A 119,401-nucleotide genomic window follows, 5' to 3' on the forward strand; every position below is an offset into this window, starting at 1 on the left:
ATGCTGGCAGTCAATTGGCAGGCCAGGGGAGGTGAAATTGGAGTGAGAGAAAGAGAGAGGGAACAGAGATGAGAGAGAGAGAGAGAGAGAGAGAGAGAAGAAGGAGGGTTGGGTGAGTGCATGTGGGAGAGGAAGGGGGGAAACCAGAGAGAAAAGAGGGCGGGCTTATATTCAGGCAGTGCACACACACCCTCTATTCAGCCTTCAGTCTGGTCTAGGCATGCAAGAGGCAGCATGTGTGAGTATGCGCTCTAATATGTGTGTGTAGAGTGAAACACTGCGCTGTAGTCCAGGAGACGTCTCACTGATGCAAGGATTCCCCCTATTCGCTGTTGGAGAGAGGACACGTGCTGGCTGTGTTTTAACTACCACAGGGAATTATCTGTCACACACACACACAGGAAACACTGGGAGCTTAAGTGAAGGTAAAGAGATCCATTTCTGTTTTTAAAGCTTTTGGAGGATTTAAGTCTGCATGTTGTTTGTGTTTGGCTGGTGTGTGTGAAGTTACAGTAAAGAGTCTGACGTTTTCAGGATTTTGCTATACTTAGAGTGCATGTTTGGGTTTGTGTGTGTGTGCATTCATTTACACCATGTTTAGTATAAGATCGCATGCCTCCTTACACAATGTGTGACTTGTCTCCTTTGCTAGTACAGTGTACTACTGTTTGGGGATGGATTTTCCTCTTAACACCCATAGCTCTCCTTCACTCTCTCTGTATCTTCCTCTCTCTCTATCTCTCACACACACACAGACACACACCATTGCCTATCATAAATTGAATAGAGTAGCACAGCAGTAATGTTTCATTTAAATAGCTCTACACGGGCCATTGTTTGTGTGTGTTTATGAAAGGAGTTTATCAATCATTAATGTTCTCAACTGGGACATTGCCTAGTTTCCTACTCAAGGTAAATTAGTGATAACAAAATGTCTTAACAGCCCTCTGGACTGGCACCACCTGACGTTACCCTCCAGTGGATAAACTGCACAGCTCAAAGTGCATGCACAGTGGTGCATGCTGCAGTAGTGTGTGATTTTGAGTGTCTCCTTTTACAGAAGACAGGGCAGTTGAAGCATGATTACTCTCAGATAAAAAAAATCAAGTGGCACTTAATAATTATAACCTGTCACATGCTTGTTAGAGAGCACTCTGAAGATGAGAAGTAAGTGCTAGACAGTCCTTAAAATGTCTGGTTATATCATCAAAAGTTCACAAGGCAAAATGAAGAAGGAACGATCACTCACTAACGGATTTAAATCTGATAAAGACATTAGCCTACTTTGTGTGTGTGCGCACGTGCTTTGTCTGTTGTATGGTAAAGGAACAAGACAGGAGACTGACAAAGAGAAAGACTTACTGAAAGTCTTCAGGGAACAGCAGTTAAAGGCAGATTTGGACTGAAGACTTGGCAGAAAGTGACAGTAGCCAAACAGAGAATGAACCAGTAGGGAGGAGTACAAACATAAAAGATGGTCTGCAAATGTGCACTTTTCTGTCAGTGTGGACTGTGTGTTAGAGAAGGTGTTTGGTCTCAGATGTGCAGAGGGTCATCTTCAGGCATCCAGACAGCCAAAGGATTATGATGAGTCAAAGGGTATACAGGATCTTCTTTCCTTTCTCCTCCCTCACTGTATTGCTTCTTCATTAGAGAAGAAAACAGTGCTTTAGTGTTTGGTTTAGTCCAGTAAGAAAAAAAGCTTCTTTAAGAACGTCTTTAACTCTACTCTGGAATTCAGTACAGTCCTTTCTCTTTGGAGTTATTACAACGGCTCAATATATACCTATGCTTCTGCAGCCAAAGGCAGGAGTTCCCTTATGAATATTTATACTTAGATCTTCCACAGAACCCTGATAAGACTTAAAAGATAAGGTGTAGCACATTTCTGACTCCCTTACTGTACCTGAGGGAGACCTCAACTCTCCCTCAGCCTTATCGCCAAGCTTCTGTTAACCTTGGCTATTGCTGTTTGATTTGCTTTAGAGAAGAATAATAATGATAAACCACCTCTCCCCCTTCTGACTGTCGCCTTTCTTGTGTTGTTTCCTTTGTGTTTATCTTTATCTCCACAATTGACTGCTTCACTTACAGCCATGAGGTATTTGAATATTGGCAGGGTGTTTTGAAGAAGCTATCAGTGAAAGGATTTAAAGTGGCGCGTAAGCGTGCGCATGTGTGTACACACTTTTTTCCACCCTAAACTGACAAAGACTTTGTTAAAGCCCTGGGGCTAGTGAAGATCGGAGGTGAGCCATTATCTCACACACTGTCTAAACACATACACACTGTGTATGTGTATCTTTTTACTACGTGTGCATGTGTGTGTTGTGGACAAATACGTCTGTGTGTACAGCCATGCAGCTATGTGCTGTGTGTACAGTGAGCTAATGTAGTGTGTGAGCGTGACAGAGGAGGGGGGAAGGTGGGTCTGTTAAAAGAGCCCTGTGGGTTTATGTGTACAAACTGACCCAGATTGATACACTGCTCTTATGCTAAGTCAGCTCACCTATATAGCAGATATAGGGTTGCTATTTTTTACAGAAAGGCACATACACTCAGGAGCCCTTTACCTCTAATGCAGCCACAGTTGATGTCACTGAAGCGCTGAAAAACAGTTAACAGTTCATAGAATGATTACGTTTTTGGATGAGATGGTCAGGAGTCACAAAAGTGAGCAACATGATTGAAGAAGAATTTGTTTTTTGCCTAGTGTAAAAGGGGCTTCAGACGGACATTTAACACTTAACTCTTGAAGTTGAAGAGGTTTCCTTGTGCTACACTAATGGGTCCTCTACAGTTTGACTGCTGTAAAATTAAGGAACTACATTATTATTTTATTATCATTTTATTATTCTCTTTAGTTTTTAATATTGGTATTTGGATTTTTCCTGTTGGTTATCAATCCTCCCTGCATCCCTCACACTAACAGAAGGTCAGTGAACGCCACACTGCGATGCTGGAAAGACAACATGCCTCAGCTGTGTGGGAATACTTTAAATTGAGTAATGACAAGACTGAGGCAACATGCCAAATTTGCAGGTTGGACCTGCATGTTGGCACAACATGCGTGTGAAGTCACCTAGACACCATATAGCTACTGAAACTCTGGATACCAAAATTAAAGCAAGGATAGTGGGGGTGTTATTATGAAAGGGTCTTTGTATTATACTATAAAAGCATTTTCTTGTTTATTTCTCTACTGTTGCACTGCAATGAACCTTCTGACCTTGTGGCAGAGCAGACAAACAAATGCATACAGATACAGTATAATACAGAAGATGCAGTTTGTGGCAGACATGATAAAGAGATGATGCAATTAACATGAAAGGGATGATCACTCTCTCTCTCTCTCCTCATCTCATCTTTGTCCCCGTGCCTCTCTCATTTTCTGAGTTGCTTTTCTAATGCTTCCTCAGTGGTCCACTTATTTGTGCTGTTAAGCAAATATGGGGCTTATGCAGCCCCCAGTGCCCATCTCCCCACATGCAATCAAGCTGTTTAAATGTTTGCAGTTGTCTGTGTGCCTGTGGGTTCTGTGTGACTATGTTATATGTGTGCTTGTGATTGTGTATGTGTGTGTGGTCCATCTCTCTCCCTGTCACTTGCAGCCCAGTAGAAGACAAATACTGTTGAAGTCTGTTTTTGGATAACCAAGGCAAAACTGACAGCTGAGGGTGGAGAGAAGCTAAGATGTTTTTTTTTTCTCTCTCTCTCTCTCTCTCTCTTGTCTGGTTTCACTTAGTGTGTCTAATTAAGAAACTGGTTCTGTCATGGTTGCATGCAATGGCAGAGGGAATCCCTTTGCTGTGTTGATTATGGAAAAAAGTAGTAAAAGTCAAAAAAATCAGGGAAAATACTCTTTGGTTGACCTCATAAACCAGTGTGTGATGATTGCCTTCAGTGTTTCATTTTAAACTCAAATCGTGAAACCACTGGGATGTTGCATGTATGCATGAATGTGTGTGTGTTTGTGTGAGCTTTTAAAATGACTGGACATTGTGCAAGACAAGAGAGGCTGAATGAGTCAGTGTGAACTTCATGTCAGGCTGACGTCTGCTTATGTGCGTCTGTTTTGTAATGCCACCAGTCTGGTTGAGCGGGATTGTGTCGTGTTAGTTAGGGAGTGCAAAACGTCAGGTGAAGAACTTGACTGTTCAACATCAACCCCCTGATGAGGAGCAAGAGAAGATGCAGAAGGGATGCCTCTAATTTGTGAGGGGGATCCAGACGGGGGGATGGGACACTCAGAGCTGACATGAGCTGGCATGTGCCCTCATTCATTTCCTCCCTTTTGTCTCCTTTTTGTCTGCTGATGAATTGGGAGTTTCTCCCTTCCTTCCTTCCTTCTTTCTATCTTGCTGTCTTTTCTGGTTGCCTCCCTCTTTCTGCTCCATCATGTCTCCTTCCTTCTTTCCTTGGTGTGACAGCATTACCATCCCTGTCATGTCTGCCCATTATTTCTGATCAGTGTTGCGTTCTAGCCCACACATCAGTTCTGCCTGCCAGCTGATGATGCTGAAATGTGTTTGTGTGAATGCATGTATATCTTATTTTACACACGGGAGATTAAATCTTCATATTTGTTTTTTTTAGTGTGCCCTCAATGCAAAAGAATAGAAAGATGAGAACTATGAATATTTATCTTTTTTTTGTTTTGTTTTGATTAGCCAAACACAACATTTATGCAGTACAGACACATCATTTTAAGAGACACAGTTTGAAAGGTGATGAAAGCTGAGTTAGTGTGTATGAGGAAGTCTGAAGGATAAAGGGAAACATGCTCTGAGATAAGATGTTACCAGCACAGGAAACGAGTGTGGAAAAACTTCAGAGTGATGGTGTGTGTGTATGTGTGAAGTGCTGAGTAGGGATTTAAAGGAGGAATTACTGCACAAGTGCAAAGAGTGTCTTCAAAGATTGTGTTTATGCTTTGTTTGCACTGGGGAGATTTAGTCTTCCTGGGATCTCTCGCTCTTTTTTATCTCTGCTTTACCCTCTCTACTGTCTAACTTTACATCCACACAACTGTGTAATTACAGCAGGGGAAACAGGCCACTTAGCCATTGTCTCTCGTCTTTACTCCTTCCCTTTTCTTCACTCTCATCTTTCCCTCCGACCCCCACATTAGTTACATAAAGAGCCGCAGACCTGGCTGGCAATTCAGTGCTCATCACACAGTCACACTTCACGTTCCTGCCTGTTGACCTGGAAGTGATGCAGTGCGATATTACAAGGCAGTCTCAAAAGCCTGTGTGTGCATAAGTGTGTGCAAAATATGTATGTGAATATGTGTGTGTGGGAGTGACAAAGGCAAGGATGAAGGCTGACGGGCAAGGCTGCAAGGATCTTGCTTTGGATTGAATTTCTTTGGGGATAAAAAAAATCCTGTTGTGAATGCTGTATAAGGTTTCTGTTAGACTTTTTGTTTTAGTTATTGTCCTGTGGTGCATTAGCTTTTAGGCACGTGAATGTGCATGCATTTGTGTGTTTTTGTATGGTCAGGTTGTCTTTGTCGCCTCGCCTCAGGCTTGCACTCAGATGTCAGTGAGTCGTGTGGAGCTTATACAGGTCACTAATGCACTGAGAGGGGAGCCTCTATTCACTGTAGCAACTCACAGGCTGAACAATAACCCCCAGCTCCAGTCCGCACAAGAGATCAACTCAGAGGAAATGGACCCATTGACCTAGATCCAACCTTATCCACTGAAGAGACGCCACATTACTGACATGTTGTTGACATCCATGTCTCAGTGATGGTGCTGTGCATGTGTGTCATAAGATATTGCATAATTATGGGCTGAAGTCCTGCAGGGTAGTAATGTGAGGGCCCTTATTCTACACAAGCAACAATATTTGACATGACTTTACTCTCATTAACATCACCTCTACAATGCTCTTTATGATCTAATTTCAGTCTAATTTCACAGCGTTTAACTTGTGTCTGACTGGATCTTCCACCAGTCCCCTCCATCCTTCAAATGATGACTTGTGTACCTGCTGTAGGCCATCCACTAAGTTTGCAATGCTAACATAATAAGTCAATTAAAACAATTGGTAGAAAAGCAGTAATGAAAATACATTTTTATTGTTTTCAGTCTAGACCTAAGTTTAACCTCTCTGTCTCTGTGCCTTTATAGGAATTTACAGAACAATGATGCAACATTCTGGGCATAGGTCCTCTTTCATTCTCTGAATTTGTCACACCTTACTGCAGGCAGTGTTTATGGTTTTGTATGTTCGGCAGAGACACAAAAAAGGAGAAGCAGGAAAGTTAATGTTGTGTGATTTGCATGACCTTTGCAGCATGTGATTAAAAACTCAACTTTGAGCACCAGGTATCATCAGGGCCAGAGAAAGAAAGTGTTGTTTTCATTTATATTTAAATAAATGCCATGCTCTCTTTGTTGTGGTGGTTTGTGTTGTGAGCGGCAGAGACAGCACAGCCAGCTGATGTTTGTCTGTCACATTCTTGGTGGACATTTCTTAGCCTCTTCCCTCACTGCAGTACATTGTCTCCGGTCTCTGGTTGAAGGGGGCACTTTGTTTGCAAGCACTGCTGTTGACTCAGGTGCAGAGATGCACTAAGATAACTTCCACTTCCTCATCCTTTCCCTTCCCCCCACCATTCTATAGATGCACTACATGCTGCCCATTTCCCTGCTGCTAACATCTTTCACAGTATTACCTGCATTACCTTTCAGGTTCATTCTGTGATGGTTTATTTTCAGCCTGTGTCTATATACCATCTCTTCAATTCAATTTATTTACCCAACTCTCTAGCTTTTCTGTTCTTCTCTTGACTTGTTTTTAGGCCAAAGGATCTATTTGTGCACCCAGTAAATGACAAGAACATATATTGCTATTAAAACAGTAGATAACAATCACTTCTCCTTGAATTGGCCCCTATCTATCTTACATATGATCTGGTCATACGGACAATAACCTCTCTCCAGATACTCCTCCAGTCATATCGTTACTGACAACAAATCGGGCCTGTTCACATTTGCCCTACTTTGAACTGACACAACATCTATCTCTATCAGCCCCTTAGGACCTATCAGCACCACTCCACCTCTGTCTCCTTCCACCTCAGCACACATCATTCATCTGTCTACCTGTGGCCCAACACTCGATTCCACCAGCTCCCCACCGCATTAACAGCCTCTCAGCCTCCTTTCAGCGCCATCATCTTTTTTTTTCAGGCTCACTTGCCGCTCTCATCCCATCCCCCTGTCTCAACCTCGCACCTCAATCAGTCTACCTTTGCCAAAAACCCTCTTATCCCTCTCTCTCTTGCCCACTCAGCCACCCTGTTATTTCACTGTCCCCACAGCCTGCACTGAGTGGAATAGCAGTATTACCCCCACAATTGGCACCATTCAAACCTGTCTGTTTCTCTGTGGGTGTGTGTACGTGTCAGTGTCTGATTTTATGCCATGGTTTAACTGACACAGATCTGTGATGACAGTATTTGATGCTAAAATTAAGTGTTTCAGTTTTTTCCCCCATTGGCAAAATGAATGGAAACCAGTTTTTAAAGTTTTCAAAGTAAATGATTAAATCAGTTTTAATCTTAAAGCTTACCACATGAAACAACTTGATGCGGTTAATGTGGTAAACTCTCAATTATTTCAAGCTTAACAGCTTTTTCCAGAGCGCCCATCCACACTTCATTGCTTTATTGCCATGTCAACCAAGCTGAGAAGAATTTGTCTCAGAGCACCTCAGATAAAGCTGAAAAACAGGACAACTTGAACACACCACAGCAAAGAATCCAATAACACAAAGAGTTCAGCAGTCATAAATCAGTCTATAAAAGTGGCAAACAAAGTACACAGGGGAGCTTACTGATTGGCCCATTAAAGCTTATAAAAAGTCAACCAATGTGGTGGTCAAGGAGACGTATGTACACAGACCTCTGTTCATAGATTGAATGCTGAATGGATAAATGTCGGCTTGAACCAAAGGAGCACAATATGGACATCTTTGGCAAGGGCCAACAACAGGGCAAAGATTACTATTCCCTATTTTACATATCATGTCAAATACCCCACCATGTCCACCTTCTTATTTCCACACTCCCAGTTACTCCTCCTTCCTCCCTGGGCTGCGTCTTACCCCGCAGGGTTTCCCCAGTTACCAGCTGAATATGGAGCACACTCAACATCTCATCCCACTTCTCCTGGATAATCAAACAGCATTTTTATTGTTCTTATTTTGCACAGCAAATCACCATATAAATATTCAGTTGATTTGTTTTGATGATTGAGATAGTGTTGATTGAGGAACAACGAAAGAGGGAGATGATTTATTAATATTTAAAAAAACACCATTTAATGATAAATACCATTCAACCTGCTGCTTTATGGTTGCAATAAGAGGATTTCAAGTGCTATAGAGGTCCAGGAAGGATTTAATTATGGCTGACATGTTGATCTTGACCTTATGAGAGAAGAGTGCTCTGATCCCCCCCAGTGTAAAAGTGTCACATAGATTTTTAACAATTGTAGTGAGGTTTAAATTATGGGGTTTCCTGTCTTTGAATTCAAACAGAGTGGAGCATCAACTACACACAGTCATTGACTCGTTTGGGCCTCTCGCACAATGGAGGACTTGGTGGTAGAAGATATTTTCTTTAAAATATGGTAATCCCTGAGTGCAGAGACAGTCAGCTGGAATCTGAGTTAAGGAGCGTACGACGTAAGCTCCTCGAAAGACGGAGGAGTGTATTTAATGAGGTTAGAGACACTTGAGGAGCCAAGGGGAGTGAATTGGCTGACAGTGAATTTCACTTCTGTTATCTTTTTTTTTTTTTTTTACTTGATCCTCAGTTGTCACACTGACCCAAAATCTGAATCTAATATGTGGCATTTTGCAGATGATATGCTGGACTACATAACTCCCTTCCCCCTTCATTTTTAAAGCTGTTTATAAGTACGTTTTTACAGTCTTTTGGGAGTTGATTTGCTTGGCTACTACTGTAATACAATTCAAAACTCCTTCTCTGTTAGGAGATGACAAATAAAGGGAGGGTGGGGGGGCATGGTAAATGAATCATCCCGTTTCCTCCCACTCCACTTTGTTCTGTCATTTTTATGCTTTGCTTTGAAAGAGCTCTTCAGGAAGGAATTATAATTTGTCTCTCACCAGTTTAAAGAAATTAATGTTTGATTTTTCAAGCTGCTCAGATTCATCCTTGCAGGCACACTGTTTGTGTATGTGCATGTGTGTATTGGGGGAGGGGGGGTGGGGGGGTGGGCCTTGTCAGATCCCGAAAGGATGAATAAAAAAGCTAATCTCCCTCTTCCAGGGAATTCTGCTGGTGCTGTCTGAGACAGTCCTGTCTCTGAGGGACTGTGGGAGTGCAGTGGAGTGTGTGCTCCCATCTCTACAATGGGATGTTTTTGGAGCATATCTGACTCTTGTCTGTGCTTTAAGATAGATGCAGTTTCCCCTCAAATGTGAACAATGCACACACACCTGAAGACACACACGCACTCAGGAATAAGCCTTCGATCCTAATTTTTAGGCCCATGAGCCCTTCCTGCACCTATAATTCACAGTGTGTATGTTATCTGTAGAAGCAGATTTACTTGGTGTAAACAACAAGGAAGCCCCAGTGCGCATGCATGTTTGCAGGTGTGTTTGTGTGTATTTCCGTACGTGTGCGAAGGTGTGTAATAACTGGGGAGCATGGAGGTTCTCTGATAAAACCTTTCGCCACATTCCCATGGCAGTCTATTTAAACTTGCTTAGGCATGATGTTTTAACCAGCCTGAAGTTCCTTTTGTTTGCCCCCCCCAGAGAGAACGTAAAGCTCAGCGACTTCAATCCCTGCCAAGCAGGAGGGGTAGGGTAACAATTTAAGGAATGTAAAAGGTGCAGGAAAAGGCCCAAGGGAAGGGTGATTCCAGAGGAGTCACGTGTTTTGAAGCTCGATGGGGGGTGGCCGTGGTTGGAGGTCAGAGAGGTCGGTCAAGCTGAGAGCTTCTCTGGTTACAAGTGTCTAGACCAGGGACTACTATTATACCATTGCCATGTTCAGTTTAAATTGGATTTTCATCGAGTCAGTTTTGGTTCTGTAATAATAGGGAGAGAAAAAAATGAAAACCTGATAAGTCTGCAATGGAAAGAAACAGAAGTGACAGGTGGAAATCGTATGCAAATTGTCAACAAAATATGAATTTTTGAATCACAATTTGCTTCAATAGCAATGTCAATATGCTTGAAAGAGTTAATCCTAATTGGATTATGGCATGTATAGCTCCCAGAGCTGTGTTTTGTAGTTAATTTTGAAACAAAACTCTTATTTAATCCATATTATTGTAAAACTCTAAAACTCTGATGAGGATTTTACAAAAATGATTTATATTATAACATGTTTGGCAATGGTGTTTGGGAACAGAAGTGCATTTAATAAAGTTGATTTCAAAAGCCACACCAGATTGCGGTCTAGACTGTGACAGGCTTGAAAAAGAATTGAGACATGTTTTGTTTGGCTTCATTCATACAGTTGTGCACTGTGCCTCCACGTCATGTGAGGTTTGAGTGTGCAGAGCTGAGCTGTGTGTCATGTAGGGTGGAGCTGTGAGACAGGTGCAGAGATGAAAAGATTGGCAGAAGGGAAATAGGGTGTGCCGGGCTTCATGGCTGTTCTGACAGGCCTTTGGTATTTTTCCAAAGAGTGTGAGCGCATGTGTGTGTGAGCGGGAAAAACTACTTCTCTTTCTCCTGGGATTGTGCAGGTGTGTGTGACTAGAAACATTTTTTCCCCCATTGTACTCATGTCCCAGGGAGAGCTACCTGCCTTGCTTGTGTGTGTCAGGTGATAGACGTTAGGGCCTTTAGGTGTTGAGCATCTTTCTAATGCTGCACTCATGATGTGGTAACATGAGTTTGGCAGCTCCAGTACAGAGTTGTCTCTGGCACAGTAGGTAAGTACATCCAGTCTCTGTACAATGCTCAGCTGTGTCTTTGTCTCACTCAGCCAGAAGAGCTTTTCATTCTGTTCTCATAAAAAACAGCATCTCTGCTTTTTTTTACAAAATAAGTAAATAAAAATAAAATATACATTTAAAAAAATAAGCAAGTTAAGTTTAGGATATTATTTTATATTTTCTACAATATTGCTCTTTGTCCTCTCTCTTTCTGTGCATGTGTTTGTGCTCATCTGTGAGTGGGCATGTTTGCATGGTAATGATGCTTTGGCTGCTGTTGTGCAGACCATTGTGTTAATACACTCTCTCAATGTGTTAATATACTGCGAGAATGAGAGCGAGAACGAGAGGCTGGGAGAAAGAGGGAGAATAATTATGTTTCCCCTTTTGTCTCGCCTCCCTCAATTAAGCCTGAAGAGAGGCAGACAGAGCACATGTCTACTTATCCACTTAGAGCTCAGCAACAATAGGACCCCCCAATTTCTGTGTCTTTATCACTCCCTCTCTCTCATTCTCATTCTTTATCTCTTCCTCCCCACTCTTTACCCTCCTCACTTTCTCCTATCAAACTTCTATTCATAGCATGGTACCCCAGTATTCTCAACCTCTGCGCCCTCCCATCTCATGCGTTTTGCCTAAAGCCTCGCCTCACACCTCCCAGCTCTATGTGGGTTTCCCAGACAGCTCTCCCTCCTCTCCTTGTTATCCCTCTCGCTCTCTCTGCTGCTGTTCATTGCTGCAGGGCACAGAGAGACGGATAAACGAGGAGACTAAACATTTTAGACTGTACACAGCCAGAAGAGAGGCAGCAGTTTGATTTCCTCTGTTGTGTCAGACAATATAGTTTTGTTTGTTTAGTCCATGTGTGTGTGTGTGTGTTATATCTCCCCTGCACTCAGTGCGCTGTATGCTGTATGTTTAAATGTGTTGACCACTGTTTTAAAAGTATCAGGGTTGAGTTTTTGTAACTGTTTCTCACAGCTGAGGTGAAATATGCTGCAGTTTTAACACTCTACACAAACATGCATGCTGACATTTCCACGAATGTACTCAGCGAATGCACTCACTTCTGTTGTCATTTCCACTTCTCCTTTTTTGAACTCTCGATTCTGTGTTTTGTACTTGAACCATAAAATGGTTGACTTGCTGTATTTCACCCGGAGAGAAATACAGCAGAGAGATTACAGATAGTAATCCGATAACACTAATAATAAGTAGCAGCTGCAGTTATAGTAACATTTCACTCATACCAGCACTGTACAGTAGATCTGAAGGAAAAAAATTGCTGCTTTTTTGCATTCTACAAAAAAGAAGAAATGTCTTTCCAATGGGACAGATATAAAGACACCTGACAAGACTCTGGGCTGATGGACGCCTGCTTTGCAGCTGATCATTCTCAATGCCACCATTGTTCATTGTCAGTGATAACTTGTGTTTTTAGTTATTGGCTTAACTCCTCTACCCTGGGCCACAAACTTATCAGTCAACCCTTGTAGGTAGTCTGTCAGTCTCATGGTTGTGTTTACACTGTGGAAGTCTTTGTTTTGTCTTTGAACCCAATTTTCATGTGGTTGTGAATTGTAAATATGTGCAGATCCACTCACAGTCAAACATGCTTGCACTTGCATACCTTCACACTATACATAGCACATTATGGAAATCTTGGTCTACTCTAAGCTGCTCAGGGCTGGTATTAGAGAAAATTAGGTCATGTTGGAAAGGATCATTTAATTGAGTCTTAAGCATAAAATCATGCTCCATAGCTTCTTTCATGTTCTGTCATTTCCCCAACACTGAGTGTGTGTGTGTGTTTCTCTGCAGGCATATGAGGGATATTTGCCCGTAATTTTTGTTCACATGCCTGTACATGTCTGTGTGTTTTCAGGTGGGCAATGAATTTCAGGGAGTTCAAAGAAATTTCTGGTTGTTTGTGAGGCACCCCCCTGAGGCTCAGACAATAGCTCTGCTTTGTTTCTGGTGATCTATGTGTGTTTTTGATAGTGCTGTGTTTCTTTTGGTTGCATTTAAATGACCGTGGTGTAACTCTCACACTCCGTAGACCCTCTTTCTAGTGTTTTCTTTCAACTTTCCTCCACCTGCTTTATAGAATCTACCTGACAGGTGCTCCTATAGCAGTCGTTTCAGAAGTACCTTCCTCCTCTTGTCTACACCTCTGTGTGCACACGTCAGGTCACTTTGAAGTTGTTAGAGCTCCACTGAAATGCTTCTTTCTCTTCTTGTTTCTCTTAGGGCAAACCGACCCCACCCTTTGAAGTTGTGTGGAGGGTCATGCGGTTGGTGAAAGATGACACCGCACTGATGTGGGGAAGCTGGTGATGCGGCTGCTTAACTATAGGTAACCGCAGCTTTTTCACCTTGGACTTGCAATGAATGAAAAACAAGCATGCCTATGAAGTACCCATAAGGGTCATTCTAACATTGAATTTTGTAGGCTCAATATTGAGCCTACAAAATATTTACTAAAACAAATTTGATCTCTTTCTGCAGTTTGAGCCCACACTCAGAACCTGATTGTGTGGGTTTGATGACTCACAGAGGACAAACTGATCTGACAGTACTGGACTCAGCAGTTCCATGTTCTTATATAACAGAGAGCTTGACGTGAAGGGCTGCTGAGATAACTTTATGATCCACAGACAGTAGCTCCAAACTGGTTTCTGTAATCATATTTGACTGGTTAGGAATATGGCTAATGCATAATTTTAAGGAAGACAAGTGCTTCTGTTAGAGCTGGCAAAACAATCGAGTGGCATTCATCACAGTATAACACTCTTTTCTTGCTCTGCAGTTAAACCATGGGAAATGTGGAGAGTCAGAATGGGGACAGTGGTTTCTATAAAGATGTAACGGGACATATCTCCCGTAAGAACACATCCCGCTCTCTCCGCCTAACCAGCAAGCAGCCGATCACCCGCCGATCAAGACACTCCTCTTCAGTGAAACAGGAACACAGAAACTCTGAAGCATCAACCCGCTCCTCCAGCACCCCTAGCATCCCACAATCTTTAGCAGAGAATGGACTAGAACTTTTTAATGTAGCAGATGAGTTTGGAGAGTTTGGCCTTAACCCACATTGGACTCAGCGTGTCGCCATGACAATGAGGCCGGAGTCCTATCAACATGATGATGACCCCTTGGCTACACCAACTCCCGAAACTTCAGAGGCAGACACTGTCGCTCAGGATGGAGGAGAGGACTCAATGGGTGAGGGGGAGGGAGATGTTATTGGAGAGGAACGGTACCTTCAGCGAATGATGGAGGGCCCCAGAGAGGGAGGAAGTTTTAAAAAGAAGCGGTCGAAGTCGGCAGACATGTGGAGAGAAGACAGCCTGGAGTTCTCTTTGTCTGATCTGAGCCAGGAGCATCTGACCAGCACTGAGGAGATGATAGATGGAGGGGAAGATGAGGAGGAGGAGCAGTTCACATGCCCTAGAGGCAGTGCAGGTGATGACACAAATACACTCACAATGGTTTGTGGCTTTTATTTTGCATGAATGGGAGTGGAATCTAAAAAGCAGCTCTGTAGTTGCCTGAGACAGTGGGTGACTGATTGGTGAGAAAAAGAAATTCATATACTGTACATGTCTGTGGAGGAGGGTTGATTTGGTTTGTTGTAAAGGCGATAAAGGGGGAGGGAGGTGAGAAAATTGCAGGCACAATAGTGGAAAATTATTTGAAAAAAATCTTCTGATTGAAGGTTAGCTTTCATCCATCAGTTGCAGCAGTTCAGTTGATCACAGGGTTGTTAGCTTAACTAGTGCTGTGCAGAAGTTGCAGGAGTTCAGTATAACAGCAGGTGGTAGCTGCTGACTTAAGTGCAGAAAATCTAAGCGCTGCCAAAATTGTAAGGCTAGCTCCAAATAATGTATGGGTTTCTGCCATACACATATATGGAGTCTATGGAGTCAAAGAAGGACACAGATGCACAAAGTGAAGGTTATACTCATCTTGCTTTACATACACACAGACATGCTGCAATAACCACCTGTGTGTGTTTCAGGCTCAGCTGAAAGGGCATCATCTCTGGACCATCTATGCAGCCAGCAAAGTCCTGGCCTCAGGGGGCAGAGGAACCGCTACGCTAAAAACCACAGAGAAGCCGAGTGCGATGGAGAGGGAGAGGAGGGGTTGATGTCTCCAAACGAGGAGGATGGAGGAGGGTATGGAGCATTCACGCTCCCCTGCAGACGCTCTCATTGCCTTTCTGAGGGCTTGGCTGGGCTTGGCATTCCAGCTGCACCTTGCCCTGCCTTCCAGGGGCGACGTGCACAGACTACTCAGGTTTGATCATTTCTCCACAAATGTATGGATAAATGTACAAAACTCTGCTGCCTATCCTTTCTGAAATATAGAGCCTTGAACTTAGAATGATAGAGGACCTTGTTTGCCAGTAGCGTCCAGGAAGTTCAGGGGATTCACAGGCATGACAGAGGACACCAGTCAATCCAGCTATTAACATTTTGTTGACAACCAGAGACATTTCCTGTGTGTGCTTATGCTGTGAAGTCAAATGGAAAGTTGCTGAGGGGCTTCTTGTCTCTCACACACACTGTCCTTGCACATATAAATATACAAACATGGAAAGCAAATTAAGAATAAGAGAGAAAATGTGATTTAAGGAACAACAATAAACACATCTGTGGAATTTTCTGTGCGTCAACAATAAAAAATGCCAAATAAGGAAGTACTAAAATGTGGAACTGGGCTTTTCTTTCAACTCATTCCCAGAACCCCCCCCCCAGGCACCCTTGGATAGCAGATCACCCCAAGTGCTTATTATAAATTCATCCAGCCAGGCGGAGGGGGTTGTTGGATATAAATAGACCAACAGCACAACAAAACAAAGAGGAATAAGAACAGAGGCAGACTCAGTTTGGTGGAAGGAATGGAGCATCTTCTGCTCAGTGAAATGGATTCTTGTGTATTTCTGTGTTATTTAGGGTACTGTTTCCCATGTATTTGTCATGTTTATATCACAATATGTGTCTCCCTGTTTTGCTCGACAACAGGACATCTCTGGTGTTCTGGGTGAGGGAAGTGAGTATGGCGACAGTGGGATCGATGGCGTCACCACAGAGATAGACGGGGATGGAGAACTGGTGTCCCGCCGATGTAAGGCCATGTCGGCCTCTTTCTCTGTGTACTCAGCCACTGAAAGCAGTGTGTTTAATGGGAGCGACAGTGGGAGCAGCAGCGCAGGAGGAGGCGAAGGAAGAGGAGAAGGAGGGAGGGGAGGAGTCTATGAAAATTTCCGCAAGGAGCTGGACAATCAAGCCTGGGTTGGTCACTTTCTGAATGTGTGTGTGTGTAGTTACATTGAAAGTATCAGTATGACAGATGATCTTTCAATTCTGTTCTCCACAGACAAATCAGGGTCGAGACTGCACGGAGGAGGCTGGCTCTGCTGTGAGTGACGAGCAGAGTAGTGGCACCCTCAGTAGTGCGTATCCGTCTGACACTGTGATTGGCTGTGCACAAGGCACAGTCAGGAAAGCCGGGGCGCTTGCTGTGAAGAACTTTCTGGTTCATAAGAAAAACAAGAAGGTGGAACCTGCAACAAAGCGCAAGTGGAAACACTACTGGGTTTCTCTAAAAGGTCTCTCGTTATTTCTGTGTTTGTGTCTAGGAACCTTTCATTCTGTCATAATGTCAGATTCAGATTAGCATCTGAACCTGCTTAATGTCACACACTGTCTCTCCTGTTAGACGTTTAATCACATCAGTCTTACCACGGTCCATGCCCTTGGTTTTCACCCCTACTGTCTCACACTTTTCTGTGTGGCCTTACATTTCCTCTCCTCAGACTCATCACAATTTAATTTTACGGCGGGGTCTGTGTCTAATCCAATCTCGTCCTCATGAAATGCATAAGATACAGCATCTGCAGCCGCATTCCTGCCTACCTTCACTGATTTGATTCACCACCCTTGAAATAAATGCATTTTTTTACCCATCACAATATGGATTCAAAATGTTTTGTCCTTTATGCTAAAAATAGTCATAGTAAACAACCTTTTTTTTCCGCATTCATCAAGGTTGCACCCTCTTCCTTTATGAGTCAGATGGTCGTTTAGGTATTGACCATAACAGCGTTCCTAAACATGCATTGTGGGTGGAGAACAGCATCGTCCAGGCCGTACCTGAACATCCCAAGAAGGACTTCGTCTTCTGCCTCAGCAACTCAGTGGGAGATGCATTCCTCTTTCAGGTTAGAAAGACACTGGTATTTAAAACATCCATGTGACATAACTTGTGTTCCCTTCTAAATAGGAGAACTAGTATTATGTAAGCATACAGTTAAAGCTAAGCCTAATTCTAAAACACTGTTTTTTTAGGATTACGTGACATTATCAACAAACTAAGAGAGACAGAGATGGATGGAAATTAGAGGAAAGCTTATTTTTCCTGAGGGGTTTTAGCGTGTGTATGTGTGCCACACAAGTCCATGACCTTTAGCCATGTGTGGGAGATAAGACAGTCTGTTGTCCATGTGTTTGTTTTATGTCTGACATGTTTAAAGGCCACACTGTCACACTGTGACAGTGATCCACCTCAGTAACCATTGTGTTATATTAAAATGTGTCTATTTATATTCATGACAGCTCCCCACAGTGGCATTCAGTCCATGAATGGGAAGATAAGTCATAAAACGAGAATGAGATTATAGTGACCAACATCTTCCAAGGACCTTGTCTGTCATTTTCATAATTTCATGGTCATTCTTTAGAGATTTAGCCAGCTATGTTGTCCTTTTTTCTTCTTTTGAGCAGACATCAGGACAAACAGAACTGGAGAACTGGATCACGGCGATCCACTCTGCATGTGCGGCTGCTCTCGCTCGGCAGCACCACAAGGAGGACACCGTGCGACTGCTGCGGACCGAGATACGCAAGCTGGAGCAGAAGATTGACATGGATGAGAAAATGAAGAAGATGGGAGACATGCAGCTGTCCACTGTCACTGATGCCAAGAAGAGAAAGACTATTCTTGAGCAGGTATGAAGATAAATAAGCATCATAGTATCCTGCTTGTGCGTTTAGTTTCCTGTTGGCCTTGAATGAAAACACCTTCAGGGGTTTTACAGATACACATCTTTGTACCTGATGCTCTCACTAAAATAGCCACTAAATCATCTTTACTGCATGTCGTCATGCAGACAAAATGTTCTTAAGGGTTCCTTCCAACCACAGATGTTTTCAGATATTCCAACTGGTGCTCGTTTATAAACACGTGCAAGTGCAGCATGAGCCAGGATATCCATAACACATGCATCGCATACATAAGCAGGCAGGTGAATCTGAAAGCTAATCCTTTTATATGCTTAACAACTGTTTTGAAACGAGTCACAACCAAATATTTAAAGCTTTTCTAGGATTATTTTCTTCACTTTTAATGAAACATTAGCTTTAGTCTTATTCCTCTCTGCTGAATGCAGCACTGCGTGTAAACTTTGCAAGAGAGCTTAAGAATGTGGTCATTAACAATAGGCCTCCCTGTCTATGCAAGTCTCTCTGTCTTTATATCTGTGTGGTATCTGGTTGATTCAAAAAATACATGTAAAAACATAAAAAGCTGAGAAGGCACAATAACAAAACTGTGGCATGCTGCATTAAGTTCGTGTAATTAGAGGTCTATGTTAAACAAACAAAAAAGACGGAGCATCAGTTTTAATCATATGTATGAAGCCCTGAAACAAATAGGTGATGACAGGATCCCAAATGAAGTCTAGTTTGTTTTTCATTGTGAGTCCGTGTGTCCCTGTGTTCCACCTCCCACGGCTAACCCTGTGATACATTGCACATAACACAGCAGGTTGGCGACTGGTGGGGGTTGTGGTGATGAGTAATACCTCTCCACAGGGGCTGCAGCACTCCCACATCTCACTCCTCCTGATGCAGCTATCTGACAAACAATGATCTTTGATGCATGTTTTATCTTTGTGTTGTGGTTTTCATTAGATAAATCTGAAAGCTATCAGAAAGTTTTGCTTATGTTGCGTAATAACAACTACATCACTCTTATCTTTCTCACTTTCAGATCTTCCTGTGGGAGCAGAACTTGGAGCGGTTCCACATGGATCTTTTCCGCTGTCGCTGCTACCTGGCGAGTCTACAGGGTGGAGAACCCCCAAACCCAAAGCGCCTCCTGGGCTTCGCTTCACGTCCCACCAAACTGGCCATGGGACGACTAGGCATCTTCTCTGTATCCTCCTTTCATGCTTTGGTATGTTTAAAAAAAAAAAGAAATTAATTTTGCTCCTAATCAGTGCTCCTTAATGGGAAACTCTGCCTCACGCGGCAGTTATGAACTAAGAGGTTCATAACTGCCGACCCTCAATATCAGCTCATCTTGGAGAGTGGGTGTGAGTGTCTTGTCACATACGCCTACTGAAAGGAATTTCTGCTTGTCTGACAAATGTTCAAAGTAACAGATGCTGCATGCAAAGGTTAAAACACGCTACAACTGAGCAAGCAAGTAGGAAAGGAAATGCTGAATGAATCACACTGAGGTTTTGAAAGCCAAAATGAGAATAAAGTCTCATTTTTTTCTAAATTTAAATATAACAACTAATTCTAACAACCCAAATGAACTCTAGTGTTTTAGAACACACTATCAATTACCTGTCACGAGACACGTACACACTGAAATGTCCTCACCATTCAACATTCACATCATAGAAGAGAGTTGAAAAAGAAAACAAAGCATTCTTCCAATTTGTTCTCTTCTACAGCTGTTGACTGCTTTAGCTTGTGGCTATGATTCGAGTCACTCAGTGCTCAACGCTGTACTTGTTGTCACCTTTTTGCGCTCCAGGAATGTAAAGAATGAAACAGCACCGTAGATGGAATGATCTATATGCTGGTTTGCATCATGCTCCTCTATGCCAAATATCATCCAAGAAACAAAAAGCAGCATACAGAGAGAGAGAGGTGAAAACATACAAACAGGCCATCAGACACAGCAAACACACACACATACACACACATCAGACATTGACAGTGTTTTTTTGTGATTGGTGGATCAATATAAACTCTGTTAGTAAGCTGCCATCCCTGAGGCACTTTCCCACAAACAGGCTTAACACTCTCTGCCCCTTACCACCCCCCGCCCTCCTTCCTTTTACTGCCTACACCCTCACTTCCTTTTCCTTTGTCTGTGTCTCCCACTCTCTCTATCCTTTCTTAATCGGTCTTATTTTCTATCTTCTCTGCCTCACCCATCTCTATTTTTTCCCCATCTTCTTTCCCCTTTGTTTTTTATTCTTAAATTATCTGTCCTTCTTTAAACGCCTTTATAATATTGCACACATAGCACAGCTATGAAAATAATTCAAATTAAAATAAAATACATTAACAGAATAAAGAAGGGAGCTTGACAACTAATTAATAAAACAAAAAAAACATCAAATTTAACTAATTCATATTGCCTGAAGCAAAGTTAGCTGTCCTCTCTCTCAACTCTTGTTGAGCTGTTTTTTTTCTGTCACAAAATAGCATTTTTTTTCTTTCTACATTAATTCCTATTACCAAAAGAGACATTGTATTAAAATAGGCAGTAAAAAGGGGCCTCTTACACTGAGCTTACAAAACATGACAGATTCAGCTCCTATGTTTGAAGTGTGTTACTCTAATGAGTAGCGGCTGACGAAGTGACAGCATACAGTGACACCACTGTGCGATGTTGTGTGTACATAGAAGTGCATACTGTAGCATAAGGTATAGTAATACCGAGCTGCTTGTAGTCGAGTGTGAAGTAACCCAGAAATGCCAAAGCTGGATACTCTGCATTAGTTCTAAAGGTCCCTGAAGGAGATGAGAGGTTGAAAGCTTTCAGTGTGTGCCATTAGTAAAGCTGTGTGTTTCTACATGTTAGTGTGTTTACAGGCCGGCACAGACAGCTTCTACTGTCATGATACACATGCATAGGCTTCCAGTCCACTTATTTCAGGAAAATCCAAAATGAACTCTTTATGTCATTACATTAGAAAAGCTACAGATATTGATAAATTGAATAATTGTAACTGCATTACTCCTGTTTTGAAAAGGAAAGATGTGTCATGTTAAGGATACTTAATCTTCGGGTAATGCTGTGGTCTCTGTGTTCTCACTGCTTCAGGTGTCTGCCCGCACAGAAAGCAGCATCAGGAGGCGGAGCCAGGTGATGCCTCGTACTTTCAGTAAACGTCGGAGCCGGTTCTCTTCTCTCTGGGGGCTGGACACCGTCTCCAAGAGGAAAACCAAAGGACATCCGTCGATTGACCAGGTTTCTCATAGTGACACATTCACACACAAATGTTGACTAGATTAATCATTTTTGATAATGACACAATACCAAACAAATGTGACTAAATCACATGCTTTACATTTGCTTGCAATAGATATAATCATAGACATTATGTAGGTGATGCATTCAGATACATTTGACATAATTTGGTCTCTTTGTGGTTGCAGGTATTTATTGATGGGGCGGAGCCTGTGAGGAAGCCATTGGAGCGCATGTTTGAGGACTCTGTCAGTGAGCAATCTGTAAGAGCTTAGCCACATTTATTTATACACTCACACATAAAAGTAAAAGCAAGCTGCCTTCTCCTTAATATTGAGGGGAATGTTTTGCTGCACAAGCTAAAAGGCAAGCAGAATCAAAAGTAGGCCCCTTTTTCTTTTGTCTGTATCCTATCCTGCAGCCAAAGTGAAATGACAAAGGCCACAGACTGTACAATGGATGTTTACATCTATACTGTTTCAGTTTGGCATTAACAGAGCCCAAGCAGCTGTAGGCCAACTCCTTGCCATTGTTCGTCTCGCTTGTAAGCCAAGAGAAAAATCACTGGGGCATCTGATGAACCTTTGTACTTGTGCAATGGGTTACGGTCTTCCTAAGACCCTGAGGCCAATAACATCTCTGGATTTTCCACCTCCGTTCACTTAACTGAGATCCTTTTGGTGCTGTGGCTCTTCATTTGGTGGGTTATCTGTGTTAGGCTGCAAATCCCTTCTGCACCAATGCACATTTACTGTATTTGAGGTCAGTTTCAAGTTCTTCTTCTTACTTTAATATTTTCAGACACTCATGTCTCTCTTCAATGGGGAGTGATTGAAGAAATTTGCAGTTCCTCCTCCTGCATCTGTCAACAAACTATTCTCATCTTTGTCTTTGCTGAACAAATTTAGATCTGGAACAGCTTTCTCAGAAATAATGCCGTTATTCCTAAAATCCCCTGTCTTTTGGTATTTTATCAAACATTTCTAAATCAGTGTCGACACATTCCCATTTCTATTTTTCCTTAGCTGCAGGCGATTCCTGCTGTATCTGCATCAAATATACTATCAACTGGAGGGGTATTTCTGTCTGGTGATCCCGCTGAGACAGATTTGATCTGATATGTTCAGATCATTAACTTTCTGATGTTTCAACAAATTATGCAGACATTTGCTACCAAAGGGTCTGGCAGTTTTGCACCATCTGTGCTCTCCTACCTCTGCTGTATTGACCACAATACGAATGTAAATAATGAATTATGTTAAAAAAAACAGATGATACAAGGCAACCTATCAAAGTATTAATCATTAAAAAATGAATTAAGAAACCTTTATAAGTCCCACAATGGGGAAATTGCTTAAGGCAGCCCAGCAAAGAGCACCATACACCAGTGAGTACACTGGAGGCTATGCAGGTAAAGTGCCTCGCCCAAGGACACAGAACAGTGACTAGGGAGCAGTTGGGATTGAACCACCAACCTTCCGGTTATTGGACAACCCTGCTATACCACTGTGCCACTGCTGCCCCATCATGGTGTGGTTAGCAGTAAATTTATATAAGCTGTGAGGAAAAAATGTCCAATTACCCATGGGTTGTGCAAGGACATGCATTCAAGTTCCATATTTCATGAGAACTGGTAAAAGGCGGCAGATATGAAGGGGATGAGTAAAGGCAGGCCTCTGTCTGAACCCAGCAGATAGAAGCAAAATCTGCAGCAGTAACTTGGCCCCCAGCGGCAGAATCAATTTCCTTCCACCCACGCTTCGACTTCAGCTGGCAGGGATATGAGATGACCATAAGGAAATGCATAGATGCAACATGCTTCAGTTGGTTGTAAACTAGAGCTGGAATTGCTGCATCAGTAACATAAATTTAGATGTTTGTCAATTAGCATTTCCAGATAGATTAGCTTAAAATGTTCACATCTGATGGAGCTTTAATTCTCTATTTGTTCTTGGGAATCCCATTGTTGGCGAGTGAGGAAATGAGAATTTAGTTCGCCTCCTAGAACCCTCCCTCCTGCCCCCCAGCAGAGGCATCCCAGATAGGCCAGGAGGGGAGCCAGATGGTGCAGAGCAGGGCTGGGAGTTCAGGGAGTTGGGGGGAGGTACTAGTTACAGAACCCCCAGTCTGTTGTCTGTCTGAGAAAATGTGTGGGTCGTTCTGTTTAAATGTATTTTGTTTGTACAGAGATCTGCTGTTGCCTGCTCTCTCCTGCTCTAAGTTCATTTTAGCAGGGACCACCAGCCCTGATTGTTAACTGTCAGCAGATTGTATGGTGTGAATGAAAGATAGGGAGAGGAGGTAGCTGATGGAGTGATGTACAGATAGGGGAAAGGGCACCAGAAGGAGAGGCCGTGATTAATGGGAGGAGGGGTGTGATCAAGGAATGAAAGAATAAATGTGGACGCTGTTACTTGATAGGAAGAGATACGTTACAGACAGTATGAGGTCAAATAGAAGAGACGAGTGAGAGCGCTGCCAGATTGCCGAAGGTCAGACTGATGGGCTTAAAGGTTACAGACTACGTTTTGAACAGAACGCACACACATATGTAACACATACTCATGCAGGGACACAACTGTATCAAGAGACTCTCATCAACACAAATGAATTAGATTTTGTAATCTAATCTCCTGATGCTTTCAGGCAGGCCACCACCGGGATCCATCATATTAGTCTAATCAATATAAGATCATCTAGTTCTATTTGTGCAGATGATATAATTACCTGTGTGATTTCAGCTTTTTGAATTTTACTGAGCAAAACATTGTATTTGTGTGTCTGTGTGTTGTATTTTCAGAAGGAGAAAGAAGGCTCTTTGAAAAGTCTCCCACAGCAAAATGCAGACAGTGACATTTGGGTCCCTGATTACCTTAAACCCTCCTGGGTGTGTCTGCCCAACAATCAGCCTGTCCTGGCCATCGTACAGCCTGGCGAGACAGCGCTGGAGGTCCTGAGTGCTGTCTGCAAGGTGGGCCATCACTGATAGTGTATTGAACAGTACATCGTGTATCAGGAAAATGATCACAGCCTGCACTGAGAACACACAAATGTTAGAACTAAAACTCGAAGCAAATACTTTATTTTTTTGAACACATGGAATCATGTCTCTTAAAACTGCACACAGCTCTGTTGTGGAGGGTATTAAATACAATATATGGTTACATAAAGAAAATAATATATCACCATTTTACAGTAGGTTGACAACTAGAGACAGAAAAAAATGCAAACAAGTCCACACACAGTTCCCGGTAATGGAAAAAAAACAATACATAATTAGATGCAGATCTTCTTAAATGCAAATCTGAGAATACCTGGGATCTGCTCTCAGACTGCTGGTGTTACATCTATTCATGTTTTTCCTTACCTTACAATGTCACAGCTAGTCTATTTACTTTTCCTCTCCACTTCATCTCCTCTTCTCCCTAATGGTCTCAGTCAGACACTATAGAATAATGATGCTTACTGATACGTTCCACTTAAAGGTCTGTTGATACACATGTATAAAGATGATTAACGTCTGCGTATGTGTGTGCATGCATGCAGTAAACATGTCACAGGGAACTGGAGCATCTAATTTATGGTGCCTGTGTTGATACACGCATGTGAACGTGGATTTCTGACATGGTTGCATAGTATGTCCACGTCCTTTAGTTAGGGGAAGCCACAAGCGATAGTGTGTGGTAATGGTAATGATAAGTGGAGTATTATGTATGAGGCATCATGTCTGATGTCTGAATACATTGTTTATGATTGTCTAATTTAGCCTGTCTTGTTGCCTCCAGACACATAAGATCGACCCCTCTGGCCATTATCTGCGTTTAAAAGTTTGGGTTGACAACCAGATGCTTTTCTACGTTCCAACATTCGAAGAAGACATCTCTGATCTGGTGAGGACACACATACGGAAGCTATACCTTGAAATGTATTGGTTCATCATCCATCTAATCATCAAACACACATCTATCATTCATAGGATTCAGTTTTGTGTTCCAATTTTGGGTCTGCACCTTATTATTAATTAATTTTCATTTCGTTATTGGCAGACATGGATGCCAGCTTGTCCATGTTTTATGACTTGGTTGCTGATTTGCAATGCATATAATATTCCCAGAATGTAAAAAAAAAACGAAGCATATGCTATAAATTATGTAAACTGGTTTTCAAATTGTATTGTGTGTACTGTGAGCCACCCATGTGTGTTTTTGTGTGTGCCTGTGGACTTTTCTTACTATTCATATAAACAATCATTGAAAAAGACTTCACCTCCACATTATTCAGCCTCGGTAAATGAATTCTCTTTGCGACGGCGCTTTGTAGGTGACACACTGAAATCTTTCTCAAAGCACAATCATTGTATAACTCGCTCTTTTTCCTCAAGAGCTCTTTTTATCTTCCTGCTTTGATCAGTGACTCATTTCACCCTCTTTCATCCTCCGTCTATGATATTGCATTATTATTTCTCCTCGGTGAGGGTTATTACACACTGCAGACGCCTGTTCCCGTCTGTTGCTCCATACACACAGCTGTGTCTATGCCCCTGCCCCGCTGTGAGGTCACGGCCACGTCTGAGCACCCACTCACTTCACAGGCTTGACCTGGATTTTGACCCTGCAACTCTCACAAGCAATTGCTCTGCTAAGGAGCCAGAATGATACCTGAATATATTTGAATACATTCTTAACAGATGAACAGGCTGACCTTGACCTTATCAATTCAGCAATGTTGCTATCCTTCCATTGTGTTTCTATTAAATGTAATTTTTTTTGCAGCTTTATAAAGAGATCGAGATTTGCCCCAAAGCTACCAAGGTGATCCGCTTTCACAAAACCGAGTCCTGCACCATTGGATATGGTATGCTTGTCTCTGACAATAACCCTCAATTCCTGACACACTCTGAAATTCTGTATCAAATTGATTTGGACTTTATTGAGTCATGCTTTGTTAATGACTTAAATGGGGATGACCCAATGTGGATGTAATCGCTCTGTAGTCATGCAGCAGCACTTCTCACTGTCAAATAAAGATATGTTCAAGAGAATGTGAGGACAAAAAACAATTAATCTTTCTCTGTCTAATGATCTGTGCCTATAGGGTTTTCCGTGGCGGTTATAGATGAGGACAGTGTGCAGCAGCTTCACATTACTGAAGTGAAAGCAGGTGGACTGGCTTCAGCTAAAGGTAAGCCAATGTATTCATTTAAAATAATAAACACACTGAAACATATAACATCCTGAAGGACAAAGCAAGATAATGATGACATCGCAGTGCAGTAAAAGCGGATATGTCTCCCTCATGCTATCATTAGAAACACAGAGAAACACCTGATTATTCAAATAATGCAAAAACACAATGTACAACAACAACAGATCCACACAGAAACCACAAGCCAAAAATTGTGAAGCAAGATACAGATAGGAATGATCAAAATGTTAATAAAATGTAAGTCACATTAAGGTGGTCAAATGTGAAGCATTCAGGGCGCATCAAAATGTTAAGGTGTGATATAAACATGAGCATTTGTTTGACAAAGACGTTATGTAGTACAAAAACACTTAGCAGCATGTCTACAAAAACATGACTCATCTACAAATTATTTTAGAAGGTACAACACATAAAAACAACAACAACAATAACAACAACAAAGAGCTGTGGATTTATGCTTCCCTTTCCTTCCTGAATTCCTTTGTCTGCTTTGAACAGCTGGGGCAGGAGAGCAACCCCCATTCACTCGTCCCTATCTTTTAACCAAGCCGCAGAGACCTAATGGGTTTGAGCAACATGCCCCCGCTCTGTAGATACAACACTAATGTATAGAAAATAACTTGTCCCACTACTTTGCCCCAGGGTCACACCAAGGTTACTCAAGTGTGAGATTGTGCCCTCCAGTGTATTAGCTATCTAAAAGCTGCAAGCTTAACAGGCTTCCAGCAGCCAGAAGACACAGCTGTACTGACTAACCTCTATAGGCGAGCAGAAAAAAAAAGCTTGTAGCCTCCACTTTATTTTTAAACACAATGCACCTTTTTGCAATGATGCACTTCATTTTGCTGAATCACAGGATTAAGTGTGGTCCATGTGCAAGCTGTGAGTCTTTGTGTGTCTGCACATGTGGTTTATTAAGAGTGAAGAGAATGAATGAAGAATGAATGAGATCAAGCTTCAGTTTCTGCAGGGTATATGCAGAAACCAGGCCAGCAATGGACAAGGAGCCCCTACAGGATCTTTTTCTCTCTCTCTCAATGTAATTTCTGTTTCCTCCCTCCCCCCCACAGAAGCACACACACACACACACGCACACACACACACACACACACACACACAAAGCAGTATATGACCAGAGGGGTTATCTCTCTCTGTCCAATAAAGGCTCTGCTTCAGCTGACATTTCACATCCCAGACAACTAGGTCATAACTTACGGCTAAATATGTGCCTTGTGTCTTTATACATATGTAACTGTGTCCCTGTTTATTGCAGTATGCGGCACATTGTGTAAATCGCAAAATGATGACATAAAATCACCCTAGAAAAAAACAAAAATCATGAGACGAGCACATCTGACTAGATTAACAGGACCAAAAACCTCCAGAGGACAGGTGAGACTACTGCCAGGTCTCTTAAACAGCTGTCACAACCAATCAGGGTCATCTGTGAGTCTAGCCTCTAATTGGTCAACTGATTGAGTGTTAATTCTTAATTAACAAGAGCCAGGCACAGGTGGCTGAGGGGAGGGGCGTAAGAAAAAGCTGCACTGTGGTGAAGTCAGTGCTTTCTTTATACAGTATAGCAGCGCATGCACACTGACGAGACAGGAATAGACAGGTATTGCACACTCCCTCTTAAATCCATCCAGTCTTGTTAGCTCATTATTTGCCTTGAGCAAGAAAACAAGCATGGGAGGATGCATTTTTAATGTACTGGAACACATTAGAGGTTCATCATGTCCGATTAGCTGCGGAGCTGCTGTTGGAAAAATATAGAGCTGAAGTTTTGTTTGTGAAGATCATTTGTACACATTATCACTAGTCCATAGGAAAGATGCTGTAACAGGAGATGTCATGACCCTTTCAACTTCTGTGCAGTGTTTTTATTCTTCAGTTTTTTTATATGTAATATATATATATTTTACATGTGTTTTCACTCTTTGCCAGGTTTGAAATTAGGGGATGAGATTCTGTTACTGAATGGCAAGCCTGCATCAGCACTCCAAATGGATGATATGAGGGCTGCATTTGTAAACCAAACGCTGACCTTGAGTGTCAGCACCCTACCCCTGCTGGACCCTCGGGTGCTGTGCTCCCTTCCACCCCGACGCTCTGATGGAGAGCAGGACCTGGCCACAGACATCTTCTCCCAGAGCCAAGGTAAGGCTTCATAGTGCTGATGGTGTTTTTACATTGTTTTCAGTAATAAAATTAGATAACTGGCGATCAGGGAGAAGGAAATTGTGCATAAATTAGCATCTTTGTCCAGCTTCGAACCTGACTATGTTTGTAGTTTAGTCAAAGCTGTTTCATGCTGTCATATATCTGAACTTTCTGCTGATACATAATAGCTTATTGTTAAAATCTTTGAAACAAAACTATTGTTCCTCTTTTTTCTGTATTCATAGTTTTTGTCGTACAACCATACACCCACTATACCCTCATCTTTGTGCGGTGAAAAACAATGTGATGGAGGGTGAATAGGGCAATCTGCTAATTATGCACGGATGCTGTCTGATGCCTAACCTGCATACAGCCCCCAGTCTTCCTCTGACCTGCTCTTTTTAGTTGTGCAAGGGCACCATTTGTATTCCATCTAAACTGGGGCTTGCAAAGCACACGGCTGACAAGCTGGCATTGTTTATACAGGGAATCGGAGAAGTATGAATATTAATATTAATCCTTCAGCAGTGTGGAACTGTCATTGTGGAGGGTGCGCCATATGCAAAGGGTCAGACAGAGTAAAACACCTCCAGCAGCCAGATGGAGTTTAAAGATGATGTCATGCATAAGCGGACACTTTTAATTGGAAATTTATCTCAAAGTATGGACAGAATAATAACTAAAAAATGAAAGGCTTATTATAGGGCTGTTTTTTTATTATTTTTCTGAACAATGTCATTTATCTCAAGCACAGATTAAATGTGATTAATTGTTTTGTTATGGTGGAGACACTCCATCAAAAAAGAACGTATTGACAGATAGAGTCAAATAAATTAACAGACTCGGCATGCATGTATTCAGCTCTGCCTTGTGTCTCCGTTTGTAGAGGACATCTTGGATGAAGTGTCAGGTTTGACACTGGAGAGCCCAGATGAGAGTCTGGATGAGGGACCTGGACTGATGGCACAGTGTCCCGGTGATCATCCGGAGGATAAAACCTGCATGGGGAGCAGACAGAAGGTAGGACATGGCATGCAAAGGTGCAACTTATGATGTAAATACAGACACTGGTGTACACCTGTGCAAAAGAACACATATACCTGCAACAGTTAAGTTCTCCAAACAGTGCAGTGCTCAATCTGTTAGATGACACACTGCCATCAAAGCAGCTTTAATATTAATTTAGAATCACTGCATTAAATGACTTGGAGAGCAGCATGGATAATTTGGGGTAACCCAATTAAACCATTAAAACAAGTTGATTGTGTCCTGTGGCTAATAACCATTTTAATTGTGGTACGTCACAAACTTGCCTCTAGAAAATAAGTTCAGTAAACAGTGGCAGGCAGCATGGAAGCTAGCGAGTAATTTTAACCTGGAGTGGATGGCAGTTGTGTGATGTATATAGATATTTTATTGGTAAATTGTTTACAGTGCATTTATGCATTTTATTAAGTCCTAAAGTACACTCTGGTTGCATGGTTGTGGTGCAGTCAATGGCCACATGCAGTGTGTGTGTATGTGTGTGTGTGAACCTGGCGGCCCTAGCATATGAACAGATGTGTGTGTAGTAGATGTGTGTGTATGCTCTGGAGCACAGAAATGGAGACCGACAGGTGAGTGAAAGAGTGAGTGAACAGCATCACTTTCTAATTAAGATTATGTCTGGTCTGATCAGGGTCGGCGCAGTGATTGCTGGGACAGGCCGTGTGCCAGCCAGTCTCCCTTGGATACGGTTGTCACTTTCATTACCATGGCAATGTCTGATAGCCAGTAACCACCAGAAACATTTTTTCCATATCTCTGTTGATAGCCTGGGCATGAACAAAAGATGAGGAAAGGGACGGGACAGCACTGTGTTCTCTCTTCGATGTGTGTCAGTGAGCTTGAGTCTGGAAGGGAGAACTAACGGGTGAGGTCAGAGCCGGCTCCGGTCTAGACTCAGTCCTGTTGGACAGTGGCGGTTCTGTGACTCAAATGTGCCATTATTAGTTGGCAGCATAGTCTGAGAAGATGAGAGAAATACCGACAGATAGAGGCGAGGAGGCCTTCTGAAGTCTCATTCGGTTTCCTTGATGGGATGGAAGAATTCAGTGAGTTGTTAAAGCTTACAAAACAGTTTAAACCTCAGCCCAGTTTATAATTAACATTTAACAGAGTCTGCTATTTTAGGCTGTTAGTGTTTGTACGCACTGAAGGAAATCATCTCAAATCTGTTCAAACTAGCGAAACAGAAGAAAACTCAAACTGCAGCATGCAGTCTTTATATAACACATTTAAATGGTGTGCGGTTTAATCATTTAAATGTTTATGAAGTGTTGCCAGTACCAGAAACATAATCTATCTTATATCTAGGAGATGCAAATGTGACACAAACAAGATCTTATCTTCAATTTTGCTTTGCTATGGGAAACCAAAATACTATGTTTATACTTCTGATGTTTTACCCCAATACACTGCACATGTGAAACACTAAAGGTGTTGTGCATACTGTGTTGTTCTGTTCTTCATGTTTCCCCACAGGCTGCTCCACATATAATATGACATATATTATATGTAGAGCAGTCACATATAAAAAAATCTCAGAGAAGATTCAAAGATGCAAACTCCTGGTACACATTAGAAACATAAAGGAGGAGTAAAGTAAAGTTTTGGAACACAGTTCTAAGGACCACTGAGTCAAACATCAACCTCTGTTAGAATGATGGGGAGGGTGCTGTCTGCACACAGTTCTAAACCTAGGGCGAAGGCAACCTGACACCTTTTTAGGGTGGAACGGTGGACTATGCTGTATTTTCAGGACGTTATGTCTGATTGGCCATTGTGGACTGAATATAAAAACATTTTCCTTAATAAAGGAGGTCTATAATCTTCATCTCACCTTTCTTGTGTCTCATTTGCATCCTCTAATTTCCATCGGCTGTCTGTCTTTAACCTCCTTTTTTCCCCCCATCTTCCCTCTGTTCTCCTTGGCTCTTTGATTTACTGTCATATTTTGTTCCCATAATTGAGTGCAACAATGTGACCATGTCCTGTCTCAGACACAACAGCTCTACTGATCACTCAGTCTTCTTATCTGCTGTCCTTTTGTTTTGAATGTCCTTCCTTTCCTCCTGTCCTTCCAGTTTTCCTTTTGATGTTGGACCCTTTTTTCCCTCCCTCCTCCTCCTCCTCACTAACCCCCTGCTGTTCATTACCATAAACAACATGAGGCTGCTGTTGGCTCTCACACAGCTCGTTTCCTTAGCTCTCCAGCCGGCTGACCTTATCTTGAACACTTGGATGCATTCCTTTGTCAACACAGACAATCCCAACCTGCCACAAAATCCATGGGAACAATAAAAAGAAAGCAAACAAACAAACACAGAATTCTGAATTTTCTTTAAAAAAATGGTGTTGTTTTCCCCCTAGTTAATCAGTCTTTTGTCTCCCCACTCCCCTTTTGGAAAATCTCAGAAGTGCTAAGAATTGTGTCTTACCTCATTTTACCCAGGGCCTGCAGTCACATAGTGACAGAAACTGAGGGAGGAGGGGGGGGGGGGGACAAAGTGGGACAATTTTAATTATCCCCACATTCTAATTACTTCATTCTCCACAGTGTTTCACATCATTTAGTGGAAATAAATGAGTGTCTGGCTAGCCGGAGGAAAATTTGAATGTTCATTATTTTAGACAAAGCACTGAACCACCTCTGCAATATGATAAACCAACTGACGAATAAAACAGTGATTGCCTGGGATAACAACGATAATGGTGATGATGGTGATTGCTAGTGTTCTCCTAGGTGTAGTCAGCCTCGCTGACAAGTGCTGGTTGTAATTTACATGTGTCTATCAGTTCAGCTTAGGGTTATTTGAAATGGAAAATACATTAATCAGTGTGGTTGGAAGATGGGGGGAGACAGTTTTCATTAGGGTTTGTTTTGATTAAGTACTGATGGTATAATTGCATGTAGTTCCATGCATGCAATGTATTTATTTAATGTAGTTAAAGTAGTCACTGATTACAATATATCCATAAATACCCTGTATCTTTTGTCTTTCTGTAGTATTTTTACCGATTTAAGACATTTCAGTTCTTTATCCTTCACTGTTTACTGCACACTTATTTAACTGACTTCTTATTAGGTCAGTCATAGTCGTTGATGTGCTTCCACAGTTTACCACAAGAGGGAGCACTGTGCTGATTCTTTACGCCTGCTATAAAAACTATGCAAACGGATCAGAAAGTGGTGGTTTGACTGGTGACAGTAATATTTCAGCAGATTTAACTTATTGCGTGCTAGACATGATCATTTCACCTAACATTTTTTTCACTTCTTGCTGTTAATTGTGTGTAGTCAGGAAAATGTTTCACACTCACATTTTGATGGAGGGAAGAAGCTTTCAGCTGCTACAATCTAAACGCGTAGATTTGTGAAGACTCGTGTCATAACATGATCATCCTTTCACGCCAGATTAGATGATTAAAGTCTCTCTGTATATCCCATCATTCCTCACAGGGATTTATGGATTTGCATTTTTTCCTGATTTCAAATGAAAGTGAACTTTTAGACGTCATCTTCTACTCCCTTCTTCCTCCTTCGCCTCTCTCACTGCTCGCTGATATTCTCAATGTCACAATGTCAGTTGTTTTTTTGTGAACATCAAGGCGGGAAAACAATGTTCTATATTTGTATTCGCATATTTCTGCATGTTAAATGTATCCCATGTGTGGGGTTCTTCTTTATGCCAAATATGTGGATATGTGTAATCTCTGTTTACCCTATGTGCGTGTGGTTTCAGCTGATGGGTGTGTGAGCAGGTCTGTGCTTGCCTCCAAGCTCCTCCCTCATACTGTACTTGACTCCCTCTCTGTTTTGAAGGGTGAGTCGGGGATGTAGGACATGTGTTGGACTTATTGGAGATAAGGTATTGCTGCTGTGACCTTTTACACACTCTTTGCCTGGTTCTAATTGGTTATATTTTTGTTGTTGTTGTTATTACATGTCTGATTTACAAACCATTTGACATTTGAAATGCTCATTCTTGAAGCTTTTGCTGTCCGGCACATTTTTGGACACAGATTTTGTGACACTCATCCAGTTGGCATAGAATCCGTGACCCACCCTTTAACATTCTTTTCTTATCAACGCTCTCACATCTGCATATCAGTTGGATTTAAGGCATGTATTGTGTAACACTTGTTACTGGACTAGCAAACATGGTGTTGTGAATGGTACCTGAAACTCTAGTTAGGTCAGAATGTCATATCAGACTGGTTCGACTGACAGGAGGTCTGGGTTTGTGGCCAGATGTGTTCTTATGATCATGCCATCATTCTGATGTTTTCTTATGCTGGTTTAAGTCGTATGCAAGCTCAAATACTTAATACTGATATAATAATAATTGCATTTTTGTTCAATAAGTCTTAAGACAAGTGGCATGAGTGTCTCTAAGCTGTGATGAAGAGAGAGAAAGAGAGAGAGACAGAGGGAGGGAGGGATAGGCAGATGTCTCTTGTCTTTTCCTGCTGGAGTGCTTGGCTCTCGCCACCCACTGCTTCCTCACCTCCCATTTTCTCCTCCCTCCTTCTTCCATTTCTCCTGAGGATGTGATGTTTGATCTTGTTTAATGTTATATCCTACACCTCCGCTGCTGCTGCTGCTGCTGTGGCTGCTGATCTTGAACACCTGGACAGAAGACTCAGAGGCAACAAAAACAGAGACCGAAGAGAAGAGAGAGCGGGAACAGGCAGATGACAGGGGAGCAAGCAGAGGCAGCCCGGGGATTGAGAAAGAGCGAGTGATTGGATAGGCACTGTAGGATAAGGTGACATGAGAGCACGCTTGTTCATGGCAATCTGTTCTATTCAATCTGTGTAATGACCTATTTGTTCAGCTGCAGCGGTAATGATTTCACCCAGCGGTAGTAGTTTGTAGAACAGAGCGAGTGTTGAATAGGTGGCACTTAGTTTCTCACTTTTTGATCACTTTGGCTGGATAAGTGCACCATCCATATGTTCAGCACAGTCATACATTTTTGAGGGGAAAAGCAGCAGCTTTCTGGCATTGAGAGAATGCAGAGAAATGGAAGATTCCTGGACAGGAAATGAACACCTGACTCTTTATTGGAATCTGTAGGACCTGCCAGGATGTCTGCTTTCAGGAGGAACAGGAATTCCAAAGCCTCGGCCGAATCCATCTATGATATGTTACAGCTGGTGAGCCGTGCACTCTGTGTGTGTCTGTGGTGGCTTGTGTAGTGATGTGATCCCACAAAGGTCAGTGATTATGTCATAGTACTGTCCCCGCAGTGCTAAGCCACTGTATGCTTATGCTCAATCCGCAGTGGAACAAACCATTCTAATGATTTATGTAATATTGGTGTTTCATCATCACACGTGGTGTTTGCATGAACTGCTCATGATCCTGATCTGATTTCAGCGCCTGTACTCCATGCTTTGCTGTGCTGCATACTGGCACACTACACAGGTTGGTTCAGGTTGGGCTCAGCTGTTCAGAAACGTAGACAATCGAAGAAGAATTTAGCCATTTAAGTCAAAGAATCTATTTTGCAATCTACAAAATATTTATGTTGGTATGTTTATCAATTAAGCTGTCACATTCCAATTCCATCTTCTCTCCCTATCTCCTGCTGTCATCTGCCTCTGTCACAGCTCCATCTGTCACTTGGCTGTGGTTGTCAAGGGCACGACCGTGCCTGTGAGGGGCAAGATTGACAGTGTCATTGCTCAATTTTGTGTGTATAGAAAAACAGAAGCATTATTACAGCGTGGATCATTGTATCTGTTTGCACATTGATGTTTTTTCAGCCCGTTTGTGGACAAAGTTTTAAAGTAGCATATGTAGTACATGATGTTCTTTTCTGTTCTGCAGATAAAGTTGGATGTCCAAACATGATCAGTTCATAGTGATGCGTTCAATGTGGAGAGAACAACTTGGTTGTGAGAAAAGATCGTCCTCACATACTTTAGTTTGTTTGTCACCGAAGGAAGTCATTACACTTCAGTATCGGCATCTTTGTCGTGTGTGTGTGGATGTGGCAGTCTTGTGAAACTGGTTTGAATACCACAGAGGAAAATTATGCTTGTCATTGCTGGAGCCTGACAGGAGACAAACCGTGGAATCAGCAAAGACAGGCTGACCAGCTGTGTGCAGAAACACACAAGCAGGTGCATCGTGCTGTCACAGATTACAATTAATATACACTCCATGCAGGTGAAGAATATTTTTGTGACGTACGATTCTAAAACTCTTTCTATGAATCACACAGATGACTGCAGGTCTGAATTAGAAGCAGTAATCCTATCAAATTAAGTGGTGGCTGAAAATTGGATTGCTCCCCTGCTTTGTGTTCTCTGCAGTTACAGATTTTGCATCATCTGATCAATGAGCAAAGAAATTCCACTGCGATGATGTACTGGGTTTAGTTGTAGTTGTACGGTCTAAAGTAAATATTGGTTCTGTGGTGAGTCTTTGTGTGTAAATTCCTTACAGTCAAGATATGTTGTGCAGGCTGAGCCACACTTTTAAAGGTTGTCCTTTTATTCTTATCTTTCAGTCCTGGTTAAAAAGAGTTAATAAAAGATCTGAGGCTCACAGTCCTCACAATCCTGGATGGTCAAACAGTCCCATCTTATTGATCAACATTTGGCATGAACCCAGATATGGTTTCATTTTCAATCATCGGGAGTTATTATGTTCACATTATACTAGCTGACCGTATGCCTCATTGAAATGAAATGCTGCTGCTTTACCCACATTGCATTTTAGATGTGTCTTAACACATCCAGCCTCTCACTTTCAGTGACGCCTCTATGCCTCTACTTCTCTGTTTTTCAATCTCTGGTGTACTCTTCACTTTTGCAGCCTTGGGACCGCGAAGGGAAACAACTAGATGTGGACAGAAACTCTTGATCCTGTACTATTTATGATCTTGTGTGGGTTCCAGTGTGGAATGTGTGCGCGTCGGTATGTAGGATGGTGCCTCTGAGCTTTTTTCCGGAGGTTGTTGACCCCCGTTACTCATCAATGCTGAACAAGGACTGTGACTTTGTAGTTTTACAAGTAGTTGCTGTACCAATTTATATTTGTAGGTTTGCTACAGCCAGCGAGGTAAAAAGGGAAGATATCCTCACTTTTTTTAATCTATTAGGCCTATTTAGTCTGACAGGTCTGCTCATGTTTGGTATTTTTGATGCTAGGGAGGTAGGTCGGTGTTGTCATGGCACGTTTTTGCAGGAATGTGTTATATGTAGTGCATTTCTCCCATTCGCTTTTATGTATATTTGAGCATGGATAATATTGATGTTTCCTTTTTATATTTCACCTAGCTGCACAAACCGGCATCAAAATGACCCTGAAAGCCCTTCAGAATATGTGATGTTTTGTTTATTTGTCTTCTTCTGAACAGAGCACGGAGCAGGTCACTGCTTTCTGCCGCAGTCTCCATGACATGAATCCCCTGGAGTGTCCTATGTCATCCTCCTCATCGTCGTCTTCGTCATCCCTCTCTCCGAGCCCAGTGTCAGCTTTTCCGCCCTCAGCAGGCGCCGCCACCCAGAGACAGCTCTCCCATGCAGACAAACTGCGCAAGGTCATCAGTGAATTGGTGGAGACTGAAAAGACTTACGTCAAAGTGAGTTCACAGACTCTCTGTTGTGTTTAAGCATTCTAAGAAAAAAAATCTGCCAGTTTTGTCAACATAATCACTGACATGCTTTTTGTGTCATGGTGTGTTATCTTAAGACTTCTTTCTTCTTTCTATTATTTAAACATCTGTGCTTCATTAAACAGCGCTCACATCAACAGACACCCACGCATGCCCTGCCTTATTACTCCCTGAGCATCACACTGATCTTGTTCACATTTCTTCCCTTTGTCAGGATCTCAGCTGCCTAATAGAGCGCTATTTGACACCTTTGCAGAAAGAAAGCTTCCTTACACAGGATGAGGTACGTTAATTCTGATCTGTATCACCATAAAATAAAGTACACTAGATGTAAATGTAACATAAGATAGTACTGATTGGTCTGTTTGTGTTGTAGCTGGACATTTTGTTCGGTAACCTCGGTGAGATGGTGGAGTTCCAGGTGGAGTTTCTCCGCACACTGGAAGATGGAATCAGACTGGTGCCAGACCTGGACAGATTGGAAAGGGTGGAGCAGTTTAAGGTGCATCATTTATTTTATTAAGTCTCTTTCTGGCTTACTTCCTCTTACTGCCTCATAGAAAACAGTTGAAGTGATGTTAGATGGTGTTTGACATGCTCGTCTGTTTACACAGAAGGTGCTGTTCTCCCTGGGTGGTTCATTCCTTTATTATGCCGACCGCTTTAAGATCTACAGCGCCTTCTGCGCCAGCCACACCAAGGTCCCAAAGGTCTTGACTAAAGGTAAATATTGGTTTAGCTCCCACTACTATCTGCATGTGCTTATGAATGACTGCATGTTCTGCAGTGTGTTTTCTTGCCCATGATTGAATACTCTTCCTGCTCCTCCAGCAAAGACCGACCCAGATTTCAAGGCTTTCTTGGCTGAGAGAAACCCCAGACAGCAACACTCGTCCACTCTGGAGTCTTACTTGATCAAACCCATTCAAAGAGTCCTGAAGTACCCACTGCTGCTAAAGGAGCTCTACTCACTCACTGACCCTGACAGTGAGGAACACTACCACCTGGATGGTAAAGCTTTTGTTACCACTGTGAGATGTTGTTGTTGAAGCTCTTCATAATGAATTAATGTCCCATTCAGTTGCGATGAAGGCCATGAACAAAGTTGCGAGTCACATCAATGAGATGCAGAAGCTGCATGAGGAGTATGGAGCTGTTTTTGACCAACTCATCAATGAACAGACTGCAGATAAAAAAGAGGTAACGCCCACACTACTCATGGTCAATCTGGAGTCCCAGAAGTTATTCTACACGTTTTAAATTACACATTTTTCTTCAACCTGTCTCAGGTGGCTGACCTCTCAATGGGGGATCTACTGCTACATTCCACTGTGGTGTGGATCAACCCTCCGTCCTCTTTGGTCAAGAGCAAAAAGGACCCTGAATTAGCTGCTTTTGGTAAGGATACAAATAAATTACATATTTGAAAGGATTTTGTGGTGCTATTGAAATATTCACAATGCTTTGTAATTGTTTTTTTAAGAGTAAATATCAAAGGATGATTTTTACATGGCCTAAGCCTTTCTATTTATTGATGACATTGTAACAGTTGCAGGCCAGGCATATAAGTCTAATAAATTTGGCTTGGGGGGCACGTGGCAAAGAAGCAAATCCAGTTGGGCGTGCGGGTCACAAAGGATCTTTGCATTATTTTTTAACCTCTTCCCATTTGCAGAATATTAATGAGATGACATGCAATTCTCACACAGTCAGATGTTCCCAAATGTATTTTAAAATTTCACTTCACTGCACTTACAAATAAATATTATATCTTCATGGGGGGCTGTGACAACTTCTGTGACAAGGTGACAGTAAGGAGAAGTGGTTGCTTGCGCTCGCGATGCCGTGACTTCAGCCCATTTTCATCTTTTGTTGTGCTGATACAGTCTGTCAGTAGTTGGAGGGGCTGTGTTTTTCTCAAAGGCTGTAACTGTTGTATCCACTGACACCTTGCATTGAGCTGTGACTGTTGTAAATGGGAAAATGAATGAATAGAATGCAATAATTGAATGCAGATTCTCTTAGTGATGTCCTTTATTCTTCTCTGCCTTTCCATTTTTTGTCCTCATTTAGTGTTTAAAACAGCCGTCGTGTTTGTGTACAAAGATTGCTCCAAGCACCGGAAAAAAATCGTGAGTACTTCCTTTTTTTCTGTTGATTAATCCCAGTTTGAGACACACTGTTTAAGGACTTTCTCTTTGCTGGGGCTTTGTTTTTTCTTTTTTCTCCACTTCTATCTCAGCACTCTGGTGCCCTCTGCTGTCGTGTTAGAGTATTGCAGTGGTTGTGTATTATTTTGCCTTTCAGGGTGGATCTCATCGGGCATCTGTGAGTGAAGAAAAAGATCCTTTCCGTTTCCGTCACATGATCGCAACAGACTCCCTGCAAGTCCGTGCCCTTGCAAGTATGTTTATCTTAATGTGGTTACATGCAACAAGTTCAGCATGCGTTCAGCACTTGTTTGATTTGGTGCCTCTGAAACTCTGTTGCTGTAAAGGCTGATGTGGCCTTCACATAAGGGCCACGCACCACACAATGAAGCAGCATCACTTGTTTTGTCTAAACTTTGTATACATGGCCTTGAGTGCCAATTACATTGTTTAAATGTTTGTTTCTTCTGCATTTTATATGGAGGTCATAGAGTGGATCATGTCATTGTCTATGAGGGAGTCTCAAATGGGGGTTCAGGGTTGTTCCAGAATCAATATTTTTTCACAGTAGCTTCAAACACTCTTCAATCCTACTGCTTCTTCTTCTCACACAGAAAATGAATAACCTGTGTTCACACACCAGATAAACACTTGTTTAGAGCATTAAAGTTTCCTCACATTCAGTCTGTCTTGAATGACAATTCTTGCACATTATCTGCCTAATAGCCTTTAATAAATTAATAACAGAAATTAACTTAATACTGTTTACAAATATTGATCATGTCTCTCCCCTCTCCTTCTTTTAGACTCTGAGGGCACAGCTGTTTGTGAAATAGTCCACACTAGGTCTGAATCTGAAGGTAGACCAGAAAGGACCTTCCAGCTGTGCTGCAGGTATTTAAAATATGTGGACTAGAAGACACCAAACAACAACATCAATGGGATAATATTTTAAATTGTGTTTTTTTTCCTGTGTTTGCAGTTCACCAGACAGTAAGAAGGACTTTCTGAAAGCAGTCCACTCCACCCTGAGGGAGAAGCAGCGCCGGCAACTTCTTAAGACAGAGTCTCTGCCACTCAACCAGCAGTATGTCCCATTTGGTGGCAAGCGGCTCTGCGCCCTCAAAGGGGCCCGGCCCACCATGAACAGAGCAGGTGATAAAGCCTGAGAATAACTTCTTGCATACAGGAATTTTAATGCAGATTTAAAGCAACAAATGTTTTTATATATGGCACCCCTTATCTTTATCTTTGCTATTTAGCCTCAGCTCCATCACAAACGCTGACCCGCAGGAAGCTGGTTAGAAACCGCATCACCATCGACACCGACCTAGTTTTCCATGGCAACAACAACAACAGCAATGATTGCAACACTTCTCATCCTTCCTCCTATACTTCCTCCAACTCAGCTCTCTCGCCGCATGCTCCCCTTCAATCCCACAAACCTCAGGGAGAAGACACAGACCGGTGGGTGGAAGAGCAGTTCAACCTAGGTTGTTACGAAGACCAGTGTGATGGCATCGATATGGGGGAGGTGAAAGAGACAGACATTCTAAGTGATGATGATGAGTACTGCAAGTCTGTGCGCGCCACATCAGCAGAACCAGACGCCGTAGAGGGTCAAATGGCAAGACTGCACATACAGGGTGAAGAGATCAACCTAAATGGACGAGTGGAGACTGCAGGTAAGGTCATGAAGAGTGTGACACAGAGGGAGGAGGATGATCAAATAAAATGTGGGGATGATTCAGGCTCAGTAGACTCCTTAAAGTCCTGTGGCGTCTCCCTCTCCCATTGCGCAGCCACAACTCTAAAGGTCGCCCCCTTGAAGCAGTGTGCAGTGGAAGGGGCTGCAAACAAGGACCATGTCATATGGGTGCGGCGGGATGACTATGCGAATGGGTGCAACAGTGACGTGTTCTGATGGGGAACACAAATAATGGTATCTTCCACTTTTTACCTTAAGGATTGCAGGAAAAGGTGGGCGAAATGGAATACAAGCTTTAAATATGTAGAATTCAGAGAGCGTGTATAGAAAGTATTAAACCTCAGCCAGTCCTCCTATGTCACAATCCTCTAATTCCACCTCACCTGCATCCCCCCTCACCTGTTCTGACAATCCAAAAGTACTGAGACACCCAGTGAGAAAAGCAAAGAGGTCATTCTTCTGACTGAGAAATTGTCGTCCAAAAAAAGAATATATTGTGTTGGACATGCATCGGGACATTGCACACACCAGTGAAACTGTTTCTTTGTGAACATGTGAAAAGACGGCACTGCATGTACACACAAGCAAACAAGCCAGTGTGTGTTACACGTTACACAGAAGCACAGTCACAGAGTCAAGGCAGCTACTGTTACCATGCACACACACCGAAGAGACGTCCCTCACTGAACTCCGACCCTCTGGCCAAAATATCTATTTTTCAACACAGGAATGTGGGTGTTATATATTTTTCTGACTCAGAAAGTGTTTGTATTTTAACACTCAAGGGCTGTGTATGAACTTCTCTTCAGGGGCTTTTGGCTTAATGACTGCTGTGGGAAAAGATGATATTCAACTAGCTTTATTGTGCTTTGTATTGTTTTAACTTAATATCAGCTGCACATCGGTGTATAGTCAGGAGTACAATAGTGCCGTTAAGCTCTTGTATTTAAAAAAAAAAGTTTTGAAGCTTCCTTTGTGTCCTATCATATCTTTTTAAAAACATAGTGTACCTATTCTTTTTTTTTAATTTAATCATTGCCTTTTTCACAGAACAAAACATTCACTGTAATTTTTAATGTTTACACCACCTCCAGCTGTCCAGTGCTATGAACTACCTTTTTGTCTGTCTGGTCCCTGCAACAGGCTTTTACAGAGCCATCACTTACACCCTTCTCATGAATGTTCACTCTCAAAATGATGTATTATTTTGGTACCTGATCATCAAGGTCAATATTATTCTCTCTCTTCCCACAGAGGCCCACACTCTCTTCAACACACCATGCCTGTGATAAGTAACTCCTATGATCCTGTTTACTTGAATTTTCTTTATTGTTTTTGAAAGGAGGTGTTTAACATGTTAGTGACTGTACTGTAACTTCAATCAAGCAGTTCAACCTTCTATTCCAACACCCATTCTCTGATTTTCCTTTTCTCATCTTCTTTTTCCACGTTGCCACCCTGCATTTCTCCTTCTATCCACCAGGCTGTGCTGCTTCACTATGCCACCACAACAGCTTAATGCTGATTGCTGTGCTCAACATAGTCATGCACATCTTAATGGATGTACTGAACATGCACTTAATACCGAACTCTGAGGAGAGAAAGAGGGGAAATCTGCAAGTGACTCAAGTGGTTCACAGTGTGATGAGAGAGTGGATGGGGAAAAAAATAAACACTTTGGATGTTGTTCATTATTATTGTCTTTATATTATGATAATGCTAGTTTTAGATTTTAGCTCACTGGGTCACGGTGCTCAGTAAGGACTTCGGACTGTGAGGTACAATCACCTGTCCTTGGAGGCAGATCCTGTGAGAACCCCCTTTGACTCCTCCCTTTGTACTTTTAAAACTGTGTTCGTACATAAAACTGTGGAACATTATCATTTTTATGTTGAAATAAATTTTCTAAATGTAGTTTTGGTTGTGTTTCATTTTTTGGTGCTTTTATATAAAAAAAAATCTCTCAATAATCCTGCCAGATTCACATGTGTGGTATTTAATGACGGCTCTGCTGCTCAGTATTCAGGCGACTGTGGGGTCTAGGATTGTTGCCCAAAGACTCCTGCTGGAGAGGCTGGGTGGTCATTTTCAGAGTTAATTAAGTTTGTCTATAGGCTGTTTGTCAGAGGTCCCTGTTGTCTGTTGGCAGGTTTTCTCCGATCACTTGGCTGCTTTGAGAGATTTGAGAGACAAACGCTGTGATAAAACAAAATGCCAATTCTGATGTGATGTGAAATTTGTTTGAAAAGAGCAAGGCTGTGACAGTGCTGGCTCAGGGAGTCCTTGGTTTTATTATTTTTTTTAAAGGTCACAATAACAAGCAGGAGTCCAAACAAACTCAACAAACACTGAACACAATGCTGATTCTGTTAGGGGTTTTGGAATAGCTGTTGGTGTACATCTAATTACTTATTATTTTTTTTAAATCTCCTATTTGTACATAAATTTGTTATTTAAATTTCATTTTTTCTATTCCAGGGACTGAATGGGGGGGCATCCAGTAATCCACCCAGTCTGATATAAAACCTTGCTTGTGTGCAGTGAGAGATAATCTGGCATCTGCCCTGTAACCTGAAGATTACTCTCCTCTCATCAGGACCGGTGGAGAGAATCGCTGCCAATCCATCTGCTCCTTAATCCAAAATCGACTGAAGCCAAACCAGCCAGGGATAACAGGAATTAGACCGTGAGTGCCTTCAGAGTAAAAGCTGGTCTAAAGTTTGATCATGCAGGTTTTTATGATCAAATTTCGCCAACTGTGGGACAAATAAAGACTTCCTCAATCATATTTCTGACGCAAAAAACAATAGTTAATATTTTTCCATTCCAGTCAAACTAGTATTTCCCTACCTGAACTCAGACTCACAGACATCGGGGCATTAAAACACAAATATATTTTGAGAATGCACACCGGAAGTCAGTTGAATTTCACTGTGCTTGACACCGTGTCCTGCGCTCTCACCCTCCATCCCCGCTTTGGAGGCGCACAGACTAGTGGAGCTGTGACCGTATATGCACTCTGGCTGACTTTACCCCCCTCGCTGTCATTTTCTTTTTAGGATGTGACTTCGGTTCATTTCGTACATGGAAGTTGGATCCATGTGACTTGTGATCATCCATTTTCGTTTCTTGTGCGCGATGGAGTGATGCAGGGTGGATGGATCGGATTTGGAATAAAACTTGTGTTGCGCGCTGCTGTCATGGCACGTCAGGTGTGTCTGCACTCGGATAGGAGCTGCGTCTTCATGTCATGGTGTCAATGTTCGGAGTGAGTTCGCCTGGGGCACTATGGAGGAAAGAACGAGACTTTTCTGTTATATTCTCTTCGCGGCGCACCTCTGTGTGGTCTCAACACAAGTCCTCAGAATCGGTAAGCGCAACAGCTGTTTACGCGCGGTGTTATTGGCGTCAGCGAGTTGGTTGTATAGTGTGTTTGTGTCGTCCGATGTCCTGTCAGGAATATGACAGCATATATGTGTAAGGTATAATGTGTAAAGGGGGGATTTTACATATTTTTGTCCTGTCTATTACATCACTACTGAAAAGGGATGTGTTGCAATAAATGACCATACTCTAACCTCTTTACTCATTCGTCATCGGTCAGCCTCTTTTTGAGTCCACAGTCACTGTTGAAGGTTTTCATTGCCATGCAGAAATGCAAGCTGAATGTTCCCTCTGAGCTGATAATTAAAACTCTGACCACTATTTTCTCCAACAGCCATTATCTTCCTGACAAATATTTGAGAGGTGATAAAGAAAAGGTTTTTTGTGTGAACTTTCAGCATATAATGCCATTTGTGTCTTGATGTGCTTTTAGCTACACACAGCTAAAAGTAAAAGAATATTGATTGATACTCTCCTGACTACCACACGCTCCTGTTGTGAGCACTTTCATTCAAAATATGTCACCCAGTCCTCATTGTCACCTTCAGTGCTGCATGTCTGCAGCTTGTTGGAAGTAAGAGGAGTCAGAGACCTACATATAGATTTGATTAGACAGGAGGATGCTGCTGAGCACTGAGGGCTGTGTTCATTATCCCAGCGTCTCACTTTCAGGCTTTGAATCAGACCAGAGTCAAGCTGTAATATGTGGATCTAATTGACTGAGTAAATTGAAAATTGGTGTCAGTGCCACTTGGTCTTAACTTAGAAAAGTATAGGCATTGAAGTGCAGGTCAATGTATATTTCTGCTCCTGGATTGGATACAAGCAGCATGGAAACACTGCTAGGCACAAGAATCCTCCTCAAAGTCATTTATATGCATTCTCAATCTTCATATCCCACTTGTGTGAGTTGCATATTTGATCATGGCTTCCAAAGTATTTCTGATGTTACAAAATCCAATAAACTCAACAATTTAAAGTCAGCACAGAGGATGGATGTCTTAAAAAAACTCATACAAAGTCAATGCCCCCCCTCCCACTATGGATCTGCTTATTACTGATTCAAATAGTGTTTCTAGCTTAATGTTGCTAATGTATTAAAGCCACTATCTTCACATTGGTCTCCTCCTCCACCATTACCTCCAGTGGGAGTTTTTTTAATGCCAACAGGTGAACTCCATGCTCTGTTTTTGTTGTAGTCTGTTTATCTTTAACAAAGAGTTACGTAGCATAACTGCTGTTCACGCTAACAATAGCTTTTCATGCATGTGAACGACTCAAAACAACTTGCACACATATGCTATTTTCGGTAAATTAAATACTCCATTGTGAGTGAGGAGTGTTTTTTTTTTTAAATCTATAATGAAATTATTACCAATGAAACATGGTAATATTCAGAGCTCTGGTTCCTTCCACCCAAAACACCCCTTGAACAAATCTAAAAAAATTCACAAATCTGTCAATTCTCTCTATACATTGACCCTATCAGTGTGTCAGTGTAGATGCAGAGAGAGAGAGAGAGAAATCTGCAATGTTTGGCTCCAGGTGGGTTTTTTTTCTTGTTTAATTGATTTGCTCAACCTAAGCTGAAGCCATAACCTACATTTATAAAATAAATAAATAAGGGGGTGCCTGTTTAATTTTATTCATTAGTTTCTTTTTCTCTAATAAAATAGAAGCGCTATCAGGAAAATGAATGGTTCTCACCTCAGCCAAATTGCCAGAGTTTTGGAAAGTTAGCCTAACTCTTGTTGTTTATATTAGGCTATATATACAGAGAGAGACAGATATGTATGCACGTGGAATCGGCTGGCTCAGCATGGCGTCATCATTCATCATGCTTGGCAGAAACCGTAGTGGTTTTTTGAGAAAGGGAAGAAGCAGCCGAGGTCTGTCACGAAATTACACGTCCAACATTATTTATTTGTAGGTATTGATCCTGTGTTGGTGTTGTTGAGACTTTTCTTGTGATGTGCAGATTGAGTTCAGGTGAAGGCGAGTGAAGCAGGAGCTACTTCTATCCAGTCCTTACTTTGTTGATATAGTGTGTCTGTGTGGTTGTTGAGCACGAAACAAATGAAAGCTGAGAGAGAGACTCCATCTGAAAGAAGCTGTGGTCAGTGTGAGTGCAACAGTAATACATACTGCTTTCATGTTAGAACACAAGTGCCAGATACTACAATACTCATGCTTTCTTTCACTCCAGTGGCAAACATTAAATAACATCTAATAATATTTACTGAAATAACATTGATTATCAGGTCAAATTCATGTATTAAGTATGTTTTGAATGTTTTGACTCATTTTGCACATCACCTCTTGAGTGCACACTCACAGGCTCTTGATGTAACATGATGACTTTCAGGTACTTCTCGTCCTTTTGATGCCCTTCTCCCCCTCCCCTCACATCCCCAGTTATTTCTGTCCGTCCCATTTTCTCTGTCTGTCCCAGTCGCTACACTGCTGATTGCATTTTTTTTGTCTTGTTTGCCCATTTGTACAGCTCCCTTGATTTGCTGTTGAAAACAAAATGTTTCCTACGTGTATTCTGAGCCAGAACAACAGAGTGCAGTGAAATGTTTGACACCTGAGAACCCCCCCCCCTCCACCCACACACCCTCCTTTCTTTTCTTTTTTTGCTCTCCCAGATGAATTCCCACCTGTCCAAAGTGAAATGCAGTGCATGTTTGCAGATGCCAGTGTATAGTGGTGTGCCAGTCACTTCTCAGCTCCTTCAGTTGTCCAGCTCAGTGATCTTCCAGTGCAGTTAGGAAAATTCTACATATTTTTTTTTCTGTCTCGGGTACTGAGTGGCGGTTTGATGTGTAGATGCCCTCTACTGAAATACAGTGCTAAATAAAATATGATTCCACTACAGTATGCCTTTTGGGTGATCACCATCCGAAGGTCGAACAAAGTTGAATGTGTGAAAAAAAAATGGTACAATAATTAGGAATTACTAAAACTGCTGTGCATGCTAATGTATGTCAGCATATCATCAATTAATCATCAACACTTTGAATCTGTAATGTTTAAATTTGGCTATTTCTTCTGCATCTGTGTGGCAGGAAAAAAAATTAATGTAAGGTAAACTGTAACACACTAAAATCTCCATTTGTATCAATATTAAAATATTTACATACTAAAACCTTTACTATATATCGTCCTCTGATTGTAATCTTGTTATGCTTCTTGTTGTTGACTTTAGAAATTAAACCTTTAAAAAATGTGAAATCTTAAACGCTTACATTTATCCTCAGTTTGGCTGTACTGAGCTGTCCTTGTGTTTGAAGCAGCCTCAGTGAATCTGTGAAAGTGCTTGTATTTTATGCAGATAAAGTTCTACCTGCACACCCAGATACATGTTAAAAGGCATTTATGGACTCCCTTGGGTCCAATAAAACCTTTACTATCTATCCATTTGTAGCGTCTTGCACAGCAGATGGCTGTACGTTCCTGTTGCAAATTATTCCTCATTATTTGGAGGGTTAAATGAATGCTTTTAGCGCTCCTAGCTACATTCATTTATTTGCAAAGGAGAAAAAAAAAGCCTTGTTTAAAAAAATACCACTTTCATGACTGCTGCGTTCACAGGTTAGTCCAAGCTGCACTGCAAGAAGGGATGACTAATGTAAAACATAATAAATATATTTATAATTAAACGGTGCAGCAAAGGAGGGCGGTTGTAACATTTTCATCAACATCTTCATCCTCCACAGTAAAAACATTGATGCATACAGTTTGTTACACCTACCTGGCAATCACTAAATTGTAGGTAGTGACACTTTGTGAGCACTTGTGAGTTTTTGTGTGTTTAAATGTCATGTGACTGTATGAAAATCTCTCATGTTTGTAAACAATGTGTTTAATATTCCTTAAGCTTTGACAGAATGCAGAAGTAAATCCCAAAGCAACCTCACATTCTTCTTTCTCTTTTGAATGCTTAGGTAACCCTAAAAAAAATGGCTGCTCCAATTAATATTTCCTTTTGTCCCTGTTGTGCCTCGATTCCTCTTACAAAAAGTGTGTTTTGAACCTCTGCAAGAAGCTCTTAAAGCCTTTTTATTTCTTGTCCTTTCACACTGTGGGAGCAATTATGCTAGTTCCATTTCATCTGGCCTTTGAATCCACACTTCACATCTTCTGCCCTCGGATGACAGGATGTTGACGAGGAGTTTGAAGGCAATTTCAGAAGTCTGAACAGCATTGTTTCTTCGGTGATTGCTGACAGCTGGTCCGTGCGACACCGTATCTGGCCTTGGGTCCCGGCCCACTGTAAAAGTGAAAGCAGGAGAGAGGAGGAAGCATTTTCTTTTAATCTGATACTTTCTCTATATTTGACAGAGCTACGGTGTGATTATTCATCCTCAGGCGTTTAATATTTATCTTCATTTCCATGCTTCCATGGGAATTTCAAATTAAGTCTCTGCTCATAGAATATTGTATCTGAATGCATTGAAAGTCAAAATATTGTATTTTATTATGAGTATTTATGACTTTGTTTATGAGGGAGATTTGGTTTGCATGAAGAGAACTGTTTGAAATGACCCTCATTAAACCAGGCTACAAAATGCACGGTTCAATTTTCGTCAGACTGTTTTGCACAACAAATATATGCATGCTGTTCACCTGCTCTGCACCTGTTAATAAAACAGTCTTGCCTGTTTTCTTACATAGTGTTCATAAAGGTTGTGCTGATTCAAAATAGATTTTATTCAAGATTGTGTTCATTACTTCTAAGTGAATATTTAATGGCTGTGTAGACTATTAATGATAACATTTTTAATTTAAATATGTTTGAAACATCCATATAAACTGCTAATGAAGCTCTTTGTGAGGGCAAACACTTTACAAATTATGCTGATTATGAAGCAATGTTGAGAACACCTGAACGCAGGTCACTTAAACGGCTCTCTGAGGACATGGTGTTTGTTTTTCTGTCTGTAATTGTCTGTTAGATAAATAAAAAAAAAAACATGTTCTGGATGATTATAAGTACATGCGTGCCTAATCAGCCACTGTGGCTCTCCTCTAATTTCTACTCATGCTTCTGCTCCATCTTAGGTGGAATTTTCGAGACCCGAGAGAGTGAGTTAGTGAGCATGGACGAGCTGGCTTTCAAGTTTGCTGTAAATAACATAAACCGGAACAAAACCCTGATGCCCAACTCCACACTCACATATGATATTCAGAGGATCAACCTCTTTGATGGCTTTGAGGCTTCCAGGAGAGGTAGGAAACATAAAGTGTGTGTTTGTGCCCAATAGTTGCCCAAAAATACAGTTTATAGTTTATTATTATTCAGACAATGAATCTGGTTTACAGCAGCCTGACCTCTATCAACCTGCTGACTTTGTGCTGCTCTTTCCCACCAGTGTGTGACCAGCTGGCTCTTGGGGTGGTTGCAGTATTCGGCCCTTCTCACAGCTCCTCAGTCAGTGCTGTTCAGTCCATCTGCAATGCTCTAGAAGTCCCACACATACAGACTCGCTGGAAACACCCTTCAGTGGACAACAAAGACACCTTCTTCATCAACCTGTACCCCGAGTACACTGCCATCGCTAAGGCCATCCTAGATGTCGTCACATTCTTTAAATGGAGGAAGCTAACGGTGGTCTATGAGGACAGCACAGGTGCTGGAAAACACACTCATTATTAGAAAATAATAACTGATTGTGTTCTGATTTGATCTCAGGCTGCTAGGCTCAGTATCTGCCTACATAACATTACATTTGAGATGAAGAGGGAGAAGAGGTCAGAAGTGCTTCCTTGTGGTTTCTGGACCTTCAAAATGTATTCATATGTCATAATTACAAAATTCAATCCTGTATACCAGAGTCACCTTCTTGGTGAACCCAATCTGTGACAGGGCGCCAACACCTCATATCAAAGAGCTGCTGATATTCCTGCTGTCTGCAGGGATCCAAACCACAACACTGATGGCCTTATAATCCTTTGGTTTCTCTGTATACAGGCCCGACACATGACCCAGAGAATATGAAACTCTGCTGTTCAAAATGTCAAACCTTATAGATTTTTTTAAAAGTTGTTATTTTAAATCTGAAATGTCACACACCTGCACAATTACACACAGGATGCAGGATGCATTCATTCCTCTTCTCCAAAAACATCCAAAGCATTTTAATTTAAAGATTTTGCAGATTAAAGCAGGAAGCCCCCTCCCCTTATAAGCCAGGTCCCGCTGAAGGTCTCTTCCAGGTAGAAGGGAAGTTCTTCTTGCCACAGCTGCTCAGGGGTCAGACTGGGATTCTGTAAAGCACTTAGAGACCATTTCTATGATAAAAGACGCTTTTCGTTCATCCATCTATTTGTCTGTGCAGGGTCATTGGAGGGGGGTGGAGTCTATGCCAATTGCCAATGAGTGAGAGGCTGTGTACACCCTGGATAGCTTGACTATCCATTCTATTGTAGAGCTTGTGAGTGACAAATTGAATTCACTTGAATTTTTCAGGTCTGATGCGGATGCAGGAGTTGATCAAGGCTCCAGCAAAGCTTAACTTGAAGATCAAGATCCGCCAGCTCACCCCGGGTAACCAGGACGCCCGACCGCTGCTGAAAGAACTGAAGAAGGACAAGGAGTTTTTCATTCTCTTCGACTGTTCTTATCACATGGCTGCAGAGCTGCTGAAGCAGGTGTGTACAGGAATTCATCTGAGTTTCTTTTCAATAGTTTGTTGCACAGACAATACGTTTATGTGTCCTTTGGGGGCAGCACATTTGATGAGACTTTTCAAAACAACGTCAAATGAAATCTATTTTGTTTACTAGAGCATCTATTGTGTTTTGAATGAGAGCCATTAAAGTTATAAGAGGCGCTGCTGAGCTGCTCATCAGAATGACAGAGCACATCCCTAATTATCAAATGGTCTGAAACTCATTGTCCATCACATCTATTTGTTAACGTTCGGGCGAAAGCTGCTCATTCTTCATCTTGCTTCCATTTAGTTTTAATGAACTACATTCATGTTAAAAGCATTGTGTTATAATAGTGTTTCTTTTTTTCAGTGTCAGAGTAAAATAAAATATCTAGCATGCATAGAAAACTGACTTTGTTGCTAGAGATGTGACATGAGGTGTAGCTCTGGAGAACTCATCATATTTAGGATAAGCAGGCAGGCATGGACAAACATTTCCTTTAATTCTTTTATCCGCTTTTGATTTTACAGCTTTCATCCATGGGAATGATGACAGAGTACTACCATTTCTTCTTCACCACTTTGGTGAGTCAGAAGGATGTGCCACAAAAGTTGTTTTAAATGAGATAGTAAACAACAAAAAAGCTCTTTGTGCTGATCTGGCCTTGAATTGGTGGTTCTGATGATATGCAGAGAATGTTAAAAGTGTTGATTTCTGGCTGTAGAAGCTACACCTCGAGCAGAAGCTTTACAAAAATGAACACAAAAAAAATGTCTTTTCTTTCCAACGTGCTCTTCCTCTCCATCTCTCCCCTCTCCTTTGGCAGGATTTGTTTGCCCTGGATTTGGAGCCGTACCGCTACAGCGGGGTTAACATGACAGGTTTCAGACTGTTGAACATTGATGATCCATGGGTGTCCTCTACCATGGACAAGTGGGCCATGGAAAGACTGCAAGGTCCAAAACAAGAGAGTGGCCTGATGGATGGAGTCATGACTGTAAGCACATGACAGACAAACATAATTATCAAATGCTGTTTTCTACAATTATATTGTCACAGTGTCCTGTTTTTCAGGACATGTTGTTTTGGTTTAATTCAACTTTTTACAGCTGGTTATTATTATTATTATTATTATTATCTTTTATGTGTTCTGTACCGTCTGCAGACAGACGCAGCTCTGATGTATGACGCGGTGTTCATGGTTGCTGTGGCGTCCCAGCGGGCCACTCAGATGACCGTCAGCTCCCTGCAGTGTCACCGGCACAAACCGTGGCGCTTTGGACCACGCTTCATGAACCTTTTCAAAGAGGTCAGTATCAGATAAGACCCTGTATGAATGACGAAACCACATGGTGGTCACTTTAACCCAACCATTTATGATGATGAGTTTAATGTATGGAAGCTAGATGTCTGATAATTTCATGTGGTATGATATGTTGTAGGTCCCTTCTGACAAGCCATGCTTTGCCTCTGAAAGCACCCAACATGAAAATACACTGTATTTATGTACTTAAGTTAAAAGCATGTGGCCCAGCCTGACTGTCAGACGGGATGCCTACAGTCAGAAATGAGGCCTTTGATGCATGAGTGTTTTGATCTCTTAAGTCTTAAATCCAGCGGAGGACCGTTGCCTGCCATGGAGAGGGAACATTATCACTCATATTTTCCTCTTCATGCCCATCCCTTCTCCTCCGCTGCCTTCCTTCCTTTTTGCTTTTTTTTCTTTGCATCTTAGTGTTTCACTTCTCTTCAGCTTTTCATTTTGTTTCCAACTATCCTTTGAAGCGTCTGTCCTCCTGTGCTATTCATCATTTGATAGCAGGGTTTTTGATTGCAAGAACCTGTAATATGTCTCACATAACACTGGATTAATAACCATTTCTTTGATTTCAGTTGCTGAAATTAAATCCGGACACTGTAATCTGCATGTTCTCTCCTTCCTGTGGCTTTTGAAGCACACAATATTTCTTTTTTTTCTGCAGACATATCACCTGAAATCCATTTTAAGTTTGTGCAGATACACTTCTGTTGGTGTGTGTAAATCATTTCCATAGAAAAGAGGGTGATGTAGTGGATTTTAAATGTTGATTTAGCAAAAGAAAAAATACATTTTTAATTGATAATCAATTGGATGAACCATCTGTATTCATTCATACAAACAGGACAACACAGTGAATAGTTACAATCCTTAAAATGACTCCAAAGGGTCAAATGAACATGACCCCAGATTGTCTCCCACATAATTATGAGATTTTTTAAAAGATATTTAGTTCAATATTCTGTGGCTAAAATGGCATTTTCAGACTGATAAATCTTTGTAGGAAGTGTTTGTTTCATCACATGCAAACTTTTTCTACCACATACAACATCTGGATAAACCAGTCTTGTTTCAGAAATACACATAGAGGTGGAGAAATATTGTCCTTTGAGGGATGTGTGCTGTGAAACAGGAAATAAAAGGGAATCACTTAACCTCAGGTAGTCAGCTGAGAAGACTAAACCAGAGGCTACCATGGAAAACAACAATCTAATGCATTACCACAAACAAGAAGATTCAACACTTAATGGCGCATGATACAACACATAGCATGACAAGAGAGTTTGAATATCTCTATGTAGCTGCTGAGCTACTGTAACATGGACACAAACTTTCATTTTGATTGATCCTGAACTTCTCCTCGCTGCCTGGATTACTTCTTCTTCTCCTGGGAGCCAGTTCCAGAGCATCAATAAGACTTTCCACATACAACGACTCAGATGGTCTCCTACTCGTCTCACTCCCTCTCTGCATCTCCTCTTTTTTTACAGGCACAGTGGGATGGCCTGACAGGGCACATTGTTCTTAATAAGACAGATGGCCTGAGGAGAGACTTTGATTTGGACATCATCAGCCTCAAAGAGGATGGCACTGCCAGGGTGAGCACAGAGGCCTGCAACAGCCAATTACACGACTCTCATGCTGTTTCCATACTGGCTGATTCACTCCATTAATGTATTTGTGTGTGTATGAAACACAGAGAGAGAGAGATACTATAGAGATTTAGCTTCTTACAATCCATCCACACATTTATTATTTAAATTAGATTTGCCTTGTCATGAATATTTACAGTGCTGCATCTATTTCTGTCCACCCTGTCTGTTGCTTCATGTTGTCCTCTTTACAATTTCAAAAGGGTATTATGGAGGCTGGAAGTCGCCTCACGAAGAGGTGGATCAAGGTTTGTGCCGAAGCCCTGTTTGGTCGGAGCCTTTGTTGTCTTCCCCCCTTCTCCTCCTGCTGTCCTCACTCTATATGCCACGCACCTCCCAGCTCCTTGCCTCGTCAACCTTGTTTCTCTTCACTGATTTTGTGTACAGCGGTGCCACGTATTTGACATTTCAGTTTTTCACCCTGTTTGAGTACAGGCATTGCTCTGACACTTGTCAAAACTTTTTTTTCCAGCAGCTGTAGAAAATTTTCATTGTTTAAACAGACAAAATTGTCCATTAGAAAAAAGTCCTGGAGGTTTAAAAAATGTCATTTCAGTTTCCACAGCATGTGGTTGTGAGTAAAAGAAAGAAATAAGAAAATAGACACTACAATTTTGCAGTCCTGTCAGCATGCTACTTAACACTAATGTGCTATTAGATTGCTTCACATTTTCATGGAAATGGTGCAGGGTAGCAGGATTTAATTGCAGCCGAGTTAGCAGAAGAGACAGCAGCAGACTCTGTTTTCTGGCTTCTGATTGGCACATGGGGCAGTGGTGCTCAATCAACATTATAATGCCAACTAGGTTTATAACACTGTCCAGTGTTTTTGTGACTGTCCAAGCAGCAGATGGTGGCTGAAGTCAAAGAAAGGAATACATTGTTCTGTGCACGTGTTGATAGAGAAAGCGGAGTTGTCTTACTTGCACTGAACTAGAATTGCAGCAGTGTTTATTAATGTACTGAGAGATCATTGTTTCACTGTCCAACCACAACACACACAACAACTAGCAAACCCTGTACAGATGCGGCCTTGGCCTCTCAGTGTTGTAAACTACTGCATCAGATTTTCAAATGCATGAGATGCACTAAAAGTGTGATTCTTAAGTTAAATTTTCAAAGACAAATTATTGTCAAAAGCTTGACAGTTCACGCCTTTATAATTTAGTCTGACAACATATGCTGTGAAAGACCAATTAAGCATTCCTTACCTTACCTTCCTCACCTTGAAACCAATGATTTGATAAGTGAGAGAACAAATGGTAAATCCACTCAAACTGTTTATTTTCAGAAGTTGGCAAACTTCTCTTCCTCTCCATCTGACAGGCATGCAGGAAGGCAGCAGCTGTCAAGGTGCAGAAGCAGTGATTTATGCTGTAATTTTAATTCCATTCGGTACTTTTAGCCCTCAAAAGCCTCCCCTGAGAGAAAATACCACTATATGGTAAGTGCAGCACATAAAACGACTGACTATATGGTCATGAAAAATGAATTATCAGTCTGCTGCAGTCCTGTTAGTTCTTGGGCACTGGAGTGTTAAATACACACTGAAGAGGATGATGAGACTAAACAAAGTGAAAGTCTCCTGAGAAAGAAAGTATTTTCTCTTGGAGCTGTTGATGTCTCTGGAAATAATGTTCTTTCCCAGCCACAGCTTTCTTGGCCTAACTTATAACGTCTCTGCTATGTCATAACGGTTTTCCGGTTTGATTTGGTTCTGGATGAGGATGAGCTTTAGGATTTATAGATAACATTTTACTCGCAGCATATGAGAGAGAATTCCTGTCAGTTTTTATAGCACACTTTGTTGTTGGGGGCTGCTCTGGTACACTCGATAAATTTGCAAGGCTATACACAGCTGAGGGCTATGGCTGAGGGGTTTAAAAGCTGATGACTGTATGTATGGTGATACTCAACCGGCTATATTTTACTATTAATTTCAGCCCTGATTGCTTTTTCACCTAAACTTTGAGTTGACTTATCGAAGATGATTTTTTTCCCCAAAACAATAACCTTTTTAAAGAACATATATCCTGAGCTAGATTGTGTGAAAGCACAGTCTGAAACTAAAATATAAAGCTCTCCACACCTCCAAAAATATTGTTCTCACTCAGTCCATTTATCTTTGAGATTGAGGACAATACAATTAATTACATCCAACTCCTCTCACCGTGTTCCTTCTCTGCAGTGTCCAGAGATAAGACAGATTTATGGATTCCCGGCACAGAGTGGACCTTTGAAAAAGCACCTCCGCAGAGATACTGTGGAGTGCTTTTAGAGAAGTTATAACCATGCACATTTTTCCATCTGTCTGACTGGGTTAACAACGTAAGATGGAACATAATGAAGAGTGAAAAGCATGTTATCGTTCGGAATAGGTAATCCACCACAGCCCCTTTTCTGAACAAATAATTTGTGAATTGTATAGAGCTCAGTTTAATGAGAAGTACTGGTGCATTCAATACTATTCATCCTCTTATGCAGGCAGCGAATGAGCAGACCATTGTCTCTGAATAAAAATACCGAAAATGTATTCGTTTTTGTTCTCGCAGCTAGAGAAAGAAAGCTTGTCTCTGTCACTGCCGTTGGTTCTCTCAACAATAAAGCGTAATAATTTAATGCCCTTAACGTTATTGCATCACTGTCATGAGCTCTCTTGACCTTTGCTCAGCTCTTAAACAGTGAGGGGATTTGAAAGGGTCAAAATCCAGCTGCCAGACATCTGTTCTAATCTGATAACTGTCTGGATTATAGCGCCTGTCCCGACGGACCAGACATTCTCATTCACAGCTACTGTGAGAGCATGAAGACAAACTTCTGTCCACTGTCCTCTGTCTCTTCCCTGATCCTTACGGTCTGCCCTTCTTCTTTCATTCATGTTATCCCTGCTGGTGTGATTTATGTGTTCCTTTAACCATTTAAGTGCAAAATGTTTTTTTGTGGAATATTGCATACAACATAGGAGCAAAAATGATGATTAGCTTCTAATAATAGCCACACAAGTGATCTGTTGGTACATATTTCTACATCTTCTGCTGATCAAAAAAACAGTGATACATAAAGGGTTAAAGGGTTGAATGGGTCTATGTCAGGCAGCAGGTTAAAGTGATGTGTTGAAAGCAGAAAATGGTTGTGAGTGACGAATTGTTATGGCTGGATAACTACCTAAAGTTGTTTCAAGGGAGGATAACTGATGAACCAGCAGCAGCACAAATGATTGAAAACCTTAATGCAAAAAGCTTCTATGCAGGCTGCGTAGCTGCTCTTCCTGAGTCTGAATGTCCTGTTCACACATAAAAATGTCTACCTGAGAGAGAGGTAGCAGCATGGCACACTCTGGGCAATGTTCTGCTGATTCATGTTTTGTTATTTCAACACGTTAAGAGTGTCGCAGATAACCTCCAGCAGGTTATTGTGTCCTTCCACATAGCAAAATTGTTCAGTATTGGTTTGAGGGAAAGTGTTGTCAGTTCAATTAAGTATCTGTTGTATGTGCTGGAAAAGCAAGTCTGATCCATGGAGGCCCTACCTTAGTCATGGTGGGTGGTGTTATTGCTGTAGCTGATGGTTTAAATGCATTTTAAAACTGAGCTTATGTCTTAGTTAGTGGAAAAACAGCAGGCTGCGTGCCATGTTCAGTAAGTGTGTACCAAACAAATGGTTGCTCCACAACAGGAATCTTTAAAATAACTGTAAAGTTGTGTTTGACAGGAACAAATCAGTCTGGAACAAGCTGCTTCTTCGTTTTCATATTTGCTGAGTTTTAAGCACTTTGCCCAGAATCATCAGAGCGAAGCTGCAGCAGAGGGAAACGTTGTAGAATAGTGAAGGGAGCAGGAGGTTGAAAAGGAGCCAGGAGCGTCAGGTCTTTAGACCTTTATACTGCTTTTTCATTTTTCTGTTCACTGAATCAGAAAATATGATTAATATGCAGAGTGTGAGAGCAGGTTGTAGTTTGTGTTAGGACTGAATCAGCTTCTGTGTTTTATCTCTTTAAGCTTAGCTGGCAGTGATCACTAATGACACATATACAGCCTTATTAAAAGCTTCACCAGAAGTCAACATCTCTCCACTTTGTTTTCTTCAGTGACGCCAAAAGCAGGCGTCAAACTGCATTTTTTTTTTAAAAATAAACGCAGCTGATGTGGTTCAATGCGTCTGAAGAATTGTTTGACTTTCCAGATTGCGGTGTGGAACCCGTACCGGGGGATGACCCTGACGGAGAAGTCCAGCCGAGACAAGAATAACAATGTGACAGACTCACTGGCTAACAGGACACTTATCGTCACAACAATACTGGTGAGCTGCAACAGGAGGGTTAAACTGAGGACAGCACAGGGGTCTAATACTGAAATATGTCTTATTTTCTATACAGGAAAATCCATATGTGATGCTCAGAAAGTCTGACAAGGAGCTGGTTGGGAATGATCGTTTCGAGGGCTACTGTCTGGACCTTTTAAAAGAGCTGTCGAACATTTTGGGTTTTACCTATGAAGTCAGGCTGGTGGCTGATGGGAAATATGGGGCCCAAAATGATAAAGGAGAGTGGAACGGGATGGTTCGAGAGCTGATCGACCACGTGAGTGAAGAATTAAAAATCTTATATTGAAAATAAGTCCACATTTAGACAGGCGATGGACAAACAAACTAATAAAAACCTCAGTTCTACCAAATGTCTGTGGAGGAAAAAATCCTCTCTTGTAGTTTTTTTCTCTTCTCCAGTAAATGTAGTTTATTATTGTTAATCTGTATCCATTTTGACTACATTGTCCTCGTCCAGGTGGCAGACCTTGCTGTGGCTCCCTTGACAATCACCTACGTTAGAGAGAAAGTCATCGACTTTTCCAAGCCTTTCATGACCTTAGGTATCAGCATCCTCTACCGGAAACCTAACGGCACCAACCCGGGTGTGTTCTCCTTTCTTAATCCCCTGTCTCCAGACATCTGGATGTATGTGCTGCTGGCGTGCACAGGGGTCAGCTGTGTGCTCTTTGTGATTGCCAGGTAAGAGAATTGATTAAAGAAAATCAGTAAGATGAAGAGTTAGCTTTGCCATAAGCAAAAGTGTGGTGCCATCACTGGGCAATACACAGAGAAATATCTGACATAATTCACATGACAAATTTCTGCTTTTCTTAAATGTATATGACTTTAGCTGTCAGCTGCCAGGTTGGATTATACTATTATGTACCTGGGAGTTTTTCTCAGGTACTGTGTAAAATCCCAGCCCATCAGTCAAAATGCACAAATCAGAATGCAAATTATGCTAGATGTGTGTGCATCAACGCACTTTAAAATGATCTCCGGTTACATTTAAATTTTCTTTTTTTTGTCTTGCAGGTTTACTCCATATGAGTGGTACAACCCACATCCGTGCAACCCGTCCTCGACTCTAATACAAAACAATTTCACATTACTCAACAGTTTCTGGTTCGGCATTGGAGCTCTAATGCGGCAAGGTATTTACCATTTATGACATTTTAGGTGTGGTTGAGTGGAGAATGGATCGGGGCTGACACAGATTAAATATAAGACTTATATTTGTTAGCACGACTCCAAAAAAAATCAGTTATGTAGTTACTAATAAAGGCTGTTCCTATAGAAGCATCTAGCAGTAAAGTCTGTACAGAGGCTCTTCTCTAAGCTGTTTAATTCAAAACATCAATATTTGCCTCTTTTTTTCCTCTCAATGCCCTTTCTGAGGAGCCTGGATCAAGTTCCCATGAATTGCAGCCAAACCCTGTTATAAGAATTATGTTGCACTTCATGGAGACTTGACCTCTCGGGAGGCAGGAGATTTGGGTTGGATAAGTCTGACAGGGCTGATTGGATGACCAGCAAACCTACTGACTCCATCAGTCCACAGCAAAATGTCAACAGCGAGCTGCATTTGTATGGTATTCATAAAAGAAGGGACAAACAAGCAGAGATGAATACATTTATATTTTTGTTTTATTTTGATTTCTAAGTTGTGTAAAACATCCACATCCACGCATGTGGTGCCAGACAAGTAGTCTTACAGGGACCATAAGCTGTGGCCTTGAGTCATTTTTTATATATTTTTTTGTCTGCTCAGTGAAGAGAGGATAAAAGAGCTTGTTGTGCTTATTCAGTTTCATAAGTCATCATTGTGACATGATGCATTGCTCTGTTTTCTTTACATTCAGCTTTCTTTTATCTGTCAGATTTCTAATTTGTCCTGGTGTTTGCAACTTTATGCCAAAAACAGCAGTGCTGATTAAAATTAACAGACTGCATGAATTGTGCAGCTTGATTCTAGCTATTAAGATAACCCTGTGTTGACCAGAATAGTTTGCTATAGAAGGATAGTTTACACATTGTACACACAAGCTACATTTAGCACCATTATATTTGTACCTGGTGTTAGCACATTGTAAACATTTTTCTCTCGCTTCAACCTTTTCAAGCTTGTTTTTAACCTTTTGTCTACTTTTTGCTGTTTTCCAGGCTCGGAGCTGATGCCTAAGGCTCTGTCCACTCGTATAGTTGGGGGTATCTGGTGGTTCTTTACTCTAATAATCATCTCCTCCTACACGGCCAACTTAGCAGCCTTCCTCACCGTGGAGAGAATGGACGCACCCATCGACTCGGCAGATGACCTGGCGAAACAAACCAGGATTGAATACGGTGCAGTGAGGGATGGATCTACTATGACCTTCTTTAAGGTAAACAGTTTCTTTTGGTAGAACTACAGATAAAATGTAACTTTATCAGGACATAGTTGCACTTAAAGTTATATTGCAAACGTTTTTTTTAATAAGTTCGTATCAACCAGTCGATACTGCAGTTTTGTTTCACACAGTGATAAACAGAATCTGCTGCAGGTTAAAGGAGGTCTTTGTAAATATACTGTGTATTTTTTAATATTTATTTTGATCAGCTCTCATTCTTCGGTTAGTGAAACCAAAGCAGTTATAAAACCCCTTTTATTATATTATAAGAAAGAAATAACAGACAGCTTCTGAGGGACTGACTGTGATGACAGGCAGCATACAGTGTGTGCATCCAAATGTAAGTGTATGAAGTGAAGATAAAGACTGTTTTTAGGGTGTCTGGATTGAAATTAAAGACACATTTAACATGCTAGTTTGTATTATATAATGTATCAGTGCATCAGTGTCCTCGGGGGAGGCTGTCACTTCCTTGCCTCCCAGCTACACACTCTCCTTGCATCCTGTGGCTCAGCAGGGGTGATCCACGCAGGGCTTTATCCTCCCAGATTGCAGCCAGTGATTACAGCTGCCTGGATAGGAAGAAGCAGCCTGTGTTGATGGCTTGAACAAATTGAATCAACTGGAGGAGATTTAGAACACAGCTGTCCCATTTTCTCTGACTGAGCAGAGAGAAGCATATACACACACACACACTAAAGGACCCAGTCGTACACATGCTGCCATTAAACATGTTGTATATATTTACGGTGGTGTCTGTGATTTCCTATAACCAACTTTTGCCTCTTTGGCTCCTCCAGAAATCAAAGATCTCCACCTATGAGAAGATGTGGGCCTTTATGAGCAGCAGAAAGAACACTGCTTTAGTAAAGAATAACAAGGAAGGCATCACCCGAGTCTTGACGACAGACTACGCCATGCTGATGGAGTCCACCAGCATTGAGTACATCAGCCAGAGAAACTGCAACCTCACACAGATCGGAGGCCTCATAGACTCTAAGGGCTACGGAGTGGGAACGCCTATTGGTAAGAATAGTGTCCCCACCTTTGTCATTATCAGACAGTGGAGAGTCAAAAGCCTCCAATGGATCATCCATATGTCTTTATAATGGGTAGTTTAAAAATTAAGATTTTAAATAAGACCAATACTTGTTCTTGAAAACTTTCATTACCTGTCCTCTGTGTCCTATGCACATATACAAGAATATTAAAATGCACTGAAGGTCTTGAGTTACTAGAATTGAATTTTAATAGAACATCTCTAAATGGAGGCTTTGTACTCCAGATGCAATTTTTATTTTACTTGGAATTTGCATGCTCATTCTTCAGGAGTGCAGAGCTGCTATCCTCGACATGCAAATGCACTTCCATCAGAAAGCTCTGCCAGCAGCTCAGTGCAAATATGCAGGTTTTAGACCATTTTGTTGGAATGAGAACTTTTAAACTGCACTGAAGTCTGAAGACTTTAGCTCATACTTACGATCCAATATCTCATTTACATTTTCTCTTCTCCTCTTGAGATGTTTGATGATTTCCTTTTTATTCTTTTTTTTAATATATTCTCCACTTTAGCTGAATTGTTTACTGATGAGCACCAAATAATTAACAAAGTAATTCTGAATTTGAGTTGAGATGACCTCCTGCTGACAGGCGGATGCCCTCAGGGCAGATTGAGCTGGCTAATGAGGCTATTCAACTTTTTGGTTTTTGTCATTTATGACTGTTTTATGTGTGCTGGGTGAACACAGAGCATGAGTGAGAAGTGGGACATTTTCATGTTTTTATGGTTTTAGAATGGCTAACTTTGTGTGGAATATAATTTCTCTATAATCTTTCTCACCAGGTTCTCCATACAGGGATAAAATCACCATTGCCATCCTTCAGCTGCAGGAGGAAGGGAAGCTGCACATGATGAAGGAGAAGTGGTGGAGAGGCAATGGTTGTCCAGAGGAGGACAACAAGGAGGCCAATGCTTTGGGTGTGGAAAACATCGGCGGCATCTTTATCGTCCTGGCTGCTGGCCTGGTCCTCTCTGTGTTCGTGGCTATCGGGGAGTTCATCTACAAGGCCCGCAGGAACGCCGACATAGAGGAGGTGAATTTGTATTATTATTTATAAGAACAAAACATGTTGTCTTTGTTAGCTACCAATTCATATTTCTGAACTATAGATGTGATTGTTAGATGCTGTTTGTTTAATCTAACTGAATTTTCTTTCTGACTTGTCTGTATGTGACTATTGTCAGCTCCAAATAATGACACACAAAACCCATCATTGGATGTTATTTGTGTAACTTATGTCATCAATAGAGGATTATCGCTTTACATGCTTCCGTTTCTTCTCTTTAAAAGACAATCAGGCTTTTTCTTTTTGTGTTCATCTCTTTTGTGTTTCTCCTCCATCCCTCTCTCTTTGTTTTTTTTTTTCTTTCTTTCTTTGCGTCAGGCCTTTTGTTTCTTTTACGGGGTGCAGTCCCGTCAGTTTCAGCGGCGTGGCTCCACTTCCTCCTCTGGCACCTCCTTATCTACTGATCTGGAGAGCGGCAGGCTGCTGGGGGATGACACAGAGTAGCCATGGCAGCACATATGCAACACATTCTCACTTTCTAATGTGATAGGTTTGTAACCAGGTGTCCTCCTCTCTGACCTTGTGGAACCTGTGTGTACACCTGCGCCTTCACCTGCAGTCAGTCCCTTGTGCCACAACATTTTCACCGTCAATATTTAACCCCTTGTGCCCTCAGCTTTTACCTACAAAATGTCTGTCGTGTGTTGACCTGTGAAGACAAAGTATCTCACGTTTAAGCAGTATTATAACTTCACTGCACTGAAAACACAAGACGTTCATAAAGTTTAGTCTAGAATATGCTGCATAAAAAGTGTTACTCTGGCTCTGAGGTGCAGTGCAGTCTCAGTAGACTTTTGTGTGCACTTTTGTCTTTTGGGAAATCAAAAGATAACAAAAGTTATTTGAATATTTTCCTTCTCATTATGCTCCTTGGCAGGCTGGTTTGTTGGCTGAAATTTGAAAAGCAATGTGTGTGGACAGCGTGTGGTGTAGAGAAGTCCCATGGCACAAATCCAGTAAAGTTGAAGTATGATAAATAACTTCTCACTGCAGCTGCAGCCTGTGGGTGAACGGATGGGATCACAGAGAAATTAATACTTTCAAGGTGTTTACTGCTCAGCTGGACTGACCTTGTCAGAGGTGCAAGATTCATCTGTCTTTGAAAACCCATGGAAAGTATTCTGTTGGTTTTATAGAATTATTACCAATGAAAGGCAAAAAAATCTGTGCATTTAATAGGTGCTGTCATATTAATGAATCAGAATGAAACATAATATTTGTTGAAAGGTATTTAAGGTATTTTTACAGTGTCCAAAAGTGCATTAAGTATGTGGTGTATTTGCCTTTAAGGTCAGGGGAAGTCAGGTTTTCTCTTCTGATAGTATGTGTTAAATGTATCTGTGGGAAACCCTGCAGGAAGCCATATTTGTTTGAGGAGTCTTAGATAAAGCCTGAGCATGAAAGCTGAAGATTCTCTGTGGTCTCTGAATGTAAAGACCCACAGATAAAACTCAGATGAGTCTGTGCTGCAGAATGATGATTTCCAAAATAAATTTTGTGGACACACCATCCAGAGGGGGAGTGGAAATAAAAGGCAAATAAACATGATTGAAGATTAATGTGTTCAGTGCTATGTAATATTCTCCCACATTCAAAAAAAGCCTGAGGCTTTTCATTTCAGATGGACTTCTCTTTGATAATTTCAAATAATTACCTTATTATGAATTCATGGCTCCCTGCAATAGGATGGTGCGGAGCAGTTCTTCATCTCCTGTCTGTATAATTGGATTTTGTGATGAGACAAAAAGTTTACAAGTCCTTTACAACTATTTTAGATAAATTTACAATCTATGTCATCGCTGACTTGCACTCATCAGCTGCCAGATCACATTCAACTGCAGCCACACTACTATAGGAGCTGTATATAGTGTATGTATATAGCGCAGGGCTGCATTTTTTATATATATTAATATTAACAATCTTTAATTTTATTATTTTTTTTATCTCTTTGGCAGTGTGTGTCTTTTAGCACCATGATGGAGGAGCTGGGAATCTCCCTGCAGTGTTACAAAGGCATCCGGAGGAGATCACGACCCCACAGTGGAGCCAGGTCAGCTTGCATCTTCTGTCAGCCCAAACGTGCTTCAAAGAGGGAGGAAGCGAGACGAGACTCCAGCACCTGAACTGGATGGACATGTTGGGCACTGACGGATATAAAGTTTTTTCCTTATCATCCCTGTCCTTTAGACTGCCTATGTAATGATAATTCATTAAATTATAGATATACCTTACAGCATCATAGCCTTGTATCGACATTAATAAATCAAAAACAGGTGACGGCTGCTCTCTTAGTATAAACCATCAATGTCCCCTTGTGTAGTTCTGAGCAGTTTGCAGAGTGAATCTGTACACTTGATCTCCCATCGTGACAACTTCACAGATTTTCAGAATAAAGGGATTTTTGCATTTTTTTACCCGGTCGTATGATTGTTTGCTGTTGTTGTTCAGGGCTGATGGCTGTATGTCTGTTCGTGTCTGCGTGCTTTTGGCAGCTTCAGAGCAGATTACTGAGCCAACGGTGGCCAGCGAAAAAGAGATAACGACCTCTGAGGAAAAACAGGAAATACACCTGCTGTTTTGAACCCAAGCATTGACATCACAAACATCAAACACACATGCACACACAGACATGCATATTGTAGCCACACAAACACCTGTAATCCTAACAATATTGTTGTCTTCGCATCAGGAAAAAAACAGCAAAAAATGAGTGTTTAATGTGAGCCTGGCAGAAACATCTTGTTTTGGAAAGGAATACAGTGTCTTTTAAATGTAATATTATAATAATCAGAACTCACATTCTATGATCTCCCACCTGACACCTGTGAGGAATGAAAATATTCTCAGCAGCATCAGCACCAATTACCTCTGCAGAAGAAACACAGATAATATCTACTGTATACGGCAATGATCACTGACTGGCTCACACGCCCCTACTGGCTCTCCGCTCTTAAAAAAAATGATTTACATAACAATTTTGACATTTTAACACACACAAAAATGTTAAATTAGTATCCCTGCACATCTTCTACATTGCCGTGTTTACAGCTTCCTCTATTAATCAGCAGCACCTAGTTTCTCTTCATCCTTTTCAGTCGTCACTTCAATTAGAATCAACTAAAGGGTACAATGATTCAAATGTGCAACTGTTGGTGAAAAAAAAAATAGCAGAGAACAAACCGAATGTTAATGGAACACCTTAGCAAAATTCATTATCAATAATGTCAGGAAAACTGACCCAGAACACTCAGAGTTTTACCAGCTACCGCAATGACATTTCCAGCAGGACAGAGCAATAAATAGTTCATAAATGACTTGAGTCAGAGGTTTTGTTGTGACATTTCTCTCTGTGGGCTGTGTGTGTGCGCTGGTTTTTGTGCATCCTGAGAGAATTGGACCAAGCCTTTCTTAATCTCTTCATGTAATGAGTTTTCTCTTTTTTGGTATTCAGATTAATTCTGGGATTGGGTTCAGTCCAATGTAATAGCGTTTGGTTGCCTCTAATCTCCTAACCCCATAATTCTTAATCAAAACCAAAGGCAGTATTTTTTTTATCATTATCTAATCCATCATGAAAGAGGCCATGGATTACAACCCTGACCTTGGCATTCTGCTCAGCTGAGCCTCACCTGATGACGCTCTGTTGTTTTCCTTCCTCACCTGTGCTCTCATCCCTGTCAGTGTCATCAAATCTGTGATCTTGAGACACTGAGCTCACAAACTTTGCTGCTGTTAAGAAGTGGAGGTAAGATGGGAACATTTAATAGCACTGTGGCATCTGTCTGTTTGAGCTGCAAGTAAAAAGGTCAGAGATTACATATTCGTGTGTCCACCTCTTGCACAGATAAAGAGTAAGCGATCCAGAATCAAAAGAGACATGAACCTGCTGTTGACATCTTAAACTAAGATGGCCAGTGTGCTTTGTGTTCATCTAGAGAAAAGAAGCAGAGAGAAGGTTTAGATAGAATATTACAATCGTAAAAAACACAGTTACATTATTAAAATCCACCATAGAGCAAATGCCTGTTTCTATAAATCATTCAAATGTCAAGTCTGCTTCATCATTCACCACATGAGATACATACAAGTACAGAAGAATCAAATCTAAACTATGACTTCACCATAAAAGCATGGCAGACGTTTGAATGTGCCCCATCCATCACAATGAAATGAACGGTCTCTGGGGCTGATAATGCAGGTCTGTGTCAACAGCTTGTCAATGAAGACAAACGAGGAGGAGGAGGACTCTTAGAGGTGCAGAGCATCATTTATCCTTCTCTGGTTTTCTCTCTCTCTCTCTGTCTCTTTTCTCTCCTACTATCTGAAGTCCTGGCTGTAAATAATTCGGGGGTGAATGCTGTCATCTGCTGGTGTGCAGGTGAAGTAAACTTATAGAAAAAAAAACATAACTGCAAACCAAAACTTATCTATCTATCTATCTATCTATCTATCTATCTATCTATCTATCTATCTATCTATCTATCTATCTATCTATCTACGTACAGTGTGAGGATATACACCCATGTATCATTTGAAAAAGAGCATTTAAGAAATTTTGTGTTGCACTAACATAAAGTTGTTGACTCAAAGATCCCTTTCATCACTCTCCAAAAACGTATCCTACAGATCCCATAATGCAACAGTAATCTTTTTATCCTACTGAGAAACTGTATCACCTGCGTGTATATGCATGTCTGACCTGCACTGCATCTCTCATATCTATCACCCACAGAATAAACACACAGGGATGCCCATGTTTCCCCCACAGGAGCTATTCTAACAGGGGGATGTTCATTCTGAACAGCTGCCTCATTGCACAGCTATTGCACAGCCAAAGCAGTATGACCGTGTCACTCAAAGCAGTGGCTGGAGCTATGGGCATTTTTGCGGGCTAAAGTCATGTCATCTGAGACATTTAATTGGGCCCGGGCTGCCCACAGGGGGACAGCGGACGGCATTCCTCCACTGCCTGCTGCGCCCTGTGTTGCTCTTCGCCGCGTGGCTGCAGTCCGTGGATAACATGTGCGAACCCCACACAAAACCCGAGCTGCAGGACTCCTTCAGACTGACATCAGTGTATGTAGTGGGACGCCTTGATTATATGGTGGGAAACTTTACAGACTTTGGATCTTGTTAGAGTCTCCAGGCAGCAGAAGCGGAGGTCAGCGCTCGGAGAGATAGCTGTGCCATCTTTGTGGGGATTTGCGCAAAAAGCGCAGCGGCTGAGACGCGACCGGACTTTGGTTTGACGAGAAACCGACAAAAATCAGCACTGCAGACACAGACTACTGCCTGATATAAAACTTCACGGATTTTTTTCTGGGTCGGGTTCGCTCTGCTTCAGGTACAGATGAGTGCCATTCAGCCGTCCATCCTAATGCTTTGTGCCAAGACTTTTCTTACTGCTGTCATAATTTGATGCATCACATTGATTATACAAAATCTAAATCTGACCTTTTTTCCAGCAGTGTTGTGGAATGTTGTGTGAGGCGCAGAGTTTAACGGGGTTAAAGCAGGCAATATATCCCTGATATAAAAAGCCTGCACCTTCACTGGGGGTGGGGGCTGAGGTGCAATGTGCAATGTGCAGACCTCAGAGTCAGTCTGTCAAAGCTCCCTAATTATTTAATCCCACAGCAACTCTTAAAAGTATGATGAAACAGTGTGTATTTATAAGGCTTTATAGGGCTGGTATCATCACACACTCTATGAATGGCTCTGCAGGCTTTCATTGCTCAACACTACACCTGCTGAGTTCAATGTTCAGTCTGCCCTGCTGCTTACAGTAGATTGGAACCTAATACATTTAAGAGAGTGTTAATTTATCTCTGCTGACACTTTTTCTTTTTCTGTCTTTAAGGGATAAATGATCACCTCAACCAGAAGAGTGTCTCCTGATAAATCTGAAGTTAGAATTGCCTTCAGTCTCAATGACACATCAGGTACACAAATACGCATCTGTGCATACTTAACTGGCCACAAACACCTGTGTCCCTGTAGCTCAAAATGGCACTAGTAAGTTATTTTGGGTTTAGCTACACCTATTACTCGACTGATCATTTAACAGCAGATGAAGGCCAGCCTCTTGCTGCATTTCCAGTATGTGTGGAACATGTGCACTGCATTCTTCCCATCAAAACAGAGCGGGGCACAAACAATCTGCCCCGAGCGGCACCCCTGCACGTTCACACCCTGTCACTATAACTGTGCTCATTCTTCTACACCGTGCCCAAGACAGGTGCTCCCTCTATTTCTGTAGGAGTGTAGCATATTAAAAAACCCACCACACTATAGTGTGTGCAGCTGTGCATACAAAACACTTCTTATTGTTCTGTCATTTAATCTGAAAACATGATACGCACAATTACTCTTGTTGCTTTCTATTACACACACACTCATACACATACACTGTGATACCTATAGTTGTAGGTGTTGTCTGTCAGGATGTTTTACTGCAGTGGGGCCAGGCACTGGGACAGCAGCTGCAGCTATGTAATGGTAGAGTCAGGTTTCCCCTCTAATACTAACAGTGTCCTGCTGCCTGATTCACTGTTCAACTTTTAGAACACTGGCCTATATTTATAAGCAGTTAACACTTCCAGTCCTGCTCCACCCACCTCTGCCCCCATCTTTCTCTTAAGAAGTCAGATGAAGTCAGAGCAGCACACTCTGATAGATAGAGATTCACTGCACTCCACTATGCTTCCATGCCCCCCTCCCCCTTCATAATATCCTTGACCTCAAGGATGTTCATGCCCCCCCCTTAATTTTAGTCATAGCTTTAAATGCTGTTCTGGCACAATCATGCCCCCCCCCCCCCCCCAATTGTGGATATTCCACAGGACGGTCATGTTGTTGTGTTGTTGTCTCTTTGAACTCATGTTTCTTAGTGGGGGAGCTGAGCACTGTACTCTGACTGGAGATCATCCTTTAGGCCCCTCATGACTTCATGCCTGGCATAGTTATAACCCCACACTGTGTCAATCCAAAGCATGAAAACTGTATTTATTCCACATCATAATTGCCCCCATGTCTGTAGGCTGGCCCACTAATACTCCTGCTTTTAGAAGGTTGCATCATCCCAGGATTCTCCACATGTGTTCCACCAGTCCAGGGGGACATTACTATCGAGACAGAGGCTGGTGCAGACAACCTGTCTGTTTCTGTCTGTCTGGCTGCCTGTCTGTCTAGAACCCTCTCTGTCTATACATCTGGTCCGTCTATGTTTTCTGTGTTTGTGTCTGCCACATTGCTGTAGTTGTCCCTTATCCATGTTCTACTGTTTGGCAGGAGAACACAGCTCATGTATAGGAGCACCACTGTCTTCTGTTGTTGTGGCATAAGAGGCTCCTATAGTGTCACTTTGGGTCATTTAATGAAGAAAGCACTGAAACAACAGCTTGTAGGACATGGCTGCACAACAAGTTATAAAATGTAATTCCACAAGTATAAAGACATGATTTCTTCTTTAACAAATTTACCTGAGTAGAATTCCAAGAGTTAAAACTCATACATGATAAATCACATTAAAAAAATGTATGTGTTTTAATTGGGAATGACTAATATTATATTTAATTTCTGCTAATATTCGATCCTTTTTTGCAGATTGCCGATGCTGATATTCACATATTTCTTCAACATAATTGCAGGGAACATCAAGCCTTTTCTAAAGTAAAATTAAGTTATTACATTTAGTGGTTACGCTTGTGACAGTGGGTATTAGTCAGTGCCAACTTATCTGCAGATATCTCTATGTTATTAGCGAATGGCTGACATTTCATTTTAATATCTGTTGATAGTGATGACTCACTGATAATATCACACACCCCAAGTTTTTAATAATGAGACTACTTTTTAAACTACTTTTTATTAACCTTCATCTGCTGCAGTGGAATTTGTTTTTTGTCTCCTGCTTTAACTTCTTAAAAGGCATTTTTCCAAGATGCACTCAGTGCCTCACACCCTAATTCAATAGTAGTTGAACTTTTACTCTATATACTTTCTTTTTAATTCTTGTGTTCTTTTTCATTAGATGTAAAAGATGTGGAGGACCTCTCACAGACTTTCCCTGATCTTGAACAGCGATTACAGGTACACTGTGTATGCTGCATCCTGCTTCATTAAACACTGGCAATGGGAGCTATGACTTTTAAGTCATGTGTTGATGATTTTTTTTTTAAATCCATGTATTTTATGTGATTAACTTACAGGGATGCACCAATCCAAATTTTGCACCTCCAAAGTTGAGCTGCTTGATGTAGAACTTGTTACAAACAAAAAAATGTTGTTTTGTGAATATTAGGACCAGTATAACTAATATCAAATCAGTGTGTCTGTGTGCCAATTTTTCTCAGTGAACTAATTAAAACCATGTTAAAAATAAACATCATCTCACAATAGTCTCTGGTTAATTAATACAATAAGTAAAACTGTGTATGTAAGGAACTGATTTGCTTTAAAGCTCCATTGTTTTCAGGGTGGTATAGTTAAGCCACTGGAGAAGCCTGGCTTTAGTTAATCAAGCCCGTAAACCGATGTTTTCACTCTGTGAGCTCGCTCTGCTGGTACTGTTGTCATTGAATTATCCTTCAACGACAGCCACTGCCAGGGTCACATAAACCACATGCTGGTTTAGGGTATCAGATGAGGACAGTTGTAGCGAGCCAGTGGATGATAGCTTCCAAATACTGCTGTACATTACATACAAAGGAGGATAACAAGTTTCCATTTATTCAAGTTTTAAACTCATTTACACAGTTTGGAGCACAAATCACCAGAGTACACACTGATTGCAGATTGCTAGTGACCCTGACATGCCACCTGATCAGGTGTCAGCTCTCTTGCTGCCAAGCTTTCAGCTATGTGAAATAAAACATTTATAGTCTTAAGTTAATGTCTTACTTGCTGTTCTCAAGAGTTGAGTTGCAAATGTCTGATTCCATCTCAGTTTTGAAGAATATGAATTTAAAGAATTAGTCAGAGTTAGCTAGGCTTTGAAAAAAACAAGGCTGTAACCTGTGTCATGCAATATGTCTACTTGTTGTTTGGCTCATTAGCTTTAAAACCATCACATTACATGCCTATCATTTATTCCTTGACTCTTTGCAGCCAGTGCCTCCTTGTGTGTCTCTGAGAGAGAGTGTTCAGGTGTACAAGGAGCACTGCAGGATGGCGAGAGAGTTCCACCAGGTCAAACATGACATCGCCGTTCTCGAGGACCACAAGTAAGACTGTTAAAGAATTTTTTATATATTGTTTATGCATGAAAGAAAGAACCTGCATGAGCATTTGACTCTAGTCCAGAGCATGTACATACTTTTACTTTAATAAAATGTATTATTTTTAAAAACCAGAAGCACCTAGATTTTCTCTTGTTGTTGTTATTTTACTCCATGTGGTCTCTAAAAATTGAGGTGCACACTTAAGGCAAGCACTTCTCAGCTCAAGTTGAATCTACGTGTCCCTGTATAATCTGTCTAATAAGATATAACATGCTGCATGTTATCTGTTGTCAAAATGTGTATTTAAAAAAATGATTGTTGAAAAATATCCACTAGATGGCGCATTCTAATAGCATTTATAAAGCACTTAGAACATAATCTACTGAGAACATTGCCTTTTTGGTTATTGCAGGTAATCAAGTAATCATGAATTCAATCTTAACACCACAAATTAACCCAACTAACTGTTTTTATTGATGACAACCATCACACACATATGACGGTCTCTCTGCATGTACATAAGCCTGGCTGTATGCCACACATGCACACACAGTGCACACTGTCCCTTGTGTCCTCAGCAGCTGTGGGTAGTCTTAACAGTGGGATTTTCAAGGACCTTTTTTTACTGTTACCCCACCACTATACCTACAGTACACACACACACAGGCACAAAACACAGAAGCTACACTACTCTGCAGCTCTTAAATAAAGAACAGAAGGCAGACTCTGTTGGGATGAGTTAGCCTTGAATCTAGATAAGAACATGATGAGTCAGGCTGATAGAAAATCCCGACAGTTGTGCCAAGATCAAAGTTATTTACAGTAAACTTAAACTACTCAAGTGAAGGCAGCACTACAAAATGTGCTTTTATGAAAAACCAAATCCACTAATTTGGATACTTTATATTAATACTGAATATGTTTACATGGAATAGTGATTTGTTTTATATTTGCTGTTTAACTGAGATGAATTGTGAAAGGTCTGTTACTTCCCACATGTGGTAGATTGCACACATAAAAACATTGAGACAGTGAAGTGTTGCAAGGATAACTACAGAATAAATCTGGAGAGTTTTCCTGGAAGTTACTGCTGCCTTTACACACTGTAGAATTCATTGTTCAATTCTTACACGATCGGTTATAAATATAATGTCCCATGTTAACCTTTTAGTGCTACCATCATGGCACATTACACAAGATGTAGCCACAGTTGTGAAAGAGTTGTTAAAACATGACAAACAGGTTATGTGTTTATTTTGGCATACTGAGTACTGCTCAGTATCTTTGAGCAACATGTATTTGGTTGTATGAACTTTACTGCACAGGAACAAGAAATGTTTATTTCATCATTTATGTCACTTTAAGTCATATACAGTCATCCATTCCCTTATCTGTGTATGTGCCCATACATACATATACATGTTTCAGCTTGCCTGTATATGTGGCATAAACATTTAGCTGAAAAGTAATGCATATGTATGTGTCAGCATAAATAATGTTACATTTTGGTGGTGAACTGCTGGTCAAAGCTTTACTAAAAATTGGAACTGAAAACACTTGTGTCTCGCAATGTCTCACAGTTAATCCAATCCAATTCTTCTTGGTTGCCAAAAGCAATAAATAAACTCAGAGGGAATTACCAGTTGTACAAGGAAACATGTAAAAGCTGAAAATAGATTGTGGCTGTACACACACACAAATACACACACACAGACATCAGACATCACATTTTCCACTTGTGTTTTTCTCACTTGAGATTCAGGAAATGAATCATCTGAATCTGGTTTCCAGTGTAATCCATGAACAATGATCAAATAAGGAAGTATCTGCAAGAAAATGTAAATTAATACACTTTTATATGGGCTCAAAGTTCATACAGAATATATATATATATTTATTTATATATTTGTGATGTTAGGTACAGGTAAAAGTCATGTCATACATTCTTATATGTAATCAAAGAAAAGAAGTAATTTTGTTTTTGGTCGTTGCTGCTGTTCTGTGAGTTGGAGCATGCCAGCTGTAATACAACACTGACATTCACATAGTCTCTGGCCATTACACATTGTACACATGTACAGCACGTATGCTTGCAATCCTTTTCAAAGTCCAAAGGCTGGTTGCTGTTTGCCCCATGCAGTCAGGGCAGGTTCAGGTAGATTTAAAACCCTGAAAGGGGGAATGGTTTGGGTTATGTCATGTTGCGTGTGGTGTCATGCACCCCTTGCACAGACCATAAGTATTTCTGCAACTGTGTAACAAAAACTGACATTTCGGATGTTTTCTCAAGAAAAAAAAGGAAGGACTTTGTGACAAGAAATGCAACTCTATGATGACTGTGAAAAACTGTTTGTTTGGACACAAAAATATACAGACCAGACTTCCTCTCACGATCATCTAAATTAAAAGGTCAGTTTGTCTTATAACAATTTAAAGCTGCAGCTGTGCAGTAGAAGCCATTTTATACCCACGTCAGTACCATAACAACAAAGGACTAGAAATGAATTAGAAATTAGATGTCACACTGCACGCTGTGAAGTTTGGTCAAATTCTCAGTTGTAAACACGCAGACTGTAATTTAGTATATAACATTTTGCAATACTAAACTGTATATGTGAAAATGTCTTTTCAATCTCAGTCCTTCCTATGACTTTGTATTGTTTTCATTGTTATTTTGGTTTTGTATACACATCTGAATGTGTTGTGGGTGAGCCTGTGCTGTGACACTCTCAGGAACTGGAAAGGAAAAATTAAAAGAAGCAAGAAAAAGCAAATAAGTGGATGCTTTTATCTCACCCTTTTATTTAGGCGTCAGTTGCTGGCAGAGCTTGTGGAGGATGAGAAGGTTGCCATGGAGATTGCCCGTCTTGAGGATGAGTTTCGACGTCTAACGGAGGAGAACCGCACCTTGGTGACGGTCCACAATGAGCGCGCTCAGCAGCTGGAGAGGCTCTGCCTGAACAATCGAACGAGGCAAGACTCTTCGTGACCTCAGACCTCCACAGAACCTGAGACCATCTGACTTCTGCCTGACACCAAGCCAGGAACCGGAGATAAAAGCCTCAGCTGGTGCTAACTCTACACAACTCTGTGTGAATCAGCTAATTACACAGAGACATGCTGTGTTTATCCATGTCTGAGTACTTCAGCCACAGACATACAGTTAAAACTACCAAGCTATGATACAGTGCACCTTTTCTGTGCACTGTTTTGCTATTATGTGATCTTGCAGAGCTCTCCTGGTTGCTATTATAAAACCTGTATTCACATTATGTCAGCTGTGTTAATGTGAGCAGATCTGTCTCAGGTCCTGTGGGGACTCCACTCTTTTACCTGATGTCTGTTGAGGGAGCCAAAGGTGGTACGACGTGGTCCAAATGTTGCATTTTAAGGAGTGTTTAACTTCCTCTCCCTCAGCATGCAGATGACTGTTGTCAGGGAATTTTCACAGTATCTGCTGTGACACAACACTGTTGACAACTTGTTGTAAAAATTTTTTTGAGGTAGTGTAGTGCGTACCTACAGAACAGGGAAGTATACAACAAGATAAACTCCTGCTTACTTTTGTCCTTGTCTAATAAATTTTATTTTAACACCAGCGTTAGTTCCAGAGTTTCATTTCTTCCAATCAGTGCTCTTTGTTGTTGTATCCAGCGCTGCCAGACTTACATGGAAAAAGGAACTAGATTGTTTTGCTTTTTAATGACAGGATTAGTTCATTCTGGAATTATGAAACAATCCCCTGATTGGTCAGTTTGACTCCGATGTGTTTCCCACTTCCTCCAAATCATGTGACATTCATAACGGTGTCTTGTGGGGGTGATCATTGTACTCTTATTTTACAATACAGTAAAGTACAGTAAAGGTGTCCTTTCACAGATGTGATTACTAGGATTTATGTTAGTATTAATTTGGCCCAGGATTGTTCCTTAAAAGTATTTAGCAGGTTCCAATAACAACTCCTGATGGTAGACATAACATAATGTTTTTAGTTCTATCTTACACACACACACACACAATTCACTGCCTGCAATTAGTTGAGTAAATCCGGAGGATTTTGAATCTGAAGACACAGACAATATCCCATTTAAACACAAGGTTTACATTCCCAGGCCTTCGCCTTAATCCCTGAATTGTGTTCAGGGTAAATCTATCAAGGGATTTTCTGGGAAAAGCCTGTTTAAGTTTAACCAGACACATCCAAGGGTGGGATTGGTATGGACGGGAAAACTGCTTGCTCACCCTTTATCAGCAGGAGTGCATGAGTCAGCACTGCTCTGTTACACCCTCAGTTGTTGCAACACACACACACACACACACACTCTCTTTCTCTCTCTCTCTCTCTTCTGTGTCTCTCTCCCTCCCACATACACACACACAGGCCATATGACTGAGTCAAGCTCAGTTTTTAGTTTGTAGTCAAGTTGAGATAAGTCTTTCTGGGAAGTGCAGCCTGCTTAGACAGCATTCCATTTAGAAACAACCATGTGTGCTCAGCTTTCCTTAACATCCTAAGAACGTTCAAAAGTCAGCTTTGAAAGGTAGGAATGATTTTGTTGTTGCTTTTATTTTATAAATTTATCATGGCAGAATAGTATTGTGTATAGTTATGTGTGTGTGTTTTGTGTACACACAGAGATGTCCCTGATGGTCATGTCTATCCCCCGGTCATCTGTGTTTACATTTGAGTCTAAAGTGCATTCCTCCCATGTGCTGCTCCGCCTGGACGAGCAGCGTCGCCGGGACACGCTGTGCGACGTTACAGTGGTGGTGGAGGGTCAGAGTTTCAGAGCCCACCGCTCAGTTCTCGCTTCCTGTAGCGAGTACTTCACACAGAGGATCTCTTCCCTCACTGACAATGGGACAGTCGTCACCCTGCCAGAAGAGGTGAGCAGTCACCCTGAGGATGCCACAAAGGCAGAAGCTGTGCTGCCCAGCAGCAGCGGTCTGAAAGTGAAGTGAGAGAAGTGACTAAAAGGCTTTATTTCCTCAATAAGTGTTGATGTTGCATAGGCTGGGGATTTTTGAAGTTATCTTCAAAACACACACTATAGCTTAACAACATGCCTGTCAGTACTGATGTCAGAATAGAACAGATTAAAAAGTAGATTACATTTGTATGCTTTCAATCTGTGAAATGCTCTAATGCTTATATTTTCATGATTTTTCACATGTGAACTTGAAAACAGCAGAAGCATTGAAGCAATTTACTGAGCCAGTGTAATCCTAATCTATTCATTAGTTCCTAAAACATTTACAGCAGGTCTGTTTTCACATCTGACCAAACATAACATATGATGAACTAATATGGGAAGTGCTCATTGGTGTTGTGTATCCTCTGTTACAGGTGACAGTTGCAGGGTTTGAACCCCTGCTGAAGTTTGCTTACACATCCAAACTCCTCTTTGGAAAACACGATGTCTTAGACATACAAAACTCAGCCTCCATTCTAGGTTTCAGAGACCTAGATGAATCATGCTTTGAATTTCTCCTTCCTAAATTCTTATCAAGCAGCAAAGGTTCTGCCCCTTTTCTTAGAAAGACCTGTTGTAAGACAAAATGCAAGAGGCGGTTATCAAAGGAAAACCGTGGCACAGACTCCGAAGATGTTTTGTTGGATGACAAAGAAGCAAAACCAGTTGCTGACTCACCATCTCACCAGGAAGTGGTTTGGGACTGTAACAAATCAGTGAACAACAATAAAATAGGAAGTCTGAGCGGCGCAGACACTCTTGTACCTTTAGCTAAAGGGACAAAGGACTATTTCATGCAGTGTCCAAAGTATCGCAAGTTCCAGCTGGCTTGTGGGAAGGAAAGTTGTGTCACAGAGAAAAGTCTGACCAATCCAGTAATGGGTGGTGATTGTGTCCTCAAGTGCTTGCCTTGCTCCAGTAGTGCAAAAAGTGTGAATGAAACTGAGGTTGAATTTCCTGCAAATTCAAACTCAAGTGCCTGCACTCAGAAAAAAGGATGGCCTGATGAACCATTGAAACCTGAACTACATGACATGAAAACAAAGAATTGCATGGAAAGAGTGAAGAAAGACAAGGAAAGGGAAGGAAGACTGGATAATGAGAGTGATAAGATGGAGGACGAGATGGAGCATATCACTGGAATCAGACCCTCTGACATATCCAATGTCTCTTCAGGGCCAAGCACAGTACTGGGTGAGAGGTCACCAGGGTTAATATTGCACCATTGCCCTCTGAGGGCCTTAAACAAGGTTCCTGCCATCTGTAGGTCATTGCGGCATGAGAGGTTTGTTATTGACATGGAACAAGGTGAAAAAGCAAGGGACTCTGGTGGACTGAAGTCAGCTGACATTCAACTAGAGGCAGAGGATCAAGTAGGAGCTGAGGGAAGAGTGGAAGATACCGTCTGGCCAAAAAAAGAGAAAGGAGGCCAAAGGGGCAAATTGGACATGACAGCCCTGCCCGTACATGACAATGAAAGAAGCTCAGTGGAGAAGGAAGTGGCTGAGCACCTGGCCCATCGTTTGGGGTCAGATATGACCTCCTCACAACTGAACTTCCAGGACCCAGAGGAGGGAAGTTCTGCTGACGCAGCAAACGCTTGGACGCCACACACCTCTGAGTGGCTGAACCTTCAAAACCAATTCGGCTCTACAAGAAACAGCTGTCCTTTCTTCCAAGATCTGGACCAAAGCAAATGTTTATGGAAAGGAACAGGGCTTTCTGAGTGTGAGGGCGCCTCTCAGTCAGGTGTATCATCCCTAAACTCAGGGGAGGATGGGGACTCGGAGACAGAGACAGAAGGAGACAGCGAGTCGTATACAAGAGAAAAAGCCAAGCAGGTGAGCATGAGTCTCTGAAATCTCACCCAACCTGGACGTTACTTTCCTCTGTTTGCTTTACGTAAGAGTTTTAGGTACACTGTATCAAACACAAGTGAGCGTTTGCTTTCAGATACCAGAAAATAGAGAACAGAATCCCAAGTTAAACATTCACCCTGTAGTGATGAAGTGTGTGTTTGCACATGTGTGCGTTGTGACCATGTGTCCTGCTAATTGGTTCAGAGTCCAGTTTGGCTGAAATTCACAACTCGGCCTGTTGAGTAAGTAATGACTACAGGGAGAGATTTCTCATGTGTCTGTCCAAGCTTGGGTTAGACAGAAAGTACAAACAGTGTGTGTGTGTGCAGGCACAACTACAGCCCTACCCAGGGAAAGCATTTGTTTTATTAAACACTACAAGATTTATACTGCTCCAATAAACAGGCGAGTGTACATTTCCTGTCACACATCAGAAGCAGCTGGTCTTTAGAGTTAACAATTAACAGCTCAGTAAAATATAACTGTCTGAACTCCATACTCACTTTGACTCTGCTCACTTTATTCTTCATGTACACTCAAACATTTTTTGATGTCTACAGTTTTTTCAGTATTACTAAACAAACATAGGATCCACCTTTATTGTTACTTCTGTGCTGTTTGTGTGAACATCATTTCCTCTTGGGGATTCCTCAGATGCAGTTGCCATTCACTGTAGACTGGATAGTGGATCTGAGTCGAAATGACTTCCAGCAGCTGCTCAAACAACAGGTCTTTACACGTGAACAGCTGGACTTTGTGCATGATATGAGACGGCGCAGCAAAAACCGCCTTGCAGCTCAGCGTTGCCGCAAAAGGAAACTAGACTGCATATATAATCTGCAGTGTGAAATCGACAAGCTGGTAAGATTTGTTTTTTTTTTCTTTTTTTCTGGTTAAAGTTGTGTCAGATTGTGTGTAATAATGTGTGTGCACTTCACAGAAAACAGAGCGTGAGAAACTGATGCTGGAGAAGAGCCAGCTCAGTCAGCTGAAGCTGAAAACGTGTCACACTGTCTCCTCCTTATGTCAGAGGGTCTGCAACGAAGCAAACCTGAAGCCAGAGCAGCTGCAGGTGTTAGCCAAATACACTTCTCCAGACTGCCCCCTGTCCTCCATATTTCCTCATATAGAGTCACTTCCTTCACAGTCGCTACTCCAGTCCCAGGCTTTGCATTTGGGCCTTAATAATTATTTGACATCTAAGGAGGCTCCGTCCAGCTCCAGCAGGGACACAGTCACAGGGAAGCATTCTGTGTAGATATACACACTTTACTGCCACAAAACCCACAGATTTGTGCCTAGAGGTATGATCTTTACCTTAGTGCATTGGCTGCAATATAATGCAACGATGAGGGTGCAACAATCAATGGATCTTTAATTAACACAGTTTACTTTGTGATCAGAATGATTCATTTTACACTTGGACGGAAAAATCACATTAAGACTTTAAAGACTCTGTTTAAAAAAAGAAATTGTTCTTAAAGACATAAAGTTTGTTTTTATACGGTTTGATATTCTCAGGTGTTAAAAGAAAAATGTAGCACACGTTACCTCTTGCAGCCAGTGTTGTTTCTGCCCTCTCACATCGCAACAAAACCACAAAACTCAACAGAAGACTTGACACAGTGTACCATGTTTACCTTTGGTTGATATGTCTGCCTTTTGTTGTTTTTTTTCTGGCTGTCATTGTGGTTGCCTCTCTTCAGCTGACCACAGTGACACAGCTCCTTTAAGTTGCACACACATGCACTGCTCAGGACTTATGTCTCAAAATGTTTGATCAAAGCACAGGTTCAGGAGGAAAACTGCCTCAGTGTGTTAAAAAACCATCGAACACAGCATAATATATCACTCAGGTGCTGGACTTCATACTTTAATTATATGGAAATATGTGTTTGTTACTAACTACCTGATTATCACTTATCTAAATTACTGCCAGGAGTCAAGTTGACACAGTACAAGCAGTTCATATTTTGCCTCATTTTCTATCAACACATTTCTGTCTGTTTGCTTGATGCAGTTTTTAAGTTGCTTTTTTGTACACCTGTAAATACTTGACACTCTGCTCTGAAACTACTCCTGTGATCTTTTTTGTATATATACATTCATTTATTTATAGATTATTCCACTCATAATAATACGTAATTCAGGTTAAAATACTCTTTAAATGATTTGTGTAAAATATAAAAGGAATGAACAGAAAAAACAAAAAATACATTGATTGTCTGAGGAAATGTTGTGTAACTGTGCTGTATTTTGTATGATGTCAAGTGGCCCTTGAGGGTGTTAAGATGTCTGGTGATGTTTAATGACAAAAGAATGTTTTGTTCTTCCAGTGAGCTGACTGCAGACTGCACCTCCAGCCAAAGTAATCCATCATACTGGTGCTTAATGCCCTCTAGTGGCAGTACGAGGGCAGGTTGTACACATAATACATAATATTGTCCTTAAATTGCTCTCCCCCCCTCCAACCTCTAATTTTTTTTAAATGTGCAAAAGTAATCAACAAATTTGCAAACAAAAATACAGCATAAAATGTTCAAAATAATGAAATGTGTTTTTCATCTTCTGCTTAAATTACTAGCACAAGGCAGTGTTACAGTGAAACCATCAGTAATGTTAATGAGATGTAAAATCTGTCACTGGGTGATGAATAGAGGAGCGAGCAAGGTCTTCACAGGACCCATCTTTCAACCTGAACAGATATATAAATGATTTAATACTGCACTTCATCTTTCATGTGTCTCCCTCCTGAATCTGAATCTCACATATAATCTCACCTCTACACTTTTTTTACTGTGCTCTCTAAGTTTGTTTTCACTCTCCCACTTTTCTTCCCCCAGAGCTGCGATTAGCAAAGTTTAATATTTCATTTTGTCTTCTATATTTGTTTGTCTGGAAGATTAAAAAAACACTGAGGCCATTAATCACAGTAATGTTTGACATTCTCACAGGTCATGACTGCACATATTAATATGAGGGAATTAAAAGAACGATCCGGAGGGCACAGAGGTCAAGTAGGTCAACTCGACCTAATAGATTGTGTGGGAACTAAGACCTGATGACTGCTGAGAGCTCAAAGATGAGAAAATCACCCTAATGCAGGAGGTCTTTGGCCTGGGAAAGAATGTGCCATCACTTTTTTGTGCATCACTTTAATAACACCTTATCTAACAATCAAATTTTGGAAATCAGTGCAAAATTAACTCCTCTCATCATCTACCTTTAAGTCAACATATTGCCTGCAGTGTGTCCAATTTGACAACAGATGGCACCACAGGAACAGCTCTGAGAACAGAGGACAAGGACACTTGATCAAATCAAATCCAGTCTCTTTTATCATTGAAGTACTTGTGGCAGAATTATATAACTTGATTCTGCTGTTCTCCATGTGATTCAGCTGGCTGAGTGTATTCTGATCTAATGGTGAGTTATCTGAGGTGAAACTTTTAAGTGTCTGTGTTTACCTGCACTCACTCTTAATGTGTTGTTGGTAACCTTTTGTAGCTGTAAGAAATACGTATAGCATCTCTTCCATCTCATTTTCTCCTCTCTGTGTCCTCCTCCTCTCTCTCTCTCTCTCTCTCTCTCTCTCTCTCTCTCTCTGTCTCAGAGAGCATTTTCTGTAGGTGGTTCTCTGGCAGATCATGATATGTTGGGCTCATAATCCCAGTAATGAATAGTCTGATCTGTGCCAGCTTTCTTCACAGAATTAATTGAGCAAAACTTTCTTCCAAAAAACCATCAAGCCAAGATTAATTATATTAGATCCTTTGCAATGTAATTAACAGCTTTTAAAAGTTTATCACTTATATCCATATATTATATCACTTTTTGTGGTTGAACAGTTTAAGATGACAACATTCTCCTAAAAGCATTCGATTGGTTGATGTAAGTGTTATCATGAGCCAAAAGCAGATGACCAAATATAATCCCTCAGGCAGCGAATAATCCACACGGTCATGTGGCCACCTAATGAGAACCTGAAAGTCCTGGATCAGCCACACACACACATTTCTCAGTCTAAACTAATAAAACCTGGAAAAGGATCCACTGTGGCCGTTTGATTTGTGAAGCTCGTTGGTCATGAGACAGATGTTTCAGGTTAAAGATTATAAGCTTTACACGTCCTGTCAGGTTAGGCTACAAAAACAGCAACGTTGGATGTTTGTGAACATTTATTTGACACTCTAACAATAAATAAATACACAACTTGTACAATCTGCTTTAGATATGGAGTAGTTTCTCCTGGATAACACATAGTATTGTCCTGCGCCTGAATGTGTGTGCATTTTGTCCCAGTCAGCTATAGTGTGATATACTAGCCCTGTTCTCATGTGATGCAATGATGTCACACATAATCATAATAAGCTAACACTGTGAAAGTGTCTTGCGGAGAACACATGTTTACTGAACTGACCCATGACACCGTTTTTATCAGCCTTATAAACACTGTGAAGTACTGAGCATTAAGACCTTGAATGGCAGCAATCAACACAATAGTTTTATCCGACTTTGGATCCAAGTGACAGATAAGGAATATATATATATAAAAAAGGCAATAGTATTTTTTTTCATTAAAACAAATAACCCAAAATAAAAACAAAACACATTCACATGCACGCAACAGATGCTTATAAGATAATCAATTAAAGAGTTGCATCTCAGAGAGCAGGTTTATATAACATGCTGTCATACTGTATGTGAGTCAGAGAGAAAGTAGAAGGAAAAAGAAGCATGAAAGAAATAGACTGAGAGACAAAAACAGAGGACAGAGTGGGTGAGGAGGCGAGAGGGAACAAGGACAAAATCTGTGTGTCTGTGTGTGTGTGTGTGTGGTGCAGCAAGAAATAGCCTCACATAAATGTTACAGGATCCCCATAAAAAAGACTCAGTTACCATGGATACTGAGGGTTAGGTTTTGGCAAATAAACTTCTGATAGTGCCCAGTGTGCACACACACACACAATCAATACAGCTTCTCTTCCAATGAATAAATGTTACACATACACATTTATTACTCAAGTCTGTAAAGCACTTACATTTTGGACCTCCTTCTCATTAACAAACAAATATGTCTGACGGCACAGGATGTGTTTCTGTAAAAGTTGTTAATAAAGATTCATTCTAAATAAATAAGGCCTAGGCAACAGTCAGTTGGAGGAGGAATTATATATGATTATTAACGTGGACACCACCCACCTATATCATCATAAAAGTATATAAGAAATAATCTTAATCTTACAAAAAATGTATGTGCAAAATTCACATAATAAGAAAATCTTGGCTCGTCCACCACAATAACAAAACCGGATCCTCTCCAACTGTGCTTTCAGTAGGTAAACAGAGGGAGAACAGCAACACAATCACTTGTTTGAAATGTTAAAAAAAATATAAAATCAACAATAGACATTCATACTTACTCAAGTTTATATTAGCCTGCCAGAAATAAAAAAAAAGTAGCTGACCATACAACAGGGATTTGTTTGCTCGGCTGGCTTCCCTCCTACACATTTTCAGCTGCTAAACTGAGTCGATCATGTTGTATGTGGAGCTGATGACAACAGATAACAAACCATTCTGCCTGCCAACATCCCAGAATATTTACATGTATTCTCTCATCTGTGTATGTCTGAGGCTAGGCAAGGACAGGAAATTCTGCGTGAATCCCACAGTGTGATCATACAATCTCTCTCTATCTCTAAGTCTTTAGTAGCACAAAAATATGATCCACTCAGTGATGTGTTTATTGTCTGAAGTAGATGAAGTAAACCAAAATGAACTCAACACAGAGGCGTCGAACCTCCAACATGAACTAGTGTTTTAGCAACACATGCCTGCACAACTAGAAAGTAGTATATTAACAGGAACTACACACCACCTTTCTGTGGAATACTATATTTTTGGTAGGAAGTGAGAGTAGGATCTTAATGAGCTTAAAAGAACTCTTACTGTGCACTTTGTCATAAGACTATAACATTCTTACCTTTCTAGGTTATACTTGATGATTACCAACATTCAGTTGCGCAGCTTCTAAGTCCATGTAACTTTCATTTGCCAGCTTTAGCGTGCTCCAAAAAGGGCAAATGTTCGACTTAGAAGAGCCACACTGTATCATAGTGGATACTACTTAGGATTCCCAGCTTTAGAAGGCTTGTTTGGTGCGTGTGTCTCTCTTTGTCTTGCTGAGCCTTCATTCTTTTCAGTCACATCATCCTTTCTCTTTTTTATTCATTCATTCATTATTTGAAGCAGCCGGAACAGCTCATCTCCTTGTTGGAGTTGAGTTGAGGTGAGATGGTGTCCGGGACCACAGTTTTCAGGATGTCATTCTCCGTTGCCATGATGTGTTTGACCAGGAAGTTTGCAGCTTCGTTGATGTTTAGATTGTCCTTAAGGAGAGAGATACGGTGAACACTTTAGTTACATTTCTACAACTGTGCAGCGTGAATCTAGAGTGTATTTAAAATGCTCTCCTCTTCATGTAAACAGCACCATGTGTGCACCTCATTGTGTTCTTTCTTATATAAATGCTGCTACTGAAGAAGTGTGAGCACATCTGTTTACATTGCATAGCTCTTATACTTCCCTCTCAACCTGCACGTTGCGAACTTTGACCTCCCAGAATGTTGAGTCACGATGCCAAAAGCACGGCAGCACGCTTATGCTGCTGCAACACATTAGTGTTAACAGAGGATGTGTAAATGAAGACAGCAATAGCAGAATTTAAATCTATGTGTAAATACTGGAGTGTTTGTGTACAGTTTATAATATGCATTTCAAATGCATAAAGGTCAACAAACAGTATTGCTCAGTATTGCCCTTTAATGATTCATCAGACAGAGCCAATGAAAACAGTCACCAGATTGTTGTGTTATATAACTATAAATCCATTTAACTTAATATTGTATAACAGTATGGTTCAAATATACAGGGAGTCTTTGACTTCCTGTATATTTAGAATTTCTCAACTCCAGACAACAGCAATTGTTCTGACCCTGCTTTGTAAAAGTCGCTCATGGAGTCATTTTCCATGTGGACATGAAATTCCTGTTATCTCTGTATGCCCACTGAAGGTGACCTGAATGGGAGGGGAACTCCAGTGAATGTGCCAAGCCTCTCACTCCAAAGGCCTTCAATTGTCATTCATTGCCACACTGATGACTAAAGCAACATTTTGGGAAGTAAAATGCACCAGTTAGGAGAGGACCTGCCCCCCTTATAGACAAGAAAATGTTGGAAAAGCTTGTAAGAGATGGAGAAGTTAATTTTGTTGACAAGTGTTGAAGGGGTCATTTTTTTAAATTTAATGTCCAGTCCCCCAGAAAAAAGGTCTGGACCTTAATGTGGGTTATGTGTTGGCTGATTTTCTCTGGGTTACAGGTGCATAGACATGAGAAAGTATTTTACGAAGGCCCCAGACTCTGGTCTCACCTTAGCAGAAGTCTCAAACCAGCCAACAAAGCCATGGTCCTTGCAGAACTGATCCATTTTGATGCCATTGTTGGTCAACTCCCGGCCCTGGTCACACTTGTTAGCCAGCAGCACAGTGGCAATGCTCTGTCCATTAGCCAGCATTAGTTTTGAATCCAGGTCCTCCTTCCACTTAATTACAGCCTCAAAGGTGGTGGGTCGCGTCACATCGAACACGATGAAGGCTCCCATGGCTTCTCGGTAGTACACTCGCGTCATGTTCCCGAAACGTTCCTGACCTGTGATGAAGCAAACACACATCAGCCTGATGAGAGACTTTCATTGTGTTCCTGCATTTATTTGCTAATGCAGCTGACAGCAGGCCTGCATTCCCAGGAAACAGCACATTCCTCTGGTCTTACTGTCACGTTGCACTTCAGCAGACGCTCAATGCAACTGCTTGTTCCTGCTAATAGTTGGCCTGCTCAATTAAACCTGCATTTCCCAGGTGGATCATGACTGTTTTCATCAACATCTGTGAGTGTGTACCCATGTCAAACTCTGTGTGTGTTGTGTCATATGCAGGGTGGTAAATGAGGTGGTTAAGGAGCAGGTTAGCTGTCAACAGTACGTTCCCTCAGGCTGTGTGTTCTGCTGTCAAACAAAAGTACTCTAAGTGAGTGTAGGTGTGTGCTTCTTGACTGCCATGCATGTCCTTCCTGCAGAAACGTTCACATGGCTGATGAATATTAATAATTGAAAGGCCGCTTTGACTTCACTAGAGGTACCATGACAAAATGCTGCACTAGGACAAAGAGGAAATGGAAAGTCTGACTGGCAGTGGACTGCCAGCTTCCTCCTTTTGTAAAAAAAATAATGTTTGAGTCATTTTCATCACTCATGAGGAACCCTCGGCAGCAGTGGTGAGACACACATGTCAATCACAAGTCACTTGACACGCACTCATTCAACAAGCTGATGGTGCTACTCTCAAAATACAAATTTGCTGTATAAATTGTAACAAACCAGATGTTCTCTCTCCCTGTTTAGCTTTCCTATACTCTGGATGAACTTCAAGCAGGTAGACAAGACTAAATCAGATTTATAATGTAATTAAATCACTGAAAGCATCTGTCAGTGTGTATGTGGGAGCTACTGAGTAGGGATGTTTTGTTTTTTATTTAGTCTACAATGACACTCCTGTGACCGGCCTTTAAATCTCCCTCACATGGGCCTAAACACATGATGCAACATCATACCTTAAATGAATGACTAAATAACATTGTGCTGGTCTTCTCTGAGCAATTAGTATGTTTGAGTGAGTGTGTGTGTGTGTGAGAGAGAGAGAGAGAGAGAGAGAGAGAAAGACCACAGCTCCACAGTGACAGTGCACCTTTAAGTTGTGAATGTTTCATAATTTTACAACAGTCATGCTTCACTGTCAGTTTGAAGATAAGAATTATCTACACAAATTATCAACTTTTCAGGAACTTAGGCAGCATTACTTTACATTCTGACAGTCTGAGCACATTTTTGTATGACAAATACTCTCTAAAGTATAAAGAGAGCAGAGTTCATCCATCACTGAGCTTTTGGCAACTGTTACTTGTCAAGTTACTCCTGCTGCCGCCTGTGGTCACCTGTAGTGGCAGCAGGACTACATCTGTACACCCCACAAAATAATACCACACATTACACATAATCAGCTTCATCACTGTCCCACCTGCAATGTCCCACAGCTGAAGCCGGACCGTCTCTGAATCCCAGTTCAACACTTTGAGAGCGAAGTCCACTCCTATAGTGGCCCGGTAGTTAGTGGAGTAGGTCTGATGGACGTACCGCCTGATGATGGAAGTCTTCCCCACCCCGAGGTCTCCGATAACCAGCACTTTGTACAGGTGCTCCTTGCGGAGACTCTGCATACCGTTGGACTGCGCTGGGTGATTGGTCATTCCACCTGTCTGATCTGAGACGCAGCAGCCTTCTGCGACTTTGACTCGTAACAAGTGCTGTGTGAGTCTTACTTCCCTTGATCCCGGGCCCCGTGTCTTCCTCTCCGTATGTGTTTAGGAACCGCCCTCCCCGTGGGGGGAGTGCGTGATAGCTCGGGGGCTGTGCTTGGGAACTTGTGACCTCGTCTCGCCACCTCGGGTTTGTTGGGTCACCTGTTATGAAGTAACTGTGTACTAACACACTTTGGCTGATGATACGTTAAGTGTAAAATCACCATCACCCGATCTGTAGATCATCCTGAGGAATTTATTATACTTGCATTAATCAGGAGCCAATCATTATGCATCACTTGAGTATATTGTTAACGCCCTTATTATGATAAGATCTTAAGTTATTAGTTCTCTGTTAAATAACTATGGCGCTAACTACTGCAGAATTGGTTATTTTTGGTTACATTTGATTTCATTTATACAGAGCTGTGACCTCAAGGAAGAATGTGGTACTACTACTTGTGGTACTATTGACGTATACTTCCACTGAGGCCTTGCCCACTCCCTGTGCTCATACTGCTTATTCTGTCTGAGTCCTGTGAATATTAATTTCGCTGAACAATTTTGGACTACAATTCATGGCATAGGAAATTATATCATGTGTTATTTAATAAAGGATGCCCTAGAAACCCTATTTCCTGGTTAGGTTTATTAATTATCACACAGTGATTTGACACAATTATAATCTTATTTTGAAAAGGACTATAAGTAACAGGGACCAAAAAAAAGTAAAAATAACACTAGGAAGCGTGACTCCTTAACATGTGATAATAAAAATTTGGATTATAGTGCATAATTAAAACATCAATTACCAGCCCAGTCTTTATGGCATTTTACAATAATTCTGATCCCTTTAAGGGTAATTTATAATTTGATTTTGTCGATATTGAAGTAATTCCCACAATACTAATAAAATGACTGTAAGAAAATGTATTACATTTTGTGTAGAAACTTTAATGCATGTCTAAGTTGTAAATTCAGGATCATTCTTTAGATTATATCAGTGAATTACTGGCATAACACATAATATGCACCTATAAAATCTCAGTTGGCACGAACATGCATGCAAATATGGCAACGATGGTATAAAACGTGGCACATATCAAAAACACATTCCTGTCTGTGTAAAGTAACAAAAGGAAGTCGAACCAAAAATATGAGTAAACTTAATTACCTACTACTACAATATCATCATTTACATCTTAGTTGAACCAAACAAGCTGTAAACCTATGGAACAGCATCCTCAGAGGGGCCAATGAAGATCCAAAAAAAAGAATGAAAAACACCGTCTATTCAACTAAAATCTAAAATCTACATAGGCTCACAGTAAGATTCTAAATGTGACCAACTTTATAGAAACACAATGTAATTTACAGCAGAGAAACATTATGGCACATATGTATAGAAAAAGCAAGGCAGGCAAAAAGCTGTTTTTGCACAATATGTCCGGAAAACTGGCACACTTTCAGTTCTTCTTAACTAACCTTAAAAAGACGTCAGCGTCACTAATAGTATTTGATAATTTGCTACTCAACATGTTAATTATAGTGGTCGGACATTACGATATTAAAAAGTTTACAAACATATGTCAAAATGAAAAGAAATCTTGACATCATGCAAATTTGAAAACACTCATTCAGTAGCTGAGTCTATTTTGGTTCACATCCTGAGGTGAAGGGTCATTTTGGTCCACTACAACTTATCATACATTCAGCTAAGTCTAGGTAAAATCAGCAGTCCAAAGCTCTTTGTGTTGGTAGACACTTGATGTTTGTATCCATTGACAGATATTCCCTTCAGACGTAACGAGCTCTTGTCCTCTCAAGAGAGGAGGGATTTCCTTTTCATTGTTCTTTTCTGAGAAGATGCACACATAAAAGGAAAAAAATCTCTGATTTGCTGCATCTGTACACTTCCCCGGTATCATCAGGATACAAAATACTCTCTTTATGTCTTCTGAGACTGGAAGGCAACATAAATGAATCATGTCTGACCTTTTCGTTTCTTCATGCTGATACTGAAACTGCACCCAGCTGGGTTTTAAAATATAACAAAGTAGAAAACAGGTGAGGGCAGTAACATAAAACATCACATCATGTACAGTAGGTCAGCAAGCAATAAAAAAACAAATTACACTTTATATGATAATAGTTAATGAAAAATACACAACTAAAATACAACCATATCTAGTGTTTTCTAATTCCTGCACTTCCTAGATTATCCTAAATATTTTAAGATGCATTAGTTATTATTATAATCAACCAGATAAATAAGAAAAAAAGAAAAATAATGAAAAATATAAAGAAATAAACAAATAATAAATAAAGTAATCTTTTGTATTCCACAAACACTGAAAAAAATAAATAAAATAAAAAATGTTCAGTGATTTTGTTTTCATCTCAGCTTACCAGTGTTTTCTTTGGAGTTTGAAACGTGTCAGAAATGCTTTAAAAAGTCTTTAAAATGCCCATGTTTGTTTGTTTTACTCTTTTTTGGCCTTTTTTTAAGTGTGTAGTATTTGCCATGCGTCTTTCAGTCCTCGCAGTGAGCACATGTGCCGATGCTTTTTATCCGATATCTGAAATCAAACACATATTTTTTATACAAAAACTGCTTTAAAATCCACACGGCGAAAGGCATCAAAGAGTTTGGTCCAGTCTAAAGATCCTTCTTTATGGAGTTTTGAGAGAGCAAGTTTAAAGGGAGGAAGAGCTCTGGCTGTAGTGTCTCAGCAGCAGCTGGTTGTATTCAGCCTCAGAGGCTGGGGACAGGGAGGGGGGTGAGCTGCCATTGGAGCTCAGAGATGAGTCTCTAAATGGAGAGGGAGGCGTCAGGGCCATCAGCTCCTCCGCATCCTTGGCCCGTCTGCCGCTCACACAATTCCCAGCCAGGTGCTCATATATCTTACCAGCAGGTAGATTCTCACAGAAATTGGCTGTTACCTCGGCGTAAGTGGTGACAGTGGAGGGGGCCTGTCTATTCCTGGATGTGGGGTACTGAGGTGGACAAGCAGTAGTATCTGCAGCAGCAGCAGGCAGAGCGGTGGTAGATGGGGGGCCGACAGTGACCCCCCCTGGCAGCATCATGGTGTTAAGCTCACTGATGTTGGCGGTGAAACTGTTAACCACACAGCTGATTTGGTCCATGATAGTAGTGCCCTGAGTTTGCCCACCAATACCGATGTCACCCACACCGATAATGCTAATGTCCCCGCCATCCACCATACCAACACTGCTGTTATCCCCAACTCTTCTCCGGACCCCAGCAGGGTGTTCAGGTACATATGTGGGTAACACATCTGTGTCGTCTTGGTCCTGTCCTCTCTGGAGACCTTTAGCCTTCGCTGCATGCTGGCTGATAATGGGCAGGGGTGACTGAGAGGGCGAGCAAGAGAGAGACTGAGACAGCCGCGGTTCTCCATACTGCTCTTTGACACCGCCGTCTGTAGGTGTATCGCCACTTTTAGAAAAGGGCTTGATAATGGCAGTCTGATTCACCTCAACTGGGTCCTTTTTCTTGACATGGAATGACATTCTCTTCCACAGGTTTGGTCTGTAGCTGCGCTCGTTCTGTGCCCATGTCACTGATTTTCCATTGGAGCTGCAAAACATACAAAAGATAGAAATCCTTTATGTTATTGCCTTTGTCTAATTCTATATTTTCTGTTCTGTGTAATATTATAAGTCTCCCTCCATGTTCTTCTATCTTCCCTAGAAAGAGAAATTCTTGAGTATGGCTGGCACCCTCTGGGAGAACTTAACCCAAATGAGGTGGCCTTTTCTCAGCTAGGGGAGCAGTTTTTTCTTGGCTTTATATTCAGCCTGTTGCAATGGAACAGTCTGAGACCATCCTCATGCTTCGCATTGAAGGGATAAGAGAAAAAAATACAAATTTTGTTCACCATGTACCTGATGTTGTCCTGTGCAGAGCCACGACGGCGGAACAAGTTTGCCATGCTGCTGGAGGATTTGCCAGTCTTGGTGGCTTTCTTGGCATCTCCTACATGCATCCTCACGACTGTGGATGTAGTGAAAGCACTGCGGACGTTCTTCTCAGGCTTGGCGAGCATGATGTACACCTGACAACAAAACATTTATTAGCATGATGACTTAAGTTTGCCATTTTAACAGTTTGTTTCTTACCTTGGGGACAAACATGCAGCAGAGAGCCACTGTGGCACTGAGGCTGACACTAAAGCACATGGTTATGATCTTGTAGTTGGACCCAAAATAAATAGGAACAAAGGCCAGCCAGATGATGCAGGTGGTGTACATGGTAAAGGCAATATACTTAGCCTCATTAAAGTTAGCTGGCACATTACGTGTCTGTAAAAAGAAGAACATGATTTGTAGGCTGTGTAAGTTGAAGTTGAAAGAACAGAGTGCATCAAGAACAACGTTATAAAGTATTGCTGAATTACCTTAAAGGCGTAGAAGGTACAGCTGAGGATAAGGAGGCCATTGTAGCCCAGCGGCGCCACCACCCCGAGTGTGGTCAGATTGCAGATCAAGTGTACCTCACGGATACTAGGGTAATCATAGATCACCTAACAACAGAGAAAGAAAGATGATGCTTTGTATAAATCTAAATGAACATCCCCCACATTCTAAAACAAGCACACACACACACACCTGTGGTGGCTCTATGATAAGCAGTGCCACAATAATTCCCAGCTGCAGCAGTATGAGTAGGAAGGCGATGACCAATTGTGCGCAGGCGGACATAAAGCGCGGCTTCTTGGTGCAGATCTTCTTCTTGCTGCCAGCCAGGATCCGTGCAATACGGTTGGTCTGCATTGAAAATAGATCAAATGCTTATGCGGGCTTCAATCAACTGTGGATAATATATCTCTGATTTACGACAATAATACCCGCCCCAGATCTTAAAACATCACCCTCAGCCCACACACAGATCTTCAGCTTCTATAATGCCTCACTTACAACCGCCTATCATCCTGTCTGTTTTCAGCATTCATCCTTAGCTGTCCTTCTACATATGCTAAAAAGCACTTGGGACCACAACAGCAGACAAATTGTCTGTTTAAAATGTTGACAATAAAAATTCCCTTGCTATGTCAAAGTCTTTTAAATGAATCATGCGGTTTTCTGGAATAATCCCACACTGAAAAAATATCTGATTTGAATTAGTCCCCTGTGAGTCCCCACCAACAAGACTGACTTAAATGAGTAAAAGCAATGTCTGTATTCAGGAGCTCTCACTGCCAAAGGCTACAGTGTTAGGCAAGTTACTGAAACTTAGTAATGTGTTAATGTTACTTCTACAATTACATGTCAATGTTCTTATTGATGCACTACATTCCTGTGTATCGGTATCTACTGGATCTCATTTCCAACATTGCCATAGGTATGACATAAGGTGTTGTGCAAGTTTTAAGGTCAACTAGTTAAAAAAGTACCTTGGTGACTAAAGCAGAGTAACTCATAGCAGGGGACAGGCCAATTCCCAGCCGCTGGAGGTAGCAGTAGATGATGTGCGGCTTGGCGATAAGGCTGAAAGTGCAAAGATACCCGAGGCATATACCGGCCAGAATGATGTAGCAGAGCTCACGGCTGGATGATTTGACCACAGGAGTGTCCCAGAATCTACAGATAAAACAGACTAGATGAACAAAACTTCTACATGATACTGGCTTCACAGTGGATCACTATTGCCACGCAAAACACACATTATAGCTCAACTTACACCCTAAATTATGATAACATCTCGCAGAAATGTATAATAGTATAAAATGGGTATGTGAGGGTAGTTTAATTCTAGACAAAGAATTAGACTGGACTCTGTGGATTCGAGTTGGATTTTCAGGAGGCATTACCAACAGATGCAGAATAATCTATCCAACTGTCAAGAAAAGGCATCTGGTTATTTTTAATCTTTCATTTAAGCAGATAATCATCCATTTTACTTCTTCCCCTACTGAAGGCAGCCATCTTGCTGTCTGTTTTGTCACTCGGGCTGAATAAGGCAGGAACTGTAGGCTATAATTACTTGATGAAGACAGAAGTAACAAAGAGTGTAGCCATGAGGCCCAGACAGGCGAAGACTACAGCAGCAATGGGTTCTGGATCCCCCCAGCGCACATACTGCACAGGGATCGGTTCACAACCTGAGAGGAGAAAAGAAACACTACAGTGAGTACAGTTTGTATGTAAGAAATGTGAAGCTTGATCTGGATATATGCATCAAAGGACATTCACCCATGTAGCACTAGTTCCTGTAAACATCAGTGCTCAAAGCATCTGTGAAATCGCCAACCTTTCAACGGTGATGTCATGAGGAACATGGCTAATTTGTTGTGTAATATTAAAGGGACGTGTGGGAGAGAAGGATCAGAATAACAAATGAAAACGTGTTTGTGATTTATGTGAACCCTCCATTGAGAATATCTGGAAACTGAAACTCAAAGTGTTTCTATAGACTTTGTAGTTACGAAATCTGGCTTCAGATAATCCAATATTCTGGCTGGGTTTTTAACATCTTTTGGTCTGTGCAGTAGTACATCTTAGTACAGAGCGTCTGCCAGTTTCTGTGAGTGTAAGATGTAAGGCGATTTGTGGGTGCGCCATCAGTGTGTGACCCAGATTTGACAGCTCTTCTGGTCTACGTAGCTAGAGATATAAACAAATTGTGTGTACCAGTGAGGTCATCTGTGGGCCAGGAGCCCAGGGCACAGGCTCGGCAAGTGTACTCGTCAAACACAAACTCATTGTCCTTGCAGGGAGTGCAGGTCCAGCAGCAGCTCACCTCTCCTTTACGGATCACCTGAAGACAGACACACCAGCAGGGAAAGGACAGAAAGGTCTCAAAGCTCCAATGGCACTTTGCTGTAGCTAATCTTACACTCTGACTGTACAGAAGGGCAGAAAAATTTAAGATTTTTTGTTCATCAGGGGATGAAAAGAAGAAAAAATGCAAGGTTATTGAGATTATTATCCTGTGATGTAGGAGTATAGGATGTGGAAAGTGAACTAAGGAAAGTGGAAGCTGGGTGGTTAGTCCCATTAAGAAGCAGGTTGAGACTTCAAATCTCAAAAATTGTTGTGTGTAGTGTTTCCCTCAGGCTAGCCTGTATGATTTGCATGGCTTTTATTTGTAATGGAATATTTTACTAGCTTTGATATGGGCTTCATGGTTGAATGCAAAGGGAACAGAAATGTTGGAAGAACAGGGGGTAGGTAAGGGGGTTTTTAAAGGAAATCATTGCAACTTGATTAGAAGTGTAGATTGTGCAAGAAGGATTTAATGTTCGAGACATTTGGGCTGATGGAGAAAAAAGGAGACCGCAGTCTGGAGGGGCTGGAAGGAGCTAGAGAAACCCAGATGGGAGATGATTAAAGCATGAACAAAGAATAGTGCTGAATCCCTGGTGGGTCTCTCAAGGATCAGATTGGAAGGGTTTCGAAGATTGTAAACCTGTGGGATCAATTTAAAGGCTGCTGTGTGGGCCGTGTTTGACAGATTCTTTTAATGAAAATAATACATTTTCTATCTATAGTTAATTATGAATGCTGCCAATACTGGTAAAAGAGAATTTTCTGCAAAACAACTTTGTTGTTTGTGTTACACTCATACAAATCAATACATGTAGTTTATTACAAACGCATCAATACCTTAACAATGTAAACCTTTTCGTGGTTCATACCTTGATCTGTGCCTTCTGGCAGGGCTCAGAGCAAACAGACTGAATGATTTCACTGTTGTTACTCCAAATTTCTTCATCATTCATCTTCAGGCCACCCTGATCCCAGCTTCCCACGTGGATGTAAGCGTATCCATCCTCGCCTATGTGCTTGAAGTTCATGATTTCATACCTGACGCACACATAGAATGCATCCACTCACTTTACATTTTTTTAACTTCTTACTAACTTCTCCATCACCATCCTCACCTTCCGGGGGAGTCTCCATTCTGGTCAAAGAGAATGGCTTCTCCAGACACACCGGTAAAGTTGGTTTTCATCAGGAATTCAAGCAGCTTGCGGCCATCAATGGGCCGCATGTTCTCACACAAACCCTGGCGAAGAGCAAACACTGTCAATACTGATGTTATGAAAGCATCCAAATGTGTTTATCATCATACCTTATATCCTGGACAGAGGGACTGCTGCATAGCATGTAGTCCATAGGCCATGGAATAAATGGCATTAATGACAAAGCCCATCTTGGTGTCCTGGGCATACTGTTGGCGCAGAGACTCTCTCCCTGTCAAGACCATACAATGGCACCTATTATAACCACTATAATCTACAGATGGGAAAAGTCAGACTGAACAGATGCTTAGAGCATGATGTTTGTGTTGTACTAACAGGTGCACGTGCGGTTGTATACAGTGCTCTCTTGTGGATGTCCCCTCAGCCTGCATTGGAAGCGGTGCTGCCAGAACTCAGGGAACCAGGGGTTCCTCAGGTTGGCATCTGGCTTCAGGTTTAGATAATAATCATCAAACCAGGTCACGTATGCAGACTTCAGCTTTATTGTGATTCCGCCTGCTGCTTCCTTCTGGTATCCATCAGTCACATCATACCTGTCAGCCCAGCCGTCACTTGACAGGATGAAGAGAGAGAAAGACACAAGAACAGCAGGTTGTTAGACTTCTATCTGTATGCTTGCTGTGAAGCCATTAATTGAAACAAGTTGATGTAGACACAAACATGCATAAAACACACAATTCCATCACTATAATGAAACCTTATCGTGTACCAGCGTATTGGTATCTGCTGCTCAATTTTGAAACCCACACCAGGATTTGATTGTTCAGACAGTACTGTGACCTCAGCAAATGGGTGTGGAAAACATTATTTGTATGTGTGCAGAACAGCAGGAAAGACACTAAAAGGCAGACAAACAAGGCTGAGGAGAGGATTCGTCTCTGTAACATAATGTCAAAAAGAACGTTAAAGCATTCAAAACACATCAGCAGGTAAGCATTCTAACACATTTTCAGAATGCAGGCTGCAGGAAGTGAAATTTGAAAATCTAGCATGAGGTTTATAATGATCCTGGGTTCTACTCTTACACATCTAAAGTGGCTGGTGTCATCCTTTTAAAAACACATTTGCCAAAAAAGTGAAAGTGGTTTCAAGAGAACAGGGTGAAGGACATCTTGAAAAAAATGATTGCAAAAAGGAAGCTCTCAGAGGCAGTTATCATACAGACTACTACTAATAATAATAAAGCAGGGTTGGGTTTTGGATTCCTCATATGATTTAATTTAAAAAAGGATACAGCACTTTTATATTAGATTTTGGGTGGCTCATTTATACATTTATTATCTATACCTGCTTTGTTTTATAGAGGGTTATGGGGGACTCAGAGGCACAACACACAGGGACAAACAACACAAACAAGTAGAGTTAACAGCCACAGAAAGAACATGCTGATGAAGATGTTCTGTATGTACAGTTGACATAATATATCTATGTAACATGTATGTAACACTCAGATGTGCCAACACAAGACCTACTGAGGAATAATTGTTGTTTTGGACAGTGTGGCATGGTGTGTGATTTCCCTTTTTATACTATATGCCTTGTTTTGTATTGTATCTAACTTTCAGGAGTGTTATTTTACAAACTTTGTGTCTGATTAATTAGATCTCTGTAGGCTTATTATCTGTTAACTCCCCTGAGAGTGCACGTTAGGTTTGCTTGATCGGTATCTCAGCACAGACACGAGCTCTGCATTGCAGAAACAAGCTGTACCTGTGATCTTAACCTATTTCAGCACATTTATTTATTTGAAACAGGCAAATGTTTTTATGTATTATTGTTTGGTAGAACACCCGCTTATTATAGGTTTAAAATGATGATGCCTAATTCTGAATAAACATCACCAGGCAAACATCCACACATAGCAATGTCAGCAAAACCATCTGATTTGTTTATTTTGAGACATTTAAGGTTTGAACTTGAATGAACTATCTCATCAGTGAACTGTTTAAAGAGGGTTACTCCATCTATTATTATCATCACCCCCTCTGGATACCTGTCTATGATAAATAAAGGTAGAATGCTCATTACACCTCCACGTGTGTGTACATGTAAAAACACACGTCACTGACAAAATATTCCGCTCTCTTCTGACTGACAGAGAGATTTTTGAAAACTTCACTTACTGAGTTTGAGTTACACAACAGCAGTGTGGGTGTTTCTTTTTTTTATGTTGCCTGGTTCTCTGGGTGAGGTAGGAGATCATTTCATAACACATCCTTAGAGAAGCGAGTACAGAAATGGTACACTGGCATAAAACAGGCAGGGATGGATATGAAAAGCATGGAGGGCTTTGACTCTGGATAGTTTGAATCACTCTTGAACAGGAGCTCTGAAACCCACACATCGACCTGGGAGGGCAATATGCTGGATGCAGCATGCGGCCGCACCACCTACAAGCCTGCAAGACACACGAGTGCACACATACACACACGCACAGAGTGTACTTATTTCACCTTAGCCAGCACAACACTGGTCTATTTTGCATCCAGATTGTTTCTGAGTTAACATTCTGTAGTGAAACAAACTTGAGGCCAGAAAAGTGTCCTCTGCTGAAGTGAAAACAAAACAGAGGAGAAATAAGACATGCCCCCCACACACACAAACTAATGAGCACCAATAGCAGTGTTGAGTGAAGGGACCGTATCAGTGTAGATGTCAATCAGACAACAGGTGAGGATATATTTTACCTTCACCACAGATGTCTACCTTATGTGAACAAAAGATCTGGAATCATACTAGATGCAATTCACCTTTTACAACATTAACATTGTAATTTGTAGAGTTGCACCACTAATGTGGCTAAAAATAGAAAAAGACTGCATCCATATTTCATCCAACTTTTGTGCTATAGTGAAAAATCCCATTTACTCTTGTAATGCCTTTGTGATATGTACAAGAACTTTTTATATTACAAAAAAATGCAGTTTATGCAGTGTTGGCATGATCTGGCACATCATCTGCTCCAGTTTCTCCCAGTACAAAAATGGAATCAAAACATGCAAGGCACAAGCCCAATGACAAAACCTCCAAGCTAAAATGAAAATAATGATCTGAGTAGATAACAAGAATTAAAAAGGAATTTAAGAACACGTTTTAATGGGATACACACACAATAACGCACATGGATGCATGAGTGCATCAAAAGATGAGGTTGTCACCACCAGAACAGCATTAAAAAAGAGAAAATAAGCAGAATCCTAAATTTAAAAAAATAATAATAATAACTATAATCATCCAAAGTCTGACAAACAGACGACAACACCGTAAGTACCTGGAAGGTCTATGTAATGATGTGGATTATAGAGCATGGTGTTTTGCGATATGTAGTTCAAGGTTATTTTATGTTTCCTGCTGTCAGATTTGAGCGACAGCCTACATATGTGGCTCCTAATGAGGGAAGGCATTTATAGAACACCAGGGACGAGTGATCCAGAGAGCTAAACCTTAAAATAAAACATGTTATTCTCGGAGAGAGTGAAAGCTCCTGCTAAATCAACCCCCTCTTTTCTGCTTGTTTTTTTCCCCCTGATTTTAATTGCATACCTTATGCAGAGTTTTTTAACAGTTTCTCTATTTAAATAGCACACCAGGGAGAAATTTCTTTCCTAAATATTATAAATCAATGCAAAAAAAAAGAATTAAAAAAAATACCTTGAACTCCTTAGGCCACCATAAGGAAGATGGATGCAATGAAGATGACAGTAAGGATGAGGATGATAAGAGAACATAGATGGTCCCGATGACAACAAACACATCTTGCCTGATGGTGCTTGAGGAAAAATCTGGATTGGAGAGTAGGAGACCTGAAGCACAACATCTCATTCACTTTTAGTCTCCATTTTGGGTTAGAAATTATGCCAAAAAAATCAACCACTCACCTTCCAACCAGCAGAAATTCTCCCACCAGGCGTTGTCGTCTCATGGCCATTAGAATGCCTCGGACTGTCATGCCCTCGCAGAAGCAGGCCACCACTCTGGCTTTGGGAAGATGGCCTCGTAGTTTCTGAAGCAGCTTGTCAAAGCTCTGTTCTCCTGCGTTGCTGTATATCTTATCAGAGTGAGCGATACAGATCCCCTCTTTTGCTGCCATGTCCTTGAATGCCTCCATGCCGCTCTCACCATAATTACCTATGGTCATGAATGGGATAGTTTTTAAAACTGCATGCACGAAAACTGGGAGTTTGTGACCTAATTAAAGCTGAACAAATTAGACTGCCACAAAATTCCTTAACTTAACAGGTCCCTTCATTTAGATTGTTGGCTGTAGCATTTAAATTTGAAATTAAATTTTGATTGTATTCACTTCTCAACACAAAGGTTCTTGTGTGCTCATACACACACACACACGTGTTTGCAGGGTGTAAACACACAAATCTAGCACAGGAGAATTTGGTAATGGACCCTATTATGACAACTGGCAGGGGTTGACTTCCCTGTTTTTGCTGGAAAATTAGGTCACCTAGTTTCTGTTGCTTTGCAACTGTACTCTCCCTCTGAATATGACACTGTTTGAGACTTTTTCATTACTATGCACAAGTGTTACTCCCATATGTGGCATGCCTCCTTGGATAGTAACATAAGATTCTGATCATTTCAGGCATCTTTAACCTCTCTTCAGTTTCCTGTCCATGTTGCTGAAATTTGTTTATAATATCAACGAAAGGATTAGACAGATCAACTTCATCATAGACGCTCTCATGGTCACCACGGAGCAGACAAGATTACAGCTTGCCGCCCTCCTACCCAGCGAAGTCATGGATGAAGTCATCAAACTGACTGAAAAAGTCCAGTCGGCACAGCACACCAGGGGTAAGGAACGACAAAAATGCAAATTCCAAATGCACAGTAGTCCTCAACACAGTAGTAGTCCTCAACACACAGGACTACCACTCCAAAGTCCTCAGTGACACAGCCACATATGAGACATTGAAGAGGGACCCCACCAGCAACTACAAGAAAAAACTAGTCAGCTACCTACAAAAACTGGAGAAGGATCAAATCATCAACCGCAAGCTCTACTTCCGACTGTATCCTGGGGAAGCCACTCCATGCCTGTATGGACTCCCCAAGATACACAAGGAAGGAGTCCCCCTCAGACCCATCGTCAGCAGCACAAACTCAGTTACATACAACATGGCTAAGCACTTGGCTGAACTCCTGACACCACTGGTATGTGACACACCACATCACTTCCACAACTCTCAGGACTTTGTGAACAAGGTGGAGAAGATCCGAATGGACCCAGACGACACCATGGTCTCATTTGATGTCACCTCCTTGTTCACTTGCATCCCTACATCAGAAACCACAGAGATGGTAAGGACGTGCCTCACACAAGACAGCACGCTCAAGGAGAGAACCAACCTCACGCCAGACCACATCTGTGACCTGCTGGACCTCTGCCTGACCACCACTTATTTCCAGTACAATGGGAACTTTTACAGACAGAAGCACGGCTGTGCAATGGGATCACTTGTGTCTCCTATTGTGGCCAACCTCTACATGGAAGAAGTGGAGAGAAGAGCCCTGAGTTCCTTTCCTGGAACCACCCCCACACACTGGTTTAGATATGTGGATGACACCTGGGTCAAAATCAAGACCAATGAAGTGGAACGGTTCACAGAACACATCAACGCAGTGGACAACAACATCAAGTTCACTCGGGAGGACACCAGGGATAACAATCTGGCCTTTTTGGACTGCACAGTACATATTGAGGAGGACAGAAGCCTCAATGTGGAATTGTACAGGAAACGCACACACACGGACCAGTACCTGCTGTTTGATTCACACCACCCACTGGAACACAAACTGGGAGTCATCAGGACCCTACAGCACAGAGCACAAACTGTACCAACCAGCTCAGAGGGGAAGAAGAAGGAGTAACACCACATCAGGAAGGCCCTGCAGACCTGTGGCTACCCCAAGTGGGAACTCATCAAAGCCACAAAAACAAGACCCCCCAACAACAAGAAGAAGGACAACAATGGAGAAAGAATATCTCCATTCCATATGTGTCAGGAGTATCAGAGAAACTCTGCAGGATCTTCAACAACCTTGACATCCCAGTCCATTTCAAACCAATGACAACACTGAGACAGAGACTGGTTCACCCGAAGGACAAGATTCCCAGGGAGAAACACAGCAATGTGATATATGCAGTCCAGTGCAGTGAGGAATGCTCTGATCTGTACATTGGACAAACTAAACAACCACTCCACAGAAGAATGGCTCAGCACAGGAGAGCCACCTCCTCAGGACAAGACTCAGCTGTTCACCTCCACCTCAAAGACAAAGGACACTCCTTTGAGGACAACAATGTTCACATTTTAGACAGAGAGGAAAGGTGGTATGAAAGAGGAGTCAAGGAAGCCATCTATGTTAAGCTGGAAAAACCTTCCCTTAACAGAGGTGGTGGCCTCAGACATCATCTTTCCACCACATACAATGCAGTGATTCCATCCATTCCCAGGAAGTTTGCACATACTCACAGCAAGAACAAAGGGCTGTCAACCAGACCCCCTCCGGCAGTTTCATAGTCGTTAGCCAGTCGTTAGACACACCTGGCCCAGTCAGCCAGATCATCACAGGTAAGTATGGAAACATTTAGTGCTATTGTTTTTAAGTTTTACCCAGACCCACCCACTGAGGTCTGTAACCACATATAAACCATGTTTCCCCACCAAACAGTTAGAACTGATGAAGCTGCTTGGATGAGCAGCGAAACGTCTTCAAGAAAACTCTACAAGTCCAGATGCCTTGCTTCAATCTTCTCTACGTTTATATTATTTCTTTTCTATCCTTCCTCTGGTCTTTTGCTCTCATGCAGGACAAATGTATTTTTAATTAAACTGCACAAACACAAAAAGTATATGTGGGACTGCATTTGTGGTGTCTTTTGTGAGCTATTTTGAAAGAGAGCAGCTGTTAATGTGGGAAAGTTGGCATCACTGAATGGGAATTAACATTCGTTTATGCAAATACCATGCAGAGTAGAAAGCAATCTCATCTGGACTTGACAGAGTAATTGTGATAATATTGTGACATGACAAAGGATGTTCCTCACTGACCCCTCTTGGAATTCTTTAACTGTTGAATACATATTGTTTCTCACTCTTGCAAAGCTGTTTGGGTAATGTTAAGACCACTTGACCAACTAATAAAACATGCATGCAAATATTAAAACATATTGATTTAAGCATATGTATTTGGTACATTTATGGAATAAGCTGAACAAGAGGATTTATTCATGATCATAAGGCCTTAACCCAGAGCATATTAATATAGAGCATGAAGAACTGGCAATGTATTTTTATATAAAATTAGTCATAGAGGTTGCATTGAGGTGAACAAAATAAAAACATATACATATAAAATGAAGTAATTATGTATTTCTGAACTGCAGCCATGCATCACACTGCCCGCCAAGGATAACAATAAGGATCAGCTTCCTTTTGTAACATATGTTGAGGAGGAGGAGGTAAAAATAAAGCAACAAATTAATGAGCAACTGCTGTGAGAGCTGTAACCATAGCTAAATCATTATTGAAATCAGTGGACAGAGTAGTAGCCTGATCCCCAAAGAGTGCAAGTCTTGTGGCAGATGTTGCATGGGAAGCTTTGTTGATGACGAGAACAGGGTTACGATAATCACCTCTAAATTCATATCAATTTTGTGTCTGTGCCGTAGCTTTATAGTGGCCTCAGCTGTACAATAATGACTACCACACATGCATACACTCACAAAATTAGGCATGTGAGTCAGTTGATCTCGCTCCATGTTGTTGGCAGATCAAAATAAGTGTGTAAAGTGTGCTTCTTCTCTTTTACTCCTTTAAATGGAAACTGTGAACTGAAACAAAGAACTGCTTCTAGCACTGCACACAATAATGAGGATGCAACATACAGAAGTTTCATGCACAGTCTTACCCTCTGTGTGTATTGCAGACACATAGCTCCAGTTGTACCTCTTGACAATGTCCACCATGGCTCTGGCCTGTTGCATGTCTGATGGCACCACCCTCATGAAATATTTGTACAGGCTCTGTTGGAAGTAACAAACCTTTAACTACTTGTTCCTTCTGCCGTGCTTGTAATTGGACAAGACATTTTTGTCACTGTAGTCATCACTGGTTTTGTTCACCTTGTCACTGAGATCCATACTGGTGGCTGAGTATGCTATCTGTGGGATGTTAAAGAGCTGGAGGAGATTCTGCACCTGGATGGCCACAGAGCTGGAACCTGGTCCGATCAGTCCCACGATGGGCTTTTTCCCCTGAAGTAGCATACTCCCTGCCTCTGCTGTACATTTGCCCTGGCTCTCCTCCTCTTCGTTGGACACTAGTGTGTCCCGAATAAACTCAATGCTCTGCTCCAATGCCACCGCAGAGTGCCAGCATGAGTCCCTGGTGTTGAAAGAGTGAGGTCACAGTCACAATGTTTTGGCAAGAGTTGTGGGAAGGGATAGCACAGGCTGTGCTTCATGCTCTTTGATGAAGCACTTTACCAGTCATTCCCAGAATCTTTTTATCACCAATCAGCTTGGTGGGTTGTGTTTTGTTGCTAAGCTGTGGTGGAGAGACTGGTTGTTGCTAACTTTAGCATGTCATATAAAACAAAGACTGTTTATCGTGTCCCTCATTTCTAACAGTGTGGGTGTTGCTTAGAGGAGAATGCTACATGTCAAAAATTAGGAATCTAAAGTAGTTTATATATATATATATTGTATACTAAAAAACAATTAAACTATGCCACGAGTTTTAGGCAGCCACTTCACTCACTGTTCAGTGCTGTTTTTGGTTAACAGTAACCATCCTGCTAATTCACAGGTACCATACATTTTCTGAGCCATTATCAATACACTGTGACAAGTCAAAATGGAACCCAGACTGACTGTGGATGTTCTTTAAAATCCTGCAGCATACATTTTTTTCTCATTTTGTAAGCACAGTTTAAAAAGAACATAAGAAGTTTGGTTGCTGACCTGATCTCACAGCCCAGGGAGATATTGGGAAGGATGGCGGGGTCTGCATTAATGCGATCCAGTGTGTGCATCATGGCCTCCACTCTCTGAATCCCATACTGCTCACGCACCGCACCACACTTTCGCTCATGGACCTTAACAAAGTGAAATTGATTGACGTTTATCATATATACATGGATTGGCACACATAAAGACACACACAACATGTACCTTGTCTGCAGGTGGTTGGTGGTGGACAGAGAACAGAGCTCCTATGATGATGTCTCCTGGGATATGTGCCAATACTCTCCTCTCACTGTTCTGGGCGTTGACCCCAAGCTGGGTTTTCAAGGCCAAATCAGCTCCCAGTAACATGCTCATTGCCAACATCTTTACAAATAGCCCCAGTCTTTTCTCCATCCCCGTGTTCATCCTTACTCCTCCTGCCATCCTCCGTTCTCTTAGAGATGAGGTTGGGATGGAAGTGTTGACATGGTGCTTGTGGTGCCGAGGGCAAGGCTTAGATTCCTGAGGAAATGAATAGGGATTGGAAGTAAGCTCAGTTTGAATGACATATAAATTCCCAGATTAGGACTTTTAATGCTAAGAAAAGTGTGAGTCATTTGTTTAAAACTATATGAGTGTATTTGGTTATTCACAAAAGACATTTTTATTAAAGTTTGTAAAGTACAAATTAAAGTTGCTGTCCGTGGTACTGAAATTATGTTGCGCAATAAACAGGTTAAAATGACACCAATCTATTTAAACCTTAGAGTTCGCTTATGTATTTAATATTTAATTCAATAGTTGTGCGCCCTGAAATGATACTTTCTGCCTACCTTTTTCCTCCCAGCTGCCATGCAGATGTCATTCGTTCCCGGATCGTTTCCATCACAGACGAGCAGTAAGAAAATCGCTGCCGGTTTTTATATATTATTTCTGCTCACGCTCAGTCTGGCGCCCGACTACAGCAAACTGCAAATAGCAGCAGATAACACAGCGCGTTATTGGAACATGTTTGACTTACTGACGCACACGACAGCAGCACCCCCCTCCTTCTCCTCTTCTTCCTCCTCCTCCTCCTCTAAAGCATGGGGCATCAACAGTGGCTAAAAGTGTACAAACGCTCCGAGAGGCAATTCAGTCAGACAAATATAAAAAAGTCGTCACTTCTCTGTGGTTCTGCTCCTTCACGCGTCTAATTCGACTATAACTTACTCTAAATTATTAATTAACCATCTAGTTTATAGCATATTGCAAAATCTCCTTCGCGTGTCTATTGAATAAAGAGCCGTGCCTATGTAACGTTCAGGTCTCAATACAGGCACATGTTTTTAGTTTGAATGGATGATCTTGGAGCTGTGGGGGAGCCTATACCCTCATGCACAGTGTAACCTCTCATTTCATTTCATTAAATTTGTCATCATTATCTCAATGTTCAAAGAGACAAAAATAAATCCCCCATGTGCTTCATATCCCACCCCCTTCCCTCTCCTGCCTCAGGTCAGCATGACTCCAAACACAACTTCTGATCTGATTTTGCATCCTAATTCAATGCTTTTCATTTAAGACTATTTCTAAAAACATGTTGCCATGCAAACCAGTGCAAGAAGCTCAGATAAAAATCTGAATCAGGCTACATCTTTTATCACCATAGCATCCCTGAAGGAGTCAGAACAAACATAGTAAAGCTGTCAAGAGGTCAAAGCTCACCTGGAAGTCTCATTTACATTTTAAATGATTATCTGTTGTTCACATTCCGTATAAATTCAATAGTTACTGGTGCAGCTACGAAGCTTCCAGTCTCATAGCAGAATAGTAGTGATAGTGATGAGAGTGTGGTGACGTGTCACCATCTTTTCACAGTATTTTTGGAAATGTGGAAATTCATTGGTAGGTGCTGAATTTCTGAGTGCAAAATTGCGGTTTATTAGTTGCCTGGGGAGACAGAGATGAAGAGACTGTAGGCCCAACAGTCATCTGCCAAATGATACCTGAAAACAGCTACATGGCGCCCTCTGGTGGAGGCTCACTAAATGTTTTTGCCCCGTGAATATCACGTGAATTCAGCATAAAGACAGAGCACTCATGAGTAAAGAGAAGCATGTGAAACAGCAGTAATAAGAATTACACCAGCATGTCTTTACGTCTTTTCAGAAAGCACTGCCTGCGGTCAGGTCATGCTCATCAGCTGGTTCTCAGGGAATCCATTTTTTTAAGTTCTTGCTGTGGTTTGCGAAGCACGTGATGGCAAAGGTTACAGAATTTGACGTCACTAAAACAATGAAAAAAAGGTGATGTGAGCATTTCTGAAGGACACTGTAATGAAAAATAGAATTTTGATAACACATACAATTTAATATAGAGTCTAAACTTGAATTAGTCTAAATTTTGTATTTTTTATAATTATGTATTTTTAACTACAGTTAATGTGGAAATAAAATAGTTAAATAATAGTTTGCCCTGAACTGTCTCATGCTAAGGAGAGATAAGACAGGACAAGGTCTTTTATTGTTCATTCTTCCAAACTACATGAGGCCCTTTGTGTCTCCTTCTCCTCCTCTCTGTGGACACAGAGTTGAAATGGTGAATTTTACCCTTTAATGGCAGGAAAAACTGTTTGTCTGATTCGTGTTTGTGTGTGTTTGAGTGTGGAGGGAAAATGCTCATGAATTATATTCTTGTTGCAGCAGCAGGGTCAGAGACTGAATCTGAAGAATCTGCAGAAAATCACTGTAAAATCCTCACAGAAATGTTCTTATAGTGGCAAATCTTTACATTAGTTTTTGTGTGATTATGTTTTTCAGTAATGGCTTCACTGAGCACCATAAATACTCCAGAAGCTATTTTATAACGAGTTTTCTTTAGAATAACTTTTGTTTTCCTGGAATGTGTTCAACCCTAGGATGTGTTCTTACGGGCTAATTGCCCCCCATCATCAAGTAAGCTTAGTTGGTGCATGTGACTGCCGCTACATGGGGGTGGGGGGTAGGTGGAGCGAAGGATTTAAGCCTGGAATTCATCACATATTTTCCCACTTGGTACATTTTTTTGTTCACGTCACAGTGTTTTCTGGAGTAAGCACTGAAGTGATGTTGTTACTGGGAACCATTAGTTTGTTGTTGTATTTTGTCCCCAGTTATCAACAGTTCCCTCGCCTCTGTGCCACCCAGGAAGCCCTGCGCACCAAGGAATGCTGCCCGCTTTGGGAAGGAGACGGCTCGGCCTGCGGGGCCAGCTCGGGTCGAGGCTTCTGTGAGGATGTGGCAGTGTCGGATCAACCAGACGGGCCGCAGTATCCTTTCTCTTCGGTGGACGACAGGGAGAAGTGGCCTTCAGTTTTCTTTAATCGGACTTGCCAGTGTGTGGGGAACTTCATGGGTTTTAACTGTGCGGACTGCAGGTTCGGCTACTTTGGAGTGAACTGCAATGAGAGAAGAGAGTCTATCAGGAGGAACATATTCCACTTGTCCAGGGCCGAGAGGATCAGACTCGTGTCGTACCTGAACCTGGCCAAGCAGACAGTCAGCAGGGACTATGTTGTGGTCACAGGCACCTACAGAGAGATGGAGAACGGCTCCAGCCCCATGTTCGCTGATCTGTCTGTATATGACGTGTTTGTGTGGATGCATTACTATGTGTCCCGCGACACGCTGTTAGGAGGCCCCGGTAATGTATGGACGGATGTAGACTTTGCGCACTGGGCGCCAGCGTTTCTCCCGTGGCACCGTGTGTACCTCCTACACTGGGAGCACGAGATCAGGAAGCTGACTGGAGACACGAGCTTCACCATCCCGTACTGGGACTGGAGGGATGCCCAGGGCTGCGACGTGTGCACGGATGACCTCATGGGGGCCCGGAGCCCCCAGGACCCCACTCTTATCAGCCCTGGCTCAGTCTTCTCTTCTTGGAGGGTAAACTTCTTTTCTTTTCTTCATTGGTTATTATTATTAAAGCAGTGATTATTTATAAGCAAAAGTAGTTTTAAATATGGCAAAAATGTGACCTATGACCTTAACATATCTTACTTTTCACCCACAAACTTTCTTTCTTTACCATGTTTTTTTTTATCTCTCTCTACAGGTGGTGTGCTCCCTGGCTGGCGAATACAACGACAGAGGTGTGTTATGTGACGCCCGAGAAGAAGGTCCATTACGTCGTAACCCTGGAAACCAAAATCGTAATGTGGTTGAACGATTACCAACTTCAGCAGAGGTGGAGTTCACTCTCAGTCTGACCAACTATGACACCGGACCAATGGACCGCAGCGCCAACATGAGCTTCAGGAACACTCTGGAGGGTCAGCTAAGCCTGACCACATTAGAACACTACACACAGACACAGACACACACATCTCTCTGCACTGCTGCCTCCTTATTTCCACTGTGTTATTCTGGTACTCTCCCTGTCTGTCTAGACCCTGTAATGTGCTGGTTGGCTGCACTGCATGTTTTTAATGATTCTTTCCACTTACCGTATATTTGTGGCTTTTATTTGGCCTTTCAAGAGAGATTCATAAAGCTACAATGTATCAGAATTACCCACTTTTAGATGGGTACAATCATTGTGAAACATCTACTGAGCCTCAGGTCTTTTATTGTACAGATATATATTAATAATAATAATAATAATAATATATGGTTAATTTCAGGCTTTACATTAATGTGTCTTCTGTAAATCTGGTAAAAATACAGTCTTCATAGGACTTTCCATTGACAGCAGGTTGAGTATCAGCACAGAACTAACCAAACAAAAAGCTATTTCTGACAGAGTTAGAAGATTGTGGTTGTTTCCAAGGTTACCTGTCAGATCTGAACATATTCAAACTTTCCAGAAAAGAAAACATAGTTGACTGTTGGAGAGCTTTGTGGATTACTGTCATAAATATCTTGTTTAAAGATCCATTGCAGCTATTTTGGAAGGCAAATTTAAGAGTTTGTTTTCACATATATATTGAATAATTTTGGTACATGCTGGCAGCTTTGTCAGTTCTAATGTGACACTTTTCATTGTGCAGGATTTGGAGACCCTCAGAGCGGTTTGGGAAACAGTTCTCGTAGGGGCATGCATGCTGCTTTACATGCATACATGAATGGATCCATGTCCTCAGTGCAGGGCTCTGCAAATGATCCCATATTTCTTCTTCATCATGCTTATGTGGACAGGTGAGACAGTCGGACAAATATACTCATTTTATAAATGAGCACATATTGCACATAGTAAAACAGTAATAATATGCACATTTGGTTTGTTTCTTTATGACAGCATTTATGAGGAGTGGCTCAGGAGACACAGACCATCACCATCACAGTACCCAGAGTCCAATGCTCCAATAGGGCACAACAGTGAATACTACATGGTGCCATTTCTGCCCCTCCACAGGAACATAGACTTCTTCATTTCCAGCAAGGAACTAGGATATGAATACTCCAACCTGCTAGATGCCAGTAAGTTCCTTACTGACCGTGTATATATATATATATATATATATATATATATATATATATATATATATATATATATATATATATATATATATATATATATATATATATATATATATATATATATATATATATATATATATATATATATATATATATATATATAGTTCACACTCTCCAGTATCTCTAATAGTGAATCAAAGGTAAACTTACCTACTGGTACTTTATTGTGACTACTTCTCTACAGACCAGAGGCTTGCAGAATCCATGCGTCCCCATCTGGAGGTGCTGCAGGACGTGTGGCCCTGGCTGCTACTTGTTGGGCTTTGTGGAGGAATTTTGACTATATCCATTGCTGCTGCCGGCATTCTAACTGCAAAAAGGCGACATGGATTGTCATCTTGGCTGCATACCTTGAGGTGGAGACACTTGTTTTCTCACCCAGAAAGTCAGCTACTTATCTGGAGTGAAGAAACAGGAGAAACAAACCAGCATAACTATCAAACAACTATGTGATGGCACAGCCGACATAGTGATACACCCGTCTGTGAATTATAGATTAATGCCAATATATTTAAACTGGAAGAAAGTGTTAAAATGGATTATGAGACATATTAAACTTTGAGCATGTTCCTCCTACTGCTTTTAACTTTTTTATCCAAATATCCTTTCAGACATGGTTTGTGCAGTATTTATGGTTGCTGTGATGAAAACCTTCTCACATTTATTCTCTATGGTTTTAGTTGATTACCTTAAAAAATCAAGTTCAGCAGTGCTTTACATCAGAAGTATGCACACATCATCCATTACAAAGAAATGATCCAACAGCAATTCAGAGGAAATCATTCATGCTTATAAAAGCCTTGAGGGAATTTCTTTTCTCTTATCTTTATGTGGGCGTAAACCGAAGCACATTTTGATAAATATTTGAATTGATCCATGTTTGTGATGCGAGACCATGTGCTGTTGGAGAAATGTGATGTGTCTGCTTACAAGATTCAGGATTCAAGACCTTGTTTAATATTCTAACCTTACAGAGTTATGCAATGGTTTTTTTTTATAAAATACGCCTACTTTGACATTTGTAAAAGTTATTGCAATCCCCAAGGTTTATGTAGTTCAAAATATTCACTTTAAAGGTCACACCTACTTCTAAGTCATGACTAGTGATTCTATTTACAATGGTTGGAGGAGTACAGTGTTTAAACAAATGTTCTGCATATGGCTTATTTCCTATTTAATTTATCTGTATGGGTTTCATCACTCACATCACTGCAGCTTTAAAATTTCAACAAAAAACTTTATTTTTTGGTGACTTTATATTTTTTTTCTCTTCTCTCATTCCATCAGATAGATTTTAAACATTCCAAGCAGTGACACATGCGCCTTAGCATTTCTATGATACAGTAGGTGTCAGCCAGCATTCTCAGATATTACAGTACATTCTCACCAACACCACCATAATGTTTGAAAAGGATAAATACAGTATTTGAAAGCAAAACATTAATCATAATGACGTAAAAAAATAACAAGCTTCAGCAAACCTACCGTTCCAAATCACACCGTTTATTCAGAATAGATTCCATATTATACAAGTATGGACAATTTAGTGACGCTAATTTCCAACTACAAAAAGGAGCTTCGTTATCACACATAATATACATGGGACTGTACTGATGTAATACTGGTGGGACATAGGATGGAATGAAAAAATATACCTAAGTAGAAGTGTGTCACTTCAAATGTGCAAGTATGAAACAAATGTAAATGTACAGGTGGAATCATATTTTACCAAACACTACTGGAATGATGAAAGAGGGTCCATTGTGACATTTTGTGAGTGGTCCAGATGGGTCTGATTTCGAAGTGACTCATGTCACATTAAATGTGGGGATTTTGGTGCAATTTCACAGGTAGGCTGTCATCTGACTTGGTTGAAAGTCTACTAAAGTCAGTGTTCCTCCTTTCATTATAGTGAAAAATCTTGGAAAAAAGCTTCACCACTGTGGATCATCTCAACATATCTAGTAAAAAGCATGAAAGGCGATTCTCTAAAGAGGTAAAGAATGGTTTGTGATGCTAGTGGCCTTTTGATGCTGCAGAAAAATACACAGCATGTCAAATCATTCATCGTCATCCTCGCTATCAGTCTCCTCTTTCTTCTCCTCATTCTCCTTTGATGGAGGCACAGGGGGAGGAAGGTCCAGGCGAGCCCAAGACATTGGCTCAGACTTCTTCATGGCTACCTCGATTTTGGCAGCCATCATGTTCACTAAACTTTTACTCACATCTATCACCTAAAAGGAGAGGAAGGAGTGACTTAACAAACAAGTGGTTAAAAATTGATGTGCTGTCCTTGTACAATTTTAAATTAAACATACGGTGAAAGTATTAGTGAGGCATATTTTTGTTTACAGACAAGCTGATGTCAAAAGTTCACAATGTGGTCTTAGATACCATCCTTGAGATTCTAAGATTCGAAGCAAAGTAAATGGAATAAAATAGTGAAATTTAGTACTTACACCCCACAAGCTGATTTTTTGTTCAAATTCCTTCTCTCCCTCAAATATGACATGGATGTCGAGCTGAAAGAGGGGGAAAAATCAACAGTAGACTGATATAGACATAGCTAGGACTTAAGACAAATAGGATCTGACGGACTACAGTATCCCTTACCGTGGTGCTGTTGGCATCCACATAGCTCAGCTCAGGGATGGCATTCTTGGCGTAGATAGAAATGATGACCTGCGTCCCAGTCTGGTGCCAGTCAAAGCGACATGGGACCACCTTCTTACCCTGGAAAGAGATGTCAGTTTACTCAAAAAAAAAATCAGCCACTGTTTAAGTGTTCACCAGACACCACTAGATGGAGACACAGTTGAAGCCCCTTCATGCACACATGAATGATCGCTTGCTGTCAAAATGGCACACCTACCGCATCTTTTTTCCTCCATAGATGTGTTCCCTTGGTGCAACCCTCTTGAGAGAGGAAGGTGTTAAAGTCTGAGGTTTTCCTCTTACAGCAGCTCCAGTATTTCATCCTTTAGATGCAGGAAAGACATAACACCCTCTGGATTCTTAGCAATCAATAACATGTCACTCAAAAGAAGCAGTAAACAAGAGTAACAGGAAGAATAACAGGAAAATAACAATGCTGTCCTTCACACCAGTTCAATTACCAACTGTGGATAGATAACATAAGATGACACATATGAGTGTGTCATCAAAATGTTAACAGTTTTGCATAATATAAGGTAGTGACATTTTTGGTCTTACTAACCCTTCATGGAAGATGGGACATCCAGAGTGGTATGAGCACACCTCAGAATCACTTGCAGGTCCCTCAAAACTCTGAGGATGACAACAAAAGGGACACTTAAAAGACCGTTTGTATTACTAAGAGCACAAATAAGGCTAAGGCTCTCAAATACATGATAATAAGCATGCCCTCAGGTATTAAAACTTCTTTATTAGTCACAGAATTCAGTTATTTATTTGAGCCCAGAACTGCACTTCACTGACGGCAGCCCTTCAGAATATGTCCTATGGTTTTCAACCAAATCAGTTAAGGTACAATTATGTAAATCATTAAATTCCAACTCTAAGCTTTTACCAAACACGTCATTTACATTTTCTTCATGATTTATGTTCTAATTTTGGAGTTTCTGCTTTGACGGGCCAGATTAGTATAAGCAAAAAAGATCTATTTCTCTTTCCACTGTTCTATATGGCTGTGCATGGATCATTGTGCTTTGCTCTCAATGAATGGCATGTGTTCATGTGACTCAAATTTGACTTTGAAATCAGGAAACGTTAAAATATTTAAGCTGCTGTTGCCAAAGCTCTACAGTCTGGAGATTTTCATCAATTTCTACACCAGTTAATTTATTCCAAGACATTTCCTCATAATAAGAGATGTTCATTTACTTTGGTGCATCCACCGTTTTTACAGGATGTTCCAATTTTTATCTCGTCGCTCTCCTCCTCTAGAGAGACAGAAAAAGAGAGATGAAGAATTGATACCCATAAAAAGAATTTAAAAATGCATTCACAGTTATGATGTGTTGCCCTCTTCCTGTCAGCTATAAAAATCCATCGCCAGGATGTGAGTGACACAACTGATGGCAAATTCCCAGTGGCTATCCATTAGAGTTCTACTGTCAACATGACCTTCCTGTCTACTATAAGTTACAAGCAGTAGATGGATGGCCTTCTAAAATGATGACAAAAATAAATAAATAAAAACCGGAAACACGCAAAGATAAAGCTCTTTCCTCACCTTTTGTCTCTGCAGCATTTTCAGATAATTTCAGTTTCTCCAGAGCCTGCTTCAGAGAAGCAGAGACTTTTTGCTGCATTCGCACCACTGGTTCATCAGCACTGTAAGCATAACACACAAAACACATTTGGTATCATGATTTGGAATGAAGAAGAAGAAAGAAATAATTTAATCCTTTAAATCACTTCATAATTAGGTGTCTTGTACAATGCCTGCCTAAAATGAAATCTCTACTTGAAAGACATGTTTCTGGTAGTAATAGCCAGTCTGTGTTCTTTTAAATTCTGGTGGGAAGGTGAACTCCTCTGAGTGCTCAGTATATTTTTTTAATAGTTTCAGGCTGATTTAATACCTCTGACACTACATTTAACCTTTCATCCATTTTACATGAACCAGAGAAGTCAGAAAACAATGTAGTCCATTTAGATAAAAGAGTGCGCAGCATTAAACAGGAAACCCTGTTTATGGAATTATTTATTCCTCCCATAAATATGACACAAGAAGTAAGTACTGTAAATTATAATAAAAACAATCTTTAAAACCAACCTTGGTCTACATATTGCCTCCTGAGGTTTTGGTGCAGAGATGATGTACTCGTTAAACTTTGGTTTTTGGTCATCTACGTCTTTCTTCTCTCCCGAGGATGTCACATCAGGTTTAACTGGCTCAGGTGGTTTCTCTTTGTTGTGGGGACCTTTTGTGCAGCCCTATTAAGAGAAAAGCCACCATTACAGACCCACAAGCAGAATGTGTTTGGGCCAATATGGCCAGAGTTAATGTTGGCAGTCAATACATTCAGTGTGAAACAATAGACAATGGAGCCATGTCCATGGAGAATAGAGAAATAGTGTGATTGAAAGAGAAAACTTACAGCGATGCTGAGGAAGTCTGAGAAGTCAGTAGTTCTTCTCTTGCAGCAGGACCATCCCTGAGGAAAGTTACACAAGCATTTAACTTTGACCAGGAAAGAACACACAAGCTAGCTGTGCATTTTCAGTCATTTTACCTTCAAGGCATCGTGGAAAACTGGGACTCCTGGATGATAGGTGCAGCCATCTGTGAAAACAGAACCCATCCCTGATTATCTTGGAGGAAAAATGTGTAAGGGCATGTGGGAATGGATGCTGCAAGTTTATCCACATTGGCACTGTGGAAAACTGTTTCTTTATTTTCTCAGCTAAATAGCAGTTTGTAAAGGTTGTGGGGTACACTGAAAAACTGCTGGGAAATCTACATTTTATATGTATCACTCAGAATCAACCCTTTCATAATAAACACATAAAGCCACTGATGTCCAGTCTGCACATGCACTCCTATCATTTATTAAAGGAAGTGCCCTGCTCACTTCACAGGAAATAGCATGCAAACTGTGGTGTTAATGATGGGAAGGGGTTCTAAAGCACAGCCTGTCAGACAGTTGTTTTGCTATAATGTTAGAAATTCAACACCAAATCATACACAGATCTCTAATCTCTAATCTGCACTTTGTTGGTATAAATTCCAAGCTTAATTTTATGACTTTGACATTAAGAGAATTTGTCATAATGTGCTCAGATAAGTGACACGTTTTAAGACTTTAAAACATTGAAATTATGACTCAACATGATGAAAAGTATGCATTATTTTTTAAGATGAAAATCATTACGTAAATATTAATCAAAGAGGTAAACTTGAAGCAGAAATGGACTGAGAGCACATAATAATAATATAATAATAAAAGCATTCAAGCCTAGTTTTAACATTTACTCAGTATTAAACTTCCTTTTTAGACATTGAATTTTCCTTCAATCAAAAGAGTATTGTACATTTTTCTAAAAAATACTCTTTATAACCACCCTAAAAAACTCATGGCGGCTAACCAGGAAAAAAAAGCGGTTGTTGGACATGATAAATCAACCATTTTCTATACAGTACAGCTTGAGCCTGAGCTTTCCATGCTGCTGCCTTGGATACACCACTTAGATACCCTTAAAGGGAATGATAATATCCCTATTGTTATGAAAAATAGGCATCCTATTAAAATGGAAATTAGACTTGACTCTTGCATTGAGTATCTGGTAGTACACAATGTTGGAGTACTTGAAGACAGAGGAAAAGAGGAAAGAAATAAGGGTCTTACCAGGACTCTGTTGAACAACAATATCACCTTGAAAGTTCAATTATACATAAGTCACTGCCTTCATATAAACAATGGTCTCCAACAAATCAATTATTATATGAGATAAATCAACTCAAGATCTTTGAAGTAGATTATCATGAAGATAAGCTTCCACCTACACAACCACCTTAAAGAGTTTTGCAGGGTTAAATCCATCACAACTGAATAATTCTGTCTATGTTACCCTCTAAATGTGCAAGGAATTACTGAGAGAAAATAGGGCATTGCGATATATACACCATTAACTGAGAGATGAATGAGAATGTAATATTTTTGAAGTCTGACAGCATCTTGTCACATCAAATTAGGGTGTTGCCCAGTTTTGGAGGGGAATATGCTGTAAACATATCGCATCCACATTTGCCATAAGTCCCGATTTCTAAATAAAGTCTGGTTGTTTGGAGGGTTGCTTTTTTGCTGTCACAGATCAATGTTCAGCTGCAGCAGACAGTGTGGGTTCAAAACATACTGTCCTCAGCCACATGCCCTTCTAGTTGTAAGGTAAAAGATTATGATATATTGATGAAAGCAACACATTTGTTATTGTCTCTCTTTGTCCTACGTTTATATTTTCACATGTATTAATTTCTGATTTTGTCGCCTTACACATTTAGTATTTCTGAAAGTTTAGGAGCAGTTTACCATATATATGCTGTTTACAATTACAAGTAGGTATGTAAACAGCTGTCTATTGTGGCCTTAAGAGTGCATCAAAACCATACAATCAGAATATTTACACCTAAAACAAACATGGACATAATGTTCTTCCTCTTGACATAATGTTCTTCTGTGTGTGCACATTGTATAGTATGACCTCTTGTGATTAGTATATTGGCTCCTAGTTAACTGCCCACTGGTCCCACAGTCTTCAGCTATTGTTGAACTTGTTGTTAATCATAACAACCACAGCAGGAAATTAATAATAATAATAATAATAATAATAATAACTGCTGCGGATCAAGGTAATTATGGCCTAGCTAAAACCGATTACATTATTATACTGAAATTATAGTTTGTCAGTTTGGTCAACAGCCAGCTGGGGCTGGGCAATTGTATTATACACACCAGCTTTTCTAATCCTAATAAATCGACTCCTGGCATTATGGCTTATATTACAATGAAACAGACTAACACTGGAACTTAGATAAAAGGAGCTGAGTTTTCACTTGGTTTAACTGGACTTGTGAGTTCACCGTTTCCACACAGAACGCTGTGAAAACAGTGAAAATATAACATGTGATAACGGGAGTTGCACTGTAGATAATCTATGTGTAATTCTATCGTAGAATGAGTCGTTTCTGAAACTTTAAACCGCTTACGGCATGCTCTGTCAAGACAAAGCAAAGTCTAACGTTGCATTTGAACTCGCTAATCACAGAAGCTTAACATGCTAGCAACGCCGTGCTAGTGTTGACCCACAAATGGCCCACGTGTTATTAGCTAACTGAGTTATGAGTTATGAATGAAGTTGTGCACTATGTTAGAGCCAGATAGCTAACATCTGGTTAGCTACACCGACCCTCCGGGCCTACACGCTGTAGAAATTTCCAGAGGTTAGCTTGCTAATAGTCAGACAGTAACGTACCGGGCAACAGTTAAACAAGACACTACTCACCGTCTGGGTTATTTTCTGGATCAAATCGCTGTCCGCATCCCTTATTATAACACAGAACAGACATGGTGGGTAGGGAGGGTTTAAATGGTGACACGTTTTCTAGATACACACTAAAACACTCCTGTGTGAGAGGCACAGAGCCGCAGTCGTAGCTTGTAAGTGCTGTACATTACACTTCCGGAAGTTTTCGGCTACGCTCGGCAAAGATCGGAGGCTGCCCGCCACCTCCGTCCTGCGTGTGAGCGCACAGTGGTCCCGCACAAGCGACAACTGATGCTGACCGCTTGTAAACTTGCTCGGTCTTTGTGGCACATTCATCTCGGACCTTGTAACCAGGCAGCAAACGAACACCGAGCTGCTCTAACATCAGTTTAATGAAGTGTGTTGCAGAAAAAGGCGGAATATCCCACTGCACTGTGCACTCTGGGTTACAGTAGTCAGGTGCATGAAACTGGGGCAATAGCCATTTAGTTTTACGAGGATGGCTGCAGACGTGTAGACAACTGTGGGTCT

The 119,401-nt window shown here is 41.1% G+C and overlaps 8 protein-coding genes across 20 annotated transcripts; 5 read left to right on the plus strand and 3 right to left on the minus strand.

Moving 5' to 3' along the window:
• The first annotated feature begins 222 nt into the window (after positions 1 to 222).
• tiam1a (TIAM Rac1 associated GEF 1a) lies at positions 223 to 43,036 on the plus strand. Of its 10 annotated transcripts, none has more exons than XM_028421933.1 (30): positions 223 to 425; positions 13,191 to 13,296; positions 13,750 to 14,405; positions 14,962 to 15,242; positions 15,971 to 16,240; positions 16,326 to 16,557; positions 16,997 to 17,169; positions 17,732 to 17,956; positions 18,999 to 19,184; positions 21,078 to 21,224; positions 21,413 to 21,487; positions 24,025 to 24,195; positions 25,010 to 25,114; positions 25,997 to 26,078; positions 26,319 to 26,405; positions 28,377 to 28,589; positions 29,479 to 29,612; positions 37,007 to 37,231; positions 37,479 to 37,547; positions 37,641 to 37,766; positions 37,879 to 37,987; positions 38,096 to 38,275; positions 38,346 to 38,464; positions 38,554 to 38,662; positions 39,338 to 39,396; positions 39,572 to 39,668; positions 40,221 to 40,308; positions 40,397 to 40,569; positions 40,677 to 41,099; positions 42,377 to 43,036. In XM_028421933.1, exons 3-30 carry the CDS (start codon positions 13,757 to 13,759, stop codon positions 42,409 to 42,411), a joined length of 4,842 nt encoding a protein of 1,613 aa, XP_028277734.1. In that variant the 5' UTR covers positions 223 to 425; positions 13,191 to 13,296; positions 13,750 to 13,756; the 3' UTR covers positions 42,412 to 43,036. The 10 variants fall into 10 exon arrangements, with proteins under 10 accessions (XP_028277734.1, XP_028277732.1, XP_028277730.1 ...); XM_028421931.1 differs by lacking the exon at positions 42,377 to 43,036 and adding an exon at positions 41,217 to 41,381; XM_028421929.1 differs by lacking the exon at positions 42,377 to 43,036 and having other exon boundaries at positions 40,677 to 41,381.
• A 1,194-nt stretch (positions 43,037 to 44,230) lies between these two features.
• On the plus strand, positions 44,231 to 65,366 carry LOC114446369 (glutamate receptor ionotropic, kainate 1-like). The gene is made up of 16 exons (XM_028421954.1): positions 44,231 to 44,492; positions 49,571 to 49,738; positions 49,882 to 50,139; positions 50,979 to 51,160; positions 51,694 to 51,747; positions 51,990 to 52,160; positions 52,329 to 52,472; positions 53,972 to 54,079; positions 58,316 to 58,432; positions 58,509 to 58,712; positions 58,914 to 59,137; positions 59,474 to 59,592; positions 60,602 to 60,819; positions 61,626 to 61,851; positions 62,669 to 62,919; positions 64,908 to 65,366. Exons 1-16 carry the CDS (start codon positions 44,411 to 44,413, stop codon positions 65,073 to 65,075), a joined length of 2,694 nt encoding a protein of 897 aa, XP_028277755.1. The 5' UTR covers positions 44,231 to 44,410; the 3' UTR covers positions 65,076 to 65,366.
• A 2,515-nt stretch (positions 65,367 to 67,881) lies between these two features.
• On the plus strand, positions 67,882 to 75,771 carry map3k7cl (map3k7 C-terminal like). The gene is made up of 5 exons (XM_028421992.1): positions 67,882 to 68,296; positions 68,813 to 68,894; positions 70,985 to 71,043; positions 72,061 to 72,176; positions 74,982 to 75,771. The coding sequence occupies exons 2-5, from the start codon at positions 68,819 to 68,821 to the stop codon at positions 75,160 to 75,162; spliced, it is 432 nt and encodes a 143-aa protein (XP_028277793.1). The 5' UTR covers positions 67,882 to 68,296; positions 68,813 to 68,818; the 3' UTR covers positions 75,163 to 75,771.
• A 755-nt stretch (positions 75,772 to 76,526) lies between these two features.
• On the plus strand, positions 76,527 to 81,932 carry bach1b (BTB and CNC homology 1, basic leucine zipper transcription factor 1 b). Of its 2 annotated transcripts, XM_028421962.1 has the most exons (6): positions 76,527 to 76,714; positions 76,810 to 77,060; positions 77,521 to 78,987; positions 79,660 to 79,866; positions 79,946 to 80,077; positions 81,342 to 81,932. In XM_028421962.1, exons 2-6 carry the CDS (start codon positions 76,812 to 76,814, stop codon positions 81,342 to 81,344), a joined length of 2,058 nt encoding a protein of 685 aa, XP_028277763.1. In that variant the 5' UTR covers positions 76,527 to 76,714; positions 76,810 to 76,811; the 3' UTR covers positions 81,345 to 81,932. The 2 variants fall into 2 exon arrangements, with proteins under 2 accessions (XP_028277763.1, XP_028277761.1); XM_028421960.1 differs by having other exon boundaries at positions 76,529 to 76,714; positions 79,946 to 81,932.
• A 1,205-nt stretch (positions 81,933 to 83,137) lies between these two features.
• Positions 83,138 to 88,439, minus strand: rab38b (RAB38b, member of RAS oncogene family). 3 transcript variants are annotated; one of them, XM_028421985.1, is made up of 3 exons: positions 88,142 to 88,439; positions 86,440 to 86,717; positions 83,138 to 85,397 (listed from the first exon to the last, which is right to left on the minus strand). In XM_028421985.1, the coding sequence occupies exons 1-3, from the start codon at positions 88,368 to 88,370 to the stop codon at positions 85,248 to 85,250; spliced, it is 657 nt and encodes a 218-aa protein (XP_028277786.1). In that variant the 5' UTR covers positions 88,371 to 88,439; the 3' UTR covers positions 83,138 to 85,247. The 3 variants fall into 3 exon arrangements, with proteins under 3 accessions (XP_028277786.1, XP_028277788.1, XP_028277787.1); XM_028421987.1 differs by lacking the exon at positions 83,138 to 85,397 and adding an exon at positions 85,436 to 85,672; XM_028421986.1 differs by lacking the exon at positions 83,138 to 85,397 and adding an exon at positions 85,624 to 85,675.
• A 2,679-nt stretch (positions 88,440 to 91,118) lies between these two features.
• On the minus strand, positions 91,119 to 105,842 carry grm5a (glutamate receptor, metabotropic 5a). Its single transcript, XM_028421942.1, has 17 exons — positions 105,624 to 105,842; positions 105,414 to 105,547; positions 104,574 to 104,835; positions 104,360 to 104,474; positions 100,309 to 100,558; positions 96,746 to 96,981; positions 96,520 to 96,641; positions 96,329 to 96,453; positions 96,083 to 96,251; positions 95,076 to 95,202; positions 94,429 to 94,546; positions 93,839 to 94,025; positions 93,054 to 93,212; positions 92,843 to 92,968; positions 92,565 to 92,747; positions 92,331 to 92,500; positions 91,119 to 92,022 (listed from the first exon to the last, which is right to left on the minus strand). The coding sequence occupies exons 1-17, from the start codon at positions 105,840 to 105,842 to the stop codon at positions 91,119 to 91,121; spliced, it is 3,606 nt and encodes a 1,201-aa protein (XP_028277743.1).
• Positions 105,843 to 108,443: 2,601 nt separating this feature from the next.
• LOC114446374 (tyrosinase-like) lies at positions 108,444 to 111,396 on the plus strand. The gene is made up of 5 exons (XM_028421964.1): positions 108,444 to 109,306; positions 109,476 to 109,692; positions 110,410 to 110,557; positions 110,658 to 110,839; positions 111,084 to 111,396. Exons 1-5 carry the CDS (start codon positions 108,485 to 108,487, stop codon positions 111,350 to 111,352), a joined length of 1,638 nt encoding a protein of 545 aa, XP_028277765.1. The 5' UTR covers positions 108,444 to 108,484; the 3' UTR covers positions 111,353 to 111,396.
• A 719-nt stretch (positions 111,397 to 112,115) lies between these two features.
• chordc1b (cysteine and histidine-rich domain (CHORD) containing 1b) lies at positions 112,116 to 119,057 on the minus strand. Its single transcript, XM_028421978.1, has 11 exons — positions 118,889 to 119,057; positions 116,122 to 116,171; positions 115,987 to 116,043; positions 115,662 to 115,822; positions 115,116 to 115,216; positions 114,764 to 114,822; positions 114,117 to 114,187; positions 113,772 to 113,877; positions 113,513 to 113,632; positions 113,359 to 113,421; positions 112,116 to 113,133 (listed from the first exon to the last, which is right to left on the minus strand). Exons 1-11 carry the CDS (start codon positions 118,950 to 118,952, stop codon positions 112,960 to 112,962), a joined length of 1,026 nt encoding a protein of 341 aa, XP_028277779.1. The 5' UTR covers positions 118,953 to 119,057; the 3' UTR covers positions 112,116 to 112,959.
• Between the last annotated feature and the right edge of the window lie 344 nt (positions 119,058 to 119,401).

Source organism: Parambassis ranga, chromosome 14, assembly GCF_900634625.1.
Source record: "Parambassis ranga chromosome 14, fParRan2.1, whole genome shotgun sequence".
Classification (NCBI taxonomy): domain Eukaryota; kingdom Metazoa; phylum Chordata; class Actinopteri; family Ambassidae; genus Parambassis; species Parambassis ranga.

Excerpts from the sequence above, each read along its gene's own strand:
- tiam1a (XM_028421929.1), top strand. The coding sequence starts at position 13,757 with ATGGGAAATGTGGAGAGTCAGAATGGGGACAGTGGTTTCTATAAAGAT. Across the intron at positions 37,548-37,640 it reads GCTTCCTTACACAGGATGAG|CTGGACATTTTGTTCGGTAA; the intron begins GTACGTTAATTC and ends TTTGTGTTGTAG. Across the intron at positions 40,570-40,676 it reads GCCCACCATGAACAGAGCAG|CCTCAGCTCCATCACAAACG; the intron begins GTGATAAAGCCT and ends TTTGCTATTTAG.
- rab38b (XM_028421985.1), bottom strand. The coding sequence starts at position 88,370 with ATGACCAATCACCCAGCGCAGTCCAACGGTATGCAGAGTCTCCGCAAG. Across the intron at positions 86,718-88,141 it reads TCAGCTGTGGGACATTGCAG|GTCAGGAACGTTTCGGGAAC; the intron begins GTGGGACAGTGA and ends GCTTCATCACAG. Across the intron at positions 85,398-86,439 it reads GGTTTGAGACTTCTGCTAAG|GACAATCTAAACATCAACGA; the intron begins GTGAGACCAGAG and ends TCTCTCCTTAAG.
- LOC114446369 (XM_028421954.1), top strand. The coding sequence starts at position 44,411 with ATGGAGGAAAGAACGAGACTTTTCTGTTATATTCTCTTCGCGGCGCAC. Across the intron at positions 51,161-51,693 it reads CTGCAGAGCTGCTGAAGCAG|CTTTCATCCATGGGAATGAT; the intron begins GTGTGTACAGGA and ends TTGATTTTACAG. Across the intron at positions 54,080-58,315 it reads AAGAGGATGGCACTGCCAGG|ATTGCGGTGTGGAACCCGTA; the intron begins GTGAGCACAGAG and ends TTGACTTTCCAG.
- grm5a (XM_028421942.1), bottom strand. The coding sequence starts at position 105,842 with ATGGCAGGAGGAGTAAGGATGAACACGGGGATGGAGAAAAGACTGGGG. Across the intron at positions 100,559-104,359 it reads GTCTGCAATACACACAGAGG|GTAATTATGGTGAGAGCGGC; the intron begins GTAAGACTGTGC and ends TCATGACCATAG. Across the intron at positions 92,969-93,053 it reads TTATCATAGAGCCACCACAG|GTGATCTATGATTACCCTAG; the intron begins GTGTGTGTGTGT and ends CTCTGTTGTTAG.
- map3k7cl (XM_028421992.1), top strand. The coding sequence starts at position 68,819 with ATGATCACCTCAACCAGAAGAGTGTCTCCTGATAAATCTGAAGTTAGA. Across the intron at positions 71,044-72,060 it reads ATCTTGAACAGCGATTACAG|CCAGTGCCTCCTTGTGTGTC; the intron begins GTACACTGTGTA and ends GACTCTTTGCAG. Across the intron at positions 72,177-74,981 it reads GCCGTTCTCGAGGACCACAA|GCGTCAGTTGCTGGCAGAGC; the intron begins GTAAGACTGTTA and ends CCTTTTATTTAG.
- bach1b (XM_028421960.1), top strand. The coding sequence starts at position 76,812 with ATGTCCCTGATGGTCATGTCTATCCCCCGGTCATCTGTGTTTACATTT. Across the intron at positions 77,061-77,520 it reads TCGTCACCCTGCCAGAAGAG|GTGACAGTTGCAGGGTTTGA; the intron begins GTGAGCAGTCAC and ends CCTCTGTTACAG. Across the intron at positions 79,867-79,945 it reads AGTGTGAAATCGACAAGCTG|AAAACAGAGCGTGAGAAACT; the intron begins GTAAGATTTGTT and ends TGCACTTCACAG.
- LOC114446374 (XM_028421964.1), top strand. The coding sequence starts at position 108,485 with ATGTTGTTACTGGGAACCATTAGTTTGTTGTTGTATTTTGTCCCCAGT. Across the intron at positions 109,307-109,475 it reads CAGTCTTCTCTTCTTGGAGG|GTGGTGTGCTCCCTGGCTGG; the intron begins GTAAACTTCTTT and ends CTCTCTCTACAG. Across the intron at positions 109,693-110,409 it reads CTTCAGGAACACTCTGGAGG|GATTTGGAGACCCTCAGAGC; the intron begins GTCAGCTAAGCC and ends TTCATTGTGCAG.
- chordc1b (XM_028421978.1), bottom strand. The coding sequence starts at position 118,952 with ATGTCTGTTCTGTGTTATAATAAGGGATGCGGACAGCGATTTGATCCA. Across the intron at positions 114,823-115,115 it reads AAATGCTGCAGAGACAAAAG|AGGAGGAGAGCGACGAGATA; the intron begins GTGAGGAAAGAG and ends CTGTCTCTCTAG. Across the intron at positions 114,188-114,763 it reads AAAACGGTGGATGCACCAAA|AGTTTTGAGGGACCTGCAAG; the intron begins GTAAATGAACAT and ends TGTCATCCTCAG.